A 144,179-nucleotide genomic window follows, 5' to 3' on the forward strand; every position below is an offset into this window, starting at 1 on the left:
GGGGATGGGTGATATCATCAGGAGAGTCTCCCAAAGAATCCCAGAAAGTTTGGTATTGCTAGCCTAAAAACTGCGCCTCCTGCAGGCCAGAAACCGAAAAACCAGAGAAGTGCCCAGTGCAGACATTCTGATTTTATTTTTTAAAAATTCAGCATTTACTGCAACAATCAGCCCACAACAGGGAGTTATCTTCATATTGAAACAACCTTATAGAAAAGAGAGTAGAAAAGTCAGACCATTGGTTCATTCAGTTCAGTATTGTCTGCCGTGACTGGCAGTGACTTTTCAAGATCTAGGGCAGAGAGATGTTCTTATATCTGGAGAACCTTCAGCTTGAAGATGTCACAGACTGAAGCTGAGATTGTTTGCATGCAAAGCATGGGCTCTGGCTTACCTTATACTGACCACTACACATAATAACTATAGAATTTGTATAAATTATCTAGATTTAGTTTAAGGAAATGTATTTGCATCCTAGAATATGGAAGACTTTGATAATATTTCCCTCAAAATATGAAACAAGTCTAGAGCAAAGATTCTGAGTTGAATATTTTAAAACTTTCATTTGTAACCCTACAGTTTCAAAAATTAGACTAAATATGAGAAATTCCACTGTAAAATTAGTTCACCATTCTTGTTGAATCTCTGTTCAACTCTAGCATCTTTGACTGGACTGAAGGAATGTGAGAGAGAGCTGGAAAGAAAGAAAGAAAGAAAGAAAGAAAGAAAGAAAGAAAGAAAGAAAGAAAGAAAGAAAGAAAGAAAGAAAGAAAGAAAGAAAGAAAGAAAGAAAGAAAGAAAGAAAGAAAGAAAGAAACATCAGTAGGCCTAGCCCTTCTGATGTGGCTCCTGAATAATCTAACCACTGCCCATCACAAACGTCTCTGTACTTTTATAAACTGTGCTGTTCAAAGGACTCAAAAGAAATTAGCATGGCCAAGCAGATGTACAATAGAGCCAGACACTCAGGGACAGTCTGGCATCACTGCCTGATCAGATCATTCTTAAGGAAAATTGCATGCGACTCTGGTTTATGTCTGCTTTTATAAACATGAGTCTGGCCTTGATATTGACAGTCTGCTATGTAAATCTACTCAGATCTGTGGCTTGACTGTAGATAAGAGGCAGATGATGTTAAATTGCACACAATAACAGTTAGCAGTAATAAGTCTTGTCTCTTTACTGAGTTCTTCTGAACAGGGATCCCAAATGCTGTTAATTACTGTGATCCTGGCTATTCCATTTGGTGAACAAAGGGAATCTGAAATACAGTTAAATGCTTGATGAACAACACTTAACGGAAATATGACACTGAGTAAAGATACAAACAACACAGAGAATCTTATATTCTAATACCAAGTCATCCAAATTTTTTCAGAAACTTAAATCTGGTAACTGGAGCTGTGAACAGGTAGATCTTTTTGCAAACCTGAAAAAGATCTCAGGTTTGCAGAAAAGTTCAAAATATACATAATCTGCTGAGGTCTCTCTCCCCCACCCCCAACCTCACCTTCCCAAGACTCCACCCTCAGACCTCCAGGAATTTCTTAACTTGGATCTGGCAACTCTAATGAGAATTGATGGCTATAGTTGAGAGATCCACTGTGATTCTAGGAGTGCTTCTGCCACCACTGCTGCTGTGGGAAAGAGAAGCAAGTGGGAGGCAGGAAGAAAGAGCGGTGGGGTAAAAAAAGAGAAAGAGTGATGGAGAAGTGCAGAAAGAGAGAGAACCTGACAGACATGGAGGAGAGAGTAAGAAAAGGGGTTGCAGAAGGGAGAAAGAGTGAGTGACAACGTAGGGGGAAATGGGAGGAAGCAAATGTGGGGGGAATGGAATAGCTACTCCTGAAAGTTTCTTGCGGGTTTCCACTTGTCTATGGCCCTTTCCGCATGGGCCAAAACTTGAACGCCCTGAGTTGCGGTGAAAACCCCAGGTCCGCCAAGCTTCGCGACAGGCGGCGCTGCTGCTGCAACGCAGCAGCGCCGACCTGACTGCCTCCTCCCCCTCCCCAGGGCTGGCGTCAGGGCTGCCCTAAACTTAACAACCCTTTAAAGGGTTGTTGTTGTTAGGAAGCCGTCTTCCCAGCGGCGCGGTCGCGAACCGCGCCGCCCGGGCTTACTGTCTCCCTGCTGTACCACTAAAATTGTCTCCGTCGTAATGCTGGAAAGCCGTCAGAAGCCCCGCCCATCGCGCTTGTCCCTTCTGACCCCTGGAGGTCTGGAGGAGGCAGCGCATATGGGCTTCTAACGGCACAGCGGCTAGGCACTTAACGAGGACAAGCGTGAGTGGGAAGGGCAGGGGAAGAGGGCACAGCTTCCGATGTGGCGCCGCTTCGCTGTTTTGTCAGGTTCCTCTGCTGAGGCCGTCTGCATGCGTGCATGCGAACGGCCTTCGCCTCCACGCCGGCGGAATTCTCACCGGCGTGGAGGCGACAGGGAGGCCGTGCGGAAACGGCCTAAATATTAATAGCCAAGTTGGCCAAATCTGAAGATACTTAATTGGAGCTGTGAATGTGCAACATAGATCTTTCTACAAACCTGAAAAAAGCCCCAAGTTTGCAGAAAAATCTGAAATCTTAAAAAAGTACAGTGGCAGATCTGTTGTGACACCAGAAGATCTCCAGGCTCAACTAGAGGTTTGAAATCCTGGAAAGAGAGAAGGAAGCAGGAAAAGAAGGGAGCCTATGGGTATTTTAGTGTCAGGAAAGAGGAAATAATGAAGGAGAGTAGAAATGAGATGCTTCCTTCAAGTCCTTGTGGGTTCCCACTTGTAATATCTAATGACTAGATAGAATTTCAAATCTCTGGTTCAGTTTATATGTCTGCTACTTACTGTAATGTTTTCCCTTGAACTGGCTTATTGTAGCCTCATTTGTACAATGAAACTATTGTTCAGGCTCTCTGACAAAAATTGTTATAGAACAGGGGTCAGCAACCTTTACCACCCAAAGAGTCATTTGGACCTGTTTTCCACGGCCCCGAAGATCTACCAAGCCGGGTTCAACCCCTCCATTCACCTTTCCTTTCAGCACTGGGAGGCGGAGGCACTGGGCAGGGAAACCCCCTATGCCTGATAGAGCAGGCAGTCGCCTGCTCAGTCTAGCAGAGAGGGGATGGCGGCCACGGCCTGCCTGGTGCCACCACCTCTTGCGCTGTGGGAGGCAGCAGCGCCGGGCAGGGAAACCCACTCTGCCTGATAGAGCAGGCAGCCACCTGCTCCGTGGGGCAGAGGGGGATGGCGTTGTGAAAGGCAGCAGCTCTGGGCAGGGGAACCCCCTCTGCCCGACGGAGCAAGCAGCTGAGGGGATGGTGGCTGTGGGGATGGCAGAGGGGGGATGGCAGCTGCTCTGGAGGGACACATCCATGCTACCCTCCGACCTCCAGGGGTCAGAGGGCAGCGTGGGCGTGTCCCTCCAGCCCTCCAGAGCAGCGCTGGAAGGAGAGGTGAATGGAGGGGACACGAAAAGCATCACCCTCATGCATGTAGCCGCCTCCGGTTCAGCCCCTCCACTCACCTTTCCTTCCAGCACTGCTCTGGAGGGCTGTAGGGACATGCCCACGCTACCCTCTGACCTCCAGGCCACACGGAGCTGCAGTATAAGGCTGAAAGAGCCACATGCGGCTCCGGAGCCGCAGGTTGCAGACCCCTGTTATAGAAACATAAAGTATCAAGAGCATAAAATACTTTTCCCTTGGTAGGGGAGCAACTCTATTCAATGTATTCTCATTAAATATAGCATGCTTGATTAAGAAATGGTTTTGACCCATAAAACAGGTAAAGGGGACTCTTATAAGATAGGCTGAAACAGTGAAGGTATATATACACCAGTCTATTTCCTGGAATACATCCCAGAAATAATTTTTACCACATCCCGGGTATGGCCACTATTTAGTGCTGGGTTGGGTGTGGAGGAGAACTGCTTTCCCCAAGATATTATTCAATCAGTATGGCTGCCCTCAGGTAAGTAAACTGAAGAAAGAACAACAGCCTTTTCTCCCTCTCTCTCTGTGTGTGTATGTGTGTGTGTGTGTGTGTGTGTGTGTGTGTGTGGCACCTGCCCTGTCCATTCCTGAGGGAAGATGGCAGCTTGTACTTCATGAAAGGTCCCTCTTTCTCAGTAGACTAGCTGACAGGGAACTATCACAGCTTAGCCTGTGGCTTTCTAGACCAAACTGTACAAGTGATCTTTGGATGGCAGGGACAGAAGGAAGCTCTTTCTGGAGCCTGGCATGCTTTCAGTGTAATCCACTTTCTTGAGAGTAAGTCCCATTGAATAAATTTCAGTAAGATTCTTAGTAGACTTGCTTAGGAATGTTCTCTTAGAGTATGTATCCTAGTCTGCTTTAAATCAAAATCTCTCATTTAAGAACTAATTTAGTTTCAGTGTTTGAAGCTTATTTAATTTGCAGCTGTTATTACAACATTCTGCTATTATCACATTCTTTGGCACCAGCTGTCATTTCCACACTTGAGAAACTGTGCTCAAACAAGGGATGCCACACCATAGTACTGGCAAAGTGATTTTGGAAAGATGACGATATTTTACCTTCGTGTTGTTCAGCCAGGCTTTCAACAGGATTGAAGGGCATTTGCAGAATGCCATGTGTTCTGGCCTCCTCTTGCCAAAATAGACAATTCCTAGCTCAGGAAAGTCTTGTGTGTTAGCTCTGAGACTATTTGCTGCTTTAGTCTGATTTTACTGCATAATCGATGGTTGAAGCTCCTCTTCATGAACTGTAACTGCTACATTAATCACAAGCACATCTACTGTATTTGTAAAAGATTAAAATGGTAGTAGAATGGCACTGTTCAGGAAAATGACTTTACAATGGAATAGTCTTGTGGTTTAATATGGCAGGTATCCTCTTGCTTTTATGGCATTGTCTTCTGCCTTTAGAATTGCACCTTCTACATTCTTTATAGGATACTTTGACTTAGACAATTTTTGGAGCAATTTTTTCTAACTCTGTAATACTAGACCTGTTACAGCCACCATGGAGTAGAGGATAAGAAGAATGGACTCTAATACGGAGAACCAGGTTTGATTCCCCCCTCCTCCACATGAGCAGTGAACTCTTATCTGTTGAACTTAATTTGTTTGCCTGCCCCTACTCATGAAGGCTTCTTGGTGACTTTGGACCAGTCACAGTTCTCTTAGACCTCTCTCAGCCTCACTTTCCTCCAAAGGTGTTATTGTGGGGAGGGGAAGGGAAGGAGTTATAAGTCACTTTGAGACTCCTTGCAGTAGAGAAAGGCAGGGTATGAGTTCATCTCTTTTTCCCTCCTTCTCTTTGTTAATTGTTTGTCTTATGGTATCTGACTGCATGAATTCATATGCTGCAGTCGGCCTTGAATCCCAGTGAGAAAGGTGGGCCAGAAACATAAATAAATACACATGCTTCTTAAAGAAAATAAAACATTGCATCTTATCAAGGATTTCAATTGGACTTTTTTGTTTGTTACATTCTTGAACTTGGGAATTATAATGTAAAGATCAGGCATGAAGGTGTAGGTTGTATTTACACAGGTATGTTCCTTTTCTGTCATTCTCCAATGTGGGAATGGGTTGCTGGAGTCAGAGCCAGAGTTTTTGTAATCCACAATTTCTATTTTGGACAGCTCAATCTAAAAGCTGCAGCAGCCAAGGGTGGCTTCATTGCTGTGCCACTGCACCACAACCAGAAAGATTTCTAGGAGCAGCAGTGGCATCGGATGTTAAGAGCTCGTGTATCTAATCTGGAGGAACCGGGTTTGATTCCCAGCTCTGCCGCCTGAGCTGTGGAGGCTTATCTGGGGAATTCAGATTAGCCTGTACGCTCCCACACATGCCAGCTGGGTGACCTTGGGCTAGTCACAGCTTCTCGGAGCTCTCTCAGCCCCACCTACCTCACAGGGTGTTTGTTGTGAGGGGGGAAGGGCAAGGAGATTGTAAACCCCTTTGAGTCTCCTGCAGGAGAGAAAGGGGGGATATAAATCCAAACTACTCCTCCTCCTCCTCCTCCTCCTCCTCCTCCTCCTCCTCTTCTTCTTCTTCTTCTTCTTCTTCTTCTTCTTCTTCTTCTTCTTCTTCTTCTTCTTCTTCTTCTTCTTCTTCTTCTAGGCAGCGCAGGGAGGCAGTAAAAAGGGGGAAGGGGGAAATCAGTTGCCTGGAAATCCCTCAATAGCCCAAACCAGAGTTGAGTGGTACAAGTCAGAGGGCTACACTGGGGACATTGCCAGTCTGAACGTATGGTGGAAGCCAACTAACATCAGCTGAACCTCTGGGAACACCCATAGCCCAACCCCAGTGGCATCTGTGGCCAGGTTTAGGTTGGCGCAACTCTTCAGGTGGCAGGCATTTCTGGGTTGGGTGCTGCCAAGCTGTGCAGCACCAGTGCACCTCCCAGTTTGCCTACCACACCACAGGGTGAGCAAACACACTGGTATTGCCCTGTGCCTGGTCCATATGTCAATTTACACACACATACCTTTACATTGGGCCGTAAAACTTCTAGTGACCCACTGCAATGAAAGATAGTTTCATGAACAGTGAATAATAGATAAAAGCAATTCACATCTGGACTTGTGCCAACAGTTCCAGTCTTAATGAATGCCGACTTAGTTTGATAAATAATGGTGATGCAGGTGCATTTGAAATATATCTCATTTTTGATGATGAATGGATTAAGAGTTTCCAGGAGGAAAATCCTTTTTCAGGGTCATGAGTATTGCAACTAGAACAATTCTTATTTTGAAGTAGTTATTCTAAACATTAGCAACATTACTAGCAGATCAGTTTTGTGATCTTGTCCTCACGTTGTTCAGCGAAGTGCTTGGATAAAGGTTCCTGTAGTGTACAAATAAGACATAAATCCTCCGCAGGTAGATCATTCTCACTGGATGGATTTCAGCACAATAACTTGTCCTGCATCATTATTATGAGAATGAATATAGCTCGTTAGAAAACTAATGTATGTTAACATTGCTCTTTAAATTCATGTTATGCCTTCAGTATGGTAGGAATTTGAAACTGGGACCATATGTCACTATCATGCATAGGCCTCGTGTGGTAGGTTTATATGACAGGTTATACGACATGCATCAACACAATCACTTTTTCTTCAGAGGATTTTACTGACTGATATTAAAACCAGCTGAACCTTACAGTGGGTTGGGACAGCAGCTTCATTCAAATGTCTTCTCGTGTGAAGGGACAGTTCCCCACAAGCTCTCTGTAAGTGGCTACTGTAACATTAGTGTTACATACTTATCAGGAATAAACTGAATTTACTTTATCAGCCCATTAACATGGCAAACAAATTATATCTCCGTTCGGCTTGCCTCCTTGTACTTAGAGGAAATTCCCTGCTATGAAAGATATAACATTAAATAGGTATTCATCTTGTATGTACCATTTGTCTGTCCATTTTTGTCTTGTATAGCTAGTAACCTGGAGTATACTTGTTCAATATTCTATTATACAGATAGTGCTATACTGGATTTTTTTCAGATACAGAAGAATCCCATTATGGAAACTAATCTGATGTTGTAATAATAGGGGGGAAAGGACACAGTACTTATACCTCAAATGCTATATCTATTTATTTAACTATATGAAACCTCATCATGTTAACCAGCATAGTTCCTTATTATTGACTGAATGAGAAGTCAAAGATTTACCTGACAAATTATTCACCCTTTCTTCTTTTAAATCAGAAGAACAGCAGATGGGTAGCTAACAGTTCAACAAAAGCCCAGTGTCCTTCACTGCAAATTTAGTGTCTTTATTCCAGTGATCGAGATGACCAAAAACTCAATAGTCACTCAAGCAGAAACTGTTGTGCAGGTGTTGTGGTAAAATTTATGCTGACACATTTATAGTCTGGTAAAGATTTTGTTAGTCTTTAAATCAATTATCTTCACTAGGGGACATTTTACTATTTAAAATAGTTGGAACAAACCAAATGTGATTGTTTCAACATCTGCCCCCTCAGACCCTTCTGTCTTAGCTGTGACCTGAGATCCATTAAGTGAAAGCTTCCAAATAACAGATGTGACTTTGCATAATATTGGGTGGCAAAATTAAGAATGGATAGAAATGTATTTATTTATTAAAATATTTATAACTTTGTGCTTATTTTGTTTTAATACTTGATGATATGACATGCAACAGTGAAATTGATTGTATGCATTAAAGGACGCTAAGAATTTAATGACAAAAAATAGAAAAATCCTTCAGGTATTGTTTATGTACTTTTGAAGATGCAGCTTATTTCTGTAAATAAAGCAAATTTAAAACATGTTGAGTGTGACAGTCTAACATAACTACCATTTCAAGAAACTATTTCCTATTAATATTGCTGATATTTCAAAATTAATTATTACAAGAATTTAATCAAGGCTTGGAACTTTATATTTGCATATTATGTTATAAAATAAAAATAATAATGTAAAATGTAGAAGAATGGTTGAGATTTTCTCTTTCAAGTTAAATATTCTAAAGTCTGTTTTTCATCAGCTTTACCTCCACATTTGCTAACTTGGCTCTCATACTGATGGTACACTGCCACTATCCCAAAATGGCAGTACAATAAAATGGTCACACCGATGTGTTTTAACTGGTCTGGAATCCCTCTTAATTTGTGGCAACTAGTCAGGTGAAAAAGAGCCAGTTTTAAAAACTGCATTAGTACTATGATAATAACTTGAACAATTTGCTTTTGCAAATTGTAAAGATATAAGAAAGGTTACTTCACCAGTGGAATATTTCTTATTTTGTAGCTTTTTTAAAAAAACAACAACCCCACATTTATTTGAAGCTGGGTTATTTTAATTGTATGCATTTGAGAAAATATATCTTAGGCTACATTCTACAAACAAACATGATACAAATCATAATTTTTGACTCAAGCCCATGTATTTCTCTTTAAAAAAGAACCACAGCAGACTGAAACAACAGTGTACTTTTAACATGCAGGGAAACATGTAAAAATAGTAATTTTACTTTCTTCTGTAATCACTGTCTACATTAAATATATACTACCGTAATTCTTTTTGAAAATCTGGGCCCTTTGACATTTTCATTCCTAGCGACAGCTTCATTCTTGACGTTTTATAAATGGGACAGATCTCGAGAGGGTGAGGCTGGCAGGCGCCCTAGGTGACAGTCAGAGGGTGTGGAGGCAGGAGATGGAGGAGGCTCAGTTGCCCGGAAGAGATGGCTTGCTCTGCAGTGCACATGTTCAGTCTCCTGATTAGATTACTGCTAAGAGGTAGAGGAAGCTCAGTGTTTCAGCTGAGATACCTAGCTCTGCAGTGAATGCCTCATTCCTTCAATTAGGCTGCTGCTAGGAGGTGAGGGAAGCTGAACTGGCAGCTATGCAACTGGGCAAAGGTGAAGCATGCAAAACAATTCAAGGGAGTAGTGGTGGGAAGACTAAGCTGGCTGGCTGTTCGTGGAGGGAAAAGGTCCAGGGCAAAGCTGCCCTGCTTTGGCACCAAACCAAAAGTAAAATTGTGCTAGAAGTGGATTTGCTTCCCAGGGAAAGAATGGAAAGTGAAAGTGGGACTAGATGAAAAACGTCTGCACAAGAAACACCTTGTGGGTAATTGCCTATAGTGAACTTCACGACCACCTTCGGGAAGCCAGCTTTTGTCCCCCATAGCTAAAGGTAAATTGGAGATGACGCTACTTCTTTCTCTAAGTCAGGGCCCACCAAAATACAATCATACTGCAATTCTTACTGTCCTATCTGCAAAGGCAAACCATAATTTTCTTGATCCCATATTTACATCAGAGGTGTCAGAGGCTACAGGAGGCTACATTATTCAGTCCAACTGCTAAGACCTTCTGATTGCTAGATGAATTTTATCAGTTCTGTTAATCTCTCCCTTCCCTCCAAGCTCTTTATCTGTCTATTGTCACTTCCTAGTCAGCACCATCCACCAAAACATGGCCCTGCCCCTCATATCATTAAACAAACATACAAAACCAGCCCTGTAAGTCCTATGAACTTTTTCTTAAGTGGCTACAAAAACAAACATGACTGACCCTGAAGGCCTGAGAAGCTTCCTTGTGCTACCTGGCAGTGGCAGGGCAGGGGGGCATTACACCCCTAACTCCCAGTCCCAGAGGGGACTCCAGACCCACTTCCCTGGGAAATTTATGCCTTTGGAGGCAGAGGCGTTCCTCCCATTGGGAGGCGCAGGGGTAGAGAACCTGCGGCTCTCCAGATGTTCAGGAACTACAATTCCCATCAATTGGCCATGCTGACAGAGGCTGATGGGAATTGTAGTTCCTGAACATCTGGAGAGCCGCAGGTTCCCTACCCCTGGTTTAGGGAGTCCAAAGTTATGGACTCCAAAAGGGAGTGCCACATCCCCCATTGTTTCCAATGCGAGCTAATAGGAGATGGGGGCTACACATTTGAGGGTCCATAACTTTGGACCCCCAGAACCAAACTTCACCAAACCTGGGTGGTATCATCAATAGGGGCTCACGAAGATACTCTAAAATTTTGGTGCTGCTATCTTAATAATTGCACCCCTGACAGCAGGCACCCCCTAAATTTCCCCAGATTCTCCTTTTAAATCCACCTCCTTCCTGCCAATGCTTGTTTTCTTTCTTTCTTTTATTCTCTCAATGCCTAATAAAGGTTGTTGTTATTGTTGTTATTGTAGATTTCACAGCTGCCAGATCTTTAGCTGGTTGTTGGCCTTCATTACAATTCGAGCCTCACCCAGAGGCCTAGGAAGTTGTAATGTATCAGCATAGTATTCGTGCAGATCCCAGAAGGACTGCCTTCTGAATTTGACAGATGTTAATTTTGTCAATTCGAAGATGTTTCAAGTGCTGCCCTAGTGTTTTTTGGATGGCGCCCAGTGTGCCGATTACCACTGGGACGACCTCAGCTGGTTTGTGCCATAGACGCTGAAGCTCGATTTTCAAATCACGGTATCTAGTGACCTCCTTGTGTTCTTTTTCAATGACCCTGCTGTCACCGGGGATTGCTATGTCGATGATGGTCACTTTCTTGTCCTCAATCACGGCGGTGTCTGGTGTATTGTGTTTCAACACTTTGTCCGTTTGGATTTGAAAGTCCCACAGGATCTTGACCTTCTCATTTTCCATTACTTTCTCTGGACAATGTTCCCACCAGTTCTTAGCTGTTCTTATGTTGTAATTCTTGCATAAATTCCAGTGGATCATCTTGGCCACTGAGTTGTGTCTCTGTTTGTACTCAATCTGGGCAATCTTTTTGCAGCAGCTGAGGACATGATCTACAGTTTCATCAGCTTCTTTGCACAATCTGCATTTTGCATCATCTGAGGATTTTTCGATTTTGGCCTTGATCGTATTTGTTCTAATGGCTTGCTCTTGGGCGGCTAAAATCAAGGATTCAGTTTCCTTTTTCAGAGTTCCAGTTGTTAACCACAGCCAGGTCTTTTCGTTGTCCACCTTGTCTTTGATTTTCTCCAGAAATTGGCCGTGCAGTGCTTTGTTGTGCCAGCCTTCAGTCCTCATTTTAATCACATTTTTTCTGTATTCTTGTTTGGTTTTCTGGGTTTGCAGCAAATGTCTGTTCTTCTCGTCAATCAATGCCTGTTCTTGACTTTCCTTCACATAATTGGCCAGTGCATGCTTCTCCTCTTCCACTGTTTTCTGTACTTGCAGTAAGTCCCTGCCTCCAGATCTCCAGGGAAGGTGTAATCTATCAATATCACTGCATGGGTGTAAGGCATGGTGCATTGTCATAAGCTTCTGAGTTTTTCTATCCAATGCTTCCAACTCAATCTGTGTTCAGTTGATGATTCTCGCAGTGTACCTGATGATGGGTATGGCCCAAGTGTTGATGACCTTGGTGGTATTCCTGCCATTTAATTTAGATTTCAAAATTTCCCTGACCCTCTGGGTGTACTCTCTGCTGACAACAGTCTTCATTTGCCCGTGCGTAATGTTATCCAGCTACAAAATGCCCAGGAATTTATAAGCTGCCTCTTGGTTGCACTTGATGAGTTGGCCGTCAGGCATTTCAATCCCATCACTCTCGGTGATCTTGCCCCTCTTTATTGTCACAGTAGCACACTTTTCCAGGCCAAACTCCATCGAAATGTCTGTGCTGAATATTCGAACTGTGTTTACTAGTGACTGGATTTCTGTGTCTGATTTCCCATACAGCTTCAAATCATCCATGCACAGCAAATGTGAGATTTTTTCGAAGTCTTTGGCCATTTGATAGCCCAACTTTGTTTTCTTTAAAATTACCGTTAGTGGGATCATGGCAATGATAAACAGTAAAGGTGATAGTGAATCACCTTGGAAAATTCCTCGCTTAATGTTGACTGTTCCGAAGTTTTCATTTCCGACTGTCAGTTCAGTTTTCCACTGTCTCATCGCTTTTTCAGTGAATACTCGAATGTTTTTGCTGATGCCAATTGTTTCCAAGCATTTCATGATCCAACTATGGGGCAGTGAGTCAAATGCCTTCTTGTAATCGATCCAGACCATATGCAAATTTGTTCTTCGATTCTTGCAGTTCTCCATTATTATTTTATCTATCAGGAGTTGATCTTTTGTACCCCTGCTCCTTCTTTTGTTCCCTTTTTGCTCCACTGGCAGGATGCTATTTGCTTCCAAGAAGTCCATGATGTTATCTGCTATTATGCCAGTGAGCAGTTTGAGCATCGTGGGTAAACATGTTATTGGCCTGTAGTTTCCAGGTGTTGCTCCTTTGGCTGGATCTTTCTGAATCAAGTATATCTTCCCAGTTGCTAGCCATTGATGATGATGATGATGATGATGATGATGATGATGATGATGATGATGATGATTTCCACCCCTTTCGGCATGGATTTAAAAGGAGAATCTGAGGTCCCCAGTTTAAACATTGAAAGTGATGCTGTTCCAGGGTGGGGGAGAATCCACCCCAAAATAGCATCACTTTCAATGTTGTTTAAACAACATTGAAAGTGATGCTTTTCCCCCCAATTGGTGGGACTGGATACAACACCATAAAATGTTTTCATAGCAGTAATAAAACATTTTGAAAGCATTTTGAAATTGTTTTCAAAAAATATTTCTGCTGTGTGGCATGGTCCATTGCTGTGTTGATTTGTGAGTTGGGGCATGTACTACTGGTATAATGTGATGGTGACTTTAAAATGACCTGGTGGAAAAAAGTCATTGTTTGGTCAGGGTGGGGGAAGACCATCAAACTCAGGTTTTGCCCAGGGCTCCAGTTTGCCTAGGTACACCACTGTTGGAGGGAGATATTCTATTACTTTCCAACGAAGTACAGATACAGAACATTAACTCGCTGATGTGTAGTGCATTGCACGTACAGATTTACAGAAACTGAACTGTTAGATTTTAGTTGCATGATGAAATGTTGGTTGTCTGGCAGCATTTAGCTCGAAAAAAAGAAAGAAAGTTGAAGCGAAAAGTTTTCTGTTCAACATCAGCAACTTGTGTGAAAGAGCAAAGAGGACATTTCTCCCACTGTTCCCAAGCAGTGCCAGCAGTTTTTGACAGGGGAGAATGCCCCCATCTCCTTTCCGCCAGAGGGCCCGTGCCTGAGCCCAGAGCCAGCCCCGCGTCCCTCTCCGCGGACTGGGGCGGGGCAGGGAAGGAGGCGTGTCCTGAGAGAGCCGCCGGTCGCCCGGCTAGAGGCGAGGCGCGCTTCACACGGGGCAGCATGGTGGGCGGCCGGCGCGATGGAGCCGTCTGATGCGTGGGACCCGTACAGCCGGCCGGCCCGCCGAACCCAGTGGTTGATCAGCGCCCTGGCTTACCACTACGGGCTGGACCGGGGCGTGGAGAACGAGATCGTGGTGCTGGCCACGGGTTTGGACCAATATTTGCAGGAGATCTTCCACCACCTGGACTGGGAGGGCGAAGGCAGGATCCCTGGCGAGGATTTCCGGACCCTCTGCCAGGTGTTGGGGCTGGAGGAGGAGGCGGCCGCCGACCCTGAGGAGTGCGCCGGCCTCTGCGAGAACCTCTCGGCCGACCTGACTTTCCGGCAGTTCCATGCCAAGCTGTGCGGCTACTTCAGCACCAAGGCCGGGTGCCAGGCGCATGGCCAGGGCATGGGGGTGGCGCGCCTGCCGGTGGGCAAGGAGAGTGAGCACATCGAGACCCAGATCCGCCTGCGCAGCCCGCTCCGCCGCCGCAAGGAGAAGGCAGCGGCGGGACCCCCCAAGGGCGGCCGGAGTAGCAGGAGCAGCAGCGGGGTCCGGGGGGCGGCCTCTCCTCCGCCCTCCCCGCTGCCTCCGGGGTCGTGCTCCAGGGAGTGCTACGAGGAGATCGTGGCGCTGGAGCAAGCCGAGGACCGGATCGTCAAGCTGGAGGAGGAGAACGCCAGCCTGCGCGAGCTGGTGGAGGACATGCGGGCGGCTCTGCAGAGTAGCGACGCCAGGTGCTTGGCGCTGCAGGTGAGCGGGCGCGGGGAGGCTGCGCGGCTCTGGAGCGCGTGAAAAAAGTGGGTCCAGAGGGCTGCAGCGCACATCTGGCGGGGGGGGGGGGTCCCTGACTTTGAGAAGTTATGGAGCTGGATTCATAGTCAATGGAATGAGTGTTCGCCAGAGTTTTTCCCCACATCTGAATCCGCCATGTGGGAAAAGTACAGAGGGCCGTTCTATGAATCGCCAAAATCAGCTCTACCCTTCTGCGCCTAAAAGGCAGAAATTCAGTATCAGGAAGCCCTGAATAGATTTGTGCGTCCCCCACCCCCTCCTTTAAAACACAACTATTTAAGCACTTCTGTACCAAGTGTGGTGAAACTGCTCTGTCGTTCAGGGGTAAATGAACTGAGAGTAACAGGTTGGAGATCCGATTAGGAGGCCCTGGATTTGTGCGGCTATAGAAGGCAGAAGTGATGGAGAAAGCAGACAGTTTTCAAATATGCATCAAAACTTTGGAACCCAAGCAGTGTTTGCAGACATGGTTGTAACATGTTTATGCTATTAGCAAAGTTACTTCTGTCTGTATAGTTTAGGACCATAGCATAAGATGTATAGAGTAATTAACATTTATATATAATTTGCTTCTTTATTGAAATAGTTCTATCCTGCCTCTCTCTGTGGATGCAAGGCTAATGAGTGCTAACAGACATGAAATGTAATACATTCATTTAAAAAGTTGCAATAAGAACAGGAGTCAGTTTGGGAAAAGTACAGTGACATGCTGTATTGATTCCACCATTCCCAAGCAATTCTATCAAGCCACAGCTGCTGCTTACAGAGGACCACTTTACAAGCCCAGCTATGAATGGAGAGTTGAGGAGATGCTCTGAACCACCCCTGGGAGGCTGTTGCACAGAGTTGGTCCAGTGGCCACGAATGTCCTTGAGTGGGCAGAGGGAGAGGCGACCAAGCTGTGAGAGGACAAAGTTGGAGGAGATCAGTAGAGTGTAACTGCTGGAGGGAGGAGATGTGGTCCTTTACTGTGGGTTGCACGTGTACTTATTAGCACCACTCTGTCTTGCTTAAAAAAGAAAGGCATACTCTTTGCCCATTGTGACTCTGTACATACATTATTAGTTCAAAAGTAAAGAAATTACTCCTAAATAATCTGTGCTTGAGTGCAGGCTAGGGTATTTTTTGTCAAAGTACAGTGTTGCATTATTTTATTTATTTACTTACTTCATTTATACCCTACCTTTTTTTTCCCAATGGGGACCGAAAACAGCTTACATTATCATCTCCTCCATTTGATCCTTGCAGCAACCCTGTGAAATAGGTTAGGCTGAGAGTGTGACTAACTAGCCCAATGTCAACCTAGCAAGCTTCCATGATAGGGGTGGGAATTCAATTCTGGGTCTCCCCAATTGTTGTCTGACACTGTAACTGCAGTAACACAATAGTTTTGCAATACCCAGATTCAGATATAGTTACAAGGAAAGAAGTTAAGTGCCTCTAGGTTTTTTTTTTTTCATTCCCACAAGTGCAAATATCCTTTTTGTACAGGGAAACCTTGTTGAAGTTTGAAAGTTAGGTCATTTGTGTATTTATGTATTGCTGTATGCTGTTTATTTTTTATGTTGCAAGGAAATGAAAGATCACTGGAGTTTGTCTTGCTTAAGACAACTATTGGAACGTTTTTTCCCCCTTTTAAGAATCAGAACAAACATGCTGTTAATTGGTGTTGTTTCTGAAATCTTGTGAGCCTTTGGCAACAGGTCAGCACACATGCAATGAACAAGTCAGCCTATTATATTCCTTAATACTGAATATGTAAAATATTTGTGAGTTCAAAGATGTATGATTAGGATGGAGCAGTTGGATTGATTAATTTGCGCCAACTTCCAACACTCTGTTTAGCTCAGCCTGTTTGTTTATGTTTACTTTATGCCAAAGACTGTTATGAATCCAGAGGGGTTGCAAACCAATTGACCTTGATCCAGTCATGGGTGCTTTTAAGCTACATTGATTTCCATGGAAACTTTGAAGGCATGTGTTGAAAAGAGTATTTACTTCCAAATAATGTGCAGGGTGCAGAAGGCAGAGGAATAATCAACATTGTCATTGGTACTGGGAAAAGCTTCAGAAGAACATTGCTTCCATAAAGTGCACCTTGACTGCCAACTTTATTGAATGTTTTAAATGTGAAGGTATTGTAACATTTTCAAATTAATCTAGGGAAAATGCTTGTTAGTGCTAATGGTAGAGAATAATTGTCGAAGGCTGTCAAGGCTGAATTCAACTGGTTGTGGTGGTTTTTCCGGGCTGTGTGACCATGGTCTGGTGGATCTTCTTCCTAATGTTTCGCCTGCATCTGTGGCTGAAATCTTCAGAGGTGTATCACACTGTTGCAGTGTGTAACAGACTTCCCTCTGTGATACACCTCAGAAGATGCCAGCCACAGATGCAGATGAAATGTTAGGAACAAGATCCACCAGACCACAGCCATACAGCCCGGAAAACCCACCACAACCAGTAGAGAATAATTGTTTCCATATGACTATCCAGAGTCCACAATTCACTATACAGTAAAGCAAGTTTTATTTTTTAATCTTTTATTTACATTATTTATACTCTGCCTTTTTCACTGGGACTCAAGGAGATTTACGCATAGTGAGTCCGCGCAACCAGCAAAATGGGACATTCAATAACCAATGCATTTGGATTGTAGAAGTCTAGTCTAGAACTACCAGAAAGAACTGAGATATAGCATAAGTATTCTCATGGCACATTAAGCAGTGCAAAAGTTGCATAAATAAGGCCTTACTTACAGTAAGCTTACAGTATGTCCCTAATCAAAATCATTTTGCACAGTGCAAACCAATTACGGTACCTGTGCAGAAAAGCCCTCTTGAATCATTCAGTTTTGCATAGTTTGCAGAAAGCCAGGAGAGTGAGTGCTTTCCTGACTTCCTCAGGCAGGCCATTCCACTATGGAGAAAGCATGTGTACAGGCAGTTGTTGATTTTGGCCATTTGCAAGTTGGCACCTGTGGAAGCTCCTGCTGACTTGAGCAAAGTTGTCATAGTGGAGCATAGGGAGAGAGACTGTCCCACAAATAAGAGGGACCAAGGCCATGAAGGGATTCACAAATGCTAGCCAGATCCTTAAACTGAGCTTGGTAACAGATAGGCAGGCAGCCAATGGAGGATTTGTAGAATGGGAGTAATAAGCATGCTCCATCTGGCTCCTGTTAATGGCTGAGCCAGGATATTCTGGACCAGTTAGAGTTTTCAAGTTGATTCTGAGGGGGGACCAATGTACCATCATGCATTATAGTAATGTAGTCTCCATGTTACTGTGGTGTGCATCTAGGTGGCCAGGTTAGCTATATCAAGTTAAGGGGCTTCCTTATGACCTAGACTGTGTTGGTAGAAACCATCTTTACCATTTCATTACCTTGTTTCTCCAGTAATAAAATTGGATCACTTTTAGCCAGTTACCACCATGGCCAGGCAGCAATTCAGAACATCTACTGCATCACCAGGAAATGTGGATAAGGATATGTACAGTTGAGTATTGTTAGTGTATTGATGACCATCAATTCCAGTGTTGCAAAAGATTTGTCCTAAGAGCTTTACATAGAGGTTGAAAAACATGGGGGATTGAACTGTGCCATCTGGGTCCCTACAAGGCAAGTGACACACCAGTGACAAGTTTCCAACAGCAACCCTTTGAGTCCAATCCATAAGGAATTATTTGAACCAATTCAGGGCACATTTCCTAATACCTATTTCTGCCTCCAGGCACCTCAACAAGATGGCATGATCTACTCTATCAAAGGCTGTAAGGAAATCCAATAAGAGCCACAGAGAGGGTTGAGCTTTGTCAGTTTTCAGGTAGAGCTCATCAACTAAAGCTAGCAGAGCCTTCTGTCACACAGCCTGGCCTGAAGTCAGACTGAAGTTATCCAAGAGTTATCCAAGAAGGCTTGGAACTGTTTCATTACTGCTCTTTCAGTCACTTCCACCGGAAAGGGTAGATTAGAGACCAGGTGATAATTGGCCACATTTATTTTTCTGTAATAGATTCATAAGTGAAAAAGGGTAGAAAAAGAGTTTGGATTTATACCCCACCTTTCTCTCCTGTTAGGAAACTCAAGCAGCTTACAAACTCCTTTTCCTTCCTCTCCTCACAACAGACACCTTGTGAGGGAGGTGGGGCTGAGAGAGGTGGGGCTGAGAGAGAACTGTGACTATCCCATGGTCACCCCGTAGAAATGTAGGAGTGGGGAAACAAATCTGGTTCACTAGATAAGAGTCCACCGCTCATGTGAAGAAGTGGAGAATCAAAACCCCCATTCTCCAGATTAGAGTCCACTTGCTCTTAACCACTACACCATACTGCTTCTTTTGCGGCTGAGGGAAGTTGTCCTGAGTTACTGGCTGATTTTTAATAGGTGTTAAGGATTTGTTGATGTGGTCCTTACGTGATTTTATCAGACAGGATGAGCAGGGATCTAGAGTAGAAGTAGTGGCCTTGACATATCCCAGGATCTTGTTTACATTCATCAAGGAAATACTCTCTACACTGAAGCCCACTGAAAGCAATGACAGACAATTAGCTGTGAATATGCTCTGATCAGTTACGTCACAGTTATAACTAATTTGAACCTCACATACACTTTCGCATTAAAATATGGTTTGAAAATTAGTTTGTTTTCAGTTTTCAAACTGACTTTGTTTTCAGTCAGTTACTTTTACTTGTGCAGTCTAGGGTCAGATCATAAGATAGATCAGGCCAACTCTTTTTAATATTATCAGTTTACTGATTAATAGTTGCCCTGACATGTATACATGGACATATGGACATATCCTCCAGAATTAAGGCATTATGTAGTTTTAGATTAGATATATATAGTTCTATTGTGGTGCATTTGTGTGCCATCAAGTTGCTTCTGTTTCATGGAGACCCTGTGATGGTGCATTTAATGACCCTGAGTTTAATATGGAAGGGCCACCTGCCCAATTGTGAACCTGCCCATCTGTTTAAATCATCATCTGAGGTCCTGCTGTGTGTTTCAGCTCTGTCAGAAGCCATTCTGATCATAGGTTATTGAACTCCCTCCCCAAGGAGAGCCACTGGGCAATCTCATTTCTTTCAGGAAATGTGGTAGAACAGTCTTGTTTGAGGGGGTGAACTCTGTACATTGCTGCTGTTTTTAACCAACTGCTTGTTTGCTGATATTTAGTAATTCTGTATTAGATCTGTACAGTTTTATTTTATGGTTATGGTTTTTATACTTAACTAGCGGGGCCCGGCCACGCGTTGCTGTGGCAATTGTCCTTCTCATAACAGTCCGCAACCCACACAGATGTGCATGCAGGTTCAATGATCCGCCCTTATAAGCGCGGGGTGGTCAAATGGAATCCGCCGCCATTTCAGTTCACATTGTTATAGCGTTGATTTGTAGTAGTCTCATGTAAGGGGGAAGGGTGTGCAGACAGAGTGTAGTATTCCTGTAGGTTTAGGGTTGCAGTGCTTGTGGGTAGACAACATTTCTTGCTTCTCTGTTGCAGGTGTAGATGTAGAAGTGTTCTGGGGTGGATACTCCTGGAGGCATGCAGCGTATAGTTGGCCATGAGAGAAGCATTTGAGATCTAATAGATCGACACCGCACCACTATAGAGCTTGGCCCTGTGCTTTGTTGATGGTGATAGCAGGCCTGCTAAGCTTGGATGGGGAACTGTAGTCTCTTAAATTGGAATGGCATATCTGTTGTGGTATCATGGGTATCACAGGGATGAGGACATCCTCACCTTTGAAAAAGACCTGTCAATATTGGCCTCAATTACAACAAACCCGATGAAGTAAATAACAGGCTGACAAAACTGGATACATAATGAAGTAAAGAAAAATTTATTTCATATCAGCTTAGGAGTTAAAATCAGTTTGTTGTATTTTTTGGAATCTCAGTGTTTGAGCCGAGTGCATCTTGTGAGGTGGGGAACTTTTGTGGATTTGTACTCCTCAGTAGCAGAAGGAGGCAGAAGGATGGTCTGTGGGATGCAATTGAAATTCTGTTAATGGGTGTGTTTTTTTTGGGTTTTAAGGGTGTTGTTGCAGGGGAGGTAGCGATAGAGAAAGATCCCATAGTGAAACAATGTTGCAGGAGTAGTACCTTTAGAGATGTGTGGTTGTAGATGTATGGACTTATTTGGCTAGCCTGCTGGACCCCTTTGAGTAGTGTTGGGTTACCCATGGGTACAGCCCGTGAGGAAGCTGAGTGCGTTGGATATTTGTGCATGGAGGCACATCTACAGAAAGGTTGTTATTCTTGGTGGGGGGGGGAGGGTTGGTGAACATCACACTCCCACCCACCCACCAAGGGAAGGTTTGAAGGAAGCGAGTGGGTGAGCAGTGCAGGCAAGTTATGTGTGCGAGGCAGGGAGGAGATGGTGTGGTGTCGGTGGAGAGTTTTGTGTGTGTGAGAAGGGAACTAGAGTCGTTTGCTGCTGGGTGTTACGAAGTAACTGAGCAGAGGTGTATGAGTGAAGATGGGTGAGGAAGTGGAAATGTGATGTTAGAGTGCGAGGGAGGGGCTGGAGTGTGGTGATAAGAGTTGTGCGTGTGTGTGAATGGCTGAATGCGAGGGAGGGGGAGAAGCGTGTGTGGGTAAGGTGGATGAGTTGGAGTGAAGTAATCCCTGGGTGAGGCGAGAGGGATTGAAGCGATTAAAGGCCTAAAGTGAGGTAGATTAGAGGAGAGGAGGTTTTGAAAAGGATGGGAGGAGGCTAGCTGGCTGTGTGAAGTGTGGCTGTGAGGGAGGGAGAGAGGTGTGTGAGATAGAGGTGGTTGTGTTGGGAAGTGTGTGAGTGCAGTGAGAGAGAGAGTTGTGTCACGAGAAAGGATGGGAGGGAGGCTATGGCTGTGTAGAGGATGTGGGTGTGAAGGGAAGGACAAGAAGAAGAATAATAATGAGATAAAGGTAGTTATGTTAAGAGATAATGTGGAAGTGCACAGTAAGAAGTTTTAAGGATAGAGGGAGGGCTATAAGCACAATAGTGAAAGTGTGAGAGAGGGGCAGAAGAAGGGAGTGTGAGATAGAGGTGGATTTGGTGTTAAAGTGTATGAAGTGCAGTGAGAAGTTTGAAAAGGGATGGAGGAGGCATGGCTGTGGAGTGTCTGCAAAGGAGAACAGAAAGAGTGTAATGAGATAGAAGTGGATTGTGTTAAGAGGTGTGTGGCAGAGTGCAGTGAGAAGAAGTTTTAAGAATGGAAGGCTGGAGCTGTGGCAAATTTGTATGAAGGGAGGCAGAGGTGGTGTGGGATAGGGTGGTTGTGTTGGGGTGTGTGGGATTACGGTGAGGGGTTTTGAAAAGGGTGGAGGGGCTATGGCTGTGGGGTGTGTGAGGGAGGCAGAGGGTGTGAGGATAGAGGTGGTTGTGTTGGGGTGTGTGGAGTGCGGTGGGGTTTTGAAAAGGGATGGAGGGAGCTGTGGCTGTGTGAGGGTGTGTGAGGGAGGGCAGAGGTGTGTGGGATAGGGTGGTTGTGTTGGGGTGTGTAGGTGCAGTGGGGAGGTTTTGAAAAGTGATGGAGGCTGGGCTGTGTGGGGTGTGGCTGTGAGGAGAGGGGCAGAGGGAGGAGTGTGAGATAGAGGTGGATGTGTTAGAAGTGTGATGGGGTGAGTAAAGTTTGGGATGGGAGGGAGCTAAGGCTGTGAGGAGTGTGTGCAAAGGGAGACAGAGAAGAGTGTGAGATAAGGTGGTTGTGTTGGGAAGTGTGGGGTCTGGTGAAGGGTTTAAAGAGAATGATGGGAGGGAGGGCTATGGCTGTGTGAGAGATGTGTGTCTGTGAGGGAGGACAGAGAAGGGAGTGTGTGAGAATAGAATTGGTTTGTGTTGGGGTGTGTGGAGATTACAGAGTAAAAGTTTTAGAGGATAGAGGAACTGGCTGTGGCATGAGGTGTGTGCAAAGGGAGGAACAGAGAGGAAGGAGTGTGAGATAAAGGTAGTTGTGTTAGGGTGTGTAGGGGTCTGGTGAGAGGTTTGAAAATGATGGAGGGAGACTATGGCTGTGTGAGGGTGTGTCTGTGAGGGAGGAACAGAAGTGTGGGGAGTGCACAGTGAAAGGGGTTGGCAAAATGATGGAGGGAGAGCTAAAACTGTGTGAAGTGTGAGGGAGGGAACAGAGGAGTGCAAAGATAAAGATGGGTTGTGTTAGAGGTGTGGGAGTGCTGAGTAGAGGATTTAAGAGCTAGTAGCTGAGGTAATGTGGGGAGTGTGAGGGAGAACAGAGAGGAGGTGTGTGAGATAGAATTAGTTGTGTAAGAGGTGTGGGGTGCAGGTAGAGAGTTTAGAAAAGGGATGGTGGAGACTAAAAGGCTATAGAGTGTGTCTGTGAGGGGAGGACAAGAGTGTGTGTGAGATAAAGGTGGTTGGTGATGAGAGGTGTGGAGTGCACAGTGGTAAGAGTTTTAGGGATGGGAGACTGCTGTGAGAGGTGTGGCTGTAGGGAGCAGAGGAGTTAAGAAGGATAGAGGTGGTTTGTGTTAAGGGTGTGTGGTGCAGGTAGAAGTTTTAGAAAAAAGGGATGGGAGGAGCTATGGCTGTGTGGGGGGTGTGTCTGTGAGGGGAGGGCAGGGAATTAATGTGTGAGATGGGTGGTTGTGTTGGGGTGTGTAGGGTCTGAGTGAGAGAGTTTAGAAAGGATAAGAGGAGGCTATAGCTGTGTGAGAGGTGTCTGTGAGGGGAGGAGCAGAAGAAGGAGTGTGTGAGGGAATGGAAGGTGGGTTGTGTTAAGAGTGTGTGGAGTGCAGTGAAGTTTGGGAAGAGCTGCTGTGAAGTGTGTGAAGACCCGAAGGACACACCAAGAAGGAGAGGAAACAGAATCAACCGGAAGGATGGGAGAACGGCTGTAGAAGTGTGAGGGAGGAGCAGAAGAGTGTGAGAGAGTGGGTGTGTTAAGAGTGTGGAGTCACAGTGAAAGAGGTTTTAAGAGATGGAGGGGCTGTGTGAGGTGTGTGAGGGAAGGGAACAGAAGGTGTGAATAAGGAGTAGTTAATGTTAAATGTGAGGAGGAGTCACAGTAAAGAAGTTGAGATAGGTGGAAGCCAAAACTAATGTAAAGACAAAGGAGTGGGTTATGTTAGAGTGTGTAAGGAGTCTGGTAAAGATGGGAGAACTGTGTAAGAAGTCAAAAGGGGAGAACAAGAAGTGCAAGATAAAGGTAGTTATGTTAGAAGTGTGGTAAAGGATTCACAAGATAGAAGAAGTGAAAGGAACAAAGAAGTGTGGGATAAAGGTGGTTAATTAGAAGATGTAGGAGTCCCTGATAAAGAGGATTTAAGATAAGTGCAGAGCAGCTGTAAAGTGACAAAGGAACAAAGTCATAAGGTAAAGGTACCCAGTTATGTTAGAGGTATAGAGTCACAGTAAAAGGCCATTCACCTGCTGTGTGAGGCTGAAAAGGACGACAAAGAGTGTGGATTATGTTAGAAGTCAGGAGTCAGTGAAGAGCAGAAGGAAGGCAAACTGTACAAGGTAAAGACACACAAGAATAGATTATGTTAAGAGTGGTCAAAGATTCAGAAGCTGTAGGGAAGTGTGTAAGATCAGGTCGTTGTGATTAGAAGTCAGTGAAGTTAAGTCGAAGGCAAGAGGCACTAATGAGGTGTGAAGACAGAAGGTGGTGGAGGTGGTTATGTTAGAAGGTGAGTGAAGTTCAAGATGGAAGCTGTGGGGAGTGTCCTATGAAAAGGGGCAAAGAGTGTGTAAAGATAAAGTGGATTGTGTTAGAAGTAGAGTGGAGTAAAGGATTCAAGATCTGAGGTGTGTAAAAGAGGAACAAAGAGTGTAAGATAAAGTGGATTATGTTAGAGTGTGAAGTAAAGAAGTTAAAGATGGTGGGAAGATAAAGTGGATTGTCAGTAGAAGTGTCAAAGATTCATGAAGGGAACAAGAATAAAGTGGGTGTGTTAAGTGTCGTGAAGAGATTAAGTCTCATGAGGAAGGTCGTGGATTATGTTAAGTGGAGTCAGGAATGGAAGTTAAGATGGTGGGAAGGAAGTGTAAAGGTGGTGTGGAATAAAAGTGGGTTGGAGTAGAACAGGGTGTGGAGTAAAGAGGATTTAGGATCAGAGGTGTGAGGGAGACAGGAAGTGTAAAGAAACACGTGGTTAATGTTAGGAGTGTGTGGAGTCCACAGTAAAGTTTGAATGGAAGGTGTGTGAGGAAAAGGCAAGGCAGAAGGTTATCTGAGTCGGCCAGGGAACAAGCGTTAGCTGGCTTGACAGGTGGGATCGAAGTGTGGAAAAAAAAGGTTATCCCGTCAGCTAAAGGAAGTCTGTCAGAATGAGCAGTCAGCAGGTGGAAGTGGACATGCTGCAGCCAGGTCCGGCCAGCTTAGAGATGAAAGGAGCTTCGGGCATGCTCGGAACTTTGGCTGGGAGGAAGGGGTGTGTGTGGAAAAGAGCAAGTTCTTAAATGGACCTTGAGCATCTTGGGAGGACACTGGAAGTGGGATGGGAAGGCTGCTGAGAAGCCGGATTTGATGGCTCAGGGCGAGGTGCCGGAGTCATGTAACATGTTGCCATAAACACTCTCTCGGCGCTTGGCAAGAGTGACGCAAGCCTGGGAAGTTTGGGAGCAGAGTTCGGGTCTCAGCAGTTTGGCGAGGTAGCCCCTCAGAGACAAACACACTGTTAGATTTTTATATATATAGATTAGCCACATAGGTTCCTACGTAAAGGTTGAATGGACATTTTGATAAACTAATAATAATTCAATAATAATTCATTAAATATTTCAGCAGTTCTTCCCACATGCTTGTGTGGGTCTATGTCCATGTGAAATTGGGAAAACACCACTAATACATACATTCATACACATTCAACCACAGGTCCGGTTGCATTTTGCTTTCATAGTTTTCCCAAAGTACAAACTGCTTTACAACAAAGTTTTTTGAGATATTTATTCTTATTATTTGTTCAGGAAAACAGCTGTGTTAAGTAGCCCTTACCATTTTTAACACAAGCTACGGGCCACTTAACATAGAAGTGTTTCCTGAATGTGCATTCATGCTCTTCTTGGCAAGTGTGTATGTCCTAAAAGTTTGGATAACAACAGGATGACGGATCTGTTTGTTCTGGGATTATGCTACGTGCATATCAGCTTCCCATCTGCAATGGACAAAGTATCACTCATGTCTTAATGCTCATGTGAGAACATGTAAAGATGAATTTGTTCACAGTCAACCAAATATTCTTCATAGTATGGTATGAAAATAAAAAAAAACATAGTTTGTAAGAACTCTGAAAATAAATTTGCTGTGTTAAATTTGTTTCTAAATTCCATTTCTTCCTCTGCCACTCTTGCTTGTAGGTAGGACTGTGGAAAAGCCATGCTAATCATAAGAAAAATGGTACCTGCTTTATACATAATCGGAGATTATTAACACACAGCCAGTCCCAGACTTCCAAGTGCCTTCAAAGTGTTCTAAAGGAAGTGGAACTAATCCGGAATTCTAGGGATGGACAAATTGAAGAAGCAATTAGGTTTAATCAAGAATTGGAAAAGGAGCTGAGGAGTTCTCAGGAAGCCGTGGTCATCCTGGAAGACAGCAATCACAGCTTAAAGAGGGAGCAAGCTGAAATGAGAAAGAAGGTTGAAGAAGCAAGGCAGGCGGTTCTTAACAGCCTTGGAAAAGTAAAACAGCTAGAAGCTAAAGCCAGCGAAGTGCCGCATTTGCAGATATATATCCAGCAACTGGAATCAGAACTACAATATTATAGGTAAGCCTGAAGCTGCAGAATAAATATATATCAGACTGGTAATTTAAAAGTGGTTTGCTAAGCTGATTGTAACTGTCTTCTGAAATGTGGTGGGTAAAGAATCAGACTCTACCTAGTTATTTTCTTAGCAGGAACTCAGAGAAAAGCTTTACTTATCTCCCTTCTACTTAATGCCACAGTAAACATGATTTAGTGGTAACAGCAAGACCATCAAAGGAAAGCCCAACATTCCCTTGACAAAAACCAGCAGATGTTAACAATCTAATTTAGGAGACATTATTAATGGCATTGTGGGAGTTGATGTTTAGAAAGGGCAACATATAATCCAATGGGAGAAGCCATTAAAAAAACACAGCTGGTTATCATTAAGAGCATTTGATGTGTATGTTACATTTTTTGCTTTAAGTGAAAATTTGCTATTAGGAGTTTTTTGTTATACACTGTGTAACTTTTTTATGCTTTCCTACAGAATATTTCAGGCCATGTTTGAAGAGTTTCTGTAGGTTGTAATGGGGCAGGGCAGGGTGGGAACGTGTTGTTTGTTTTTTAAGATAGACCAGCTTCTACCCTGCAGAATGAAAATGCAATCTTATGCAGTTACTACATCTCTGCCCCTTGTGGTAAATGGAATTAGATTGAAGTAACTCTGTATAGGGATTGTATCATTATCCATTTCTACCCAACAGCAGTAAAATGCATATTACTCTTCTAATTTTGGATATAGGGTTGATTATTTTTTCCCACTTCTATAACCCATGCCAGGGATCCCCAACCTTTTTGAGCCTTTGGGCATCTTTGGATTTCTGAAGGTGGAGGTGGAACTGACAACAAAATGTCAGGAATAGTTACACTTCAATATTTTAGACACTGTGCTTAATGCAATGAATTTTAAAATGCCAAAAGCAATGTAAAAAAAATCTTCTCAGTCAATTAGAAGCCCCTCTAGGAAGAAGTTCCACCTAACCCTTAGGGGATGGGGCGGTCTACAAATATAATAATAATAATAATAAAAAAACCCTACTTACTTTCTAAAAACACTTGATGGGCATCATGTTGGGGACCCCAAACCATAGTGCAAAGAGTAAAGCAGTTCTGAAATAGAAGGTAATGGTATTAAGCATGTTTTTAATGAAGTTTTTGGCAGCACAGTACTATGCATTGTTACGGCCTTAACAGGGGTAAGGATTTTATTAAAGGGATTCTCCACCAGCTGCTAAAAATATAACAGCACAAAAGTAGCAAAGGGGAATGAGCTCTCACGTTGGCGAGAGGGGCGAGAGGATCTTTTAGACCAGGGGGGTGGGAACCTGCGGCTTTCGCGAGCATAAGCGGCTTAGAGCCTGTGGTGTGACTCCACGCCCTTCCTGGGCAGCGTAGTCCGCTACTTCCCCAGCGCAGAGACTGCCGCCGCGCCGCCGTCCCGACCGGGGGGGGAGAGCGACTTCGGCGCGCCCGCCGCCCAAAGCGGGATCCGTGCCACCGCTGCCCCGAGAAGCGGCCTCGCCACGCCGCCACCCCAGAGAAAAGCGGCTCCGCCGCGCCCGCGCCACACCCCGAGAGCTCAGCGCCGCCCGCCGCCGCCACCACCCCGAGAAGAGAGCGGCTCGGCGCCGCCGCCCCAAGAGCGGCCTCCGTGCCCCGGGGAAGCGGCCTCCCGCGCCACCGCTGGGGAAGCGACCTCGGCGCCACCGCTTCCCAGGGGAAGAGAAACCTCAGCACCCGCCCTTCCACGCCCGGCTTCGGCGAGCTCAGAATGTTCCGACTTCTGATAAGCCCGAAACCCATCAAAAATCCCCTGTGTTGCCAACTCAGGAGGCTGAGCTGGGGATTCTGGACTGTTCGAGGGGATTACGGAAGTGACGGCTGGTGGCACAGCTTTTCTCTTCAGGGGCGTGGAAGAGAAAAAAAAAGCCAGCACCAGCCGTTTGCCCAAAAATCCCGGGAAACAGTCCAGAATCCCCAGCTCAGCCCTGGAGTTGGCAGCGCGGGGATTTTTTGATGGGTTTACCGGCTTGTGAAGTCGAAAACACGCCAAGGTCGGGGAGGAAGGAGCAGGAAGGGGAGCAGAAGCAGCAGCACGCCCAGCAGCTGTCCGGCGGTGAAAGTGAAACCGCCGCGAAGGTGGCTGCGCTGGCTGGCCTCAGCGCCTCCGTCCATACAGAAGCGGAATCCCAGTGCGCGGCTCATGATCTTTTCCGGGGAAAATGGGCCCAAATGGCTCTTTGAGTCTAAAAGGTTCCCGACCCCTGTTTTAGACTGTATCTACGGGGAGTGAATTCTGGCAATGAATATTCCACAGAGAAGCAAGAGTCCAAATTGAATTTAAATGCTTTATATAAATTTGTTTAAAAATACACACACCCAGAAAGACACAAGGGCACATACATTCAAGTTCCTGAGATATAGAAAGGTGTTAAAATATAGATTGGAGATAGAAATGGAGGGGGGTTTTCTGTGGGGTAATACATTACCTAACGATTCTTAGAAGGGTAGAAGTAGAAGGCAGGGATTCCATGCCAGCACAGGAACCCAATGAAGGACGAATTCATGTCTCAAACTGACCAGACCAAGGAAGGTACAGGCTAGTAAGAGCGCATGTGTTGGGGTGAACTGACCTCTTATACTCTTTTGCCCAGGAAGAGGCGGAACTAGTGAGTTTTAAGTTTCCTTTTTTCTAAATTCTCTGGAATTTCCCATGCTGGGCTTGGGGGTGCTGAGGTAATTAGTCAGCTCTTCTATTGTTCTACACCAGGGGTAGGGAACCTGCGGCTCTCCAGATGTTCAGGAACTACAATTCCCATCAGCCCCTACCAGCATGGCCAATTGGCCATGCTGACAGAGGCTGATGGGAATTGTAGTTCCTGAACATCTGGAGAGCCGCAGGTTCCCTACCCCTGTTCTACACCTTGGGACAATGGGAGTCAATTGGTCCTAGATTATATCAGGAAGCACAGACTGGCTTTAGGCAAAGTAACTCTTACAGTCTCTGCCTTCAGTATTCAGATTTGAATGAGGCTTGATTGATTCAGGATGAGGTAAGTGGTTTTAGGACAGTCATGACAAAAGGGAGGGAAATGCAGAGAAGCAACCCTTTGTTGCTTACTTGGCTTCCAGAAGAGATAGGGAAATGCAGAATCTGATACTGAGGTGGCTTTCCATATTCTTTGTCTTAACAGTATCTTTGCAAGGTGTGGTAATCAAGATCATGCCCACAAACAAAATGAGACCTCCAGGTATGCTGGAGTAACTCATTCTCTTGATTAGATTTTGTAAAGCAGACCTGTGACCTTTGGACATGCTGCTACCTACACCCATAGGAGTGCTTTTGGCAACTGGCTTTTGCCAATATGATTTTAAAGCAGAAATATATATAAATAATATTCTGGGGGTCCTTTGGGTCATTACAGCATCCTACACTCCACTCTGTTTGATGGTATGGCATAATAGGATGCCTTTTAAAATGAACATCTCCAAACTATTTGTATTTTGGGGAGGTGGGGGGAAACCGCATGTGCTTGTAAGTTTTCCCTGGTAAATTTTTGTGCAGTTATTGTTTCTCTTCAGGAAAACTGAAGGGACGAAAAAGCTTTCAGCCCCCTCCTGTCATCCCATGCTGCTCACTTTTTAGAAAATTCAGCTCCAGCAGCTTCTATTTGCAAAAAATAAAATATTTGAAAATGAATGTGGAAGACCAATTAATGTGTAGTTTGATCTGTAAGCTCACAAAATTATGCACAAAGTTGGTGTCAGCAAGTGGAAGGAAAGTATTAACTTATTCAGACTCTGACTCATTATGCTCCGTGGAGGAAACCAGATTGTAACCTTCCAGTTTTAAACATCTAACTCTTCTTATATCCAACCCAGAACACTTGGATCTCAGTGTAATTTAAAAGCAAGTCTGATAATGGGTCATAATGATTCTACGTCTGGGTAGCCACTAAATGGGCTTTCACTGAAGATGAAGAAAATCAGAAACCAAAGCCAGAGACATGATTAAGCAATTGAATAGACGGCTTTACAGTTTTTAATATAACTGGGAGCTCACTTTACTATTTCTTTAATAAAGAGAACAATTACAGCATTAATTTGTATCGAATACCTTAGGCCAAGCGTGTAACAATATTCTGACCAAGCATGTGGAATCTCAGATGGCTCTATTATGAAGAACACAGGGAGGACTATAGGCCAAAGGTCTTTTGGGTCCTGTGTCTACTCATTTCTTGGTTCACATCATCAAAATGAACCAGCAGGAACAAATATAAACACCCAGAATAGGCAAAATGAGACCCTTAGTCTGGCACCAGTGTCAATCAGTCCAATGATTTGCCTTGGACCTTTTTTATGGGGAGGGACCTTCAGTGAATTGCTTCTGTGTAGTGCAGCTTGGTTTCATTATAGTCCTTTTCAGGGGTATCCAAGTAGGAGTGCCCAGATTCATGCTAGCCACGATCCTCTCAATATGCACAATTAACATTTTGGCACCACATACATTTCCCAACTGACATACATGACTGCTCTGACTTTTTAGGGCTTACATTTGGTCATTTTAAAGCTGGAAGATATGAGGTGAGCCCGATTCAGATGAAATGGTGACTGCATGAATTGGGAGGATTGCAGGTAGTGTGTGCTGTGCATGGTAGAATATTCTTAAACATAATCTCTGAAAAAGTCTTACATTGTGACTTGTTCAGCTAATGCATACTGTATTTAATTGCCTGTACGTTAACAAGATTATAGTACTGCCAGTTTGCAGAAATTAACAGTGCTAGCCTAAGAACACTTTCCTGTGAGTAAATCCCAATGAGTAGACTTCAGTAGGATTCTGAATAACAAGGTTTAGGATTGCACTGTAAATGTTCTGTTAAGTGGGTTATTTTGTTTGAAATGGCTGTTTTTGGCATATAGATATTTGTCATTTATATTTCAAATCTAAGCACGCTACTTAGGCATCAATCCCATTTATAATGTTAGTGTGACTTAATTCTGGGTAATTTGTTTGGATTTAGGACATTAGACAGTTGAGTGCTGACTATGAAGAATAGCCTTTATTTCATAACTGGGAAAGAGGACAAGTATCTACTGGTCTGAGTACTCAAGAGCTCAAGTTCAGTCCCCCAATTTTGCCTACCAAGTTGTTTTTCCAGTGTTTGCTGGAGCGTGAAGCTCACTTAAGCAAGGGAGATTAACTAGTTAAAGATCAATAGATTGCCCAGGCTTGTCCAGTAAGTACATTTGAGAACTACAGTAACATCAACATTTGTGACTGGAAAGTTCTGTGTGTTCAGCATGTGAATGAAGTTACAGTCCACATCATGGATCAAAAGTGTACTTCATCGCTTTCTCCTTAGGGAATGTATATGTCAGAGGTCCCCAACCTTTTTCAGCCTGTGGACACCTTTGGAATTCTGACACAGCATGGTGGGCCCAACCACAAATGGCTGCCATAACAGGCAGAGCCAGCCACAAAATGACTGCTGCCACAGCTTACCTTCAGTCACACAGTGAACATTCTTGTACTGCACTGGCAGTTGCTGCCAAACCGATACTTTTAAAAATCTGCACAGCTGATCAAGTCTTCAGTTGCTAATCAGAAGCCTTTCTGGGCAAAAGCCCCACTTTGCCTCAGCCACTTCCTAAAAACAGTTGGTAGATGTAAGGAAAGGTGTCAGTGGGTGCCATGGTGCCAATCGGCCAGTGTATGGTTTCGAGGATCATCACTTGTCTGAAAGTCCTGGCTAGCTCTTCATGCCCTCACAAGGCTATATCTGTGTTTCTCAGTAATCACTCTGGGTGAAATGCAACTTCTGCATGAAAAATGTGTGTGTGGGGTGGGGGGAGGTTAAAAGAAAGTCTTAGTTCTTAGTCCTTTCCTTGCTCACTGGATTTTGTGGAACTTCACACATATGGCCCAATATAAGTATCTAAGCTAGAGCTCTAGAAATTAGTGATGGCATTCACCTGAAGTAGATAGAGAAGAGTGAGAACTGGATAAAAGGGAAGTCCAGGATTGTATATTCCTCTGTGGAATATACCTTTTGCATCTAATTTTAGTCCAGACTTTGAGAGACAGAAGATCTGCTAGTGGTTATAATTATGTAAACAAGATCAAAGGAGAGAGCTGTAGCTTTGTTTCTGTGTAGCCTTTCCAGCCGATGGACAAAATTGGTGCTTTACTAATCACCATCTTGTTGTTTTTTCCTCATTGCATCCATTTGTTCAATTTAGATAAGGTTGCCAGGGCATCCCTGACCACTGGTAGTGGATTGGGGGGATAAGGTTGCTAGATCCAGGTTGGGAAATTCCTGGAGATTTGGGGAGAGAAGCTGGGTAAGACAGGGACCTCAGTGGGGGACAATGTCTTACAGTCCACCCTCCAACACTGCCATTTTCTCAGGGCAACTGATCTCTGTAGACTGGAAATGAGCTGTAACTCCAAGGAAAACCCAAGGTTCTGTCTGGAGACTGGTATTCCTAGGTTCGGATGGTATTGGGAAGATAGTCAGGAAAATAAATAATGTTTGCAGTGTGTTCTCATGACTATCAGCGGGAAACTATGTAACAACAAAAAATATCCCTTCACAAATTGCTTCAAGCAATGCAGTTCTTTAAGGATGGCCAGCCCAATCCACAGCCTAAGGCGTTTGAGGACAACGCTGCTACCGCGCTGCCCCATAGCCTCCAGAGGGCTTCAAGGCAGCATGGGGAGGCAGCTAATTTTTTTAAAAAAACCGCCCACCTGAAAACCCTCCATTGGACTAAATGGGCTTATGCCACTCAATGCTGTGTTCTCGACATCAAACCTCGGGTGGAAGCTGACTAATGTTGGCTCCTCCCCCAGGAACTGCTGCACTGATAGGACTGGATGCAACATGGGAGTGCTGGCATGTTTGCCCTTCCACCAGGGTGCAGGTCTACACTGCCTCCACAAGTCGATTCGTGCCCACCCACCCCCCAACCCCAGGACTGCAGTCAAAGTTGATCCCTGTCCCCACTGCACTGTCTGTGCTAATTCTTTAATTGGCAACATAAAATTCTGTATAAACATCTTTGCATTCAACAATCATAAATGATTGCCAGAGTAGTGCAGATTTTAATTGTGCCTAACTTTTCTGCTGAAAATTAATTTTCCCTTAAGCAATCTAATGATATCCTCAAGGAAGTACCAAAACTCCTTTTTGGATATTACCATTTTTGTACATGTACTGATAATTACCAGTGATGTTGCAGAGATAAATATTTAAATTCAAGTTTTTGAAGCTTGAATCTAAGTGAAACAGACTATAAATAGTGTGAAATAAATAAATAATGCTGAAAGAGAAATGGGAATACTGAAAGAGAAAGTGGGAATGGAACGCAGGAACAGATTAAGCAAAAAGCTGCTGAAATAACTACCACTAAGGTAACTTTCACAATTATTGGGGAAACTGGATGGTTGGATGTTAAGCTCCAAAGCTCATATTTTAATATTCCAACTTCTCCAGTTCTTTTCCTAGATGAATTTATCTCTTCCCTTTTTGTTTCCTCCTCCAGCTGCCAGCCATTAAGTATGTTCCAGTGGCTTGAAAAAATAACTATAAGCTGCTTGTTTAATAGCAAACCTGAAATAAAATAAGAACTGCAAATAGTCTTCATTTCATGGTATGTAAGTGTGATTCAGCCAGTGACAAAAGATCAGGTATATGTCTGGCCTAAGGGACATCTGCGGTACACATCCTCTACAACTGTGCTATAATTCCTCAAACCGGGGAGTCATTAAAAAGTGTATTCATTGTGAATTATTATATATTTTTGTAAACTGATCAAATTCCCAGTTTTCAAATCTGATCTATTGCTGTGCTTATCTGGTACTTATGGTGGCTGAACAATGCAGAATCTGCTCTTTATAAGCTCTCTGAACATTTTGTGAAAGTTGCATTTGTTACACAGTGTGTATTTTGAGGAAAGATAGCTGGGTTTCTATTTGAATCTCCCCCTCCCCTCATCTGATTCTTTAAAAGAGATCATTGACTTACTTGATGAGCTGGAGCAATTCCATGGGAGCACAATAGTAGTGTCACCCAGAGTTCTCACTGCTCATTCAAGCAGTCCTACATTTGCACAGTCTAAGAGATTCCTTCCATAAGCCTGTGTGGGAGCTGCTTGTTGTACATATTGTAGCTATCGCTTAGCAACCTGTATTGTGATGCACACCTTCTGTATGCTGAAATACTAAGGCCTGTGAGCATTAGAATGGACAGGAGGGACTCCACCCCCCACAAAAGCATTGCAGACCAAAGGACCAAGGGAATTTTGTCCCAGTGTGTGTGGCCTATTCTTTACCACAACAAAGAGGCCTACAAAGTTATTAATGTGTCTTCAAGAAATTAAGCAGGCATTATTTTAGATCTTTTTTCTTTTTTTCTGAAGATCATTTTGATTGATTTTGGCCTTGTAACTAAATATTCAAAGTCATTTCTGAGATTAATTGCTTCTGAACAGCACACTCTGAGCATAGTATCCTGTTAAATTTTTCAATGGGCAGTGTGTTCTGTTACATTGTTCTGAAAGTAGGTATGATGTTGAAGTTGTGTCGGGAATTGTTTTGTGGCCCCTGTACATATGGGCTTTGGCTGATAACTGAGTCTAGCGGTTATCGAAGATCATGACTCTGCAATACCATGTTAACTGTGAAAGAATAGGAGTGTGCAAGGCACATATGCACAGCAGAATATATGAGGAAATAAGGTCCTACACAGCCCTTTTCTACTTTAGCTAACAAGTAAGAATCCTTTATTGTAAGGATAGATATGACATTCTAAACTTGTTAGCCAAGCTAGAATGAATGGAAATGCAGGAAATAAAAAAGTACAAATAGTGCAGTATAGATCAACAGTACCATTAAATTATTACTCTCATTGATAGTAGCTGTGGGAGATTGGAGGGGTGGATTGCACCTCTATTATATAGAATTAAAGTATTACTCTGGTTGTTATATAGTAGCTGCGGTATTTTTTTGTTGTTCATTATTTTTTGAAAATGCAAGAAAGCATGTCCTGCCCTCATAGTTGCAAGGTGGAGAGAAAGAAGGTGGTAGGAGGAAGGCAGGAAGATTCCTTAAGTAACAATCTGCACATCAAAGGGATAGCATCACAAGAGCAGAAAGGGAGGGATGCACAGGTCCTGACCTATCATTCTGACTCGCTATAGTCCCCCTTTGGAGTCTGAGGCTAAGAGATGGGGCAAAGTCCTTCACTTCTACAAAGAGGGCTGTAATTACCAGGACTGTTCATGGACATTATGAGGTCCTGAATACAAATGATTTAGTACTGCAATGCAGCTCTTTGATAAATGCGGAAACTGGGTGTAATATCTTTCCAGTTGTCTGCCTTTAGTAACCAAGCAACAGGCAGAATGATAGTCAAATTGTAACTGGTTGGGGCAATTGTAAAATTGTGATATGCAGGAACAGCTTTGCAAAAATGTAGAGAATCGTTTACACCCTTCCTTTTGGCAAGTGTCGCCATCTGATATACTGGCTGTGTGGCAGTTAAGCATACTGAGTATGAAGAAGCTTCCAGCCACCTCTCATTGTATAGTATGGTAAGCCTTCCAGCCACCTCTCATGACTATAGTATGGTAAGCCTTCAAGTCAATTTCAATATTGTGAATTGAAATTATTCTTAAAAATAGGTGGACAGCTGTTCATTATTAGCTTCATTATTAGAAGAAAATGCAAGAAACAATGGCAGCAATGTTTGAAGTGGTCTAACAGTGTATAGCAGAACACAGCTGTTGTAATGTTTATGCTTAAATATTTGCTTCTTTTCATTGGAAGGAAACAAGTGGAGGGGCACACAAGAACTTGCATGGGCATCTCATTGCCACCTTCCACACAATTTGCTGTTTTCCTCTCCTGAAAGCCCAAATAGCTTCTTCCATTTCCTGTTTTCTTTTCCCCTTCCAATCCATCAGTCAACCTACCTGGAAAAACTACAGCCTGAATATCCTTCCCCATATTCCCCCTTTCTTTGCTTCCTTCTCTTCTTCTCGTCTGCCAATCAACTTACTTTTTCTCTGTGCCTTATCTTCAGCTGTATTTATTACTGCATTTATAACCTACCTTGCTCCATAATGGGGACCCGAAGCAATTTACTTGATTCTCTTTCCCATTTTATCTTAACAATCCTGGGAGCTAAATTAAACTGAGAATGTGTAACTGGCTCAATGTCACCCAAAGAATTTCCATGCAGAATAGATATTCAAACCTGGGTCTCCCAGATCCAAGTCTGAAATTGTACCACACTGGCTTTCATGAGGTGACTGTTGTTGAACAGGAAGCAGTTAGGCTTGGGTGACTCATGTAAGTCACATGATAGTAAGTTGCCTGGTGTTTAATGGTAGGCCTGGCCGCAGTTATTCTTTTCTTGAAGTCCAGGATAGTTCTGGAATAGGCCCTGTATCATCCACCAGTCTTTTACTGACAAAAATCAAGGCTTGAAGGCTGGCAATACTTTATGATTGCCTAGCAATTCCCACGTAGTTCATTTTTAAAAGACCAGTGTCTGCTTCTATTTTTTTATTTTTTTTATTTGTTTGTTTGTTTGTTTATTATTTGACTTATAGGCCGCCTCACCCCCGAAGGGCCCGATTTTTAAACCTCCAGTGGGTTTTTAAAAATATTTTTGTGCAAACCTGGGACATTTTCAGGTTTGTAGAAAGATCTGTCGTCTGTTCATGACTCAAACCTCCAGATTTGACCATGTTGAGAATTACAAATGTTGATTAGGGGTGCATACCATTTTAAAAAATATTCTCCAGGTTTGGGTTTAATAGTCCTGGACATGTTCAAAAACCTGAAAATAGCTGAATCCCCATACCAGCTTGGGGGCGGGGAGGGGGGAATTTGCAATTTTTCAAGTCTATTAAACCCAAACCTGCAACATTCCAGCTGCTTCTGAACTTGATCTCCAGGTTTTTGTTGGGCTTATCAGCAGGATAAGAACTCCTCTTCCAGTCTCTTTATGGCTTCATCCCATATGAAAGGGATACACAGCTTGAATGTTTCCTCCTAAAGAGGGTTGATAGCTCAAATTGGAAAAGATGGCAATTACTGGTGCCTCCAGCTTCTCAACTCCAGTGGACTGCTATGGTGAGTGTCTCCACACAACCCTACTTGGAGGAAATCTCTTCAGGCATACGCGTGGCTTCCCTGGCTCTCTATCCTTCATTCATAGTGGCTTATGCACCTCTTTTCAGAAGTGCACTCTTGAGGTTCAGTGCTGACAAAGCCAGAGCCAAGACAGGCACAGCTACCCAGCACCATATTCCGTACTGGATGCATACATGATGCAGTCCTGATCCAAATTAGGTCCACACTTACCTGGGATGCATGCATGTGAATGATCAAAAGTCCTTCTGGTGGGCACAAGCGTTGTAGCATAAGAACCCACCCTGAAATATCATGACTCTTTCTGTGGAGGAGCACCCGCTTTCTATTACTAACAGATACCAAACATTATCCATGTGAATGATAGACATGCTGAATCTTAGGAAGCAGATGGCGTTGGAAACCCTCCAAGCATTCCATTTCACCACAGAATGAGATGAAGGTTGAGTGTTTTGTTTTGATAGAGTCTGTTTTCATAGTGCAATGATTTATTGGAGGTTCGTGATGTCATATTAGTCATAACACTGAGAAACTGGCATCTGATGCACATCTGCTCTGTTTTGACCCCCATCCCAGTGCACTTGGCAGTCATTCACAGAACACACGGGAGATATTTTGAAAAACATGCAGAGAGATCAGCCAATTCTAAAGCAGAATTTGGGTAGAACAGAGTTTAGTTTCTGGTTTTTAGAGATAAAAATATGAAATGCACAGCTCTGAAGCTGTAACCTACTGCTATAACAGAGCAAAGCATGGGATGTACTACAGGTGTTGAAGTCTCAGATGACACTTCCCAAACAAATCCACACTTTTGTCTTCCAGTTTTATTGGTTTTGTTTTTTTACACTGAAATGGAATACCGTGGCCCGGTCTTATAAGTCTTTTGGGCAAAGATATTTCTCAGTTCTTAAGGGATATATTTCCCCTTGCCTCTTTTTTTAAAAAAAATCTCCCTGTCATTTAAAGCAAGTGATCAAAGGGCTGTCAGGTTGGTGCTGCCGATTTTTCAGGGCAATACATTCTGACTGCTGCTTTTTATCTATTTATTTATTTTAATTAATTTATACCCCATCATTCTCCAAAGTGATTGACATTATTCTCCTCTCCTACATTTTATCTTCACAACAACCTTGTGAAGTAGGTTAGGCTGAGAAAGCATGATTGGTCAACAAGCTTCCATGGCATGAGTGGGGATTCAAGGTGAGCCAGATCATTCTGGTTCCTAAATATAAAAAAAAATTGTATATTTATATTTAATGATTGTGCCTAAAGTGGCTAAAAAAGACATATCAGTCGAAAGTATTGTTTTTTTTCTGGGTCAGTACTCTCACCTTCTATTGACCACCAGCCAAGGATTTCTCAATCAGCATCCTGATGTTTTGTACATTCATCTATAAGTACATGAAGCTCATCCACAGAAGTTGAGTATTCACAGCCATCAGACACTTGGTATCCTTCACATCATTAGTGGATCTCTTTCGAAGTGATACCTTCATGTCAGACTCCACAGACTTGATATTATTGTATTTGGGATCCCCTGTGTGTGCATTATTCATTGTTTTGTTGTTATTTATAATATGCATACTTTATTGTTGATTTAGAGTTGTGGTTCTGTTATATAAATGTTTTAATTATTTTCATTAAAAACAGAGTTTTAAATGTCCGCACTAGCGCCAGACAGGTTCTTTTCCCTTCTGTAAATTCAAACCCAGGTCTCCCAGATCCCAGTCTGACACTCTTAACCACTACACCACACTGGCAGTCATCAATTTCTTCCCTTTTTTTGCTGGAAAAAGAGATCACAGGCTGGTTGTAACCTGATTCTGCCTTAATTTCTGCTCTTGTATGGAAGTAGAATATATTAAAACATTTACATGCCTATGGTCTCCTCCTTTGTTAAAAAAAATAAATATAGGGCTCTGTTACTATTTTCTTCATACTCTTGAGTCCTTTTAGCAGAAAAAGTACATCAGAAAATCCAGAAGTAACAGAGCAGCAGCTACTGAAAGAAAGGTAGCCTTGGAATATCATGTGTTGTTAAGAAGATTGATTGTTCAGGAGTTCCAATCTCCTAGGATGTGAGATATTATTAATCACAGGAGAAATGATCTTGAGTGGACAAACTGCATGACAACAAATCACTTTGCAGTGAATCAAAATGGGATGATGCCTATCAGAAAAACCATGATTAATGTTTTCAAACAAAGATTATGCATTGGGGAATGATACTAGTAACAGGCAGTAAATTTGCCATTTTCCCCTTCCTGTGTGTTTTGTATACTTTGTTGATTGGCTTTGTTTAGTTAAGGACAGCTGTAAGTGTACAAAGAACTTAGCTACAGACTTCAGTGAACTGTTGCTAGGGAAGCTGCTCTGCCCTGACCTTGTGCTATATTGTTTTCCTTCCGTCAGGAGGCACTGTGGCACACTGTTTCTCCCAAGAGGTGCTTAGCAGGAGTGCCTCCTTTCATCCCTTGTGTTGCATACCAGTGAGAGACAGCTTTGTAGCACTTCAGGACAGTTAGGGCTGTAGCTAGCCTTCTTCACCAGGGAGGGGGCTGCAGTATTTCCAGGTAGGGTCAGCCCCTCTGTAGCTAATTTGCAAGTGGGGGCAGCAGCATCACAGCTAGACTGACTCTTGCCCCAAATTGAAGAATTTGGTCATACCTGTAAATTGTACCTTATCTCCTTGTAGTACTTTGCCCAACTCACATCCATAATAAACAAAGGGGAATGGAGATCCACTATAAATGGAGATCAAGTGGAGCGGGTGGCTAGTTTTAAATTCCTGGGCGTTATGATTAAAGAGGATTTGACCTGGGGAGTACAGACTACCGCGGTGGTTAAGAAAGCCCAGCAAAGACTGTACTTTCTGAGACTTTTTTTTAAAGGAAGCTTAACAACTAGATGATGAAAACTTCTGAGGTGTCCTTTTACCGCTGTGCTATAGAGAGTGTCCTAACCTACTGCATCTGTGTATGGTTCTCCAGTTGCACAGTGGCCTGAATAGGAAGAAGAAGCGCTCAAGGTGATCAATACTGCACAAAGGATTATCGGCTGCCCTCTCCCCTCCTTGGAAGAAATCTATAATGCCCGAAGTCTAAATAAAGCCCAAAATATTCTAAGGGACCCGTCTCATCCAGCACACTCTCTTTTTAAACTGCACTACTGCATCTGGCCAGGCAGATACAGAGAGACCCTCAGAACTAGGACAAAGAGGCTTAGAGACAGCTTCTACTCTAGAGCTGTGGCTATGCTAAACTCCGCTGCTTCATATTGATGTATTTGGGGCTATGTAGGGATGGGTGGAGGATGATGATGTATGAGTCTGAAATTGCATGAGTCTGAAATTGTATGAGTCTGAAATTGTGTGCATCGAGGAATGCTGCTGTAAATTTCGTTGTGCGTGCACAATGACAATAAAATGCTTATGCTTATGCTTATGCTTTGTTTCACCAGTATATGAGAGAATACTCTTGTGGAAATGGTGTATCCAGGGGGGCAGAGGGGTCAGGTGACTCAGGTGTTACTTTTAATTGTTACATTGCAGGGCACATTCAAAGGTCCACCCCACCCTCCCCCTAGGAGCCAGCAGGACCTGGTAGGGCAGCTGCAGCAGCAAGGTGTCTCCTGCTTGGCCTGGCAGCAGTCTACCCAGCCCTCTCCTCCAGGAGCAAGTAAGGACAGGTCCAGGTAGGGGTGAGTCAGCAGCCCTTCTGCTCAGTCCACTCATTGGCACCTCCTTCCCGTTCCTTGGGCAGAAGGACCTGGGAGCCCCAGGTGCCATCTTGGCCGCGGGCACTTTTACTTAGGCTGGGGTGGGACCGGGGCTCCTTTTCCTTTTCTGCTGCTGGGCTCAAATCTGGGAAGGCAATGCAGGAGTGGAGCTTGGAGAGGAGGGGCTGGACTGGCCCAGTGTGGCCTGCCACTTCCTCTTGATGCTGAACCCTTCACCCTCACCCCAGGAGCAAACATGGGGCCGCCACATTGCTCCCCGTCACACATGGCAAATGTAGACAAAGATCAGGCCTCCCTGTTGCTCCTACTGGATGTACCTGCTGCCTTTGACACAGTGGACCATACTATCTTCCCTTATGACCTCTACCACAACACCAGGAGATTTGAATAATGATATATATAGCAATCTATTATATGCATGTTGATGATAGCCAATCCCAAAACTATGAATGATTTGGACTAAGGGCTTTACATAAAGATTGAGAGCATGGGAGATATGATTGTACCTTGTGGTACTCCACAGGATTGGTCACACACTGATGTTAATGGGTCTCCAATGGCAATTCTTTGTGTCCAGTCCATAAGGAATTATTTGAACAAGTTCAGCACACAACCCTTGATGTCTACTTCGGATTCCAAGCATCTCTTCAGATTCCAAGCATGGTCTACTGCGTCAAAGGCAGCAGGTACATCCAGGAGGAGCAACAGGGAGGCCTGACCTTTGTCTACATTTAGTCAGAGGTAATCAACTAAAGTCAGCAGAACTGTCTCCATCCCATTGTCCAGTCTAAAACCAGACTGAAAATGTCTGGAGCAGATGAGTTATCCAAGAAGACATTGAGTTGGTCTGCTAGTGCTCTCTCAATCACGTTTCCTAGGAAGGGCAGATTAGAGACAGGGAGATAATTGCCCACATCATTTTTCTGTAGGGATTATTGTGTAAGTAGTGTATGGATAACCACCTCTTTGAGTGGTCAGGGAAAAGTGCCCTGACTTAGTGATAAATGTATAATAGATACTAAGGATTCATTGATGTGGTCTTTCCATGGTTTTATAAGCCTGGATGGTAAAGGATCCAGGACACAAGTAGTGACTTTCAAAGACCTCAGAAGCTTTTCAGTATCCATCATGGGAATTAGTGATCAATAAATAGAACAGGTGGAATTTCACTTTTTATGTTTTTGCTTGTTCTTCACTGGATCCAACCCAGGATTTCCAGAACCTGAAGCAGCACCCTCACAGCCAAAACGCCCAGTTTCTAAGTGCCAGTTTTGACAAGTTCTGAGAGGTTGTCATTCTTGTTCCACAACCCAATCTCATCTAGTATCAGACTTTTGTAGTTTTCTGGAAGATAAAATGTTTGCTCTTGCCCAAACAACAGAAGCACATTTTTACTTTAAACTTGCCTGTTTACCATAAGATACTATAAGAAAACTAGATACCATAGGAATCTTTCTGTCTCCTTATCACTTGTGTCCAAATGTAGGGCTATTTCTATGGATTAATTCTTTGATTCGTTCAGTGCAGTAGCCATGTTCTCTACATCATCTTTCTTCACAGCTTGCTGTGTATTTGATACATTTTTGTAAAACTGCTTTAAATTAGGGGGAAACTATACTTTTTTTTACTATGAACCTACAATAACAAATTGCTAAACCCTTGTTTTCTGTGCTAGCCCAAATTCACTGGAATAACATTTGCAGATGTGCATTACTGATTGCTGCAAGTGGCTATGAAGAAACTTTTTGTACTATTCAGCATCAGTTAACAAGCAGGAAGGAGATAAGCTAAAAATAACTCAGACAAAGCAGAAACTCTTTAACAATAGCCCCCATGTGAAGGTATAGAACATTTCGTGGAGGGCACTGTTGCACACACACACACACCGCCGCCGCCGCTGCTGCTGCCACCGCCGCCGCCGCCGCCACCACCCACCCACTCCCTTTTTGTTTTGTAGAGGAAGAAGAAGACTATAGTTAAGGAGGGCAGGGCAGAGAAAGTGCCGTTTGGTTCGTTACTGTGAAAAAGAAGCTGTCAAAGTGTCACTTTCTTTCATCCTGCCAGCCTGACCCAGGGAATGGAGGCTTAAATCAAACAGAGTGAATGATGAAACCACAGTGTGTCTAAAACACAAAAGAAGGCAACAGAGAGAGGGAACAGAGCTGGCGGTGGGGCACCATCTGGAGGCAGCAGAGAACACTCAGCTGTTTGTTTCTTTTATTTCATTAAGGGCAGAGTCTGATACTTGAAAGACTTTGGAAAAGAGAGATTTGCCCGCATCTGAATAACGTACAATAGCCAAGGCTTGTTAAGATCCTACATCTCTGTAGCATTAGATTCTTATTTTATGGTAAGCTATGAAAGCAATGAGACCAGATGAGCATAGAAATTAGTCTGGTTTGTCTATCACCATTCTGGCTCAGGAAGAAGAACAAATTGGCTGTAGAGGATCCCATTAAATTCTGTCTGTTTTAAAAGGAAGACTTATGGATGCACGGTGTCTTACTTAGCTTTTAAAAAAAAAGAAAATGGCACATCTCATAGCCTGCAACTTTAATAGCTTTGCAGAGATAAGCTTCTTGAAGTATGTTCGTTAGCAGATTTCCCACTTTATGGAGAAAGTAACAAAAGAGCATCTCTTTGAAAATCCTGTCAGCATAACCAATTTTGTTTCTTTTAATTGCCTTAACAGTCCAGGTGCTCGGGAGCAACAGCCGCAGAAGGCCATTGCTTTCACATCCTACATGTGAATTCCCAAAGGCACCTGGTGGGCCACTGCGAGTAGCAGAGAGCTGGACTAGATGGACTCTGGTCTGATCCAGCTGGCTTGTTCTTATGTTCTTAATTATTCTGATGTGTCCAAATAAATCACTGTATTCTGAGCCCCCTGCAATAATTAGGGCTTACCCAAGAAGGTGTTAATCTAGTAAAAACAAGAAAAGCTATAGTGATAAGCAGACAAGAAGAGTAACTATTGCTACTTTAATGTTATTTAGAATCATAGTATCATAGAATCAGAGAGTTGGAAGAGACCACAAGGGCCATCAAGTCCAACCCCCTGCCATGCAGGAATACACAATCAAAGCACTCCTGACAGATGGCCATCCAGTCTTTGTTTAAAAACCTCCAAAAAAGGAGGCACCACCACACTCTGAGACAGTGCATTCCACTGTCAAACAGTCCTTACTGTTAGAAATTCTTTGTACCTTGAATCCATTACTCATTGTCCCAGTCTCTGGAGCAGCAGAAAATAAGCGTGCTCCATCTTCAACGTGACATCCCTTCAGATATTTAAACATGACAATCATGTTTAACCTTAACCTTCTCTTCTCCAGACTACTACACATACCTAGCTCCCTGCCTCATAGGGCAGGGATTCCAGAACTTTTACCATTTTATCACTCTCCTCTGGACCTGTTCCAGTTTGTCAATATCCTTTTTGAACTGTGGTGCCCAGAACTGGACACAGTATTCCAGGTGAAGTCTGACCAATGCAGAATAGAGTGGTACTATTACGTCCCTTGATTTAGACATTATACTCCTATTGATGCATCCCAGAATTGAATTGGCTTTCTTGGCTGCCACATCATACTGCTGACTCACATTCAGTTTGTGGTCTACTAAGACTCCCAGATCTGTTTTACATGTACTGTTGTCAAGCCAGGTGTGACTCATTCTATATATATTTTCTGCCCAAGTGTAGTATCTTACATTTATCACTGTTGAGATTCATTTTGTTAGTTTTGGCCCAGCTTTCTAATCTGTCCAGATCATTTTGAATTCTGAGCCTGTAATCTGGGCTATTAGCTACCCCTCCTAATTTCATGTCATCTGCAAATTTGATTAGCATGCCCTCTATTCCATCACCCAAGTAATTCATAAAAATATCACTGGGCCCAGGACAGAACCCTGTAGCACTGCACTAGTCACTTCTCTCCAAAATGAAGATGAACCATTGGTTCAGTTAGTCAACCAATTACAAATTCATCTAACAGTAGCATTATCTAGCTCACATTTTACTAGCTTGCTTGCAAGAATGTCATGGGGGACCTAGTCAAGGGCCTTAGAAGTCAAAATATGCTAAGTCCACAGCATTGCTTTTGTCTCCCAACCTTGTCACTCTACGATAAGATCACTCTGGCATGACTTGTTTTTGAGAAATCCATGTTGACTTTTAGAGATCACAGCATTGCCTTCTAAGTGCTTACAGACTGTTTAATGATCTGCTCTAGAATCTTTTCTGGTATTGATATCAGGCTGACTGGTTGGTAATTGTTCTGACAAACCTGGCATTTGCTATCACCTTTTTTCCCATTGCAAGTCCCCCTTCCGCTTTCCCAAGAAATTGTGAAAAACAGCCCCTGGAGCTGAAGCGCCCCAAGATTGTTGGCAGATGGTAGAAGAGAGTCACCTGGCCTCCTGCCCCATGAGACCACAGATGTAACTCTTTTTCTGATGGGACCAGGGTGTCAGGGGAAGCCTAGTTATCTACAAAGCATGTGAAGCCATAAAGTAAAGATCAAGGAAAGAATGGCCCAGATGGCAGTGGTTACATGTAGCAGGCTGGTTACATATATCTCTTAGCAGCATTGATTTGTTGCTTTAAGCAGTTACATTGAGTTAGTAACACATCTCAGTCTGAGATGTGTTAGTAACACATCTGAGCCTTCGGGGATTGCGGTATACAAATATAATAAATAAATAAATAAAATAAATAAATAAACAGATACTATCCCCTTGACACATATAGATCTATGTTACAGCCTCATCTAAAGTACAGGGAACACTTTGCTATCTCAAATAACATATTGCACAGCCGAAAAAAATATAGAAGAGGGCATGAAGAAAGTGGATTAAGAGAACTTAACTTTTGCTGTACCAAATACTAGAATTTGGGGGCACTCAGAAAAGTTGATTAGCAGTAAATTCAGGACAGACAAAAATATTTCTTTACTAAGATGATTAAATTCTGAAAGTTACTACCAGCAGAAATAATGGTCAAGGCACAGATGGTTTCAGCAAAACTGAGATAGATGAATAGAGGAGAGATCAAGCAATGGTCACTAGCCATGGTGATAGGGTTGCTAACTTTGGGTTGAGAAATTCATGGAAATTTGGGGGTGGAGAGTGTAGTTTGGAAAGAATGATAACCACAGTGATCAATAATACTGTTGAGTCCACACTCTAAATCAGCCATTTTCTTGAGAGCAACTGATCTCTGTCATGTGGAGGTCAATTGTAATGACAAGAGATCTCCAGGTCCCACCCGGAGGTTGTCAATTTTACATGGAGATTAAGGAAACCTCCACATACAGAAGCAACAAACCTTTGAATACCAGTTTAGGGCATAACAACAAACAAAGGCCTCAGCCCTCATGTTGTTGGCCACTGCATCCTGGAAAGATAGACCACAGATCTGAGCCAGCACGACAACCCTTATGTTTTTATTTATTGATAATCAGCATGAAAAGCTAAAAGGGCCACTAAATCAGTATTGGCTTGGCTTCTTCTGGTTTGCATGTGGACCTTAAGTCTTCCCTTTACAATAACCATGTTGATTTCATTATTGTGTGGTTAGTTTAATTTTTTGAAAAGAAAACATCTAGTATATTAAAAAAGTAGATGGCATTGTGTTGTTGGGTTTTGTTTCTGTTTTGAAAAAAACAAAAATTGAGGGAAATGTCATTAAATCCTTTGTTGCATGTAGCAAAGACTTTAGGGTTGGTATATTTGACAGGATGAAAGGATGAACATTTGCACTGTATTCTCTTATTCATGTCAGGAGGTAATTGAAAAGCAGTTCAGTTGCACTGAAGCTTGCAAGTACTCATCTTCCAAGTTCTGTCTCTGAAAACATAGCGGAAATCACAGCCCCAGTTTTTGGTAGGTTTTTTTTTCCAGACATATAATTTTTATTGCCATTTTAAGGAGCTTTTTCATCATTTTAGATATGGTGAGATTGCACTGTGCTCTTGGGTTTATTGTCTTCTGTTCCCATCTCTGTTTCTCTTGGTGGGTGTGTATATACATGCAACTGTGTGCAACTAACTATATGTATACCAATAGATATTATATAACAGTACTTACAGTTATATGTATACACATCAGGAATATATGTACATCTACACTAAGGTGATGAATTATGACCCACTGTTATGATCCACTTTAGTTTTTTTTCATGGTATTTTGCCTATGTGCCCTGTACCATGGTAGTTACGCAGCTGCAGATGAGTCATCAGCATAGCTGTGGGGGTTCATTTATGCATGCCTACTTCCCATGCATCGGTGAGAAGTAAATTAAAATAAAGAGATGTCTGCATGGATATGTGTGAATGCGAAAACAGGAAAATGGGCTACTTTATCCCAACTACAACCCGGTATACATTTGCTGTGTTGAAGGGACCTCAGAGAGGTATGATCTCAGGGATTTCCCCTGGAAATAACATCAAGCCATTGCTGGCAGCACCCCCATCTTTCTGTCTTTCTGCACTCCCACCAGTTGTCAGGCCACGCCTTGCAAATGTAGATTCCATCACATGTACTGAAGTTGGAAAATACATTGTCCTGTTTGCACAATTGGCAACTATGTGTATCAAGAGGATCAGGCAAAGCACAGTGCCCTTTATGTATGGTTAGATTGCCAAAATAATAATAGGAGCAGCAGAGGCATAATGGTTAAGAGCAGGTGTACTCTAATCTGAAGGAACTGGGCTTGATTCCTCGCTCTGCTGCTTGAGCTGTGGAAGCTTATCTGGGGAATTCAGATTAGCCTGTGCACTCCAACACATGCTAGCTGGGTGACCTTGGGCTAGTCACAGTTGTTCTGAGCTCTCTCAGCCCCACCTACCTCACAGGGTGTTTGTTGTGAGGAGGGAAGGGAAAGGAGTTTGTACGCCCCTTTGAGTCTCCTTAGAGGAGAGAAAGGGGGAAAATAAATCCAACTCTTCGTCTATTTAAAAAAGCTTCTACAAAGTTATTTATTTATTTATTTATTTTTGACAGGCAGATCTGAACTGTTCATATCATTATAAATGTAGACACTTCAGGGCAAGTATATATATATTTAAATAGGAACAGGAAGAAGATCACAGTTTGACCCAACATTTGGTCTGGTATATGACAACCACTTTATTATGTAGCAAAAATTATCTTTTGTAAAAAATTAATATTTACTAAGCATGGCCATTGCAAACATTTTCCTATATAATATTGTGAAAATAGGTGAGCCACTATATTAAAAGAGTATTACATAAAAAAGCATTACAGTTCTCTTCCAGAACCTAGTTCAGTGGTGGCGAACCTATGGCACACGTGCCAGAGGTGGCACTCAGAGCTCTCTCTGTGGGCACGTGTGCACAGAGTTCATCATGTAGGGAGAGTGGAAAATCACCCCCACACACATCTAGGCTGGCCTTGCTTCTGAGTAAACCCTCCTAGGGTTGTGATTCACCCATTCAAAGCGTTGCACAGTTGCTTCAGCAAGCTTACTCCTGAGTAATGCGCGCCTTGGAGCAAACCGTTTTTTCCAGAGGTGGGATTCAGGGGGTTCCAAAGGTTCTGTAGAACCTGTTGTTAAAATTTTCTTTTTCACTTTTTTAATACTTACAATATTTTTATTAAGTATTAATATTTTAAATACTTAAAATAAAAAAGTGATATTAAAATATTTTTTAATACTTTTTAACAGTCATTATTTGAATCCCACCACCATCGGAACCTGTTGTTAAAATATTTGAATCCCACCACTGGTTTTTTCTAAACTAAAACCACAGTATTCAGGTTAAATTGCCATGATGGCACTTTGCGATAAATAAGTGGGTTTTGGGTTGCAATTTGGGCACTCGGTCTTGAAGAGGTTCACCATCACTGACCTAGTTGGTTTCACAAGACAAGCAAAAGAACTGGTTTGTTCAGTTCCTATAAAAAGAAGTCCACGTTTATTTTTCAAACTTGCCTTTATAAATGAAAATCTTTATTGTTCAGTGGGATCAGAAAAACAAAGGCACAGCCTGGAAACTTTATATGTAGTTTTGTACTTAGAATGCCTCTAGGTGTTCCAGCCCCATGTATAACATCTGAGTCATGGCTTATTGTGATAGTGTAAACAGAGGAAGTAGTCTGTCTTTTGTACTAATAACTACAAACATCTGCCGTCTAGTGTTGCAAATTCCACTCATTCAAATAAAACAGGAAAAAAATATTCTGTCTTCATGTTGCAGGACTTCCGATTTGCAAGTTCCCTCCCTCTACCATTACATGTTAAAACTTATTCCTTATGATGTTCTCTTGTGGAATGGGAGCGGGGAGACAATTTTAATGACAGGATGCCATCAATTTGCAAAATTGCTGACAATACAGTCATATGCAAAGATAGTGACATTCAAACTGTCAGCAATTCCTATCACTTTCTTCATGTGGTGATATGTGCCTAATTTTAATGTAATTCTTCATATATCCAGTAACACTAATATCTGTTCCTACTGTGATTTCTTTGCCACACTAATTCTACAATGTTGCTTTATTGTGGAGTTTCTTTACAAAGGTTACCACATCCTTATTCTGTACCCTACTTGTGAAATTAATTTGATAGATGAAGAAACATTCCATTGTAAGTGGTATACACATTAAATTGATTTTTGGAAATAGAAATACTTTGATTTATGTTCTTTAAAATCCTTGTTCATTTTACAGTGCCATTCTGAAAAGATATATGCTTCACAGTTAATTTAAGTCAGTGGGCTTAGAAGAGTGTAACTCTGTCTGTGACTGCACTATCAGTATTGTTTGATTTCCATTGTGGCTTTAACAGTGCTCCCAATACTGTTTGAATGAAATTCTTAACAACTGTATGTTGGCACAATGCAAACTCACTGTGGTAGACTCACTGATTAACAGTAAAGATAAATGTTTATTAAGGAACTACATTTCTGTTAGGAAAGTTGAGAGGCAAGGATAATCCTCAGCTACCTCACTAGCTAAGGAAACAAGGAGGGAAGACTTCTGAGGAGGAGGAAATTAAATCTGAGATTATCAATCTAAGGACAGACGAGACATTACACAAATGGATGAAAGGGTCTCAGCCCTATCTAGCTGACCACTTGCTTTTCCCCTGCTGGGTCTTCTTCTCAGTTCCTTTCATGCTAGACATTGTTATTTCCAATACTATATAACTCATCCCCAAAGGACTCCTTCCGCCAAATTTCTGACTGGCTGATTATGCATGACATGTTTGCTACATGGTGGAGGGTGAATGTCCATCACAGCAAGATTTCTTGTACAGACATATTTCTTCAAGCCACGCTTTCATTTTTCATTGTCTGTGCGACAAGCAAATCCTCTTCTAGCATGATTTTAATTTTGCTTCGCTGCCAATGAATGCAGCTTTGCCCCAGACGTCTTCCCTCCTCCCACAGCCAACCTTCCCACTCCATCCCACTGCCACCCACACTTTCTCCCTCACCCCCCTTCCCTGTTGCTGGCTTCTTCAAGTGAAAGAAAAGAAGCTCACTCTCCCTCTATATTGATATCTCGACATAATAGTAACAGAGAGTGCTTGAAATAACAGCAGCAACAGTGGGGGGGAAGAGAGAATATTGGATCAAAGGCATGGTCCACTTCATAAGCTGAGTGTGGTTCAGGGAATTGCTTTGCTCCTTTATTTGGGGGGGGATTATTTTTGGAACAGTAACATCAATAAAAGTGCAGTTTAAATACCAACCAGCAATCTTGACCAGTGGTGTACTGAGCCGCACGCCACAGCGCCCCTTCCCCCTCCTGACCTCCCTGCAGACCAGCTTCTGCCCTTCCCAGGCCCTAGGGAGGGTAGAAGCTGGCCTGTAGGAAGGCCAGGAGACAGGGCTCAGCACCTGTGCTGCCCGTTGCAGTGCCTTACCCTCTCGGTCTCCCTTCAGGCCGGCTCCTGCCCTCCCCAGGGCCTGGGGAGGGCAGAAGCTGGCCTGCAGGGAGAGCAGGAGGGCATGACACTGTGGTGCAAGCCAGCCCAGGAGCCAGTCTGCCACCGTGGCACCCATCCAAGCTGACCCCAAGCCCCGCCCCCCTGGCCTCCCTGCTAGGCGCGGGGGGGAGGGGGAGCTGGTGCTGCGGGGAGGCAGTCAGGCCCCCGGGCACCATTGAGGCCCAGTACGCCACTGATCTTGACTACCTAGTGTAAAGAGATTTGTGCATTTAAGAATAAAAATGTGTAAGATCTGTGCCTTTAAGAATAAATTGATGGGCGGAGTTAAGAGAACCAGGCCCAGAGAGTTCTCTTCAGAAAAACTGTGTGCCCAGGAGGGAGTGCCTCCTCACATGTAAACAGAAAAATGGGAGGAGAACCAATTGCAAGCCTGCTACTGAGAGGAGAGTCCCAAAATAAGCGTTCCATGCAATCCAGAGCAGACCAGCTGCTTAACAATACAATTTCATATTAGGTACTGCCAATCTTCCTTTCTTTTTCTCAACTTGAAACTCTGAATCTAATTTCTGGTTTCTTGCCATTTCAAATAAAACTGTTTATCTGTTTCTGCCATTCTTCCATATTTTTTTCCTTGCACATAAATTGCTAACATTTGAAATAAAAAATCAGTTTTGGCAAGATATTCATTTTTACAGTAGAAATTCTTCCCACCCATGAGATTTTTAGTTTAAACAATCTTTGTAAATCTTTCTGTATCCTAGTCCATGTGATTCTTTAATAGTCCCTAAATGATTCATCATTCTGTCTGGTCAAATTTATTTGTAGGTATTTGATTTAATTCAGTGTTACATCAGATTCTGTAATGTAATCATTTCCTCTTTTCTTGCTTTTTCGGATATTTTAACATTATTCTGATCTTCTCTGTATGGATTTTATAATCTGAAAAAAGTCCAAATATTTCAATTTGTTCCATTATATATCACATTGAGAAATGTGGATTTGTGACTGTCAGTACATTACCTGCATAGCTCTTCATCACAGTTCCTATGTTGCTTGTAATGCAAATTAAAGGTAGCAAGAAATTTCAGCATGATACATATCTTTCAAATCTCATCTAGTGTGAACCCATCTGTTGGTCTTTCTATTTATTTTCATCATTGAGGAATTTCCATTTAAATGCATGTTGCAGTGAACTGAAATCTTTCACTGCATATTAGATTACAGATTGTTAAGAAGGCAACAGTAACCAACTAGCAGCCAACAAAATCCACAACCTTTTATTTCCCTTTAGATTTAAAAATAGCTGCCACCCATTAAATGTGGCAAGTCTGTTTTAATAATTGCAAAAAGGCAGTTGGTTTAGATGAATCCTGCATTTTTGTACATTTTTGCCCTTTGCAATATGAAAGCTGATAAATGATTTCAGAATGATATATGGTATCTGGGAAAGCCATTTGAAAAAGAAAAGGGGTAATGAATCACACTTTCATCAATGTGGTTGAAAATACTGAATTAAAAGTAGAACGTTTCCCACCATTTGGAATTTATATCTTCTGCTAGATTTTCCTCCTCTGTTTGAGCTATTATTATTATTATGAGTCATTATGACAGTTATTTTTTAATTTTAGGATAATGGTTATCCATTTCTAAAGGAGAAAGTTAATTTCTGTCTGGGTGCTATAACTGAGATAGACAGTCTTCAAACAATACTCTGTTCAGAACGATTTAACAGGCATTCTAGCACATTGACATGCCTCTATATATGGGTACCATCCAGTATGGAATCTGGTGTATAATGAATCTTGAGAATATGGCTCTAATCTTTTAAAAAGTTTCTAGCTGTTATGGAGTACAAGAGGGTGTAGAATCTCTGAATGACCAGGAATGTGTTTTATTTCCTGAATAATTATAATCTGTCTCACAGTTCTAATATGACACTATGATGTTTTCTGGTTTAGGCAATGATCTTTAGCTTTACAAGGAAAGCTTGGGAGAGGCATGGCAGACATATATGAGCTATTCATAAAGGAGGAAAGAAGATGTGTCCAGACCACCTTGAAAGGATATGCTTGTCCTGTGTTATCCATTGCCCAATGACATTCATGCTTAAATAAGGAGCTGATTGAGAGCTGGGAGCTGGGAGCTGGGAGCTGGGAGCTGGGAGCTGGGAGCTGGGAGCTGGGAGAGGAGGGGGCTCCGGGAGTGGGGGGGGCAGACATGTGCCAACATGACATTGGCTATTTCCACACAAGTCACCTAAAACATTTGCAGAAAGTTTTCAGTCCCACTTCCTTTACCACAAGGTTTGTTTGCATTCACCTCCTCCAAACATTTCATGGCCATCGTGAGGACCTTTTTCTCCTTTGGGGTTTTTTTTGCATCATAGAGTCTTAGATTCTCTACAGGTTTACTCATGAGTAAATGTACCTACATCTAAGGCCCCTTCCGCACATGCAAAATAATGTGTTTTCAAACCACTTTCACAACTATTTGCAAGTGGATTTTGCCTTTCCGCACAGCTTCAAAGAGCACTGAAAGCAGTTTGAAAGTGCATTATTCTGCATGTGTGGAATGAGCCTAAGAGAAACCACAGGAAGGAAATCATTGCTTCATGCAACCACCAGTTTGCTCACAAGTAAATTTACCCCCATGTAAGAGAAAATGAGGGAGTGGGGAGAGGAGTGCGAGAACAGCCAAAAATGATGGAAAATAATCCCAGCAATCCCAGATTTCTTGTGCATCACTCTCTGTCTGCTTTCTTCAAGGAAATGTATTGCAAACTTGAGACCAGGTGTTTATAGAATCCAAAGACATGAAACACAGCTGGTATATTTGTATTGCTGCCTATAAAATAGAAGTGTTGGAAGAGCAATTTTTTTCTATAACATTCAGCTGACAGTCTGAGGACAGAATCCTAATATTTTCTGCTCCAGAAAGCAAATGGGATGTAAAAGTTTCTCGGCTTTTCAGCTCATGTATGCTAGGCCTGGGCTCATTTTGAGCCTGGCAGCAATATATTACAGGCATTAATGCTGTATACTTATACTGTGTTACAATACAACAATCAGTGATGTATTTGCCTAGGGATGAGGGGTTCCCTCTGTCCCCATGTGCCACTAATCTGGTCAGGTGGGGAGTGCAAAATCGGCCTCCCACATGACCAGGAAGCCGACAAGGAACCAGGAAGTCCTGCTGCCTCGTCGCAGAGGCGTTCCTCCCATGGGGCAAAGTGGGCAGTTGCCCTGGGCGCAGCCCTGTGGGGGGCGCAGGTTTGTTTGTGGGATTTTTTGTATTTACAGTGTTTTTCCATTTGTGGCCTCCAGAGGGTGCAGTTTTTAGGGTAGCAGCACCAAAATTTCAGGGATGGTTTGGGAGACTCTCCTGATGCTATCACCCAGGTTTGGTGAGGTTTGGTTCAGGAAGTCTAAAGTTATGGACTCCAAAAGGGGGTGCCCCATCCCCCATTGTTTCCAATGGGAGCTAATAGGAGATGAGGCTACACTTTTGAGGGTCGATAACTTTGGACCCCCTGAACCAAACTTCACAAACAGAGGTATCATCAGGAGAGTCTTTTACTGATACCACCCAGGTTTCGTGAAGTTTGGTCCAGGGGGTCCAAAGCTATGGACTCACAAAGGGGGTGCCCCATCATCCATTGTTTCCAATGGGAGCTAACAGAAGATGGGGGCTACACCTTTGAGGGTCCATAACTTTGGACCCCCTGAACCAAACTTCACCAAACCTGGGTGGTATCATTAGGAGAGTCTCTTAAAGATACCCTTAGAGTTTGGTGCTGCCAGCTTAACAATTGCACCCCTGCCCGTGGCACCTTCCAAATTCCCCCAGATTTTGCTTTTAAATCCCCCCGCCTTTGACATGGCTTTACCAAGGGAGAATCTAGAGAGTCCCCAGTTTAAACATTGCAAGTGATGCTGTTTCAGGGTGGGGGAGAATCAACCCCAAAATAGCATCCATGCCAATATTGTTTAAACAGGAACCCTAGATTCTCACTTTGAGGTGGGTGAGGAGAATCAGAATCCCTAATTTAAACATATTGAAAATGATGCTGTTTGGGGGGTGGATTCCAGCATGTTTGTTTAAACTACAGAACAGATTCTCCTTTCAAATGCAATGAAAAGTGATTCTTCATTTCCCCCAATTGGGGGTACTGGATACTAACACCATAAAATGTTTTCATAGCAGTAATAAAACATTTTGAAAGCATTTGCAGAAATGTTTTCAAGAAATTCCTTCTGCTTTAATGTGGCACTTGGCTTGTGCTTTTAGTGCTCAGATTTGTGAGTTGGGGCATGTTCTATAATGTGATGGTGACTTTGAAACAACCTGGTGTAAAAATCATTGCTTGGTCACAGTGGGGGAGGGTGGCTGCCCATGGGGGGGGGCCACCAAACTCCAGTTTGCCTAGATACGCCACTGCCTCGTCGTCTTCGGGTGCCCTCAGTCCTGCCCATATCATTATCATCATGAATGGGATCAAGGAAGCCTGGTTGCCACCCCTGGCCCTGCCCCCCCCCCCACTCCCAGCTGGCAGCCAGCAGTTCCTTCTGCCCTTCCCTCTGGGAGAGCAAAAGCAACTGCCACCCCCCATCCTCCAAGAGCTGCTTTTATAAATGCTGAGGCCTTGGGCAGGCCTTGGAGAGGTAGAAGCAGGTGGCCAAATTTGCCCCCACACATGATCAAGGTGGCCCCACCCCTGAGCCCCACCCCCACCTCAGTGCTTATAAAAGCAGCTCTTGGAGAACAGGGGACCGCAGTCGCTTCTGCTCTTCCCAGAGGTGACGGCAAAAGGGACTTCTGGCTGGGAGCCGGGAACCAGGAGAGGAGGGGGCTCCGGGAGTGGGGGGGCACAGCCCTGCCCCCAGGCACAGTGCGGAAGGGCACCCAGGGGCCATTTTGATACCAAGAACATTCCCAATACCATTCCAAGCCGTTATTGCAGCTGTGTTGGCCTTTCTAACAGGCTGAGCTAGCGTGTCAAAAGAAGTACACAAGTTCTGCAGCAAAAAATACTTCATAGCATAAAAATAATTTTATTTGAAGGCTGTTCAAGTGGGTGTTCTGGGTTTTCTGACCTGTGTGGCTGTGGTTTAGGGCATAATGTTTCACCTGCATCTATGGGTGGCACCTTCAGAGGCTGTTCAAGTGAACTGCATAACTATGACTAAATTGCTGTTGATGGTTTATAATAGGGTGAGATGAAGATCGTTTAGCCATTGTAAATGTGATATTTAACTAGGTGACTTTGAGGTTCAAAAGTCTATTTCAGGTAATGCCAAGAGCTAGGCATACACAGCTGAATTTTTAACATGTTTTCCTTTGAGTAGGAACTTCATTTTAATCCCTGGGCGTACCTTGGGGGGGAGGCCAGGGCAGTCTCATGACTCAGGTGTCACTCACCTTGATCATGTGTGGGGGCAAATTTGGCCACCTGCTCCCCCCTTTCTGCCAGCTTTCTTGCCGACTGCCTCACTTTCTTGCCCACTGCATCACCCGCAGCCTCACTTGCCCACCCACCACCTCACTCTCTTGCATGCTGCCTCACTCTCTTTCCTGCTGCCACGATCTCTTGCATACTTGCTTGTTCTCCCACCACAAACAGAAATAAAAAGAGAAACATGGCACTTTCCTGTAATGGGAAGTCTACAATGAGTTTATTATTGTATATGGATGAGGAAAACCTCCCCTGGCACAGAGGCCAGGGGAGAAAACGTGCTTGGGAAACATCACAAAATGGTGGGCGACCAGAGAATCGCCATAAAATGGCAGCCAGCAGGAGAATCAAAAGTATCAGAGTAGAAGAGAGGTGGAGGAGACTGAAAAAAAATGAGTGGGAAAAATGAAACATTTCCTGCATTCCACACAGGCAAACTGGAAATGTTTGGAAAACATTTCCAGAAAAAGAAACATTACAATGTGCTTTTGAAATAAAACATTGTAAGGGGAAAGTGTTTTCAAAATGGAGACTTCAAGGAATTCCAACAGAAAATGTTTTATATTTTAGCCTTAAAATTTTTCATTTGTGTTGTGTGAAACTGACCCTAGTCTTGAAGATTCAATGGTTCCAGACCATTCAGGGTTTTAAAGATCAATACCAACACCCTGAATTTAACCCAGTACTCAACCTGGAACCATGTCACAGCTGTCCCTTCTATGGTGCAGTTATGCAACTAAGCTCACCTGGATTTGGTACCAGAAACTCCTTGAATAATGCACACCATAAAGCTAAGTAATAATTTATTGAAGGAAGTTAGAAAAGATACTAGCGTGGCCCGGCCACGCGTTGCTGTGGCTTATTGTGGTGAAATGGGAAAGGAACAGTAGCAGCAAATCAATTGCAGAGGCCAGCAGTTCATGCTCATGCAAACATGCAGCCTGATACTGTGCGATGTCAGTGATGTGTGTGCCCGCATTCCTTGGGGGGGGGGAATGGAAAGGCACCCCTCCCACACATCTAGGCTGGCTGGTCATGATCCTTTACCTGGGAGTAAGTTTGGTTGGTGGCAATGGGTGTCGCTTCTGAGGAAACCCTCTGACGGGTGCGACGCAGCCATTCAAAGCATGTCATGGTTGTCTAAAATTGGAGCTTACTCCTGAGGTATGCGTGCCTGGTTTTCTTAACTGCTTAATCTGCAGTATTCAGGGAATTCTAGGGTGCCTGGCCCTTCCACTCCCGCCTCCCTTGCAAGTAAGCGCCCCTCACTCTCTTCCCCCCCCTCCCTTCACTTGCATGCCACCCCTCCCCCTTCCTCCCTTTCATACCCCCCTCCCTCCCCTTTCCCTCCGGCTTAGGTGTGGGTGGGTCATATCAAGATGTTGGGCCCCTGCCTCCCCTCCCTTGCAATAATGTGCCACACCCTCAATTTCTCTTCTCTCCCTCCCTCACTTCTCTTTCCCTTGCATGCCACCCCTCCCCTCCCTCCCTTCCCTTTCCCTCTGCTAGGGTGGTGGGTCATATCAAGATGTAGGGCCCCCTGCCTCCCCTCCCTTGCATGCCACAGCTCACTGTCTCCCCTCCCTCTCTTCCCTTGCATGCCACCCAGTGGTGGGATCCAAAAATTTTAGTAACAGGTTCCCATGGTGGCGGGATTCAAACTGTGGCGTGAAGCGCCAATGGGGCTGGAGGCGAGGAACACGACGGGGGCGTGGCCAGCCATTTCAGGGGCGAGGGCATTACTGGGCAGGGCTGTGGCAAGGGACTGGCAGCAGCTGTGCCGGGTCCTTGGGTGGGGAAACGAATGCACGCATGGCTTGCAGGCTGCCACTTCGAACGCTTGAGTGCACCTCCTAGCTAGACTGCTTCAAAGTTCTGGCGCCGCTACTTCTGAGAGAAGGGGCGTAACTAAGGCAAAAAGCACGTGACAAAATCACCACTATTAGTAACCCCCTCTCGGCACACACACACAAATAATTAGTAACCTACTCTCGGGAACCTGTGAGAAACTGCTGGATCCCATCTCTGATGCCACCCTCCTTCTCAGTGGTAGTGGAGGTTAAGAGCTTCGTGTATCTAATCTGTGAAGGAACCGGGTTTGGATTCTCCGTTTCTGCCGCCTGAGCTGTGGGAGGCTTATCTGGGGAATTCAGGTAGCCTGTACAACTCCCACACACCACGCCAGCTGGGTGACCTTGGAGGCTAGTCACAGCTTCTCGGAGCTCTCTCAGTCCCACCTACCTCACAGGGTGTTTGTTGTGAGGGGGGAAGGGCAAGGAGATTGTCAGCCCCTTTGAGTCTCCTACAGGAGAGAAAGGGGGGATATAAATCCAAACTCCTCCTCCTCCTCCTCCTCCTCTTCTTCTCCTCCTCCTCTTCCTCCTCCTCCCCTCTCCCTCATGTGTATGTGTGTGTATGTGTTTCACTTCCACTCGAGTTACTGCCTATGTGCTGTTTCCACTGCTCATCTTTGGCCATCTGAGTGAACATTCTAAGGGCACGAACATTCTAAGGGTGACAGTTACACACAGGCCCCTCCCTGTCCTTCACCAGGGAGCGCCAGGGAAAAGGCGTTTTTACCTGGGCCAGGTATGAAATTTCAGGTATGTGAACATCTGAAAACACTCTCGCCTGACTGACTATAGTGGCTGGAAATTTTCAGAGGAATTGGCCCAGCAGTTACTGAGGTACCCTGTCATCAACACATACATGGTTAGCTTTTTATATATATAGATTTAAAAACAAGACACACAGTTTAGTGGTAGAAGGATGCATAGAAAATAACAAAGCTATCTATCTATCTACTTGCTGAAGTCCGAATACAGCATAGTCGTTATTGAGGTATAAAGTTTCCAGAGCTTAATATAAGGGTCTTTATGGCAGAGAGGAGGGGTAAGGGGAGAAAAGAAGTCACGTTTCAAACACAGGTGGATTTTTACAAGGGACAGGGATAGATTGATAGGTTTATGAAGCCTTTATTTCTAGCACTAATCTTCTCAATACAAGGTTTTGAAATATGGCCTGGATAATTTGCATCTATACAGAAATCTAAGAAGGGAATGGGAGACTTATGCACTTTGTTTATTTACACACTGAGTCATTCTGTAACCAACTGTGTCTTTCAAACAGCTCTCAATAGGAGTTAGTCATACCAATGTCCGCTAATGATTTTCCCCTTGGTACTGAACTGAAATCAGTCCTAGAGTGGATGCATTTATGCTGACATTTCCTAATTCTGGCCAGGACAAACATGAAACACCCTCCCTGAGACCCTTCTGATAGAAACCAGATTTTTACATGCTTATGGGATGGCTTTAAGGAGACAGATTTACAGCTGCCTTAGATTACAAGCAGCTCTTTAAAAGGAATCCGTTGTGACATGTTTGTGTTTACATAATACACTTTTCAAGTGACTAACTTTTTGATCATGTTCGATGCCATACTAATGGTTCCAACTCTTGGCCCTGAGCTCCTGAAGGAAGAATTGAGACAAATGATCACTGATAATTGAACGTTTGTTTAAAGTACTTTCACCTATCTTAAACTTTTCCCTTCATTTCCATCCCATTTATACATTTCAACTGGCTGTACTCTGTCTGCGTTGTCTTTGCGGCATATTGTGAAGAGGAGTTATGTACTTTCTAGTCTGTTTAGCACTTTTAATTACTGCTACACAGATGTATTAATTACGTGCAAAATAATTACACTTCTGCATACTTGCCATTGTAGATACACGAAGTAACCAAAAGGGAATTGAGATGATCAGGTAAAACAGTGACTGTTGCCAGGGGAGCCATATTGAATATTGTTTGCCAAAATCAATGTTTTAGCAAATTAATCTTTGATACTTTTTAAAAGCTTCCTTAACCATAAAAGTGAAAAGCATGAAAATTTGGATTTGGAGTATACCTGGGCAAAACAAATATCCCTTCATCTTTAAAATCCTTTAAAAATGGACTGGAAATTCCAGTTGGTTTGAAATCCAGCATTCAGGCTATGGATGGGATTCAGGGGTGCTGAAAGATCTATGCTGGAGGTCCATTTGTTTCCAGACTCAATTCCAAGTCCTGGTTCTTACCTTTAAAGTGCTAAATGACTTAGAACCAGGGCACTCAAAGGACTGCCTCCTCCCTACTTGTACAGCTTCTCTGCTTCTGCAACAGACTGGAGAAAAATAATGGGAAAATATACTCCACTGTCGGTGACATGCATTTGTTTGTTTGTTTATTTATTTGAATCATTTGTATCCTGCTTTTCTTCCCAAAGGGGGATCTGAGGTGACTTATATCATTCTCTTCTTCTCCATTTTATTCTCACAACAGCTGTAAGTGAGATAAGTTAGGCTGAAAGAATGGTCATCCAGCAGGCTTCCATGGCATGTGGTGATACAAAGCTGGGACTTCCAGGCTCTCTTAACCACTATATCACACTGACTCGCTTGTGGAAAAATCCAGAAATGTTATCAGTCTGCTGTAGGAATTGTTGGAAACTCTATGGGTTTACCGTATAGTTTCCATCAATTCTGATGGTGACTCTCCCTCATCTTACTGATGTTGATTCTCCCTCATCTGCCTACCTCACCCCGGCAGCATTAATAGGATTCATAGAGAATTGTCATTCCAGGCACTGAACAGGTTTATACTAGTTTACCATCAGAGTTTTTAGTTTGTGTTTAAAAAAATCAGAGATCATTCTATCAGGATAAAAAAAATTAGTTCTCTTTCTGCCATATTTTAAAGTGCATTTCTATTGGCTGCTTAATTATATGTCAAGTATTACCTGTGGTCCATAGCTGGAATTACTGTACTTATGTCAGCTTTTCTTCCTTTCTGTCCAATGCTCCTTTTCCGAGTGTTGTTTTCCATTGAGGAAGCTGCTGAAAAACAGGAAAAAGCTGTGCTGGAATCGCAAGGCTGTCAAAATGCTTTATTTAATAATTTCTTAACTTCATGGGGATCCTAAAGTTTGCTTTGTGCAGAACACTTATAGAAACCAAGGGAATTCCAAGTTGGAATTCAACAGCCAGGTATCATTTTAGATTTTAGCATGTGGAGGAGTTAAGAGACCAAAAAGAGTTCATTCTTAGGATTCTTAGCAAAGTTTAAAGGTGCACTCAGCTACATTAAGGAATATATAGCAAAAAACAGTATATTTCATTGTTTTTGGTTATTTCTGAGTATCATCTAATAGATGTAGCAACATTATCATTTATCCAGGCTTAATACATAGATCCATGTAATTGTTTATAATAATAGTGATTAGTGTGAGCCGGGCAGTGATAGGTCCTGCTGCAGAATAATTTGCATATGATCTGAGAGAACTAATTTTTTTTCTTCATCTCAATTTGCCAGGGTATTGGGGAGCTCAGAGGGTAGTCCCCAAATTGGCTGTCATAGATAACTTGAGCAAATAAGACACAGGTTGATAGAGTGATTTTTGTACAACACGATAGGATCCTCATTGCTGTAAAGCTCTTCACTGTGTAAAGGTTCAAATGTACAGCCAAATGGTGTGTTTACATGGAGAATCTATCCTTGACACAAGAAAAAGTAGCTATTACAGATAGGATGGTCATATATTCTGGTCTGAAGTATCAGAGAAAGATGAAAACTCTTCTGGAAATCAGCTATTTCCAGTGCTGTTGTGAGAGATAGGCATGTTATTTGAATGCATCTGACAAGTGCTGCCTAAATATACTAGTAGTGAGAGCCACACAATGAACACAAAAATGAAATGCACTAACACAGGTCTCTGTGCTAACAGAAATCTGTTCCTTGAAGGACTTCTTGTTCCACTTCCTGGTAGGACATTTTTATAACTTGCTGAAGTTAAAAGAGCCCTCAAAACTAATTTCAGATATGAGACTAAAAAGTGTGTCACTTCTTTCTGCCATAGAGGAATAGTGTTACTGTGAGATAAAATGCAGAAGAGAAATTGGATGTACTTTCTACTTGGTTTTTAATTCATATTAGAGGCTCTCAATCTGGTAACTCAGTTACTCTGTTGATCTAATTCATCACATGTAAACGTTAGAAGGACTAGATATATTTGTAATTACATCTGGTTTCTCAAAAAATTCCAGGAGTTGCTTTATGTCTATTTTTAAATATAAGATTTACTATTAACAGCATATTCCTAGACATGTCAGTGATGTCAGGACTTCACTCTAATCTGACAAATATAGAAATTAAAAATGTGATGGAGTAAAACTTATTGGGTCCAGTGACCCATGGATGAAAGAAGGTGAATATTCCCCATATTTTGTTCCTTCCAGTAGTCGTTTTCCACTCTGGGAAGGTTTATTCAGGGTGGAAAGCTGAGTTTCGTGAACAGCAGAGACAGAAAAGACAATTGAATCCCCTTCTCCCTCCTGCTGCTGCTACCCAACTCACATATGGGTCCAACAATTACAACAATAAAAATTTTCATGGTGTCATGGGGATTTGCAGCTATTAGCACCTTCTACTTTAAGATCATAGGGCACAACTCGCTTAATGGCCTATTATGCACAAAGTCTTTGCCGCGTAGCAGAGGCCAGCAAGATTTCTTGTACGGAGTTATTTTTTGGGACCCCACTTTCACTTTCCACTCTCTTCGCAGCAAGCGAAACTATTTATAGCAAGATTTAAATCTCGCTTCGCTGCCAGAATGGGACAGGTTTACCAGTGGGTACAGCTTTGCCCTGGATCTCTTCCCTTCACCCACGGCCAGCCTTCCCATTCCCTTAGGCATTTTGCACGCTTTCCCCATCACCCCCCTCCCGCCGCATGCTGTCAGCTCCTTCCTGCTTCCCTAACTGCACTGGTCAAGAGATTGTTAGATCCATCTCTCACATGTGTAGCGGTGGGAGAGAACCCCCCATCTCTGTCTAACATCTGTGTTCAGTCTCTCCTCCACCAGCACAGCACAGCCTCAGTTGCCAGATGCCCTGGAGCCTCCCCACTCTGCTGCTGGCGCCTTCCTGCTTCTCTAAAGTGCATATATTGAGAGACTGAAAGATCGATCTTTTGATACAAAGTAACAACAAGGAACAATAGAAGAAGGCAAGGAACAGTACAAGCAGGAACAGTGCAAACAGTAACAGCAAGGAACAGTACAAGCAGGCATTTTTTTCCTCTTCGTCCCCTCCCCCTTTTTGCTTCTGCCCTCCCTGATGGCTGAGAGGGCTTTTAAAACTTTATTTCAGGCAAGATTTTGGCAGATTCTGCACAGACCAAAATCACCGGTGTCAGCCCGGTAGAAACACGATTCGTGTATGTGGGTGGGGGGGGGACTTCCCATGGCTGCCGCTTTCCAATCGAGGCAGTGCCGCTCTTCCCTTCAATAAGTGATTCTTTTAGAAAACAGCGGCTTCCACCTGCTGCCAAGCAAATGGCACAGGGTGGAAGGCACTGTTTTTCGGCCCTCCGTTTTTGTTTCTAAAACTTACCTCCTCTTGTATTGTCAAAGGCTTTTACCGCCTCTTCTTGCGGTATAAAAGTAGAATAATAAATAAATAAATAAATAAATAAATAAATAAATAAATAAATAAATAAATAAATAAATAAATCTATCTCTCCCTGGGGATGAGAGGACATGCCTCCTGCCCTCTAGCCCCTGGGGCATTGCCAGGGCCATGGGGGCATGTCCCCTTGTCCTGATGGAATGGCACAGGAAGAGGGGGTAAGTTTTTAAAACAAAAGCAGCGCGCCTCATGCAGAGGTGATGCTACGGGCCGCAGCAGCACCAGGGCCGCCAGCACACAAGTGTGCGAACGGCCCCAGGCCAGCCCTGGTGTCATGTACACCAGCACCCTGCTGCTCCCGGGGCCCGTGCAGAATCCGCCTCTCAGAATCCGCCTCTCTCTTCTCTTGCGACAGCGGCAGAAAGTGTGTGTGTGTGTGTGTGTGTGTGTGTGTGTGTGTGTGTGTGTGTGTGTGTGTGTGTGTGTGTGTGTGTGTGTGTGTGTGTGTGGAGGGGAAGGAAGTGGGGGTGAGAATAGCAGCTCAGTGACTTTACAGCTGTTGATGGGCAGAGTTAAGAAAACCGGGAGAAGCAGGGACCCGGCAGAGTTCAGCAGAGAAACTGCACTGCAGGCTGTGGGCTCCCTCCTGGCATGTAAACGGACAAATGTGAGGAGAGCTCACAACAATTCCACTGTGCAGAGAACAGGCTCGATGTAAGTGCTCCATGCATAATTCACTCCTCAAATTAACCTGAAATTCACAAAAACCCTCCTTTCCATGTCCCAGTTCTAGTCTACACATTCTCTGCCCCATTCTTCCAATTTACAAACCACTAATGAATGAATTTTCTCTGTAATCATAATCTGGTGCATTCAGAGTGGCTTACGTAGCTCAGGGTGGACAATCTCTTTAAACTTCTTTAAATGCAGCCACAATATGTATGTGTGTTTGATCTAAATCTGGGTCACAGCTCCAGGGAAGAAGGGAGGGTCCAATCCTTTCCCCATTCTGTTTCCTGGATAAAACACCCCACCTCTCAAATAGCTGTTAGCCCAGGATGCGGGGGAAGTCAGATTGCCTACTGGGATTTATAGCTTGTGGATGAGACTATTCAAGAAATGGCACATAGAGGAAAGCATAAACAGTCCATTTCATAGCACCGTGGCCATTTTCCAAATTGGCCTCCCCAGAGCTGTTTTTTAAAAGGGAATTAAAGATGTCTGGAAATCCTATAATGGATCTCCAGCATGTTGTCCAGTTGCACCCACAGGCAAACAATTTTCTGGTCTGCCTTAAACTGTAGATGATAAAAAAAATATTCCGAACAAAAGCAATGCATTTTGCCAAATGAACAAAAAAGATACCTGTTGCTGTCCGCAAGACTGTGCCCATGTACAAAGTGAAACTGCGTTGTGTACCTTCCTAGGGCTTACTAAAGAGGATGTGTCTTATTGTTGAAGTTTTTATGTATATTCCCCACCCAGTGACATTATGTTGCAATGTTCCAGAGCTCCCTGCTGTGGTTTTTGTAGAGCTGATGTATGAATACAGGCCATAGGCATGAACTTGTCTCTTGGTTCTAACAACAAATTATTTCCATTTCATACAACTGCAGCAAGGTTTCACCAATAATGACAATGGCTGCATCAAACTAAATAAAGTAAATTTAAAGCCTTGTATTAACTAAACTAAGTGTATAAGTAATTCTTCTATATCTCATTCCTTGCATCCATCTGACTACTAATCAGATTTTAACTGCCAATCAAAACAAATATTTTGAGGGGGGGTATTGTGATTTATGGGGGGTTGCCTTCTCAAATTGTTGATCTCTATTTCTGTTATCATCATCATCAATTTTATTGAAAGCCATAGGCCATTACAGTATTACAATATTGTTACATTACAACTTCTGAGCCAACTTGTTATTCCAACAGGTAAGAAAAAAAAGAAAAAAAATTCACTAAAAATCCATCATTGAACACTAAATCTTTCACTTTCCCCCCTACAATATGTCTGAATTGTATTCCCACCTAACTTAAACCAGTTTAGGTTTGATCATTTGCTTTTATTACATTAAGTTGAGCTGCAATCTTTGTAGCTGCCAAGGCGAATAGGCCAACCCTATAGGATATATAGGGATCCAAATCCGCAAGGAGAAGGTATAATTTGTCTGAGTCATAATATACCTGGGACAGGGATATAAAACTATTCAAAAACTTAGCCCTAGGCTCTGCGTACAGGGGGCAGTTCAGAACATAATGAGGTAAATCCTCTACTTCCTGTTTGCAGATACAAATTCGTTGTTCAGCTGGTATTTTGGCATATCTGCCTTCTAAATAATTTGTTGGCATTGTTTGAAATCGCAATGCTGTCATAGCGTTCCTTATCTTAAACTGAGTAATGCCAGCAAGATAGGGGGCTCTGTGATGATCCTTTTTAAGGTGACTATACCAGGGAGCAAACTTGGAATGTAAAATTATATCTCTGTCCATACAGTTATTTCTGTTATCAACTTTCCTGTTTTGAAACTCTCGGAAGAAAAAAATCTAAATAAACACAATCATGGGACTAGATACTGCCTATTTAATTTGCCATCTGTTTCTGGTTTCTGACAGTCGGCTAGACTCTACAGAATCTGGATAAAATTTAGTCCTGAAAGGATTTGTTCTTTAGCTGGATACAGGGATATCTCCAAACCAGGCCGAAAGCAAACAGTATATTCAAGCACACAGAGTGTTCTTCCCCGTCTCCCTCTTCCCTTGCCCTGACAGTGTCCCAGGCATGTGATTCGAATACCACTGGCTTAATTTCTAAATCAAGCCTCTTTAATTCATATACTGAGCACTTTCGCACGTGCAGAATAATTCACTTTCAATCCACTTTCAATGCACTTTACAACTGGATTTTACTGTGTGAAATAGCAAAATCCACTTGTAAACAATTGTGAAAGTGCATTGGAAGTGCATTATTCTGCATGTGTGAAAGTGCCCACTGTCTTATTATGACACAAGTAAAAATGTTTATTTTTTATTTCAAATATTTATATTCTGCTTTTCTCCTGATTAATTGGACTCAAAATCTCCCTTCATACAGCAATTGCCTGAAACAGGCAAGAATAAGAGAAGAATTGCAATGCATTCTGCCTAGTAAAAGTACTAGAGAAATTATAAACTATCATACTACTAGTAAAATAATGGTTGGATGGTACAGAACTGATGTTTGGGCTTTTTAAGGTTTTTTAAGGTTAAAAAATAGATAGAACTAATGGACAGACAGACACAAATGACTATATAGGTCATTTGTGGAGAAAGAGGAAAAATTTACTCCCCTGGGAAGGATCACTGAAGAATATCTTCTTGGAATGTGTTTCGTAAGCTTGAGAGGTTGCCTCCCAGTATAGAGATTTCATTGTATAAGTGAGCCAAAATATGATGTGGAAGGAATTTTTTTCATATTGGACTGTGCCTTAGAAGATAACAAATAGCTCTAGTTTATGTTTATCATCACCATATAGTCTTAAGGGCCTGTTTGCAATTCTTTTTTATCCCTGAGAAAAGATGAACTCTGGGGCAACTGCATTTACTGATGAAACAAAGCTGTGTGGATGGAAGAAAGATGAGTGTCAAAGAAAGAGTAAGCAATGTTTACAAGACCCTTATGTTAACCACTTGGGGCATATGAAGATTATACTGGAAAAGCAATCCAATATGGATATTGCAATATATAAAAGGCAGACATCTGTAGTTTGGGATTAAACTACTATAACAGAACATGTAATTGCAGGTCTGAAAAACCATCAATTGTTTTAGTGGCTTACAAACTGGTTTTTGGGGAATCATGTTGTTCCTCAGACTCAAGGAGAAGCCCACAGCTTCACTAGAAAACAACTCATCCACTTTTGTTGGTTACTTAGGGTAGCCAAATCTGAGTTGGGAGATTTGGGGCTGTAGCCTGGGGATGCCAGTGTTTAGGCAGGGTGTCATACAATGGAGTCAAAGCAGTCATTTTCAGTGGAACTGATCTCTTATCTGGAGTTCAGTTGCAATTCCAGGACATCTCTAGGCCCCACCTGGAGGCAGGCAATCCCAACTGATCTACCCCTGCAGTGTGTACCCATAGGAGAACATTCATGCATTCTAGTGGTGAAGGTTATGCACAGGATGATACAAGTAAGTCTCGTTGCAGATTACACATTAATTCTGACGGATAACACAGATATGTATATTGTCCTGGGATTAAGCATTTAGGAAGCAATAAAGAAAATTTACCCATTTTACCAGGAGCACAGCTTTTTCCCACCTGGAAATATGGTGATCCCACCTAATGAGGAAGTTGACTATGGCTAAGCTGCTTGTACCACTGCGTATGAAATAAACAAGGGCATGGCTGATAATGGTGCAGAGGCACAGGCAAAGTCCAGGTATGATAGCATTTCAGCGGCAGTTTCAGTGTCTTCCAGCGGTGCCACGTGTTTGTGCACATGCTCTAGAACTCTTTTTTAAAAAATAGGAAAATTGGCATTTACTTCATTTGACTAAGGGGGAAGGTAAACTGGTCATTTTATGCTATTTGGTACCCCTATCCTCAGGACATTAAACTGGATGATCATTGACAACTTCTCAACTCAGTAATATATCCCATCACTAGTATTAATTTAGAATAATTACTAATGTTAGATTAGGGATTATAGGCTACAATCAATCAACATTAACTTGAAGTAAATTTTCTTGTGTGCTTCTTCAATCATCAGATAATTAGGTTGTTATTTGCTTAGCTGGGAAAGAGTTTGTGTTCTTACTAGATTCACACATAGCTGATATTTTTTTAAAAAAGAGGTCTCATTCAAAGAAGGAGAAAAGAGATAGTACCAGTTAGTCATACTTCTGATTCAAGATAGCAGCAGCAATTTTATTGCAGAACTAAGCTATAATCATGTAAGCATTTTGGTACTCGATCATTAAATATGTCTGGACTATTTCTGTGGAGGAACACAGAAGAGCCCCTAGTTTTAGATAATAGTATATGTTTACTTATCAAAGATTGACAGATTTTCCTTATCCAGAAGCAGCAGGAGACTTTGTTAAAAATTACCATGTCTTTATAGTAAAACTATCTTCTCAAGTCTCAAGTGTATATGATTCATTACTTTACAAATTGTAATAGAAAGAAATTATTCAAATCACTACATAGCAGAAGTCCTGGTTTCTCTTTCTTCCATTTTTTAAAATTATCTGAACAGTATGCCTCAGATATACTGGCAGGACTCAGCCATAAGTATTCAAAGAGGAGATGCTGCATTTTAAATATTAACTTTAGGTTGTGGTTACAAAGAAGAATGTACTCATAAATTACTGTGTTGAGATTACGATACCTAATTTGTATATGACTGCACAATCTGATGGCAGATTTCCCAGTCTCTTACAGCAAGATGTTTTTGGAATTCCTCATTCTTATTCTGTTTAGCCATATTTATTAGGATATTTAAAATCCATCGAAGCAATGCACCGAGACTTCGTCAAATAATAACAGGGATGCTAAGAGGATGCTGAAGTAATATCAAGCAAGTATGTAAAATAGGAGCAAACAGACCAATTCATCTATACATATTCTGTCATTGGTACAACAACTAGCAGATCAAAGCCTTCACAGGAATAAGAAGTCTTGTTCCTGTGGTATAAGAATGAAGTCCTATGTGCATTTATCTGGGAATAAGCATCATTGACATTATGGAGACTTACATCCAAGTAAACATACAAAGAACTGCTGAACCTGATTATGTTTTTTGCCCTTGGCTTAGCTGCTAAAAACAATTTAGCTTGTTTCATCCACAGTTAAGGCAGGATTGGGTTCCCTCTTTCCATCTGAGAGCCAGTGCAGTACGAAAGCTGGAGAATGTTAGTCTAACATTGGGAAAAATCTTGTTCAGGTCCCTCTCTGTCATGAAGCTCAGTGAATGACTTTCAGGCAGTCACAGGCTCTTTCTGCACAGCACTAAGAAGACATCTTAAAGACATTTTAAAAAGATCAGTGGGGGTTGGTGGTTTGTCTGTATAGTGCAGAAGATAAATATTCTTGCATATTTTATGGTATGAAGAAAACCTTACTCCATAAGGTCAGCATTTTTTATATAATTTATTAACTTCACTTACAGTTCTCCTTTCTCCCTGTGGCTCGGAGGATTATCGGCTGCCCTCTCCCCTCCTTGGAAGAACTCTATAATTCCCGAAGCCTAAAAAAAGCCCAAAATATTCCGAGAGACCTGTCTCATCCAGCACACTCTCTTTTTGAACTGTTACCATCCGGCGGACGATACAGGTCTATCAAAACTAGGACAAAGAGGCTTAGAGACAGCTTCTACTCTAGAGCTGTGGCTATGCTAAACTCTGCGGCTTCGTGTTGATGTGTTTGGGGCTGTGTAGGGATGGGTGGAGGAAGGGGAAAGTGAGGATGGGGTATGAGGCTGAAATTGTGTGCATCAAGGGATGCTGCTGTAAATTTCGTTGTGCGTGCACAATGACAATAAAATGCTTATGCTTATGCTTATTACAACAAAAAATAATGCAGTAAGAACTTCTCCCTCCACCCCAGAATTAAAAATTATTGCATTACAAATACAATGTATTATAGACAGGCATTACAAGGTTGGACAACAATGTAGTTATATTGGTGGTGGCTAATTGTCTGCCTCTCCATAGAGGCCCTGGATTTTCTTGGCAGTCTCGCATCCAAGTAACAACCAGAGCTGACCAGGCTTAGTTTCTGAGATCTGATGAGAAAAGGCCATCCAGGTCAGAGAGAAAAAATATAGTAGGTACACCCTCTAGAATTTATGTTTCTCTCAGACAAACAAAAAATGTCTAAGCTATTGAACAGCCCTAATGTAGAAATTTCTGAAGCAGTTGCTACATTTTTAATCCATGTTCTACATGATATGTAACAATGATCCTGTTTTTGTATTTGGAATGTATGGTACTTCTGGTTTATGCCTAATAAAGGTTTTTGGATTGGATTAGTAGGTACAATAAAAAGGAAATAAAGCTAGGTGGTTCGATTAGGGATCATATCTCCCCTGTGCTGCGCCAGCTGCACTAGCTCCCAGTGGAATACCAAATCACCTTCAAGGTTTTTGTGATGACCTTTAAGGCCCTTCATGGCCTAGGGTCCTCATACCTAAGGAACCATCTCTCCCCATATGTTCCGGTTCGGCCTCTTCGATTCCTTCGAGGCAAATTTGCTGGTGCTCCCGGCCCCTCAATGATGTGGCTGGCCTCTACCCAGGCCAGGGCCTTTACAGCCCTGGCCCCTGCCTGGTGGAACACTCTTCCTCCACCTGTCAGGGCCCTGAGGGACCTTGGACAGTTCCTTAGGGCCTGTAAAACAGAGTTATTGTACCGGGCTGGGGGAGGGTGGCGGTTGCTGATTGCCTCCCATGCTACCACTCTGTATACCATCTTTCTGGGCCACTATCTATTATTCCTGGTCCCTTCCCAGGGGGTTGGAGGTTTTGCAGACCACCATCCAACATCAGACATTTGCGGTTGTGTTGCCTGTATTTTAAAGTTATTTCTGTTTTAATTTTTTTAATGACTTTTAAGTGTTTTTATCTGAACACCGTTCAGAGCCCTTTGGGGGTGGGTGGTATAGTAAATCAAAATAATAATAGTAGTAGTAGTAGTAGTAGTAGTAGTAGTAGTAGTAGTAGTAGTAGTAGTAATATTTCTGGGTGAGGCTCGAATTGTAATGAAGGCCAACAACCAGCTAAAGATCGGGCAGCTGTGAAATCTACAACAACAACAACAACAACAACAACAACAACATTAATAATTAAAAAAACCAATGACATAAACACACCATAATAGATACAATGCCTTAAATTCCACAATTAACCACAGCTTCATTGACTTTATAAAAATGCCCTTCAGAACAATTCCATTTTGTATATTTTGTGGAATGATGAGATCAGGGGAGCCTTCTTTACCTTGTAATGCAGGCCATTCAGCCAGATGGGGGCACAACAGAGATTTCTTGACTATGGGCAGTTGTTTCCACTTTGCTGGGTGGCACCGTCACAAGGCTTTGCTCAGATGAATGTAGTGGAGCACACCAGCAGAGGTCTTGCAGATATGCAGGTCCAAAGCCATGATGTCTTTGCAGGTGATAACCAGTGTGTTGCATTGAATTTGGAAACCAATCAGAAGCCAGTGGATTAATTGCAGACTAAGTGCATTCTGCATTTAATTCCCAATAGTCACAAAGAGTGGTATTTTGTGCTAGAGATGTGAATTTAACTTTGCTAAAATGAAAAAAAAAGTAAAAAACACTGTTTGGGTATTTTTCAGTAACAGCAGCTGAAAAACTCAAAGCCAAAAAGCCAACAAATTTTTGGCTTTTTCTGGTTTTTCAGGATTTCCGATAGGCCTCCATGGAGGCATTTACATTCTTTTTTTCTGATAATTTTTTATTACTGGTATTTTTCATAATTAACAAAAACAGAGGAAATGCATACATGCATTATTAACTGAGGCCATTTCCGCATGGGCCAAAAACGGCGGCCTGGCGGCGGTAAAAACGCCGCCCCCAGGCCGCCAAGATTCAGATTATGGGCGGCGCTTGCTGAAACGCGAGCAGCGCCTTTAACCTGGCTGCTCCTTCCTCTCCCTTTCAGGGCATGGCTCTCAGGTCGGCTTCTTAAAACAACAACCTTTAAGGGCTTGTTTTTGAGGGAACAGCGCCCCGGCGCCAGCAGTGCGAACATTGTGCACCGCTGGAACATTATCATCAGCTCTTCTTTTTCATCACTTCAGCCGTGCCTGCTGGAGTTCCCCTCCCCTCGACTGTCCCTCCCGACTCCCTGGAGGTCGGAGGGCAGCGTGGGTGGGGCTTCCGGAGGCCAGCAGGCCTGGCTGACGGGAACAAGGTGAGTGGGAAAGGGCAGTGAGGCGGCTCCATGCGGAGTCAGCTTCTGTCGTCCGGCCGGTCTCTCCTGAGGCCTGCAGACGCACGGGCTTGCGTGAGAATAGTTTTCCCGCTTCCCCACGCCGGCAGATTTTTTTTGCCGGGCGTAGTTTGGGCGCCTGGGGGGCCGTGCGGAAACGGCCTGAAACAGATCTTAACGTAGTAATATTTTATACTTAAGAGACATTTATAGGATTCTAGGGGTGTTTTTTAGGATACAGGCAGCAAATTTGCAGAATAGCTGTTGGCAGCCTTCCTTAAAAGAAATCCCAGGTTTAGAAAAGATTTGATCTGAAGTCCCAATTTTGGAGATCATAATCCCTTAATGTTTGTCTCTAGTACTGGCACTTAAGGTATCTTAACCTATCTGAATAGGGAGGTTTTAGGTTCGACTGTCCTCCATAAATACATAAGCATGCATGCAAATGAATCTTTTTATCCCATCAGGTTTACAATGCATATTAGAATAGTTTTGTTTTTCAGCGATGAAGGCCTTGGAACACACCTAACAATTGCAATGATAATTAGAATAATATGAATTAAAAGTCATGGACATTACTTTGAGGTCCAACATTTTGCAGGCTGCTTCTGGATTTCCTCTTTTTCAAGCTTCTCATTATCCTCAGTACAAAAGTCTTAAAATGAATGTGATCTGTTTGACTGTCTCTATGGAAACCTTACTACGCTGCATGGTGGAGCGCATTTCCCAGACTTCCTCAGAGCTATACCCTCTGATCTTTGCTGCTCACAGATACACTGCTTATTCACTCTTCTCCAACATTTATGCAGTGGTTTCTGAACAATGAAAAAGAGCCAAGCCCACATTTAAAAAGGAGAGAAAGGTTTGATGGAATTTACAGAGTTTGCTGTAGACATTTTTGCACTTGAAGCAAAACAGTAAAATGAAAAGAGCGCTTCATGAATCTGATTAAGTGAGCTTTGATGTAAACAAGTTTATGCTGGGATAAATTTGGTTAGTCTTTAAAACGCTGCTGGATCGCTGGTCAGTTTTGCTGCTTATAGACTAACACAACTTCCCATCAGGAATGTCCCTTTTTAAAAAAAGGGGGCTGGGAGTTTGAGAGACAAGAAAATGGTGCCTTATCTGGAATGAGCTGCTAAAAATTAACTCTATTGCCTTAGTACTTGTTCAGCCTGACTTGGTTAAGTACAACAATCTGGTTCAAACATTTGGACCTGCAGTGATGAAGGCTGGACCTGGGCCTTTGGAAGAAGAAAAAGAGTTTGGATTTATACCCACCTTTTCTCTCCTGTAAGGAGACTCAAGGTGGCTCACAAACTCCTTTCCCTTCCTCTTCCCACAATAGACACCTTGTGGGGTAGGTGGGGCTGAGAGAGTTCTGAACAAACTGTGACTAGCCCAAGGTCAACCAGTAGGAATGTCGGAGAGGACAAACAAATCTGGTTCACCAGATAAGAGTCCATCGCTTATATGAAGGAGTGGGGAATCAAACCTGGTTCTCCAGAATAGAGTCCACCATCTCTGAACCATCACACCATGCTGGCTTTGAATACCAGGCAGTCTAGATCTGAGGAAGATTACTTTCAGCTGCATTAGTGGTCTTAGTGATTCTGGCTCTAAGACAGAATACTGAAGAGTTACTGATTATGTTAAACATAATATCACTCCATTTAATGATCATTTCTGCCTCCTGCAGCAGCCATTTTGTGATTGTACTCACCACCCTGTGGATTCCAAAGATGACTACAGGCTCAAAATAGTTGAGGACCTGGTCTAAGCACTCCACGGGTAGTTAAACATGGTATGCATGCACCTGTTTGTGGCTTAAGATCATGCCCGCCACTTTTGAGTTGTTTCTGCTGGCTAGGGTGGCCATCCTCCAAATGGTGGCTGGAGATCTGCTATTACAACTCATTTCCAGGCGACAAAGATCAGTTCACCTGGGGAAAATGACTGCTTTGTAAGGTGGACTCTATGGCATTATACCCCATTAAAGACCCTCCCCTTCCCAAACCATGCCCTCCTCAGGCTCCACCTCCAAATCCTCCAGGTATTTCCTAACTTGGAGCTGGCAACTCTATGCATTAGAGTTAAAAAAAATGGTTTCTTTATTCTCCAGAACATTCCTCCCTCTTTGCAGCAGATTTGTATACTTTTTGCCCCTATAAACAGAACACAACCCACCAACCCTATATGTTGACTCACCTCTTAATCTTGATCCCCTATGAGATCCCCAACTTGTGTTCCTCTGAAGTAATTGTCATGTCAGAAGGTGGCTGTTTATGTTATAGCTGTCACGTGAAATACCAGGCTTCAACTAACGTGAAACCTTAAAAAAACAAAACTATAAAATATTGCTTTGTTTTTTCCCCACTTGGATCTGTTTTATCAACAGTAGTCACTGTTGCTGAAACCTGACAAAGTTATCTACAGTTTGTGGGAAGGATTACTTTTCATTAAGATCTTGAGCACATGAAGGGTATTAAGCTAGATTATATACCAGAATCCCCAGCTTGAAAAACCAGAGCTATCAGCCGGAACCATTAAGCTGTACAAGTATTCATGCAACTCTGTTGGAAGAGATTTCTATGCTGGCATATGATGCCCAGTGAAAAACCTTAATCTGTGGTTTTTCATGCAAAACCAGATTTTGGAATCCATTATAAAGGGTTCCATATTGTTCAAATTTGAAATCCTGATATGATGTTAAGAATATATGTTTCATCCAACACAGGATAAATTAGGTTATTTGCATCACTGAGACAGAGTTCATGTTCTTATTAGATGAATTAGATAAATGCCTGAAATGTACCCCCCTTCATGCAATTATAGTTTTTTCAGGGCAAAATCAAAGGCTTAACAAATGCATCTTTTCAGTACAGAATTATAGCACTCACAGGGATGTTCAAAATCCAGGGGAAGGAAAGGAAAACATAATTGATAAAGAGGATTTTAGACTGCTTGGTGGAATAGGCAGATAAAGTATCATCAAGTTGCAGCAAACATATGGCAACCCCATAGAATTTTCAAGGCAAGTAAAGAAGCCAAGGTGGTTTGTCACTGCTTTCCTTTGCAAAGTCTTCCTTTGTAGTCTCCCTTCAAGTTCTGACCCTGTTTAATGTCTGAGATCTGACAAGATTGAGCTGCACTATACCATTCCACATCTCTGCAGAGAGACATACAAACAAATAAGGAAAAAAGGAGGACCCATGCCCCATTGGAAAGAAAAAATTGTTCTACTAATCACGACTGATGCTAAGAGCCTTGTAGGCAAAACTCCAGAAGTAAAGCACAAATCAGGATGTGACACAGTATTAATTGTGCACTGTTCAAGCCACTAACACTACTTGGAAAGATGCAATGGCTCAGTAGAAGAGCATCTGTTTGACATGTAGAAGGTCCATAGTTCAACTTTTGGCATCTCCAGGTAGAAGTATCAGGTAGCAGGTGATGTGAAAGACCTCTGCCTGAGAGTCTGGAGAGCAGCTACCAGTTTGAGTAGCTACAATTTTGACCCAGATGGACCAATGATATGAGTGCCGTGGATTCCCCTGTACTTCAGAATTCTTAAACTTAACTTGTTGGTTGGGTTTTGTTCTGCATTTGATTCTTTTTGTTATTTGGCTTTTATTTTTTCAGGTCGGACATCTTGAAGGTCCAGCTTCCGATACCAGGCAGCCTAGAGCAGAAGGCCAGCCCAGCAGTGAATGGGCAATACTCCTCATCAGTTGTTCATCAACACAGAAGTTCACCCACTGGTGGAGCAGGAGTATCAGAGAATGGTATGGAGAATCTGTGTAAATGTAGCACAATCCTTCAATACTCATTTCATTCTTGACAAAAACCTCCCAAAGCTAATGGCAAAGAGTCTGAAGATGGAAAAGCCCAGTGGCAGGCTATTGAATGCATTGTAATAGTCTCATCTAGAGGATAAGAAAATAAATAGCCTTCATAAGGAAGCTACTTTAAATCGGTCCCTGTGGCCACTACCTCCACAAAACAAGCTGTTCCCAAGGAATGCTTATGTGATTGAGCTGCTGTGCTTGCTCATGAAAAGGCAGCCACCTTGGGGGGTGGGGTGTGTGTACTACTGAGAGCAGCCTCCAAAAGACAGCCATTCCACGTATACCAGTTTTCTAATACTTGACAGAATTGCTTTTGCAGAGAGACTTAATTGGAACAATTTAATTCTAGTGCATTTCTTCCAGCTCATTAGTATATGTTACTTTTCTTCAAGCCTTGAAGGCTTAGAATTTCAAGCACTGCCTCTTTCAATTTCAATTTTCAAGCATTTAACAGTAATTTTCCATATGGAAAAATCACATTGCCCTCATACATTTCCATGTCTGAATGGCTGAAAAGCATTTAGTACATGATTCATCCATGGCCATGAACAGCATGGTCTGTGGGTAGTCTCAGATAGGACTGCACGCAGTTTGGTTCGAAATCCTACCAATGCCTGCAGGTTTGCCAGGCCTGCCTCTGATTAGGATTCTTCCAGATCTATGTAAAAGTTTTTACATCTCATCCCTAAATCTCTTCCTTCCTTCCTTCCTTCCTTCCTTCCTTCCTTCCTTCCTTCCTTCCTTCCTTCCTTCCTTCCTTCCTTCCTTCCTTCCTTCCTTCCTTCCTTCCTTCCTTCCTTCCTTCCTTCCTTCCTTCCTTCCTTCCTTCCTTCCTTCCTTCCTTCTTTGTCTCTTACACCGTTTCTGCTCTATTTTCATGTAAACTTTGGCAAATATCTTGATCACAAGAACACATGGCCATTGACACAAAGACCTACCTTCTTTTATATTCAAGGATTTTAGAAAGTTCATTAGAGACTGCAATTGAGCAGCCATAGTCTGAATTTATATTTGCAAACTTGGATATGGGAATTATGTACCACTTTTTGCTTGAGGTTGGGGGGTAGTTCCACATGCAATGCTTCTCTTGCTGTGGTCCAGCAGGGGTTGAACTTGATGGCCCTTGGGGTCTCTTCCAACTCTATGATTCTGTCAGCTATGCCTCATGGTTGCTTAGAACGCAGAAGGATTTATGAATGAAGGGATACATTTTAAGAGGTGCTGATTTACAGAAAATTAAGATCCATGTAATATATTGTCTCACACCTTTCTGACTCATATAAGATACTTTTAGGAATATCATCTGAGATTTGGGGGACAGGGACATGCAACTGCTCAGGGTAGAAAGTAATGGGTTGAATCTAGACTTCCCGGCAGTTTCCACCCATTTCTTCTTCTTTGTTCGTTCTCCCCTCATGTTGTTTCTCAGAGCCCCCTGTCATCCAGGAAAAGCATTTCATGGGGATCAGTGGATTGCAGTGGAAAGGGGGAGGCAGGAAAGTTTCATTCTATTGCTGTAAAATTTAGTCGGGATCCAACTCAGTATATCTTTGAGGACAGGACCTGAAGTCTGATTACAGATGACCTGAAACACATCAACCTACTTAAATGATCCCTCTCCCCTCCCCACCCCCAATACTTCCCATGCATTTTTCCTTTTGTTTATCTCAGTACAAAAATGCTCTTTCAGGAGAGGTAACTTCACTGTGAAAATATGTGTCAGAATATGTTGCATTGTTAGTTTGAAACAATGGCCCACTGGGAAAGACATTGCCCAAACCCTTTTCGTCCTTTGTTTTATTCTGACAGAAAAGGGGTTTTATATATTTTACTTACTTCGTAAGCTATTGCTGCTTTGAATTAACAAGTAAACATCATTTACTTTTCAAGAGTAGATTGTGTTATGCCAGCTTTTCTTCACACTTTTTGATGGGGCTTTTTCTGATAGATGTTATAAGACATAACATCGTGGATCAGACTAATAAATGATTCATATAGTCTACTTGCTTTCCCCAGTTGCCAACCAGACCCTCTGAAGACCCACAAACAGGGTCAGAGAAGGCAAAGCTCTGTCCATCCCCAAATCACCTGCTCTCAATAACTAATGCTCAGAGGTATACTGTCTCTGAACATGGACGTTCCATTTAGCTGATGTGACTGAATATCCACTGATAAATCTATCCACTCTGAATGTGTTCATTTACCTTTTAAAGTCCCATATTAGCCATCATTATATCATGCAGCCATGAGTGACATAGATGAATTAATCATTGTGGGAAGGACGACTTTCTTTGATTTGTTAGAAATGGTATAGAAATGGCCTTGTGGCAACCATCTGCGCATGAACACTACTTTACTGAGTTGTTTATTTTTAATTACTTCCTAATTAGTTCCTATAATACCACTTAACTTTTTCACCACTGCCACACACTGACTTGATGTTTGCTTTGATCTATTTCCTGTAACTTCCCACATCACTTTCTTGGTCAGTTGCAGTGACCTCAAACCTATTAGTGTATAAATGAAGTTACAATTTGTTGTGTTACTGTACTTGCCACAAATCTTTGTTGTGATACTGTTTCCCACTCATCCTGTTTGAAGAGATCTTGTTAGAATCTACTTGGCTTTACTATCTTTGAACAAAATACAGATTGGCAATGATAAGTTTCTAGGTTTCTGCGTGTAAAAGTAAACTAGAAATGTATTTTCAGTACTGATTTTTTTTCAGTGTTGGTATTGTTCAGTAAATGGCAGGACTACCAACCAAAAATGCTAAGACTGAATCAAGTCCTCAGAGAAAAGAGATTTCCTCATCTGGAAAAAAAAGATAACGGTTGTTTAGCTGTGCAACCATCAGAAATTCCTGTACGTTTCAGTCTTCCCCTATCTTTTTAAACAGCTAAGCTGGGTATCTGCAGTCCATCAGTGATTCTGAAAACAAGCATGACATTCTGGAGGTTAGGAACTTCATCAGCTTAGGGACCAATCTTCTGAGGCTGATCCACCACTGATCACTTCAATCTCCATTATCAAGAAATATAGGCAGTAAATCTGAAAGGACAAAGGCCTATATTTTGTGGCTTGCAACTACCAATGTAAGAGGACAACTCTGAAAAGCAGTGTATGCATTCTGTCACTCTGTAATTTCACATGTCCAGGAGCCAAACTTTTGATCCCACTCAACTAAAAAATCATGATTTTATTTATTCTCTTCATTTGTAGCACACTTTTCTCACTGAGATTCAAGGTATATTATAAATATAGAAAACATCAATCATTCAGCATATTGATCCTTATGACTCATCAGTTTTACTTGAATTTGTAATTGTTTTTTCTTTGTGTGTATAGAAAATATTTTGCCTATTTTTACTTTGGTTGTAGACAAGAAAATATTAACCAAAAAAACGTACTATCTAGTATGTAGCCATTAATGTGCTGAAGATTTTGTTGTTTTACAACAGTGCCCTCTGCTGGGCAGAATACAATATATTAAACCTTTCTCATACCATTCTGCACAAAACAAGCATAGAAAACATGAGTATCTCTACATGGAATTCGGTCATCAGAAATACTATCACCTCACTCTTTTATAAAATGCTGAGCTGGCACAGGATAGCTAGTACTCCACTTATTTCTGTAGGCCTTATTTCAAAACAAGATATCTGAATCTCTCTCTGTCTAAATATCATGCTAAAAAATGGCAGAGCACAGTTGTTCTGAACCATTGTTCCACAGTCATCTTATACTTCCACTAGCGGGCCCAGCCACACGTTGCTGTGGCAATTGTCCTTCTCATCACAGTCCGCAACCCACACAGATGTCCATGCAGGTCCAATGATCCCCAGCATAGCCTTTTGGGGTGGTCAAATGGAATCCCTCTTTCCCTTTTCAATGCACATCGTTATATTGTGCTGTCTTGTTTTTTTAGTTTTACCTGGCTCAGGTATGACTTTCGGCAGTTTGAAAGTCCGAGTACCTGCCAGCAACAGGGAGGGACGTCCTGTGAAAATTTGGGGGTGATCCGTCCAGCAGCTTCTGAGGGACACCATCAGGGACAAACACACTGTTAGATTTTTATATATCGATAGATAGATAGATAGATTACACCTCTTATGCAAAGAATTCTGCTTTAATGTCTTGGTGTTTCACTGATTTCTTTTCAGTCTGCCTTCCGGACAGGGCTGTCTTACTGCCTTTGTGTCTTTTACTTCACACAGAATAGTTTTTGAACAACTGCACTGAGTGCTCTTTAAAATGCCCTTCAAACAATAGTGATTGGATTGAGTTAGTTTTCACACCAAAAGTATAGGATGTCCTGAACATGAAATCCACATTTCATGGCTCTGTGTGAACATTAAAGAGAGGCAGGCAAGCAAAGAACAGAAAATTCCAAACAGGCGAGTTAAGCAAGAGACCTGCTTTTGCTCAGCCATGTATTCAACAGTTGTAATACAACTGATAACTGATGAAAATCAAAACTGAAGCATATGGGGCAGAGGCTATTCTTTCTGAGAAGGAGGCTATAGTGAAACATTTAGCAGACTGCCATAACAGCAGCAACGTTTCCAGGGCTGTTGATCTGTTGAGGAAATTCATGTCTATTGTTCTCTTCCTCAGGATGGCATCGACAATGCATATAATTCAAATGCCTTTCCCTAAAGCTACTGCTTTCTTTTTCTTTCTGTGTGCAAGCTTCTACTACGTGTTCTTCACCCACATTTGGGAGGGGAAAGGATCAAATTTTGTTCTATCATATTGTACTGAGCTCTAATTTCAAGTAAATGTATACATAAATTCAGCATTCGGGGACTAAAATTACATAAATTTGGGAGGGGAAGATTTCTTAAATGCTTAAATTTCATGTTCATGAGAAGGTTCAGTTTTATATTAAAATTTCAGAAAGGCTGACATATATGAAAAGCGGAGGGGAAAATATAAGAGAGCACAGGGATGGGATCTGCTGATCATAAGCAATCTTAATACGTGCAAAGTGAAGAAAGCCCCTTCACAACCAAGGAAAGCCTTTCCAGATTCTCACCTGCTTGTTTGTGAGTAATAGAAAAGGACATATGTATTGTCGAAGGCTTTCACGGCCAGAATCACTGGGGTGCTGTGTGATTTCTGGGCTGTATGGCCGTGTTCTAGCAGCATTCTCTCCTGACGTTTCGCCTGCATCTGTGGCTGGCATCTTTAGAAATTCTGTGAAAACGCAGAAATTCTGGACCACTCTGACAACCACTACGTCAGACTACACAGAGAAGCCATTGAAATCCACAAGCACATGGACAATTTCAACAGAAAGGAAGAAACCATGAAAATGAACAGAATTTGGCTGCCAGTTTTGAAAAACACTAGAGTCAAGACAGTGACTAATCAGCTCCACACAGGCACAGGATGACTACAGATAATCAAAGGGAACAAAGGACAGACTACTTCTATTCAGATGCCTCACCTATTGACCTTGCTATCTCTTTTGTTACTCACATGCTACACTTCATTGTTACTCACTTGCCAGGCCACTCCTATTCAGATGCCCTTACCTATTGACCTTTACTCACAGGTATATATAGTCCACTTGCTTTCCTTTCCAACTATCAGATCCTCTGAAGATGCCAGCCACAGATGCAGGCGAAACGTCAGGAGAGAATGCTGCTAGAACACGGCCATACAGCCCGGAAACCACACAGCACCCCAGAAAAGGACATAGCTCTTAACCATCTCCTCTGTGGAAATGAGTGGGAATTGTGCTTATGTGCCAGGTAGATTTATGTGTGGTGTTCTTAAACAAGAATGTAAGAAACGTGCTACAGAGAGGCAGAAAAGCTATTATTTAGGCAGTGCTTCTGTATAGTCTGCTATCACATAAAGAACTTTTTATAGCCTTGGTCCCTTGTATCCTTAAGAGTACCTTTCCCCTTATGCTCCACCATGACAGCATCCTACACCTGAGCTGAGTTTTCTGCAGGCACCAGACTGCAAATGGGCAAGATCAACAATTGCCTGTATATATATTTTCTCCAATGTATCCCACACTTTATGCTTGACAGGGTCAGGAAGCCTCACACTTTCCTGGCTTTCCACCAACTTAATTATTCAAGAATACCTTTCCTGAAGGTAACAGGACTGAACTTTAATAAAATGGTCCAGAAAGACACTTGGTTGAAGGATTAATGACTACGGTCCTTACTGAGTGTATACTTTGTACTGCCTGTTGTTGTAAGTAGGATCTGATTATGTAACATTTGCATTGTTTAACATGTCATATTGATACTTATCCCTTGGTTCAGTTATGTTTCAGATTCCTGGTTGCTTCCAGATTTCTGCAATCCAAATCCTATTGAATTGTTTATTGAACATCTCGTCCTGTTGGTTGTATTGGTGTACTCTATGTAATGTGTCCCAGTGAGAAGGGTGGACTATAAATAGAAAAAATTAAAATAAATGGTGAACCAAATCTCCTTTACCAAGCTGTCAAGTGAAGAAGGTGTTACATTGTGTGCTGCCAAATTTTAAGTAAAGGCTGTTCTTTTTTTCCAGTGGAAGATCAGATGTTTCGTTCAGTGGAAGGCCAGGCAGCATCTGATGAGGAAGAAGAGAGAGGGAATGGGGACCAGCCCTCCCAGGTGGCTGAAGTGAAGAAACTCTTAGCCAGACTTCCCTGCTGTAGTAGCGGGTATATCTCCATAAAATACTTCTGCATATTTTAACATATTTTTGTCAGCCTCTCTCAAAAGCTACTCTGGGGCTTAGCCAAAGTGGCTTTCAAATAAGAGAAGACACGAGAATAAAGTCAATCTGATTTTGTTTTGCCTTCTATCAGCCATAGTCCTGAGAGTGGTCAAATTCACTTTGAATAAATTGATTATTCCCTTGGCTGGATATTGTTTTTGACTGGTCTCTCTTAGTAACTCCCCTCCTTTTTACTGTCTGCAGCTTTGAGCATGAATATGTCCGCACTTCATGCATTTTCTGAAGTGTGCTTTGACTCACAAAAACTTTTGGAATAAATTTTGTTAATCTTTCAGGTTCCTCTGGGGTCCTATTTTACTTTGCTGATCGAGAAAGCAGAGTGATGCTTCCCACATCACCTTCTCCACTGTTCAGCTGTACTCTGCTGATTTAATGTCAGGAGCAAGAGCCAAAGGCTTCAATTCTAGACAGTGTGTCAACTAAGGGATGCAACTCAAGTTGCCTTTGAAGTTTCTGTTGGGAGTTCCTAGTACAGTGGAACAGGCAGACTCATTTTGATCTTCATAAGCAGCTTGCCACCCATGAGTGACTGCTGTAGAGAATCCACTTATGGTATTCTGTTGCCCATGCACATAGCTTTCTACGATACCAATCAAAAACAAAAAACCCAATGAGGAAATCATTTTAGAAACACAGTATTTATTATTAATGCCAAATGCCATGTTATTCATCAGTATTAAACAAATGACTCCCTTTCTCATGACTCCATGATTAGGAGATTCCATAAGTAATAAATCCCCATTTTAATTTCTTCCCTGCCCTGTGTCCCATATTTGTTTTATGTAAAGGAATGGAGTTTGTGTACAAGTCTAACATAGCAAGACTGAGTCCAGTAGAACCTTAAAACCCCAGGAGATTTCCAAGGTATAAGCTGACAAAGATATTTTGATTCTCAGAATCTTGTGTCATGGAAATCTTGTTTTTTAAGGTGCTACTGGGCTCAAATCTTACTGGTCTAATCTTGATATCTTATCCGATTGCTTGGGAAATGCTATTTACCTGTCTCTAAATTACGATGACATGTGGATCTTCCTTCCACAGATGTGATGATCCTGTCGTGAAGAAGCTGATGTCCAATTTTGCCAGCAGTAGCAGAGATGAGAAGGTCATCGTGGAACTAGTCAAGAGACTCTCAAAGCTGATGGAAGAGCTTGAGACAAAAGGGCAAGAAGTGAAAAAGCTAGAAATAAATATGGAAGAGGTAAATTCCTTGGCACTGTGCCTCCTTTAAATATAATCCAGTGGGTCTACCTCATAGAGTCAGATCCAGAGAACCCCTGTACATAACTGCTGCCAATCTTGTGATTTGGTTTCATGATCACTGCTCTATAAGTTGTCAGAAATCACTTCCAGTCTCTTCTCAGAGCTACTTTCAGCTGGAGGGGAAGGCTCAAGAATCTTGATGTGCAGATGGATTTCTCTGTATAGTCCTTTGCATCCTAGCCAGTGGCACTGCACAGTTAACCTTTAGACAAAGGCTTAGTCTAATTTAGGATACACTTGTCATAGTTCAAATACTGTCTGTTTCTGACTATGCCTTTCTCAACATGTCTCTGAAATACTCATTCTCTTGTGCTATACATCATATCTTACTGGCTGCAAAGTAGGATCAAAGCACTATGAAGTGGCATTCTTTGTAATTCAGGTATCTGTTGGAAAGCAGATAAGTTTAGTTTATGCTCTGCAAGTTTGCTTTCCTTGCCACATACCACAAATCATCCTGTGATGGATGGGAGGCTGTTTCTACCCTGACGGAGGAAAACTCAGTTGAGCCTGTGGGAGTGCTGCTCTAGCATCCAATCACCTTTCAGAAGATGGAGGGTATGTTGGAGGGAAGTACAGAATACCCCATTGTTTCTGGTGATGAACAGACCTTGTACTATTTAGTCTGACTACTGGGAAAGGGCAGGCTGGTGTGGGTAGAATTCTGCGCATGTGAAATGATCTAACTCAGTGACTAGTCAATAAAAGCCTGCTTGTACTTGAACTCATTAAAGAAAATTTAAATCACACTCTGAAGCATAAGTGGTTTAAACTTATGTGCCACAGTCAAGTTTCTCCATTGACTACCAAGAGACTTGTTATTTGAAACAAATCTGTAAATTAATAAACCATCTTTGTTATTTATATACTGTTCCTTCCTCAGTGATCTCCATGTTCTATGTGCTTACCACAAAACTTACTTCATGGCAGCAAACCCAAAGCCTTTCCACTTGCTACCTTAAGAACATGTGGTAAATGTGGAGAAGTGTTAAAGTTTCAAACAAACCTGGTTCCCCAAAGAGGCTGTGAGTCCCCTCAGTTGGTAGGTTAAAGCCCGTCACATCTCCCTTTCCCAACTTAACAGTTGTTAACAGGGGCGTACCTAGGCAAACTGGCGCCCGGGGACAAAACCTGAGTTTGGCGCACTGCCTGGCCTGGCTGCATGGGCGGCCACTCCTCCCACCGCTTTAATGACCAATTCTGGGCATTTGGGGGTTATTTTTAGGTGTTTTTTTTCTGCTCTGCAGGGAGCTTGATTGGTAAAGTTAGCTGCACCATGATTTCAGTGGTACCATCCAGAGACTGAACTGATGATAACACCCAAATTTGGTGATGTTTGGTTTCAGGGGAAGCAAAGCTATGGGACTCTCAGCAAGGGGTGCCTCTATCCTCATTGTTTTCAATGGGAGCTAACCTGGAGATGGGGGCTACCCATTTGAGGGACAATAACTTTGGTCCCTTCCTGAACATAATCTCTCACTCAAACTTTGGGTGGCATCATAAGAATAGTTAACAGATGATACTCCTCTGAAATTTTGGGGGTCACTTTAGCTGTAAAAAATAACAGGTCCCTTCCAGGCACCCCAAAAAATGTTTGCTCCAAGATCTTCTTTGTTTTGCAGTGACTTTGCTCCACTGTAGCTAATGAGGAATTTCTGAGGCAGGCTGCACATACTTTTGAAGATAGAGGCAACCAGACTTCTCAAGGTGGCTCCAGGAGGGCATCCCTGCTAATTGCAACCAGGCTTAGAGACCTTTGCTTCTGTCCAATTTTATGGGCCCCCCAAAGGCTTATTTTGTTTCCCCGGGCCCTGCACATGAAGCTCTGCTGGGTGAGTTCTCTCAGAACTCTCAGCGCCCCCACTCCACCCCCAAAAAAAGCAAAGCTCACCAAGCTTGGATGCTATTACTCTCAAGGCCTCTTGGAGCCACCCTTTGAAAGTCTGGCGCCTTTGTCTTCAAGGTGAATGTGTGGTCACTGCTTTCACACATCTCAGAAATTCCCCAGAATCTGCCCGCCATCAAGTCTCTGTGATGATGTGCATAGTACTCTGGTGGTGGGAAAAATTATTTTTCCCACCATAGGGATCTTCAATGGGGCTTTCTGTTATGCCCCAGCTGGCTCCCTGGTGGTAGAGGTTTCAACAGGAGGCACTGTGGTAGTGGTTTTTCTCTCAAGTGGCACTTATTTCAGTAGGCTGCTGGCGTGAATCTTCCTGAAAGGAACTTCAGCCAACTTTGCTAAAGTTTGCCTGTGCATGGCCGTAATGCTGTGGGCATCAGGGTTCACTCTCTTCAACTCGGGTGCCCACAGCATTTTCCTCTTTCCACACACATTTTAGCAAATTTGGCTGGTTCCTTTCAGGAGACTCACACCAGCAGCCCTACAGGAAATGCCCCCCCACTCAGAGCAACATCCCTACCTACACAGTGCCTCCTGTTGAAACCTCTACCACAGAGCCATCTGGGCATAAACAGATAGCTCCCATTGAAGTCTAAGTGGTGGGGAAAGTAATTTTTCCCACCACAGAACTCTTGCTGAAGAGCCTGGCAAATTCTGGGAATTTCTGAGTGTGCTAAGCTTGGCATGCACATTTTTGAAGATAGGAGGCACCAGACTTCTCAAGGTGGCCTCCACAGAGACCTTTGAGTAATAGCATCCAAGCTTTGTGAGCTTTGCTTCTGGGAGTGGGGAGCTGAGAGAGTTCTCTGGGAGAACTCAGCCCACAGGCTTCTCTCTCAAGTGCAGGAGCAAGGGGAAACAAAATATGCCTTTGGGGCTCCATAAAAATTGAACCCCCCATAAGCAAAAAAAGCTCTCCAAACCTGGGATGCGATTAGCAGGATGCTCCCTCCCTGGAGCCAACACCCTGGAAAGTCTGGTGCCTCTTATCTTCTTCAAAAAAAAATGTGCAGCCTGGCTCTAAGCACACTCAGAAATTCCCCATTGGCTACAACAATGCAGCAAAGTCACTGCAAAACAAAGAATCTTGGGCAAATTTCTTTGGGGTGCCTGTAAAGGGTGGGTATTTTACAGCCAGGGTGACCCCAAAAATTCCCCAGGGTAATCATCTGTTAATAATTTAGTGATGTGCCACCCCAAGTTTGGTGAAGTTATGTTCAGGGGGACCAAAGTTATGGTCCCTCAAATGGGTAGCCCCCATCTCCTGTTAGCTCCCATTGAAAACAGTGGGGATGGGGGCACCCCCTTTGGGGGTCCATAACTTTGCTACCCCTGAACCAAATTTGGGTGGTATCATCAGGACAGTCTCTGGATGGTACCCTGAAATCTTGGTGCCGCTAGCCTTAAAAAATGCGCCCCCTGCAGGCCGGAACGTGAAAAAACACTTTAAAATGTAAAAAACATACAAACGACCCTGAAATGTTGGCGCCCCCCCACGTGACCAAATGGGGGGCGCCCGGGGACAAAGGGTACCCCATGTCCCTAGGTAGGAACGCCACTGGTTGTTAAAAGCATCTACAAGGAAGTCCCATGCATGTATGGCATGCTTGCTTTGAGACTTTTGGAAATCTGTGGCACAGAAAAGTGCATCTTACCATGACATGCCTCTGAAAATGCCAGCCATAGATGTGGACGAAACATTAGAAGCTAAAATTATCAGACCACGGCCACACAGCCTGGAAAACCATCAACAGCCAGTTGATCCTGGCTGTGAATGCCTTTTTGAAAACCACTGCTTTGAAATTTCCTGGCCACCACTACAAATTCCTGCTTCCTTTCTCAGTTCTGTGCTTCTTCAAACATGCAAACCCTACGCAGTCTACTACGGTGCCCTGTCTGCACTGACTGTTCTTACAAGATCTGAGGAAATAGTTTGAAAGATGCCACTGTGAGAATTTTCTGATAATTTGCAAGTATACTGAATGGCAAGGTTCTGATGTGGAAACATTATAATGATGTTGCTATCCCTTTTGTTAAGTACAATGCATCTTTGAATCTCTGACTCATCCAAGACTTGGTCAGAAATGGCTGCCTACCCCTTTATAAATGATACATAAACCACTTCAAATGACCGTAGGAATTAGTGTCATTTTCTGTAGGTAAAATTGGATCTAATTGCACTATGGTCCTTCTTATTTGTATGGTCAAATAACAGCTTTAAAAGACAGAAAAAAAGCAGAGCAAAACAAAAGTCTCTTCAGCCACAGGCAGGTCAAGAGTAATAACCACACATATGGATCAATAGCCGATCCAATCTAAAAGTACTAAGACCAGGAGATGAAAAAGCCTGTTAACTCTGATTCGTTTTAAAGTGTGCCCTGATACAAAGCCACTGTAAATTCAAAGGGCCTTCTTCTAAAGGAAGTTTAATGGAGGTGTCAACTCCTAAATGATATATTGAAGGAAACATGAATAAATTCTAAAGATAAGTTGATATTTTCCCAAGCCCAATGCTACAAACAAATGTTGGTGAGATAGAAACTAACACATGATTTTTGCTAATCAAAAAGTAGTGTTTCATCCACCAAGGAAAGCGCCTCTTCTGCATGTAGGCAGTTAGAAGCATTTGCTTGCAAATTGCCCACTCAGTTTCTGCCTGCATCAATTGCCTTTCCCAAGGAACCACTCAAGTGTAGTTTTCATCACTAACTTTGAGGAAATCTTGTAACGATTTTGATATTCTGTTATTAGTTACCAAATGTAGTTCCGACTACAGTCTGCCTGATAGAATTGCTGACTTTTTGCTGCCAACTGCTGCTCTTCGCACTAGATTGCGAAGTGCCTTTACAATTTGTGAGAAGGGAGTAGGGAATTAGCAGTCTTATTAGATATGCCCCATTATTTGGGTACACATTAAGGAGTTTTCTAGATTATAACCTAGACAGTATCAAATCTTTAATAACCACCATATCATTAATAGCCAAGTATGGCCCCATGCAGATCAAAAGATCTGCAAAGGAGGAAGGGTTTACAGGGCTAAAACAGGTCTGCAGAAAATATGAAAATGTGGTATGTTAGAAAGGAGGATTATATTTAAACCCCCAAAACACTTTTCTCTCATTCAAAAGACCTCCTTAACAGCAGAGATGTTGCAAGGACACCTTGTGAGATCTTGGCCACCTTGACAGCCCATCACAACAACAAAGCATTCAATGTTGTAAAACATTGCTTTACCAACCCAGAAAGACAAGGCAGTGGCAGCCATGGCAACAAGAAGGAGAGTAGAAGGAGGGAAAGCAGGAGCAAAGTCAGCTGGGGAAGGGAATGGCCCAAATGCTTATGGGAAGAACAGGATGAAATGGGCATCTAACCATTAAAAACTGAAAAGATGAGAGCAGGGATGAGTAGAAATCAGTATGCAAGTGGATAAAGGGGATGAAACCAGAACCAGAAGGAGGGAGGGTAGATGAGGTAGAATTGGGTCAAGAGAAGAAGTGGGGCCAGTGGGGGGGGGGCATTGTTTTCTCCCCTACAAATCCATATGGATCCCCTTTTGTAATGATCTAACGGTGGATTTAAGCTTTTTGATGCACCCCTCACCAAGGTAGTGGATTCGTTGCCTGCTGGCCTTCCACTACCAGCATCATCAAATCAGTAGTTAAGGAATGAGGAACATTAGTGTTGCATTAGTCCATATTAATATGTAAATTACAGGGAACACTTACTGGCTGACAAAGTTCAGCATGGTATCCAGTGGCATTCGGTAATGCTGATCAGGAATTAAATGAGTGATATGTTTGTGTTATACTCCAGGTGGTTAAGATGCCAGGGGGCTTTGTGGAATGTTGTCACTAGCTCTGTTAAGTACAGAATCTAATTAGCACTTAACTTCTTTAGAAGAGGAGGAGTTTGGATTTATACCCTACTTTTCTCAACCATGAGGAGTCTCAAAGAAACTTCCAAACTCCTTCCCTTCCTCTGCCCACAACAGATACCTTGTGAGGAAGGTAAGGCTGAGAGAGTTCTAAGAAAACTGTGACTAGTCCCAGGTCACCCAGCAGGCTTCATGTAGTGGAGTGGAGAAACAAACCTGGTTCAAAAAATTAGAGTTTGCTGCTCATGTGGAGGAGTGGGGAATCAAACCTCATTCTCCAAATGAGAGTCCATCACTCTTAACTACTATACCACTCTGACTCCTGAAGTCTGGTGGATACTTGTTCAAGAATTTGTACTGTATTTTATTTCTGCCTTCCAAGGAAGAAGAAATTGAAAACCTAGAACATTGTAGCATATTTATGCAGTCAAAGTTTGCACAAGATTATAATCTGAGGCAGATTCCACATGGACCAAAAACAGTGGTGTGAAAACGATGTAAAAGAGTTTAAAACAGCATAAAAGGGTTTACACCGTTTTCACACCATTTTCACACCACTGTTTTTGGCCCATGAGATACAATGGGGTTTAAGAAAGAAATTTATATGCATGTTGTCCTGATGATTCTTTAAATATGTGAGTATGGCAAGGGAGGGGATAAAGATTGCATATGGATCAGGATTTGGGTTTAGTCACACATGGTCTACAGAGTGTTGGCAATGAACAGAGTAGCAAACCTTCTAGCTAGAGTGGAGGGCACATGCAATACTACAGATGCATATTTTTCTCTGAAAGCATGAACAATGTCTAAACCTGGCTGCTGATTTGATGGCAACCACAATGCTGGTGTCAGAAACAGGAAGCTCTGTGTTTGTTTCATTGCTAAGAAACTGGGTGCAGAAATGGGAACTTATAAGTCACTGTTTGGCAGATAAAATGGGCTATGTCATCTGCCCGTATTACAAAATGACCTGAAGGTTAGGGGAACAGAGCTCATATGGGACTGGCAGGACTGACTTTGTTTTCAGCTGATGCTGCCCAAGTGCCAGTTAAAATATATTACTGCTCTATCAGCAAATAAGGTGACCTTTTTAGAAGAACTCTAGCTGGGTCATAGATTACTTCACTTTTTACTCACATACCATTGCTCTCAAGAGCTTTGAAGTTGCTCCTCAGTTACTAAATATTGATCAGGCTAATATTTTCCTACTAAGTATAATCTATTTGTCACAGCCAATCTAAAACGGAATAAAAAGGCAAAAAACCTGCTGGGAAGCAGAGGCTTGCACAGAACACTCCCCCAAAATGGGTCAGATTAGTTTTAAAGAGCCCATCCAGGTTCAATTATGATTACTAAACAAACAATATTTTTGCTGTAACCTGGGTTTCAAACGCTTTCTGCTTGCCTATGCAAACTATGGCAGCAAGAAGTGTCCAATGTCCATCTATCATTTGAGTGGATTGTCTGGGGAATCCAGGAGATTCTCAGTTGTGGGGGAGGGGGAGAATCTCTGGTTCCCCTACATTCCAAAGTCCCAAGCATGGAGGCGATGGGAGATAGTTTTTCTTTTTTTTCTTGCCTGGGCACTGAATGGCCATGGAGGTCACCTAGAGACTTACATGTATCCGTAGCCTTACATGCATCTCAGGAATGGGGGGGGGGGAGTGTCCCTGTGCAGAGGAGACACAGCGTTTGTTGCCACTTCCTGAATGAGTGAGCATCTTATATGCGAAGGGGGAGAGGGGGAAATGGGTTCTTTCATAATGAGTTACACTTTATATGAATGAGCTGTGCGGAAAGTGCCTAAGCTGACTCCTAGATATACTAGTTCAATTTACTTCTCTAATGGGTCCACGCTATGGACTGGAACTACAATAAAGATAAAAAATCATAACAAAAAATTAGCAAGATCTGGGAAATGTGAGACATTCCAAGATATAATAAAAGTAAATGTATTAGATGACTCTTTGTAGTAAGTATTGCAATGAGTGGCATTTAAAATGTTGCACAGATTCAATCTTTGCCCATTGGAATGAATAAGATTGGTCCAGCATTAAAACAGGAACAAGTATTCAGGAGAAACCAGATAGTTAGGCCAATTATGCACAGGTCTCTCCCTTGTGGCAAACATTAATGTATACTGGGACAAGATTTCTTGTACAGGCATATTTCCTTAAGCCCCCATTCACTTTCCAGTTTCCCCATGTCAAGCAACAGGGCAATGGGTAATAACAGCAAACATGTCCCAAAGCAAAGCTCCACTTGCATAATGAGCCTTAAACTGAACAATTTTCTCCCAAAACAGACTGTAATATCTTGGTCAACACATCACAAAATCCTGACCCACAGCATCCTCCCGCCTGCTCTAATCTAAGGCAAATAAAATAATCTGATCTTCCAATTAGGACAAGAGTTGGCTAACACCAACAAATGAGGACTAAAACGTGTTCAGGGGCTTTCACATAGATGCCTTACATAGACATAGAACTATGTTTCAACATCCTGGGATCTATTTACCTACTCCTCATGCATACTGTATTAATCTTACACTGATTTTGTCCATGTTTGAAATCAGCCTTCAACAGTAGGTAGTTTTGCATAATGCGGTGCTCATTAGACACTCATGAATCAGTATCCTGAAGAGTACACTCAAGAGCAGCCCTGAAAACAGAGCCTTGAAAATCAACAAAGTACTTGACTAATATACTAAACTTAAGGAGGTGACCGGCTCTTAAGCACATGCTTAATTGAGTCACGTAAGCAGTCCTACTGAAGTTAATATATATGCCAATATTTCTCCTCTGCTTAATGATCCACTTAAAGCAATCTAAACTATTTCACAGTCATGGTGCTAAGCGTGAATTTAGTAACTATTTTGCCAGAGACTAATGGCAGAAAGAGAATGAAAAGCACTGATTGAGAGCTTGGCTTCGTTATTGGTGCAATAGGCACACCATGCATATAGGTACTACAGAAGTTATAGAACCAAATTAGTGGTAGCTGAGGGCAGCCCAGCCTCTGAAATTATGTAAGTGATATATTCAGAGTGGCAGCATCTGAAATCTGGAGAAGATCTTGGCATACATTAAATAGTCCATGAAACATAAGAACAAATATTTGTGTAATTTTACTATTGACTATATTCTTCACTTATACTTTCCACTTAGCAAAATTTAACTTGGTTCTGGGGGGCAAATAACTCTGAAGGAGTAGGGTTGTATGTGCCACAGTCCTTTTCATATCATCTGTTGTTGTCCAGATGAAAGGCCCATTGCTAGGGGAACTGCAGCAGAAGATGGAGGAGACTGAATTGCTGAAGATGGAGTTGCAGATGTTGGAAACAGAAAGAGTAAGGCTGTCATTGGTGGAAGAAAAGCTCTTGGATGTATTACAGCTTCTTCAGCAGCTTCGGGATCTGGTATGGAAAGAAGAGAATGTGAGGAAACAGCTAGTTTTGATGCTGCCTTTCCATCAAGATGGATAGCCTTTGTATCTTTTCAGAAGGTCCCCTGTACGTACATTCAGTATCAAGTTGGGCTTGCCAGAGGAAAGCTCAGCTGAAATTGCTGCATTTAGGGAAGGAGAAGCAAAACGCACACCAGAAGGAGTCAGGGACATGTTCTCTCTCTAACAAAGGGGTAGGGCTTAGAACTAAAGCTGCTCCAGGTCAAAGCTACACATTTCACTTACTTCTGTGATCCATTTCACTGACTTTTTATTTTATAAAATGCAGTTATTGGGGCTTATTTAATCCTTCTTTCTTTCTCCATTTTCTGCTGAAAAGGGTCTCTTCCAGGCTACTCTTACTCCTCTTAGGAAAAACTGCCCCTATATTTTCTTCATTGGATTTAAAAACAGAGTGAGTTAGCAATGTTCTGTGGAAAAATGCTTGCCTCCCTTTACAGATTGTGGTACTGGTGGTTGTGTGGTGTAACATTTTTAAGAAGTGTAAATGATCATGAAACTATCCATTATGTATACTCAGGTTAGTAAACTATCAATCTGTTTCCCTACTCACATCAGTTTACATTAGGGAACAACAACAAAATCATAATAATGCCAGGTAGGGCACTGTTTTTCTTACCCTGGGTTTTTGGGAGTATTGTTGCCAATTCAGAATTTGGCGGGGGGGGGGGGGCGGGGAGTCATAAAAAATATTTTTGTCATTTCTACCCACAACACCCCAGGAAGCAGGAACAGGGAGGGAAGGACGGAAAAGAGAGGAAGCCTGGATTTACTATGCTGGCATTGTCCCCGGTGCAGGCTTCTCCTCATTGCCAGCATTTTGCTCAGTAGTGGCTGAGGAAATGACCACTATGACAGCCAAGCCCCACAGGAGTCCACCTGACTGCCCACTGTTTTCCAGCTGAGGGGGTCGACTCTGTGGCAGGGAGAAGCCTCCAATGGGACACTGGCAGCATAGTAAATCCATGGCCAGTTTGGTACTTTTCCCTTTTAAAATTTGAAGGGCCATGGCTGGAGGCCAGGTCTATTTGACCATCAGCTGTTAGCATCTTTCTTGTGCCCCCTCCTCCCAAAAAATCTGAAATTTCAGGTGACAAATTTTTATTACTCCCAGAATTTACAGTGTTTTGTACCATTTTGGCCCTGCTTGTCTACCGCATGTGTTAAATGCATTCTAGAAGGCTGCATTTGACTTCCAAGCCAATCTGAAACTGCTAATTTTGGGTATAATTTTGGCTTGGGTATATTCAAATGCAGCCTTCTAGAGTGCATTTAACACATGCAGTAGACAAGCAGGGCCAAAGTGGACTTTTGACACAGACCAGAGTCTGGGAACAAGTCTGAAGGACAGTGGGAATAACTTTCCATTATCAGTACTGATATTGGTAGTATTTCCACAAGTCTCTAAAATTAGTCATTCATTGTCAAATGAAATCCATGAAGTCAAATGAGGGCTGAACTGGTCTTCCACTGGCAAGAGGTGGGATTTCGGTGCCCTGCACAGCTTCATTTCCTTTCCCCTTTTTGTGAGATAGAGCCAAAGTTGATCTTTCACCAGAGTAATAGTACGTATGTGAGTGATATGGCACTTCCACTAGTGCTGGGAAGGAGGAAGGCTGATAATGCCCCTCCTACTGCAGAACCCCATTTTGCCTCCAGGTTGTCTGTGATTCCTGGCCCAGAATAAGTTATGTAAAAAAAATTATGACAAAGAATTATTCTTGAATTCATTTTTCCTTAGAGCAGAATTCGTAATTCATTGCTGCCAAACACTGTGTGCAACACACAGTTTTTACAAGACAGTAAATATCATTGAAGATGGAAGAGTACTGCCTCCCTCTCTGTATAAATGGAATACTCACCCTTTGAGAGCTTTCTTACCTTCTTAGTTCCCAAGTAAAAATCTAAAATTTGCAGTCAGTGTTTGCAAAACGAAAGTGAAGGTAGTTTACTGTAGCCTGAGCTTGTCTGAGGAAGGCTCATCTTCTCATAGTTTAGGGCTCTGGACAGCTCTGATTCAGCATCATATTCCCTTCTTATGGAAAATCATACAGACATACAGCCAAAAAGGCAATGGTTTGGTTCAGATATAAATATGACTAATTTATAAAACTGAGATTCAAATCACAGGTTTAGGTTTGTCTTGGCAACTTCTGCTTTCATGGCCTTCTCTGTTTTGTTTTGTTTTTTGCAGAGACTCTGTCGATGCCACTTTGCATATATTTATGATTTACTTTGTAATAGTAAAGTGACATTTATGCACGGTGGAACCACAGGAAGGCTTGGCAATCCCCAGAGGCAGGAAGCAGTATGCTGTGGATACCAAAATCCATTTAGATATTTCAGAAAGCAAGCAGACTATCTGTTGGGGAGCTTCTATTTAGGATATCAAGAAGGGAGAAAGAAATATAAGGAGGAGGAGTGTAGCAGCAGAAAAACAAAGTGGACAAGTCAAAGCTTGAACTTAGAATCCCCAGGAAGGCAAGGCAGAGTTCCATAGAGGGCATAGAGACAGATTATGTTATGTTTGCACAACTGAAAAGATAGGTACAGTTAAGAGGAGGGCACAGGAAATATTTTGCTTGTACCACAAAGCCCAGAAGTGGTAGGTTGCACAGCAAGTAGGTTGCATAGCAAGTAGTAATGGTACACAGAATGCTAATGTGTACATTTCAATTGGCATTCATACACAGAGAGAGAGAGACTGATAAATCTGTGTGCACTACAATGAGCAAAGGAGCAGCAGTGGCATAGTGGTTAAGTACAGTTGTACTCTAATCTGGAGGAGCCGGGTTTGATTCCCCACTTTGCCACATGAGCTGTGGAGGCTTATCTGGGGAATTCAGATTAGCCTGTGCACATGCCCGTGGGGTGACCTTGGGCTAGTCCCAGTTCTTTTGAGCTCTCTCAGCCCCACCTACCTCACAGGGTGTTTGTCATGAGGGGGGAAGGGCAAGGAGTTAGTAAGCCCCTTTGAGTCTCCTTAGAGGAGAGAAAGGGGGGATATAAATCCAACTCTTCTTCTACTCTTCTTCAAAGTGTGCAGAAGAAACAGAAGTGCAGGAAAAACTGATACTCTAAGTGGATAAAAGTGAAGCACTATTAAGAGCCTGAAAAATCCAGTCTCAAACAGGACAAAATATTTCAAACTTGAACCCAGCCACTGGCTGTATACAATCAAGGAAGCCATTCTTCCCAAGCCACTGAGCCAGTAATGATTCTTACGATTCTTATTATTTTTAATTTCACCCATTCCTAGATAGCTAAAAATATGAAATATGCAGAAAAGCTTTAAAAACCAAGGTGGTTACAGATAATTTTTAAAAAATTATTTTCATAGTGTTTGGGTAGGAATTTAAAGTAATGTTTTCTGCGGAAGAGTTGTTGTAAATGTAATTAAAAACTGCATAAAGGTAGTCCCCTTTGCAAGCACCGGGTCATTACTGATCCATAGGTGACATCATATCATGGCATTTACTAGGCAGACTATGTTTATGGGGTGACATAGAACAAATGTATCTGCAGCAGAGCCAGGAATTCACTATTACTTATTATATTACTAGATCTGGTAGTAGTAGCATGCTTAAAACAGGCCTGAATTCTGCAGATGCTTGTTGGGAATAAACGTAGCTATTGTATTCACTTTCTTAGCTGGGCTGTCAGGTCTTTGATGTGACAGTGCTTCCTGTATGGATCAATAACAGCAACATGAAGGCTATACAATGAAAGTGACATGACTCATTATGATTGACAGAAGGCATAGTTGTGTCCCATGTCAGGATTCTGACATGTCCCTTGCTGACCAGCAGTGTTTTTGAAAATCATTCCAGTTTAGCAGATGATCCATCAAGCAGTGTATCATATTGTTGCAGGAACAGAGCTTTGAGTCTTGTGTGCAGTCAAGTATTGTAGCTCAGGGCAGTGATAAAAGGCTGTTAATGGATACGATGACTGACAATACTCTGGGAAGAATACTAAGAATCCTTACAGCAATACATTTGCAAAATATCTTGGAGATATTCTACTCTAATAGGGAAATGAACGACACACAGAAATGCCTCAGCATATGAAAGGCTAAAGATCCTATGGACCTGGAAAGCAAAGCTGCCTTGGATGGGTCTGCTATAGCATTTCAGTTTTACTTTTATTTATTCATTTGTTTAAAAACATTTTATGCTGCTTTTCCACCCAAATAGGGTCCCCCAAAGCAGCAATCACAAAGGTATTAAAACATTTCAAACGTTAAAGAACCACTTTAAAAGTTAAATATTTGTTACATAAATAAAATGTTAAATATTTTATTGTTAAATAAAATTGTTTTTTTTTCCAATTTAACGGTAAAAACATGTAGACATACAAACAAACACAATGCGACCAGGGAGAAGGGGCATTAAGAGTCTACTGGGGGTATGCCAAATGAAACAAAGAAGTTTCTCCCAATGACAAAGGGAGACAGACAATTTCCATGAAGAGGGAATAATCCAACCTATATGTTGCTAGGATATGCAACACAGTGGCAAGACCTTACCAATCTAGAAAGGACTGCAGCTGGAGAGTACCCATTGGAGTAGGCGGAACAGACTTTATTCACAAAGGCCGTTTCCGCACGAATGCGGAAGCGGCCGGGTCAGCGTTTCTGATGCTGACCAGACGACGCTGGGACCGTCCGCACGGACGGTCCTGGAAAGAGCCGGGCAGCCGGCGCCACAGAGCACTGGCGCCTGGCCCATTTCTCATATCCCCGGGTTTGGCGTTACACGCCGAGGGCCTGGGGACATTACGCCCCCTGGCCCTGTGCGCCTGCTCCAGCGGCGCAGGGTGGGTAGGGCATGTCCCCAGGCTCTCAACGATCACGGAGGCCCAGGACAAGGTAAGTGCCGGGTGGGAGAGGCGCTCGGCCGCTTCGCCGCTCACTCGGCAGTGAGTTTCCGAGGAGGCATTTCCCCAACAAGAGCGCTTCCGAGTGCTCTGGGGAAACGCCGGCTTCGCAGCGCGAGGGCGGCAGCGCGGCTGCAATGCAGCTGCGCCCCCTGTGCAAATGGCGGCCTAGAGACGGCACTTTTGCCGTCTCCAGGCCGCCATTAAATGCCTGTGTGGAAACGGCCAAAGTGTTTAGCAAAATGATCACAGTGGGTTTTAGAGCAGTCCACTCTTCCTGGCTAATGTACTACCCACCTGTGCCACTTGTATTAATTATAAGTTACTGTTATGCATTTATACCCCTTTGAATGCCTTCAGCATGACCGTTCCTGCATATTTATACATCTAAATATTTTATCCCACTTTTTTCCATCTTCAAAGCAGCTTATGAAGTGAAAAAAAACATGAACAATAGAATTAAACAAAAGTATATGATCCAGTGCCCTGACTTGGATGGCCCAGGCTAGTCTGATCTCATCAGATCTCAGAATCGAAGCACAGTCAGTCCTGGCTAGTACTTGGGTGGGAGTTCACCAAGGAATACCAGGATCACCAAGCAGATGAAGGCAAATCACCTCTATTAGTCTCTTGCCTTGAAAACTCCACTGGGTTTCCATAAGCCAGCTGCAATTTAACAGCGCCAGGATAGCTACATACATGCGACGCTGCCACAAGCACCCCACCCACCCACCCACATATACATCCACACACACCCACACCCACACCCACACACACACCCACACACACACACACACACACACGACCTAACAGACTGTCCTTAAACTTAGAGCAAGTGAGGAACCATATGGATGTCCTGGTTCTTGTAGCACAGTTTACAAGGCCCACAAGCTACAAGCCATGGACTAAGAGCCAATAAATGGGCTAAGAGCCAATAAAATCACACTGAGGAGAAAGTTCAAGGATGGCACAGAGGTATGGAAAACATAGAAAATAGATTGCACAGCAAGCGAAACATTTCAGGCTAGAGAATTGTTTTAAAAGGGAATTCAGTTAAAATGCTTTGAGGCTGGAAATAAAATGTTTTCAGAATGTAAGGGGGAAAGCAATGCAGAACTTTATGGAGGAGACATTTTATTTCTTGCCACAAAATGTTTTAAAAGGTTTGTGTGGAAAGAGTTACAATTTTCTCCATTCCCTCTTGCATTCTGCGGCATGAATTCCTGCACCTGTAATCCATTTGCATAAGAACTGGCTTCTGAAACTGCTGTTTCCTATTTATCTGCTTCCTGTGGGGCTAGTCAAAACATGCTAGGAATAATGCCAAAACAAACTTTGATGCAGTTTATTTGATCCAGAGTTGCATAACAAAGGACTCTCCTTCAATAACATCGTGTTTGACATTTAATTTAGAAGTGTTGTTAATGCATTTCTGTTGAGATGTGTGTGTTGAACCAAAATGTTCTGTAATATTGTTTTGTGTTTTAAAGAACATATCTAAGCGAGCCCTGGGGAAGATTGTACTCAGCACTTTGGAATCTTGCTGTGACCCACAACATGGTAAGAAAGTGAATCCAATGCATGATGGCCTTCCCCCAGGTCTTCTTAAGAGGCTGCATAGAGAAGCACTTTTGTATGAGAATATGATTTAGCTACTGCAGCAATGGAAATTGTTTCCATTGTTATCTGGTACATGTTTCTGCTATTCAGAAGTAGTAGGAAATAAGACAACAACAGAAGTCCTAATGCTCTTGAGATACACAGATATGTCCAAGTAACAGGTAGGGGATACCTATCTCCAATTAGGATGTCCTGGAATTACAGCTCATCTCCAAACTACAGAGATCAGTTCCCTTGGAGACAGTGGATTCTTTGGAGGATATACTCTATGTCTATGACATTGCAGCCCTCTGAGATCCCTGTTCTTCCCAGGTTCCATCCCTGATTTTCCAGGAGTTTCCCAACCTGAATCTGGCAACTGTACCCCTCCTCCAAATCCTAGTCTAGGGGAAATTGTAGTAACAGCAAAGCCATCCAATCAGCTCCAGATAAGAATTTAAATCAGCCTATGCATCGGTGAGAGGTCAATAGCTATTTTATAAGATTTATTTATCCCTCCCCTTCCTGAGGAGGGCAGAGCAGCTCACAACAATCAAACAATTAAATCAATATAAGGTAAAAACTGAATAAAAATATACAAAAATATATATCAATAGCGACATCTTCTAAACCTAACTAAAAGATGATGCCCATATCTAAGTTTCATCCCACATGTTAGAATAATGTCAGTGGTTTTTAGTGGGAATCAGTAAATCCCTAATATGTAGAGGTGCTGGTGACAGTGAGATGATTAAAAGGGCATCTCAGGAGAAATGTTCCTGACCCTAACTAAAGAACAAGAGAACTGTGGAGCTAGTGATCCCAGCAGGGAGTGAGGAAGAAAACAAGGCCACACCAGTAGGTAGCGAGGAGGGGGGGGTGGCTGGGGGGGGGGGGGGGCGGGGAGAACAAGGTGCAAGGAAGAGTAATTTATTAGGCTACAAGCTTTGTCAGGAGATCCCAAACAGAAGCTTCCCTGGCTCCCACCTTGGAGGTTGGGATCTAAAAGGTCCAATAAACTGCTCTGACTTGCACCTTGTTCTTTCTTTCTCCTACCCAGCAGGGAGTGGACAACAGATAGAATTTGGGTGGTGGTGGTGGTGGTAATGTGATATTGATATATATTTTGTCGATATTGATATAAATTTTTGTATATTTTTATTCAGTTTTTACCTTATATTGATAAGAGGACATTATTCATGCTTTTTATGTTGGGTGTCAGTATATGGGTAGATTCTTTTGTAATTCAAAGCCACATCAAAGGTAAATACAAGCACTATGAACAAATAATTCTATGGGTTATGGGGAAAGTTGTGTCAGATACTCAACTCTTCAAAAAATATATCCTGAAAATCTTGTTGGTCTCTAGGGTACTACTGGACTCCAATCTAGCTGTTCTGCTGCAGATCAGCATGGCTAAATTTATTATTTGTTAAATTTACTTTTTTAAATTCAGGGTTTTTCAGTTGGAAATGGAAAGCAGTTCCAATAACCAGGCAAACTTATAACATTTATGCAAATGTGCTGTCATCCTATCCTTTTCCAGCAAGGTTGTACAGGGATAAGAGACAGCAGAATGAATCCAAGCCTGGCTTATCACCAGTTATTTCACAGTCTAATGGTTCTTTTGCTCCTTTCAGTAGAAAGATGATCAGTGATGATACAGAGATCAAAGAGGCAGAGGACAATAGCATTCTTCTGTCAAAAAAATGCACCACACCAGTTTTATTTTGATATTATTTCATGTTTTTATGAAACCTACATTGGCAGAGTTCTTCCTTTCTCTTAGCCATAGAATACTGAGCTGGTGTTGTTGTCTGAAGAACCCTGGAAGATTTTGCTTTAGCAAGTTCGTTCCGCTCTGCAAAGGTTTTATAAGTGTCTCCTTTAGAAGAACAGACACTGTATCCCTAGCCAGTTTATTGAGAAAGGCAGTCTAAAAAGGGGTTGATGGAGAAATAATGAAATATAAGAGTTCCTTTGAAGGTTGGTCTGAAAGCTCTAAGCATACATAATTAACAGTGAATCCAGACGTCCCAGGAGCACTGCAGTGGCTGGGGATGGTGAGGCAAAGGTGGCATCACACTACCTCCAAAGTGGCTCCAGGTGGCACACGCAAGAGGAAAATTTAAAATCCCTCCTGCTGCCTGAAGAGCCCCATTGAAGAAACAGACTTATGCCACTGTTTTGGGCTGTGTTCCCAGCACAAAAGTCCAGTGGAAGCTGACTAACATTGGTTCCTGACAAATCTGAGACCCTCTGCCTTACACCACCTTCTCATCCACACACTGAGACCTTGTATCTCCGCTTGCCTAACTCACCCTTTGCAGGGAACAGGTAGCATTTCTCAGAATGCCACCTTGGGCGTCCTGGACTTCAACCTGTTACCTAGCAGCCTAAATTTAGCTTCCAGAACCTTCCATCTACATTTCCCAATGTTGTTGGTGCCAATGTGGACCACAACTGCTGATTCCACCCCAGCACTGTCTAACAGCCTATCTAGACAAATTGTGACATCCGCAACCTTCACACCAGGCAGGCAAGTCACACTGCGGTCATCACGCCTCTCACAAACCCAACTCTCTACATTTCTAATGATTAAATCGCCTACTACGAGAAGCCCCCCACTTCCCCGAGGGTTATCCTTGGTGCAAGAGGACAGCTGATCACCAGCTAAGGAAGGGATCCCATCTAAAGGAGCATTTTCCACCACCTCAGACTGGCACCCTCCATCCCCAGACTCTCATTCTCTATGACATCTGAAGAGATGTCACCCAGGGAGTAGGACCCAGCTGTTCAGTCCCTGAAAGCCTGGTCTGTCACCCTCTCTGCCTCTCTCAGCTTTTCCAGGTCTGCCACCTTGGCTTCAAGAGAACGCACACGTTCCCTGAGTGCCAGGAGCTCATTGCAGCGATGGCACACCTACAACTTCTGTCCTAGTGGCAGATAGTCATACATGTGACACTCAGTGCAAAATATTGGAAAGCCCCACCCCCTTTGCTGGCTTCCTGCCTTCATATCTAATTCTGTTTAAATATTCAATGAGTGCCTCCCCCTTGAGCTTTCTGTACCTTCTATTATCCCTCAAGATATGTTCTTATTTAGTAAAACACCTGCTGCTTCCAAAGACTGAGCAACACAGGTAATAGGAAGCCCCACCTCTCAGCAGCCCCACCTATGAAAAGACAGGGACCTCAGGTGGGGTGCAATGCCATACAGTTCACCCTCCAAAGCATCCATTTTCTCCAGGGGAAGTGATTTCTGTAATCTGGAGATGATGTCACCCAGGGAGATGAGTTATAATTCTGGGGAATCCCCAGGTCCCACCTGGAGTCTGCCATCCCTACTTCATCCCTTCCTGTTCAGGCCAATTCCTATCCAAGTTAGCCAGAGTAACCTCTGATCAGCCCAGGTGCAGCTTCTCAAGGCTATGCAATATGGTACGTCAGAATTCATTTGAAATATTTATATTCTGCTTGCCTCTATGAAGGTTCAAAGTGGCTTACAAAAAAAGGGAAAATAAAAACCCTGCATACAGTCACCAATAATAATTAAACACTCATTTGTATTAAATTTAGTCACTGAACAGATTCACCATTAATCAATGCCACACATATTTTAAAAAGCCCATTCTGTAAAGAAAGGTAGAACACAAAACAAGCTCATCAGAATGCTCTAAAACATCACTGAAATGCTTTCCTGAACAGGATCGTTTTTCATCTCGTTCAAAAAAACTGGCAGAGATAATGCCCTACTGACCTCCTCCTCATGCAGTCTGTTCCAAACCATCAGAGCCAAAATCCAGGTCCAGACTGATCTCACTTCTGGGCAGCACAAAAAGAAGCAGCTGATGGGAGAACATCATTAACACAGAGATTCATACAGAGACAATCTTTCACTTAAGGAAGATGCACATAAATATGTGCATCAGCAACAAAAGGCCTCTCCCTGGAGGCTAGACCTGCAATGAAAGGGCTCCTGCCCGTTTTCTTTGTCTCTTTGAAGCTATTGACTGTGCGCCAGGGCAAGGAACATTCTCCATGATTGCTTTCAGCTTAAGCAACTTCTGTATGGTTTGATATAACTACCTAGTTTTTCCTTGCTTCCTTTTGTTGATGGGATAATTGTGACCTGATTCTACTTCTTTAAACATGAAAGAAGTCAAAAGCTTACTGGAATTAATATGAAATGATAATGCAATTGTGGTAAGGTCATCACAGTGCTTTCCAAATCCAAACTTTATTCCAGGAACATTGTTATAATTTTAATTGAATATATGGTTAAGTTGAGAGGAGATATTCAGCTACTTTTTATTAAAAACGAAAATATATTTGAAATGGGAAATGGATATGGTTATCTTATTCTGAAAGGAAACATCCTTGTGGAACAAATGTGGAAGAAGGTCTATTTATGGACTTCCATTACTTAGTGAGAGAAGCTGCTATCTCCAGTTTCATTCAATAAAATTGCACAAGCAAAGGAGATATTCATCTGGCTACTTTCTAAAACATTCAACAATCTTAGGTTTTACAAAAACTACTTTGCTTTAATATTAATATTAATCTTTAACATTAAAAGGGGACCAGTTAGATTTTATTCCAACTCCTATATAACATTTTTAATAGAATCTATAATATCCACATTAAGTATATAGTGAATTTTGTATTTATATATCTGCTTAGCCCTGGCTTAAGATAGGCTGGCTCATCAGATCTCAGAAGCTAAGCAGAGTTGGCCCTGGTTAGTATTTGGATAGGAAACCACCAAGGAAGCCCTGGCTCATGACTCAGAGGCAGACAATTGCCTTGAAAACCTTACAAGGTCACCATAAGTTGGCTGCAATCATTACTGCAAAATATGTCAGGGCAGAACAACATTGTGCTTGATATAGAACTGCCACCCAACATGGCATTTTCATGTCATATTAGTTCAGTACCCACAATAGTCCCAAGCATTCACCAAACACATGATGAGGAAGAGTGGGCAAGAGCACACTGTTTCTGCCTCCTGTCTCTGCACAATTGTCTTGCCTGAAGAGCAAAATATTACACCACCAGTGGTCACATTTACACCCCTGCACACACAAAAGCACACATGCCCATGATCAACTATGCTGCTTTTAGAATGTCATTGATCTCAGGGTGGGAGGGTTATTATCACCACTATCCTTGATCAATTTAGGCACATTTATCAATATTGGTTTTCAATTTCTGAACCTAGTAATTGGCTATTAAAGGAGGGGAGATGTGCATCTTGATGAATCTCACAACATGGACAACTGTGCCTAAATGTCAGGGGACTAAGGAGAGAACAAACTGACACAAAACTTAATATTCTGTTTTCCCATATTCAGGTGGAGCACTTTATCCTTTCTAAGTTTTGACAAAAATATCTGAGCCCAAAAGTGTAAAGAATCTCAAATACACCTTTTTTCTATTCAAGCCAGCCTCCTTTGCATCACCAACTGTGTGTTTTTCTGCTTTGTATTTTTTTTATTCAATACTCTGTACATTATTAGCAAAGAGACAATGGCTATATTGGATTAAATGTTGGATTGCAGCAAGAGAGGGGAGCCTTCCATCACTGTGACAGGAGGCTAACATAGATTTGAAGCAGGAAATGATTTTTACATCCATCTGTGACTGTAATTTCAAGACGTTTAGCTATACAGACTCCAAAAGGTAACCTTTATTTACTCAAAGGATAAGTGTGTGAAGCCCAAGGAGCAACAGAATGCCCAACAATTGTTCCCTTCACCATCACTTTCACATAATCTAGAAAGTATTCTCAGCTCTTAACTTACAGAAAGTATGTATTATAATTTTGCAATTTATAGCTACATTTTAGGATAAGATTTTTTATTGTTGAAACTACATGCTCTTAACTTACCATCTGCATTTTGTCTTCATTTTAAAGGAAAGCCACATATTTTTGAAGTCCTCGATACTCTCTACCATGAACTGACTGCCTGCGAACTCATTCATAGCAAACAACTTGAAACAACTCCTGGTCATCAGTCCTTGGTTAACCCATTGGTCATCTCCTGTTGACCAAGCGATTATTTTCACATTATAGGGTTTCCAAGCTGCAATGCAATATACAGTGGAGAACTGAAACCAGTGGAAAAATATAAACAAATATACAAAGAAATAAAATAGAGAGCATTAGCATTTCCTTAGTGACTGCCACTCATGACATCTGTAAAATTCCACAGCTGGAATAGTAAAAGACTATTGCAGAAGAACAAGTATGCATTTCATGTGGATTTATCATGCTCAATATTAGCAAATCTGTCAGTTCCCAGATCTTGAGCACAGTTCTCTAAGAGCAGGGGTCTTCAAACTATGGCCCTCCAGATGTTCATAGACTACAATTCCCATGAGCCCTACCACTTGGCCATGCTGACAGGGGTTGATGGGAATTGTAGTCCATGAACATCTGGAGGGCCATAGTTTGAAGACCCCTGTCTAAGAGCAATGGTCCAGATGTTACTCATCTGAGCTACATAATATATCTTAAGGGAAATGCCTGGAATTCACACTTGACCAAACCAACAACCAAAACTTGCCCTCTAATCTTGAATTGTTGAATTACATGTGATACTTGCGAGCTTAGTTTCTCATCTTATTTCTAAGGAAGCCCTATCTTGCCACTTCTCTGAAGGATTATTTAATCAAAGGAGCATAATACATCCATTTATTTAGTAGACGAAATATACAAACTCACTGTGCAAAAAAAATGTTCTACTACTAGACCAGTAGACTCCTAAGTCCCTGATTGTACCAGGAGATATTAATTTTAATTGTTCTTATTATCAGTTTCAATACAGTAGTTTGTCCTCCCTTAAGCATCAATTGATGGGCAAAATCCATGCTCTTTTCTTAAAGTACCTATGGAAACTACAAGTTTATTATAAAATACACCAAGCAAAATACAGTTGGTTAGACCTTATAGGTTGCTATTTGGTAGCTATAGGCTATTGTAACTACCTATAGTAGTGCAAGGATATGTACTACATTGATGTATGTGTCTGCATATGTGCTTGTAAATGCACATTTTATTTAACTCTAGAGTTATATTTACATTTTTGTCCAAATGGATGTTCTGTTTGACATAGTCATGCAATGAATGTAATTATGCTTAAATAGTAATGTACATCTATTGTCTTCAATTATGATACATCTTAGATTGCTATATTAAATGTTGCCTTTAAGAACCTTTTCAAGTTGTGCCAATGATTGTCATGGCTAGATGCAGATGTACCTCATGGGAAAGTCAGAAGCCTAGGATACTTTGTGAGAGGGGGACACAGCCTCAGTAGGAAACAGGCTTGGAAGAGTAAAAGTGGATCCTCCCATTGTACTCTCTCCCAGAGCATACCAGAAAGATGAATGTTTAGGTATATGTGTGATCTCTTTTGGGAGCCCTAACACAAGTATGTTCACTCCCAAGTCTATTTTGAGCTTGCTGACAACACGCTGAATAAGAGAATATGATATGGACTGTGTTGGTCTGATCTACACCCAGTTATATCCTTTATTTATACCTAATACTTCTCCCTATCCAGCAATTTCCTTCACCAACCTGGATGCTGAACCACAGTGACGAAGCTCCCAGGGGACGGGGGGTGCGCCACGCACCGGGTGCACGGATTTGGGTCACGTGGGGGTGCAAAATTTCCCCCAGCCCCTCCCCCTTCCCCCCCCCATGGTGCCTCCCCACTTACTTGAGGAAACCGAGCAGGCTGGAGAACAAGCCTGCCTGTTCTCGTGGGAACTACATTTCCCAGGAGACCCTGGGAAATGTAGTTCCCACCAGAACAGGAAGGCCTGTTCTGCAGCCTGCTTGGTTTCCTCAAGTAAGTGTGGGGGAGGGGTGCCGTGGGGGGGGTGGATATGATTCCCCCCACAGCGCCCCCTGCAGTGCCCCCACACTTACTTTAGGAAACCAAGCACTCTGGTCCAGCTATGCCTCTACTGTACCATGCTGAGCTTCAGTGGGCTGATGTACATTTATTTGTCAATCATCCACCACTCACAGTACTTGATGGCTCACAGCAAGAGGTGTCTCCACTGACAAATACAGAGTTTGATATAAGGCAGGGGGTCCCCACCATGGTGATCATGAGTGCCATGGTGCCCACCAATACCTTTCTGCCACCCACCCAATGGTTTTGGGCAGCAAATGGGACCATGTGGAGCTTTGACCCAGCAAAGCTTCTAATTGGCCGTTGGTGATTTGATTGCTGGTGCAGATTTTTAAAAAGATTGAGTTGGCAGCAGCTACAATAACAGAAGGATCTTTATTGTGTGGTTGAAGGTAAGCTGTGGCAGTCATTTTGTGGCCGACTCCATCTCCTGCAACAGCCATTTTGTGGCTGCACTTTCCATACTATATCAGAATTCCAAAGAAGCCCTCAGCCTCAGAAAGGTTGGTGACCCCCTGGTGTAAGGCATTACAGAACTTCCTTTTCATCTGTTCTTCTGTGGGGGGCTAGAATTTTGGGGAGCAAAATCAGTGAATATAGAGAGGAAGAGACACCTTTGCTACTGCTTCACATCACCCTCTTTTTAAGTGACTTTGCTTTTTAAAAATTAATATTGAGGCATTATTATGTATAAACTCAGACTGTCAGCATGCTATACAGAAACAAGTATGGGTTCAAAACAGGAAATGACAACAGTATTATAAGGGGGGAAACTGTTGTAAGACTTTTTTTTTAACCCATGTGAGTCAAAAAACAAATGATCAAAGACCCTCGTGGAATAAGCCTGGGATGTTAGTGATCACATGGTGAAATATGTGAACATTTTAAATTGAATGCAACAGGAGAATTATAGGAAACTTAGAAAACTGTGCTACTAGTGGTAGACTGCAAGAGCACATGTAGTACTTTGGGGGCAACATTACTCTTCCTGCCAGACAGATTGACTCCATGTTCCTATTGGATAGAAATGGTTGATTCATGCAATGGAATGATATGCATCATTTCACATAACTTTTATTCTTTTGGTACATTATTGCATTAGTAGAGCTGCACAGAGCTATCTCAAAGTAGATATATTAGCGGAACAGTTTCCTTTTTAATTTGTTCATGCAAATTCAAATACAAATATCGTAAAAATCAAATGCAAACACAAAACACCATAAAACAAATGGCTGTAAACCACCCATTAAGCTAAGGAAAACCTGAGTCTAAATTACGAAATAACTTTTTCCATTCTTTTTGTATTTGATCATACATTATCTAATTTGTGTCAATTTTTAAAATAAAAAGTTAACTTTACCAAAATATTAATCTTTAATCTTACCTAACCAATCATGTAAGTTAGGAATCACTTTTTGATTCCAATTTCTAGCGAAAATCAATATTGCAGCAGTGATTTTAAGAACAATTATAATCTTTTGGTCTATGGGAAAGTTTGATTAAAAATTTAATAAAAGGGATTCTGGCATAAATGGAATTTGTTTTTCCAAACCAGTTGATAGAATTTCCACTACTTGTGACCAAAATGTTGAAGCACAGGTATATTCCCACCATAAATGAAATGCTTTGGGTACACTGCAAAACCAACAACTATTTTCATTTGTTTTGTTAATTTTTGCTAATCTTAAAGGGGAGAGATGCCAATTATATACCATTTTCAGTAGATTTTTCCTACACAAAAGGCTTATGGTAAAGCTGGTATCTTGTGTAAATATGAATATCCATTTCTGATTATCTGAGATATTTCCAATACTTTTATACCAGTTTATTTGAAAGTTATCATCTGGTTTATAAAACAGATCTAATAGAAGCAAATAGATCTTAGACACAACAAATATCATCTAATATCAAACGTTTCTCAAAATGTGACAAGGGTCTGAGCAGGCCAATTGGGGGGGGAATCCCCCTCTGGAGCTGGTGCACCCCTGTGCCAGCATGAGTGCTCATTCCACCAGCACAAGGGGCAAATGTCCCTGCAGGAGCGCAATTTACCCAGATGGCCAGGAAAGTACTACACAACACTGCAGACAGTCACGTAGGTATAGATTTTTAATGGGGTGGGTTCTGAGGGCGGGGCCACACCCCATCCACCCCGGGGGCATGGCCATGCCTCTCCAACCTCAGTGCTTATAAAAGCAGATCTCCGAGGCCAGGGGTGGCAGACTTCCCTGCCCTGCCCCCCCCCCCCCGACTGGGCTCCCAGGCATCAGCCGTCAGTCCCTTCTGCCCTCCCCTCTGGGCAGAGGAGTAGCTAGGGAAAATGGAGCCTGATGTAAAATCTTAGTTTTGCGCGCACACCCCCCCCCCCCCATGGGCGGCTTCTGTGATACTGGAATCCACCCCCAAACAGCCTCACTTTCAATGGTGTATAAACTAGGGGGCCCAGATTCTCCTTTTAAATCCATGCTGAAGGGGGTGGATTTAAAAGGAGAATCTGGGGAAATTGGGTGGTGCCTGCTGTCAGTGGTGCAATTGTTAAGCTAGCAGCACCAAACTTTCAGGGTATCTTTAGGAGACCCTCCTGATGATACCACCCAGGGTTGGTGAAGTTTGGTTCAGGGGGTCCAAAGTTATGGACCCTCAAAGGTTTAGCCCCCATCTTCTATTATAGAATAGAATAGAATAGATAGAATAGAATCACTTTAATGTCATTGTGCACACATATTGTGCCTTGTGTCCACACAACGAAAATACAAAACAGCGAAAATTAGCTCCCAATGGAAACAATGGGGGCACCTCTTTTGGGAGTCCATAACTTTGGACCCCCTGAACCAAACCTCACCAAACCTGGGTGTTATCATCCGGAGTGTTTTCCCCAAAAATCCCTGAAATTGTGGTGCTGCTAGCCTAAAAACTGCACCCCCTGCAGGCTTACAACTGAAAATACAAAAAATACAAAACAAACAGGGGCGGAGCTTCGGACATGTAATGAGGGTTGAACCCGGGAACCCCCCCCCCCTTACCTACATCCTTGACCACTGCACTCACCTGGAAGTGTCCTCTGTTGCCCAGGCTGGCGCAAAATGTTGCACTGGCATGGCCGAGGGCAGGTCAGTGGTGGGGTTGACCTTAGATCACTTCCAGTGCCCAAATGGACTCTGTACGGCAGCAGAAGCACTGGTAGAGGTCCGCCGCGCTTTTTGTGGTGTATCTCTATTCTCCCTTATGGGTGAGTTCTGGGTTTTTTTTACCTTTTTGGGCTTCTCATATCATGGGAAAGTCCTTTGAAGGGTGTGGGTTGCCGCCCACTCATCAGCTCTGGTTTGGGCTTCTTTTCTTAATTGAATGCTCAAATAACTGCTGATTTGGTAATATTCTATTACTATTACTGGAGGTGATGCACAATCAATAATTTATATTTTATCTTAAACCTTTGTATTTGTATACCTTTTATCTTAAACCTTTGTATCTGTATACCTTTTATCTCAGGTTTTTTATTGTTATGATTATTGTTATGCCAAATAAAGGCTTATTATTATTATTATTATTATATTCTATTACGGAAACCTTGAAGTTGTTATTAATCACAACATTGTCATGAGAAACCATTTGCTTATCATTAATCCTGAATTTATAAGTACTGAAACCATTAAAATCTAACTTTCTCAAGGGTATACATTCATCTTTTGGGGCAGCAGTGGCGTAGGAGGTTAAGAGCTCATGTATCTAATCTGGAGGAACCGGGTTTGATTCCCAGCTCTGCCGCCTGAGCTGTGGAGGCTTTATCTGGGGAATTCAGATTAGCCTGTACACTCCCACACACGCCAGCTGGGTGACCTTGGGCTAGTCACAGCTTCTCGGAGCTCTCTCGGCCCCACCTACATCACAGGGTGTGTGTTGTGAGGGGGGAAGGGAAAGGAGATTGTAAGCCTCTTTGAGTCTCCTGCAGGAGAGAAAGGGGGGGGATATAAATCCAAACTCTTCTTCCTCTTCTTCTTCTATTGTTCATATCAACAATAACAGAAGCTAAAGGCAAATCTGGGACTAACTTGGATTTAACTTTATCCCAAAGCTCTAGTATTGCATTTATGAAAATGGTATCATTTTCAGAATATTTTCTTCTGTTTCCTTTCTTAATCCATGGCCTACTACATAATGACAAATTTACAAATTCTAATTTCTAATATTAATTCTTTTAACCATTTTAATTTAGCAGCTTAATCATAAAGCTTGACATTGGGAACTTCAAGTCCTCCTTTGTGATTTTTTATCATACATATTGCTGTATCTAATTTTTGCTTTTTAATTTTTCCATTTTGCCAAATAAATGTGTTACAAATTGTCTGCCACGTTATGAAAAGTTTTTCAGAGATTTTATCAGGATTACTAAAAATTACTAAATTTTAAAAAACCTGGGGCTGTAAGGAAAACTGTTCCCTAAAGCTGAACAGTTTTCTTCCCAGCCCCAGTTATTCACTGCTTCCCTGTGCTTTTCACATGCAGCTAGTGAGATGCACATATTGTTCCTTGCAGTGACACTTTGTGCTGTTGTTGTTCTTGTCATCTTCTGTCCTCTGTTTTCCATATCCCACTCAGCATGTGATGTTTGTGATGTGAGGAGGCAGGTAATGTCTGCATCTCTCTTTTTTCTTTCTTTTAAATCTATTTTTAGAAGCTAATTATTATGGATAAATAAGTGACAAAGATAATAATAGGATTCAAGCTTCTGGGCAGGGAAATTGTTTCACAAAATTTCATGTTGTTTAAGGATTTATGGAGAGCCAGCATGGTATAGTGCAGGGGTAGGGAACCTGCGGCTCTCCAGATGTTCAGGAACTACAATTCCCATCAGCCTCTGTCAGCATGGCCAATTGTACGGATGATGACGATAATAATAAGAAAAGAAAGGAAAGAAAGAAGGAAAGAAACGATGTTGTTTGTTCATCAGCTGATAAACAGACAAAAATATCTGACTATTTTACAGCAGGGTGGAAACCCAAGGATACTATAAAGTATGACGTCCCAATTACAAATCGCTTTGCAGTATTGGACGATAGTTATGGGAACAATACTACTCTAGAGGAAATACCAGAGAGGCTGCAAACAAAGGTTAGGCATTATGTGCCTGATTTAACTAATAATGACTCTTGGATAAACAGCTTCCTGTAAACCAATATGCAGAACTCAAGCAGCTGACTCAATCTCCTTAATTTTTGGAGTCTGGGTAAGAAATATGCAGTACATGCTAGACCAGCTTTCAATAAAGTTGGACTCAGTACACAAGGAGTTACACAAGCGAGCTGCAGCATTTGTAGAACCGTTTAAGAACATTATTCCCTTTATTTGGCAAGCATCTACCCCCAACCCTTGATGGGTTAGGCCAGCCCAAATATGCCACATCTGTGGATTTTCTGTTTATCTGCACATGGTGAACCTTATCCTTCAAAGAATAAAATCTGTCTGATAGCCCACCATCCTTACACAGAGGACTCATTGCCAGTTGTGCATGGACGAACAGAAGAGAGATTATAAGACACTTAGCCTGTATTCTCAACCTGAAACCAAACTGGGCGGATTTCTAGGATTCGCTTTGAGGTTGCTCTCACGGATGGAAACTATTGAAAATACTTCTCACTTTTAACACAATGTAAAAAATCCCCTTGCAAATTATTATTGAAGAGGAAGAAAAGCAAACTGTTTAAACATATTTTTAATCAAGGGCATTTAACAACTCAATAGTATTCCCTTTGATTAATCCAGTGCTCCCAGATAAGAATAAGGATAAGCCTATGATACGACTGGATAAGAAGAAGTGGTCAGCAACAACAACAAGCTCAGATCATCTGCCCTAAAACTCAATTGAGTCAGACTTACTTCTGTTCCTTTAGGAACTCTCCCAAGAACAGAACAGGATGCAATAACCAGTCGGTTAGGTGAACTTAAGGATAAACTACAGGACTTTATGATAGAAGACAGCCATATGGAGACTGAAGCCATCAACAAGCCTCCAACATCTTCAACATCTCCAACAGTGGGCAAACTTGTAGAGGTGCAGGAATCTCAAGAAGCAAGCCTAAATGGAGAGACTTTGGAAAATCCAACTGAATATGAAGTAGATTTGAAACCCCCCAATGTACTACTTCCTACACATGAAATCTGCTGGGTGACCTTAGACTAGTCACAGTTCTTTCAGAACTCTCTCAGCATCACCTGCCTCACAAGGTGTCTGTTGTGGGGAGGGGAAGAGAATGAGTTTGTAAGCCACTTCAAGACTCCTTACAGGAGAGAAAAGTGGTATAAATCCAAACTCCTCCTCCTCCTCCTCCTCCTCCTCTGCTTTTTGCTTTCTTCAGCATAAAGGAATGCACATACAATATTTTGTTGACATACAGTAAGTCAATAGAGGACTGGGCATTACTGCAGTGGCATAGCACCCAGGGGATGGGGAGCGTCTTGCACTGGGTGTGCGCTGGAGGGGGCGTTCCAGGGGTGCAGGGCACACATGTGCCCCGGGCGCAGTTCCCCCTCGCTACAGATCTGCAGTACTGTTTATTTTTTATTTAAAATATTTATTAGCTGCTGTTCTACCTTACAATATAAATAAAATAACAATAATGAAAACCACAATTTAAAACCACAATTTAGCACTGCCACCAAATTAATCAAATGCAGCCCTAAATGCAGTAGTAGTTGATGTTTCAGCACTTGTGAATCAAGTGTCAGAGTGGTCTTTTTGGTCTTACTGGGGTTTTCAGTCTATTGTCACGTACAATCATTATGCCAATTAGGGATAACTTTCAGCCCCATTGGGGAGGAGGAAAAGAGCTTGAGGGAGCAATGGGCTCCTGCGCCAAAGCGTTTGCCCTCCCTGGGGTAATTACCCCAGCTGAGGAGGCAGCCATGCCAGTTGCCACCTGCTCATCATTAGTCAACTCTCACCTGTGGTTTAGGACTGGGAATGCAGCGCCACAGCCCTAAAGGGTGGTGTAAGCCCTGTAAACTTTCCAGCAGTGGGGGAGCATGCGAAGCATCCCACCACCAAGGGCAGTAGATTAACCTGCCCATAGTTCTTTTTTTTTTGCCCATGATTCTTCTTTATCCTTTATGTACACACATGCCCTAGTGAAAGCACTGTATCCTGCTCGTCAGCTCTGTATACAGTCAGAATGGAAAGGATTTGTTGAACCTCTGCACTTCTCTATCCTTTGGGTGGGAAAGGTCTGACTGCAATGGGAATTGTATTGTTGGGATGCCATAACATGTGCAGACTGCCCCTAGTAGCAGGAGGCTTAGCACCAGGTGATGTGCACGCTATATAATCACACAGAAAAAAGGAGATATGGGGCAGGACATTGTCATTATCATTGCCGTCAGGAAATGTGACAGAGGCATACACATCAAGCATTAACTCTCCTAGCATTATGAACAGCATTGCAGGCTAATGTGCTCAGCATATCAGGAAAAATGAATTGTCAGTTTACCAACAGATTCCAGAGAGGCTCCCTGCCTGTATTCACAAACCCACAAACTGATTACCATACTTCATTTGGAACAGACATGTGTGCACAGGAAAGATAATGATGGGTCAAGGGTATACAGTGAATTAAAGAGAAGTGGCTTTACTTGGTCAGTGTGCATTGCAGAGAGAATACTATCTCAGAATTTCAGAAGGGTAAAGAGGATCTGGGTGGTAGCAAAATCTTCATACTAGCAAAATTTCAAAGAAATTTAGTAAGGATCAGCAGAAAAAGGCAGAGCTAAATATACAGGTACTGTTATTTCAAACAAAGGCAAAAATATAATTCAAATCAGTCCTGGGGGAAAAGATAGGTGGACAATACAGAAAATACCAGACTGTTGGTTTGGCAGCAAGCAATTAAGATTCACACAGCTGCACCCTGCCCCTGCCAGACTACAGGATGTAGTTGAAGGCCGGCGAGTGGGGCTCACCCCATTGGCAATCTCCACATTGAGATTGCCAATGGGGTGAGCGGGCTCGCTCCACTCCACTCCACTTGAAGGTCAGGCATGGGGCCAACCCACACCGCACCTCCATGTGGAGGAGGGCAGTGAGCGGGGCTTGCCCAATTTGCAATCTCCACATGAAGATTGCAAACAGGGTGAGCCAGTTCACCCTGCCCCATCTCCATGTGGAGGTTGGGTGTAGGGCTGGTCAAGTGTGGAGTTGCAGGCTTTGAGTTGGATCTAGTTGGATGGCAGGGAGCAGCCACAAAATGCCCCCCCCAGAAGTGGTTCCTGGGGCTTGAGTCCCCCCTGCCCCCCCCCCCAGATATACTATTGGCTAAAGTGAAATACAAATAGCTCCACTATTAAGTTAACATTTCGCACATAATGATGTGAGTTCATCAGACCTGATCTACCTGAACAAGACTGCAAATGAATGCTTTACTCTCAAAAAATACTCATTTGATTTCTTATGCTGACCTATGTTATATCAAAACTGCAATGGGAAAAGTCACAATGCAGAAGGGAGAACTGTACATTTTTATAAACTGGTGGCACAATTGCCCTATCAAATATACATGGAATGGGAAAATGTTATGTAAAACTGCCATATTTTGGTGTGGTAGTAATATGTGGTTGTTATGCCTATGAAGGTAGCAACGGTGAGATCATATTCAGCACGTGTTTCAACTATTGTTATAAGTTAAAACATCTTTTAACATCTTTTAACTATTGTTAACATAAACTGAACATAAATTCAGTGTTAATCTGCCCAATTTATCCATATATATCTTAGATAAACAGGCAACCTCAGAGTATGAAAGATAATTAATTATTCAGCTATAGAAAATAAGAACAAAATACGAAGAATTTATAAGGGAACAGTATGTTGTCTTTGCTGAGTTTTGATCGTTTTCACCACAGACCAACTCAGCAAATTTGACATGCTAGGAGATGTTGAGCAGCAGAAAGAGCAAGAGGCCAAATTAAGCATAGTGTGTCCAAGTTTGGGGGGGGGGGGGTGTTTAAAGGATCTAGGAGTTGTCCATTGCTTCAAATCCATTGCAATCATGTAGGGTTCCCATGTAAGCATTACTGAAACACATCAAAGGAAATTTTACCATGTCTGTTTTTAATTAGGATAGAAGAGGATAGAATGGCTACCCCGCAATATAAATGGCAACAGATACCCCATAAGGATGGTTATACCCCCCACAAGGATCACTGCATGCCTTTCTGAATTTTTGTTTCATTTCAAAGTATCGAAAGCATTAAGCAGTCATTCTGTCCTAATGAGAAGCTGGGAAAGCTGTAATTCAGACAAACCATGGTACACAGAAAATACCAATTAAAGGGTACCCAGAGAATTTTTTTAAGTGTAACTGAACACAGGTGGTGTATGTTGTGAAGAACAGAGTAATGAACAGGTGCAGAGAGAGGATTTTGCTCATAAACTGGGCTGGAATAAGCTAATCATAGGCAGCAACAGAATCTGTTTTTGTGAAACCAACCTATTACCGGTAAACATTGTAAACTGTCCATTGTAATGAAGATATGTATAAATCAGGGCTACAAAGCCAGAGTGTAATCAAAACTAGATCATGCTTTCACTCCTTCTGCACAAGCAAAATAATGCATTTTCAAACCACTTTCACAACTGTTTGCAAGTGGATTTTGCTATTCCACAAGCTTCAAAGAGCACTGAAAGCAGTTTGAAAGTGCATTATTCTGCATGTGCGGAATGAGCCTCAGTGCCATTCTAAGCAGAGTTCCACCCCTTTAAGAGCTTACTTCAAGTAAGTGTTCTTAGGATTGTACCTGGTGTAGAGTACTGGTATAACAGTCATTTTAGCTTCTAGGAACAGTTCAGGCTTGATTTGATCTAGAACCTATTGATTTGTCTTTTTTGGCAGTCCATGGTATCCTTAAAACTCTCTTCCAGCACCACATTTCAAATGAATCAACTTTATTCCTGTCAGGTTTTTTCACTGTCCAACTCCCACTCATGTACATAGTAATGGGGAATATTATAGTATGATTTTTCTTGTTCTTGATCACCATTGAAACATCCATACAGTTAAAGATCTTTTCTAGCTCCTTCATGGCTGCCTTTTCCAGTCTCAACCTCCTTCTTATTTCTTGGTTGCAGTCTCTCTTTTGATGGATGATGGACCTAAGGAATCTTAAAACAATTTCAATTTCTTCATCATCAGCCTTAAAGTTGTATAATTCCTCAATAATTATTATTTTGTATACTTGAAGTTCAGCTGTAATTTGGCTTTGGTACTTTCTGCTTTAAATTTCACTAGGAATTATTTCAAGTCTTTGCTATTTTCTGCCAACAGTGTGGTGCCATCTGTGTATCTCAAATTGTTAATGTCTTTTCACCAATTTTCATTTTACCTTCATCTAAATCCAATCCAGTTTTCCTTATAATATGTTCTGTATATAGATTGAACAGATTGGGAGATAAAAATACATCTCTGTCCAACACCCTTGCCAATTGGAAACCATTCTGTTTCTCTATATTTTGTCCTAACAATAGCCTCTTGTCTAGAATGTAGAATGTGCATCAAAACAATTGGATGCTATGGCACATCAATTTCTTTAAAAACCAACCAAACCTTTTCATGATCCACATAGTCAGAAGCTTTGCTGTAATCTATAAAACATAAGCTGATTCTCTTTTGTGCTCCAAAAATCTACATAAATTTGCCATATGATCTCCAGTGACTAATCCAGCTTAAAATGCAAAAAAGCCTCCCTGCCACTTGGAAGCCCTCATTGAGCTTAATACACTTACACTACCTTTTCAATGGCGTAAGTCTGAAGCTCCGGCTGCCAGCACAATGAGGTCAATGGACGGGAGGGAGCCAACTAATGTCAGCTCCTCCCCTGGCATGCCTCCAGACTGCCTCTGCTATGCCATGGGCAGGGGACACAGGGATGTTGGTGCAGCATCCTGTGCTGTGTCCCAGAGAGGGTTGCCACTCATCAGTAAATGCACCCTCCCCTGCTGGTGCGGCATCCTGTGTTGCATCCCACTGCCAAGTAGGGTAGCCACTCGCCAATGAATTCACCCCCTCCCCCCGCTGGTGTGGCCTCACGCCACTGTGGATGGGGCGGCAAGTATCTCTAATATTCCATTAATTATTCAGGACAAACAACAAAATAATCTCATTTTAACATATCAATTGTTCTCTTTACTCTTCAGTCTTTCCCTGTTCTAACTCCCTGTGTTACAAACTGAAACTGACAAATATCTTTCTGATGGTTACCTTAGGGGTTTCCCCCTACTTCATTTTCACCCTTACAAATGGCCTGTTTCACATACTTGGCATCCTTTAAAAAATGACATCTTGGCTTTTGCCATTCATGTAATGCTGCAGCGCAGTGAATAAATTCAGACAGTCCACCAGAGGACACAAAAGATCACTTTACAGGAAAGGCACTTTAACTCTGCTGGTCAGCCTTACTAATGACAGGCAGGGTTTATATACATGACTATATCCATCAGATCCGTGATGTGAAAACAGCTTGATTCAGATTCACCATCATTCTTATAAATAAGGGACATTACTTTCTACCACCTTCCAATTATGCCGGTTGAGACTGCAAAATATGCAGTACTGTAATACACAGGGTGAGGAGGGTTTATTTATCCTTACCTTATTAACCCTATACCCTTGTTGCTTGAATCTATAACTAGACCTCACACCTCTTCTGCTGCTGCTCTCTAGGTTGAGTCAGAATAGTCAAGTAAAATGATCATCCCATAAATATATCACTATGCTGTCTAACTGTCTTCGCAAGTTCCCTGTCACTTTCAACCAAAATGTTAAGTTGTCAGTCACAATCACATTTCAATCTTCCTTTTTTTTGATTCTACATGAGAACTGATGTATTCTACATGAAGTGGAATTTTACTACTTCATCCATCAATTTCTCCATAAAGTGGTGTATACACATTTTCAAATGCTGGATGGTTTTTTTGTTTCATATTTAAACCGCTCTTCCCTGTACAAAAGTGTGGAGAGAAAAAGCTTGTCAGTTTTATTAATCCTATTACCAGATAAGTGCTGTCAGAAAAACGCTCCTCTGCTCTCCAGTAAAAGTGACAAAGTTGGAGGTAAAGCTTTGGCCCTTTCCCCACTTACCTTAAGCCCCGCGCTACTCGAGGAGAGTAGCGCGGGGTCCCTCGGCACTCCCCACTGAGAGGGGTGGCGACAGCGCAGCCGCCCTGAAGCTGCTGCTGTCGCGCCCCTCAGCGCGCGGCATCCCAGACGCTCTTCTGAACGGCGCCTTTTGACGACCCCGCACAGAGCCTGGGGTCTTGGGGACGCCTGGGCGTGCGCCTGGGATGCCGTGTGCTGAGAGCAGCGCGCGGCATAGGGGGGATGGAAGCGAGTGGGGAAAGGCCCTTTGTCTCCTTGCTTTTCTCTGGGGAAACTGAAAAGCCTTTAGCTTTCATTGGGGAGCAAAGGGGGAAATGAAGGAAATGGCTATTAAGCAAGTCCAGGCCAAGTTCCAGTGTAGCATGGGTCACCACCTGGGACAGGCTACGCCAGTCAGAAGTGGTGCAAATACTAAACAGTAAAATTATACCTGTGAATAATGGTAATCCATATTAACTGACACAGGTGGAAATACCTGAATGCTTTCCCCCTCCTGTTTTTTTCTCTCTCTCCCTTTCTGTCTGATTACTTGGAAAATAACACAATCAGTGCAATAAGCAGATAATCTTTGCAAGTTTGTATGAAAGGAAAAAAAAACTCTGTATTTTTGTGACAACCCCCTCCCCCGTACCTTCTTATGATAATTACCCACCCAGCAAAAACTGCTAAAAAGCCCTGCTATTGAGTGTAAGAATGAGAATGAAATGACTCAGCTAGACATCTGGTGCCCTGCTCTTCTGGTTATTTCTTTACTCACAATAGTCTTGTTATTTTGGTCTTCCTATTCTTTATACGTTAAATCAGCCTACTGTCTCTCACACTGCCAACTTCCCCAGAGCAAAACTCAGGCTTTAACATAAATATACATATATAAGATTCACATTGTTTTAATGGATGCTAGTTCATTTTAGGTTGGCATTTGTTAGTTTAAGTGCAGGTGAAGACTGGCTTTGGGAAAGTCATCTCAAGAATATATCAATTAACTGCTGCATCCAGCAACACAGATCAACAACTTCAAAGATAAAGCATGAACTATGAGGGCCATTATGAGTATGTGTAATTTCTGTTGCAAAAAAAGAATGATGGTGCAAGGGTTAAAGTGCTGGACTAGGATCAGGGAGAACATGGTTTGAATTAGGAGGGGTAGCTAATTCCCCAGAGGACAGGGTCAGAATTCAAAATGACCTGGACAGATTAGAAAACTGGGCCAAAACTAACAAAATTAATTTCAACATAGATAAATATAATATACTACACTTAGGCAGAAAAAAAGGAATGCAGATAGGATGGGTGACACCTGGCTTGATAACGGTACATGTGAAAGGAATCTGGGAGACTTAGTGGACCACAAATGAGTCAGCAGTGTAATGTGGCAGCCAAAAAAGCCAATGTCATTCTGGGCTGCATCAATGGGAGTATAGTGGCTAGATCAAGAGACATAATAGTACTACTCTATTCTGCATTGGTTAGGCCTCTCCTGGAATACTGTGTCCAGTTCTGGGCACCACAATTCAAGAAGGATATTCACAAGCAGGAACATGTCCACAGGAGGGCAACCAAAATGGTAAAAGGTCTGAATTCCATGTCCTATGAGAAGCATCTTAGGGAGATGCATATATTTAGTCTGAAGGATAAGGGGTGATGTTTAAATAATGTTTAAATAATGGAAGGGATGCCATCTTGAAGATGGAGCAAGCTTGTTTTCTGCTGCTCCAGAGACTGGGAAAAGAGATTCCACCAAAACCTCAGAAAGAACTGGCAGTAAGGGCTGTTCAACAGTGGAATATACTGCCTTGGAAGGTGGTGGAGTCTCCTTCTTTGGAGGTTTTTAAACAGAAACTGGATGGCCATATGTCAGGTGTGCTTTGATTGCGTATTCTTGCAGGTCAGGGGGACCTGATGGCCTTTGCAGTCTCCTCCAATCTATGATTCTATGAATCCCCTCTTGTGCCATGTAAGCTCACTGGGTGATCTTAGGCCTGTCACACACTCTCAGCCTAACCTACCTCACAGGGCTATTGTGAGGATAAAACAGGGGAGAGGAAAATGATATAAGTCACTTTGGGTCCCCGCTGAGGTGAAAAGTAGGAAACAAACAAACACCACAATGCCACATATGGTCCTTATTACAGTAGGCATCTTAATGGACTCAGGAAATAGAAAATCATTACAAACATTAGGAACCAGAAGACATCAACTTGTATCTCACCAAGATCATCAGTAGGAGTGATCTTTTATTTTAGATCTTCTGGCAACCTGAACTCTGCAATATGTACAGTTGTTAGACTATGAATATTTATAATTAACCAAACCAAATTAACAAAATGGACATTAACTTTGGATCAACATTGTTTTGCCCAGAAACTATCACCCCGGCCTTTGGAAATGTTCTAGACATTTTATAATGTGACCCTGTGCTTTACAGGGACATTTTCCAAATGTGTGCACAAATAAATGTACAGCACAGAAACAAATGATTTTGTTTGTGTACAGTATCCTTGTGTGTGTACAGAGAGAGGGAGAAAGAAATCCATCTTTTATGTGAAAGTCACTGAGCCACTGTGCCATTTGGCCTTTTGTACATGATTTTAATTTTAAAACTTGATTTAAATCAGTATCTTCTTAGTTATTTAAATAGTCCATTCTATATATTGATCAGTAACGCACTGTCTTTGAGTGGTAAAAGCACACTACCAATGCATTTTTGATTTGGTCTCTTTTGGGCAGGGAGCAGGGCATTGTTTTACCATAATGATGCATTCAAAGTCCTCTGCAAGACCACATAACAATAATGCTCACAGTACAACTGTGTAACAAATATTACCACCCAATGTTTTTTCTTTAACAGTGGCAATTTCATAGAGGCCTAGTGCATAGAAACCGATAAACCTTTACTTCACGATTCTTTCTTAATCATTTACCAATAATTCCATATAATGCTGAACTATTACAAAAGGAGTTGGTATGACGTTTAATTGAACCCTGTCTCCCCCCACAGATTTACTGTGTTGTCTTTTCTACATTTTTTACTTAAATCTTTTTGTCCATCTCTAACTAAAATTACCATCTTTGTTCATTTTTGATAAAGCTGGTACTGTATTGAGTTCATGTGTGAGCCAGAGCAAGCAGTACCCTGTTTCTAAATTCCAATAATTCTTGTAACTTTTGAAAAACACACACACACAAAAGGATGAATGGAAATGCAAACAAAAAACAAATATTAGACAATTAGAAGGCAGAAAAAACATCAGAGAAGATAGCTCAGATCAAAGTAACAGAAAGGGTAAAAAAAGAAAATAGACAATGGTTATTGAAGGATCATTTTAACAGCAGTATGCTGAAGCACAAAAGATGTTTTAAAGTGGGAAAGAAAAAATGAGGAATAAGATCTGTAGTTAAAAAGCAGAAGCAAAAATCCATGACAAGCACAGGCATAATAAAGTGCTCTGTTAGAAGCACAGCATTACAGACTAGGATCCAGTGCAGCACAAGCACCACTGACAGAAGAGGAGCAAGGGGAAACTGCACCTGGGGCATGCGTGCACTCTGTGTCCCTGCTGCAGCATCACCCATCCCCGGCCCACCCGAAACGCCCTCGGAATGCCACGCTTTGCCACTCTTCTACTGCTGCTCCACCCGGGGCGTTCCCCCCCATCCTGTGGGTGCTACGCCACTGACCACTGACCTATATAAATGGCAATTTCTTGCCACCCTCCTCCTTTTGGAGACTTCTATATGACCTCTGAAAGAAGCTCCTGTGGATCAGTGGACCAGCAGAAGCATTAAGAGAACTGAACAGGGGAGCTGCAGTGGGAGTGAGAATTGGCAAAAATCATCCACCTACTTTTCTGCAACTAGCAGTCTGGAAACAGGTTAGGATCCAAGTCAAGGTATTTATTGATTGTATTGTCGAAGGCTTTCATGGCTGGATTCAACTGGTTGTTGTGGGTTTTCTGGGCTGTGAGGCCATAGTCTGGTAGATCTTGTTCCTAACATTTTGCCTGCATCTGTGACTGGCATCTTCAGAGGTGTATCACAGAGAGCAGTCTGTTATACACTGTGTCCAGTGAGAAGAGAATGTTTAGTGGGGTCCATGTCCCAGGGTGGGGAACTAATCAGTAAGTGTTTTGGTGGAACTTGCTATGCAAAAGTTTGGTTGACTGCATTGTAATGTGTGTGGGGTTTATCAGTTCATTTGAAGATGCCAGCCACAGATACAGGTGAAACATTAGGAACAAGACCATGGCCACACATGCCGGAAAACCCACAACAACCAATATTTATTCATTGATCAATTGCATAGGACCCCTAAAACAGTTTGACCTCCATCTTTTTCCCTCCCTTCCTACCTCAATTAATATCTCTTTTCCGAATATTTATCACCATCTTGTTGAAACTTTAATTGATGTTTTAAAGTTTTAAACTATGTTGAATTTTATTTTTCTAGCATATTGTAGAATGATGGAGTAGTTACTGGCAAGCCACCCTGAACCCAGAAGGGGAAGGGTGGCATAGAAATTGCATTAAATAATAAATAAATAGTTATCCTGCACGTTCTCCCTGAAGTTTATGGTAGCATATACAATTCAGAGTTCTTATTAACAGGCCTTTTCTACTATCCCAGATTCTATATCACTACACAAATTTTCCCCAAAGAACACCTCATTGACCTTACTTTACTCTGGCCGTTTCCGCATGGCCTTTTTATGGCGCCCTGGGGACGGGATAAACGCCGTCCCCAGGGAGCCATTCGCACAGGCGGCGCTGCTGCAACACAGCAGCGCCGACCTGACTGCGCTCCCCCTCCCCAGGGCGGCGTCAGGCCGCCCTAAAAAACAACCCTTTAAAGGGTTGTTTTTGCCGTCAATAGCTGTTCCCCGCGACGCGGTGTGAACCGGGCGACCGAACACGCTAAAGCTTCCTTTCGTTCACTTCACCTTGTCCCTGTCCTCAGCCTGCTGGTTCTGCAGCCCCTCCCTCACTGTCCTCCGACCCCTGGAGGTCGGAGGGCAGCGTGGGCGGGGCTTCAGAGGCCAGCAGGCTGATGACGGGGACAAGGTGAGTGGGATGGGGAAGGGGGCAGAGGCGGCTCCATGCGGAGCCGCCTGTCCTCCGCCGGCCTCCCCTGAGGCCGCACGCACGCTTGCGTGAGAACGGCCTCCGCCCCCACGCTGGCAGAATTCTTGCCGGCGTGGGGGCGCCTCGGGGGCCGTGCGGAAACGGCCTCTGTTTATCCTCTTAAGCCACCATCTTACCTGTGCTTATTCCAGTTATTCTCAGGGGTGTGATAGATGCATGATGCTCTTAGCTTGCAGGGAACAGTGTGTTCCTTTGACATTAGCATTGCCAATCTAGAGAAGCTAGGAGAGAAAGAGAGGTATGTGGACCTAGAAGAACAATCCCACTCCTGTGTTGACACCTCTTCTGCTGCCTTGGAGATTTCTCAAGGTTGAAGGTGTCTGTGTTGAGGAGAGACACAATTTCTTCAGTGAGATTCCTCCCACAAATTATATCCTCTTAAACAGAAAATAACCCTCTGAGGTTGGGGCTGAGTTTTTGATAGTAGGTAGATAGTAGGTAGATCATTAGGAATCAGTGATAGGCATTTTGACCTTATGGTGACTTGCCTGCCTGGTGCAAACATGCAAACATCACTGTCTAGATAAGTCAGTGGTGGCAAATCTATGGCACGGGTGCCAGAAGTGGCACTCAGAGCCCTCTCTGTGGGCACGCACAGAGTTCGTCAAGTGGGGGGAAATTGCCCCCCGCACACACACACAACTAGGCTGGTCTGGGCCACAGGACTTGATTATTAGCATTAAACCTAAGACCTAGTTTTGGGGAAGCAGCGTAGGTAACCATATTAAGTGTTGTTAAACCCCAATGATTTTCATGCGAAAACTAAAACGCAATCCTTTACCTGGGAGTAAGCTTGGTTGCTGACAATAAAGCTTGCTTCTGAGTAAACCCTCCTAGGGTCGTGATTCACCCATTGGAACAGTTGCACGGTTGATTCAAAGCAAAACCACCAACTACCACCAAGCTTATTCCCGAGTAACGCACGCTTCGGAGCCAACCATTTTTTCTAAACTAAGTATTCAGGCTAAATTGCCGAGTTGGCACTTTGCAGTAAATAAATGGGTTTTGGGTTACAATTTGGGCACTCAGTCTTGAAAAGGTTCGCCATCACTGAGATAGGTTGATGGATAGTACTTAGAAGGAATCAGCCGGTGCGGTGCCTGTTGACATTAATGACATTGGGAACTATAGTTGTGTGACCCTGGCTGAAAAATGTATGTAACTAAGTGGAAACAGTTTTATTCATTTGCTCCCAACATTCCAGGGAACTGCGCTTTCCTGATAGGGGTCTATCAGCTCGCGCCAGCATGGCCAATTGGCCATGCTGACAGAGGCTGATGGGAATTGTAGTTCCTGAACATCTGGAGAGCCGCAGGTTCCCTACCCCTGCGCTAGCCTTTCAGTTCTGTATATGTGGACCAACCTACCTGACGACTTACTGCATTATGTTCTATCTTGTTTAGACCCTAGAGCCAAATTTCTCACAAGAATGCTGATGGACTTAAACAATTTCTCAGATTCAGAAAAACTGCCCTTTCTCCTTTCTTACCCTGACCCAAATGTTTCCTATAGGGTTGATAATTAGGAATTTTTGCTTTGGCAGCTAGGAGGATATGGACCAGATTTACATTCAAAGAGAAAAATAACTCAACTGATTAGTTTCTTTTATTTTCTTGTATCTGGTTGGTTATATTGTTAAATCTGTAAGAGATGAAGTTCTAGATCTATTAGAACCATGGCTCAAAAGATTCAAGCCTCCCCCCCACACACATCCTTCTACCAACATGACATGATCCAGTAGAGCCACTATTTGCCTAATGAGGAGAAATAAGGAAGTATGGAGTACAGCAAAGAAGTGGCTCAAATAGTACCTCCCATCATTGGTTTGAAGGTCCCTGAGAGAGATAGTCCCTGAGTCATGAAGCTCACTGGGAAATCTTAAGCCAGACATGACCTCTCAAACTAACAGTTGCTGTGTGGTTAAAGGGAGTGGGAAAGAAGTATATATTTCCCTGAAGTTCATGAATAATGGGTGAAATCACAATATAAAGAAAATAACTTCAAAACTTATGATTATACAAAAGAGTACTACATTTATATGTACATCACAGACACTAATCTAAGGCAAATAAAAGCAGGAAATAAAAGCAACTAGTGCTTCTAAAATCAAATCTGTCTAAATAAATTGGAAAATCTTTTTCTAGCTTTAGTGAACTAAATCTAGATGAGCAAAACCTCTACTGATCTAAAAACACTAAACAATATTCCCACTGATATTTTTCATATTTTAAAAATTAATACATAAACCAGGAAAATTAACATGAATCTCTCCTCTCAGTGGAAACCCTTGGTATCTTCACAAAGTATAATCTAAACAGCAATTTACCATTGGAAGAAGGGGAAATAACTAAAGAACCCTGGGGGCAAACTCCAACTATCATAGCCAGCATTTAAACATAGCTAGGCAAGTTAGAAATCAAATTCACAGCATGCTCTGTTTACTTCCTGCTAGCATGGAGAAAAGCTGTCTTTTTCCTCTAAAGAAATTTGCAGTGGAATGGGCAAGCTGTCAGACTCTGTAGATAAATGATTATTTAAATAGCTCACAAAACATGAGACAATGTTGAGAAACTTGTCAAGCACAAACCACAGATAGCTATTTAATTTTGCAAAGACTTTTCCTAATAGCCCAAGAGATCAACAAAGCTCACACATTTTAAATTATCATTGTTTTAATTTCACATTATACAAGCTGTTTATATATTCACACTTTTAAAATTCAGTCTCATATGAAAATATGCCATTTTGTATTTTTCTCCAGTAAAGGATACATCAATTATTGGAAACAGTTTTGCAAACAACTTTATTAATGCATGCACTGATTTTGAGGAAAGTGATACTGAAGTTCATAATATGTAAATTCCAACAAACTGCAATGTATTAAATAGCAATGTAAAAACTCATGGGCAGCCCAATTCAGTTAAGAGAGGGGAACTCAGTGATGGCTGGGGATGGTGCAGGGGAAGTGACACTGACTGCGCCACCGCCAATGGAGTTCTGGGCAGTGCAGCAAGCAACAGGGAAGAAAACCCCACTTTCTCTTTAAAAAGCTCCATAGCACAAACTGACTTATGCTACGTATTCCATGATGTAAGTCAGTGTTGGGGCATTCCTGGGCTAAAAGCCCAGTGAAAGCTGTACTCCAAGGAACACCCCTGGCCTGTACCTCCCTACAACTGGTGTCTGCTCATAAGCTAGCATAGTTTCCCCGGCAGCGACCATCTCTGGATTTGACTGCTGCAGAGCTGTGTAGCAGCCACATGCCGGAGTCTTTACTCTATGCTGGCATAGGAATATTTTACGCTGGCAGGAGGGGTGGCAAATGTGCTGGCATGGGCCGCTGCCAAAGGCTGATTCGGTTCCCCCTCCCAGTATGGATTGGGCTGTAAGTATAGTAGTATGTTTCGCAATGATTCCCATATCCATGAGTTGGGATTCACAAGTAGAGCAAGGGAGAGTAAGTCACCAATAAGGATACAATACAGCATAAGTTACTAAAGAAAAGTAACCTGCTTTGATCACAGATAATTAATTCTTTCTAGAGCTATGCTTTTTAAAGCTAAGAACTTATGGCCAATAATAGGGTTGTCAAGAGCTTTTGACAAAAAATGTATAGTAATGGGTCTCTGGTCTCAGTATTTTAATTCTTAATTCAATTAACTATGATAGTTCATTGCACAGCAGGACATATGTGTCCTTATTAAATAGTAGAAGGAAATCCCTCTATTTGGCAGCACCTGCTATGTAAATTTCAATGCACACAATATCAATAAAAAGACTTATTAATTCCACCTTTCAGCATGGCAAATAAAATTTACTACTGTCCCATTTTCAAGAGAAATAACAACTGACAACAACAGTTGTGATCCCTCTCCAAAAATAATAATGTCCCTACTTATTATGGACAGACTTCCCAAAGTATGAACACGGCAAGAGATTAACAGCTTTTGGCTGAAGAGATGGTTTTCCCCTTTGATAATTTTATGTATTTCTAAAAAGGTTCTATGAATTTTTAAACAGGTTTTATGAATTTTAATAGATTTTATTGTGACAGGTTTTAGTTGTTTTCACATTGTGTTGGATTTTTATATTGTGTCAGTTCAGTACTCATAAAAACTTGGACCAGATACCAAAAATATGTTTTTCCATCTTTCCAAGGAAATCAATGAGATTCTGGGCTGCATCAACAGGAGTATAGTGTCTAGATCAATGGACATAATAGTACCACTCTATTCTGCATTGGTTAGACCTCACCTGGAATACTGTGTCCAGTTCTGGGCACCACAGTTCAAGAAGGATATTGACAAGCTGGAACAGGTTCAGAGGCGGGCACCACAATGGTAAAAGGTCTGGATTCCATGTCCTATGGGGAGTGGCTTAGGAAGCTAGGCATGTTTAGTGTGAAGAAGAGAAGGCTAAGTAGTGACATGATAGCCATGTTTAAATATTTGAAGGGATGTCATGTTGAAGATGCCCTTCGGGGGTGGGCAGTTTATCAAATTTAATAAATAATAATAAATATTAATAAGATGCAACAAGCTTGTTTTCTGTTGCTTCAGAGACTAGATAAGGAGTGATGGATTCAAAGTACAGAAAAAGATATTCCATCTGAATATTAGGAATAACTTTTTGACTGTAAGGGCTTTAAGTGGAATATACTGTAAGTGGAATACACTGCCTTGGGGTGTGGTGAAATCTCCTTCTTTGGAGGTTTTTTAATAGAGGCCATCTGTCAAGGGTGCTTTGATTGTGCATTTCTGCATGGCAAGGGGTTGGACTTGATGGTCCTTGTGGTCTCTTCCAACTCTATGTAACCCGTCCTGAGACCTTTGGGTATAGGGAGGGATAAAAATACATAGAATTAAATAAATAACTTTCTGACAGCTATTGTTACAACTGTTTTTCAAGCCAACATCAATCAAGACATCTCGTGTCATGTTTCATTCATAACAACCACAACAAGAAGAAATGTTTGGATTTATATCCTACATTTCTCTCCTGTAAGGAGACTCAAGGCAATTTTCAAACTCCTTTCTCTTCTTCTCCCCACAACAAACACCTTACGAGGTAGGTGGGGCTGAGAGAATTCTGAAGAACTGTGACTAGCCCAAGGTCACCTAGCAGCTATCATATGTCGGATTGGGGAAACAAATCTAGTTCATCAGATAAGAGTCTGCCGCTCATGTGAAGGAGTGGGGAATCAAATCTTTTTCTCCAAATTAGAGTCAACTGCTCTTAAACACTATACCACACTGCCGCAAGAGACTCATGACATGCATATCAGCTCCGATGTGAATCCAGTGCATGAGCAGAAACAAAGATTTTCTCATTCATTGCAATCTCAGTGACCATTATATACACACCACATTATGGTGCATACAGCACTACCCCTGGCATTGCAATATACAAGGGAAGACTGAGAGTGCCAAGAAAAGGTAGAGGCTTCCCCAAAAGATGTGGACTGGAGTAATAGGCGTTTTCTGTATAGTCCAAATATCCTGGGATGTGCAAGTGAAATATCCCAGTTTGTGCAAGATTTTCGCATGGTTCCTGGTCCTAAATTGGGGCTGCTTTGGGGCTGCCCCATGATATTTCCCTTATCCTAGGATTTTCAGAAATTGCCAAATTGGAGGTTCTTTTTTTAAAATCCTGCGGTGAGCCAGCTAGAGCCTGCTACCGTGGAAAAACCAATCAGGAGCAGATCCAGTTTATTTTTCCCGCCCAGCTGCCTGATTTCCCTGCTTGACGTTCATTCAAGCTGCCACTCAAAAACAATAGCCAATCAGAACATGGGACACTGAGCATGCTGATAGGTGTTTGCAGCTGCCACTCAAAAACAACAGCCAATCAGAATGTGTGACACTGAGAATGCTCATTATTATACTTTCTACATGTTTACAAAATGTGGCTGACAAGGTATTTCAGTCAGTATTAATGCTGATTCCCAAAATCCCCTGAATATTGGCCTTAACTAAGGTGGCTGATTACTTAGCTACAAATGCTGCCGTTTCACAGACGAGGAAGTTACAATGTGTTTATGATCTTGTGAGATACGCTTAAAGCTGCCACTCAAAAACAACAGCCAATCAGAACGCGGGACACTGGGCATAAGAGGCTTGCAGCTTGCAACTTGCAGCTGCCACCAAAAAACAACAGCCAATCAGAATGTGGTATACTGGGCATGAGAGGCTTGCAGTTTGCAGCTGCCACTCAAAAACAACAGCCAATCAGAATGCAGGACACTTGCAATGTGAATACAGAAGTCCCAGGCTCATGGGAAGAAATGTGAGTATTTCATCCTGGTCTTCCTTCATGGAAACGCGCAGCCATGTGAAGGGAGGAGCCAGGGACGTAGGTATAGATTTTTTATGGGGGGGTTCGGGGGGCATGGCCACGCCTCCTCAAGCCCCAGGGCATGGCCACACCTCCCCACCCACCCCAGGGCATGGTCACGCCTCCCCAAGCCCCACCCCTGGCCTAGCGCTTATAAAAGCAGCTCTCCGAGGTCGGGGATGGCAGACTCCCCTCCCCTCCCCTGCCCCTCCCCTCTGGGCTGAGGCATAGAGGGAAAATGGAGCCTGGTGCAAAATCTGAGTTTTGCGCCGCCCCCCGCCCCCCGGGCAGTCGCTGTGATGAAGGAATCCACCCCCAAACAGCATCACTTTCAATGGTGTTTAAACTAGATCCACCTTAAAGGGAGAATCTGGGGAACCTAGTTAAACAACATTGAAAGTGATGCTGTTTGGGGGTGGATTATCCCCCACCCTGAAACAGCATCACTTTCAATGTAGCGTAGTGGTTACGAGCAGGTGCATTCTGATCTGGAGGTACCAGGTTTGATTCCCTGCTCTGCCACTTGAGCTGTGGAGGCTTATCTGGGGAATTCAGATTAGCCTGTGCACTCCCAAACACACCAGCTGGGTGACCTTGGGCTAGTCACAGCTTTTCGGAGGTCTCTCAGCCCCACCCACCTCACAGGGTGTTTGTTGTGAGGGAGCAAGGGCAAGGAGATTGTAAGCCCCTTTGAGTCTCCTACAGGAGAGAAAGGGGGGATATAAATCCAAACTCTTCTTTTTCTTCTTCTTCTATTGTTCATATCAACAAAACTGAGGACCTCAGATTCTCCCCTTAAATCCATGCCGAAGGGGGTGGATTTAAAAGGAGAATCTGGGGAAATTTGGGGGGTGCCTGCTGTCGGGGGTGCAATGGTTAAGCTAGAAGCACCAAACTTTCAGGGTATCTTTAGGAGTCTCTCCTAATGATACCACCCAGGTTTGGTGAAGTTTGGTTCAGGGGGTCCAAAGTTATGGACCCTCAAAGGTGTAGCCCCATCTCCTAAGCTCCCATTGGAAACTATGGGGGATGGGGGCACCCCCTTTGGGAGTTCATAGCATTGGACTCCCTGGACCAAACTTCACAAAACCTAGGTGGTATCAATAAGAGACTCTCCTGATGATCCCTCCCAGGTTTGGTGAAGTTTGGTTTAGGATGTCCAAAGTTATGGACCCTCAAAGATGTAGCCTTCATCTTTTATTAGCTCCCATTGAAAACAATGGAGGATGGGGCACTCCCTTTGGAAGTCCATAGCTTTGGACCCCCTGGACCAAACTTCACAAAACCTGGGTGGTATCAATAAGAGACTCTCCTGATAATGCATCCCAGGATTGGTGAAGTTTGGTTCAGGGGGTCCAAAGTTATGGACCCTCAAAGGTGTAGTCCCCATCTTAGTTCCCATTGGAAACTATGGAGGATGGGGACACCCCCCGGGTAGTATCATCAGGAGAGTCCCCCAAACAATCCCTGAAAGTTTGGTGCTGCTAGCCCAAACAATGCGCCCCCTGCAGGCCAAAAACCAAAAAAGCACTAAAACGTTTTAAAAACCCACAAACAGGTGGGCGGAGCTTCGGACATGAATGGGGGGGTTCAAACCCGAGAACCCCCCCCCCTTACCTACGTGCATGGGAGGAGCTGGGATAAAATTACCCAAAAATTTACAATCCCAGTTTTACCCCGGTGTAATTATGCTGTGCAGAAAACGCCATAGTGCTGAATCCTGATTTAATTGAATTGAAAAATTTGGTGAATGGTTATCAGGGATGGTATCAGGGACTAGCATGGGTAACATGGCCAGGCAAATGAGTCACCCAAACCAGAGGCATTTACTTTATCCCATCCCATAGGAATGAAGGATTGTTCAGAGGTCGCTTTAATGCTGCTAGCAATCTTCCATTTTGTTTCTAGGCATGGTGATTGGGGGAGAAAGTGGAGTATCACTTGGGAACACTGCTTTAATCCCTGCTGGCTGCTTTTGAATCCTATTGACACTGATGAAAATGAAGTAGAAAAGAATCATTAGGAGTGCTTAGTGGAAGCTAACTGAGCAAAAGACATCTTGCTGAAGCCCCACAAAGCCTAGGGCAGTCTTGGGGATGATTCTCAGGACCCTTAATTTCAGAATGCCTATCATATGTCTGAAGCCTGCTTTCCTTAACAATGCAGTAGATAGCAACCAGTTTGTGTAAGTTTATATTCTATTCCAATGACTTCTGCTCTGAATATACAATTTGTGTGTGTGTGTGGTGTGTGTATACGTGGAGCCCAAGCACCATAACTGTTTGGGTCAACTGAAGGTTTTAGTGAGTATAATTTAACACTGGAGGGAGGGGGCTGTGCTTGCCACAGAAAGGAAAACACAGCTGGAGCTACTTTCTCATAGCTGACTTAACATACGAATAAATAGAACTGGCTGAGCCATGCATTTGCATCATAAAATCAGAGTGAAAGAGAGCACTCAGCTGAATAATAGCATATTCAAGAGAGTACAAGAAGAGCAGCCATTTCAAAAACCATTTTATCACATGGCTTCTTTTCTTTTTGCTCCTCTGAGCACTTTTAGCAAAGATGGAAAAACATATTTTTGGCATCTGGTTCAGGTTTTTATGAATACTGAATTGACACAATACAAAAATTCCTTTTGTCCAAAATATGAATTTAAAGAACTAGGCAGTATGTGCAGTATATCAGCCAAAAGAGTTGGAAAGAGAAAAGTTATATGAATGTTGTATTTAAAATGTTCATTGATTTTAAAGTATGCTTATATATATTTAAACGATCTGCCCATCTCTTGGAGGCGAACTAATTGTCACTGAAAATGGACCTAGTTTGGGTGATTTGGTAAACCCTGGGAGGCTTCGAAAGCATCAGCGGGGGACACAGAGAAAACTGCCATACATGGAGCTCTCTTCCTTGCCTACACTTTCCAAGCTCCCCAGGGCTTGGAAATCTTCCAGGGGGGGGAGTTCTCCCCCACCCTCATTGTTTTCCAAGCCCCTGGAGGCTTGGGAAATGGTGAGAGAGGGGGGGCAAACTGAAAAATTTTGGGTTTGAGTTTTTTAACCCAAAAAGTTTTAGTAACAGCCAATGAATGGCAATTGCAAATGGACTTATTTTTAGGTATTTGGAAACTATCTGTAAAAATTTATGTGTAGATCTGCCACCACTGTTTCTCTCTGTTTTATATGTTATAAAACATTTTGTCTCACACACTTATAATGGTATGCCTCAATGACAGACATTAATAGGGATATTGGCGGACTTAACTTTTTCAGGTAGATCCCCAAATTCTGAGTATTCCATCTCTAATTGCATGGAGTCTATTTTATTTTATTACTTTTGATTTACTTTTAGTCTATAAATAATTGTTTAAACCTTCTTCCAAATTGGCCATTTCTAATTTTATTACTCTTTGATCTGAGTTTTTAATCCAGTCCACAATTCGAACCAGACCAGCTGCTTGATAATATAGTTTAATATAAGATACTGCTAGTCCTCTTGTCTTTCTCTCATCTTGTAAAACTTTGAATCAGATTCTTGGCTTTTTGCCATACCATATTAACTTATGTATCTGTTTCTGCCATATCTTCAAGGCTTTTTTGTGTGCATAAATTAGTAATCTGAAATAAAATTAATTTTGGTAATGCATTCATTTTTATTGTGGAGATTTTTCCTAGCCATTAAAATTTTAGTTTAGACCATCTTTACTGGTCCTCTTATATCTTCACCCACATTGTTTTATACTTGTTTTTAATGAATCACTTTGTCCTGTCAGGCTTAATTTTCAGCACATTTCAACCAGTGTATCAAAGCTGAAATGATCATATTTTAACAATTTGGGCTCTTAGGTTCCCATTTTATTCATGCCTGGAGAGATATGGTTACTGCCATCTCTGTAATTGTTCCCCCAATACTCTGAAAGGCAATAAAGCTTCTGTCCAAATGGTTAAGCTTTACAATACGTTTACACAATGCCCATGCAATGCATCTCCTAAGGAAAGATTCCATGGAATCTATGGCTAGATTTTCTTTCATACTTCACAGTTCACTGGTTTAGGTTTCTGCAGTTCTATATCTGATTAAATTTAATTAATTATGAATAGATAAGAAGAGAAATGGAAAAATGGGGAAAGAATTCTCTTTTGACATGAGATGCTGAAGAAACCTGAAGAAGATCTGAATGATACAGATAAAGCGGATAGGGTTGCTTTGGAAACCAAGAGGTTGGTAAATTATTTATTTATTTAACAAAAAAATTTACCCTGCCTTTTGGTCTCACAAGGGCCAACAAGGCAGCTAATAAATTAAAGCATACATTACAAATATATACCACATTTATGTTGAGTACCACTGCTTCCTAATCTCTTGAATGATGACCAGAAAAACCCCCAGGAAAAAAGCCCACAGGAAAAATGTCCACATGGAAAACTGCCCACAGGAAAAATACACACCATAACAAATTCAAAATTTGGACTGTTAGGCCAAGGATATACCCATAAGGAGACATCTATTTGCAATGTCCTGCATCTTCCTTAAACTATGGCACTAGGTTAAAGGGGTAGACAATGTGGCAGTTTCACCCACAAAACTGACTCAGCTCTAGCAGCACACAGTCAGTGTTGCCATACAAGCCTACTGTAAGGCTCAGGAGGAGGGAGGAGGCATTTTCCAGAAATGTGCCCTACTAGTTCTCTCTTTTTGCTTCTGTCATGATCCTAGGCCCAGATGAAGACAGCTCTAACAAGGTGCTCACATACTTCTTTTCTACATATATTGAGGGTGCAGCTCGTAGAGATCCTCAGTTTTCTATAAGAATATGGAATCATCAGCCTTGAACAGTCACCAAAAATACAAACTGTTGTGAGGGATTTCACAATTCTCTAACAGCCCCATCCAAAGGCAGGGGCCAAATCTGTCAGTGAGAGTGGCACAGGGCCGCACTGGCAGGTTTTCCCTTCTTGGGGCACTTGCCCCAACAGAGGGGCAAATCCACTTCTTTGTTGCCATCTTGTCGTCTTATCGGCATTTAAATGAACTTGGCGTAAGCTTTTCACCAATAGTGCCCTAGACTCCCCTCATCATGCCTTACAATGATAACTACTCTCATAACTATGGAAGTCCAGAGCTTCCCCCGCAACCTTGTGTGTGAAGATATAATGATCTGGGAAAACACTGCATTGGCTGGGTGTTGGTGGGGTAGATTAAAGGAGAGGTTCATCAATGGAAACTTACCATGGTGATTGAAGGAAACTTCCATATACAAACATCTAAATACCAGTGCTGGGAGGCAGCTTCAGTGGGAGGGCCCTTGGTCTTGATGGGCTTTTTTTTGTTTGTTTAGTCCTCCAACCCGACAGGTTGGCTACTGTGTGAAATAATATGTTGGAGTAGATGGACTATTAGTCTGATCCAGCAGGGCTGTACTTATGTTTTTATATTCTTAGCCTGACCTTTAAACATCTTTCTGTACAATGTACATAAAGAATAGAAGGGAATGTAATGTAATCAATATAGTCAATAATAAAGTATCTGCACCAATAAAGAGAAATCTCAAAGCATTTGTCTAGAATAAGTAGCACGTGGGCAAGGCACAGCAGTATGAAACTGAGCAGCAACACGTTGCAGAAGGTAAGAGAGCAGGGCATGAAATAACTGTTCAGCTCTCCAATGTTCATCTTCCCTGTCTTGTTATGAAAGGCATTGCTTGGTAATTATCTGTGTAAAGAGAAACTGACCAGAATAAAATTGGGGATCTAAAGTTTGAAAAGTGTAGGAGAGAAAAGCTTTATCGTCTATTATCACATCTTGTTGTATAACAAGTAGCATTAGTCTGTCTATGAATCTGAATCACATTTTTCCCTCTAAATAAACCTGGGCTCATTCCACACATGCAGAATAATGCACTTTCAAACTGCTTTCAGTGCTCTTTGAAGCTGTGCGGAATGGCAAAATCCACTTGCAAACAGTTGTGAAAGTGGTTTGAAAACGCATTATTTTGCGTGTGCGGAAGGGGCCATGGAGTTCTTGTGTTGACATCACAGGAACATAATGGTGAGAAAGCAGAGGAAGTTCCAATATTGCATAGTGGTTAGAGTGTCAGACTAGGATCTGGGAGAGCTGGGTTCAAATGTGCCATGAAGAACATTTGGATGACCTTGAACAGTCATTCTCTCTCAGCATTACCTGTTCCACAGGGCTGCTGTCCCATATTTGCTTGTCTTCAGTCAAGAACATGATTAGTTTTGTGTTTTGGGGAGGGCAAACTTTAGTCTGAAGTCAGAATGGGGTTAAAAAGTCAACCTCACTGTAGGTTCAAGGAAGAATGTTTGCTTTCTTAAGATAATGTGTTTAATAGTTATAAAAAGAAAAAACTCTGATCAACTTTAAAAAATAAAAGGAGGATTTCAGCAGAATCTCTGCTTTAGCTGGATGTTCCTTGGCTCAAGTTTAAAGGGTTGCAGTGATGAAAAAATTTCCACTGTGAGCACCATGGGGCATAGGAAGTGTTAAAGCAGGCAATCTTCTTCTGTTGTCCTGACCCTCACCTGCTGACTATGCTTCTTCACAGGGATATTGAATCCTACAAAGCAGAAGAGTATGCTCACTTTCTGAAGCATTACACAGATTTTGCCACCAAGTGGTGCGCAATCAAATATTCTAGCATTATAAGCATCCTTAAATCTCTCTTGTACTATTTGTGAGCACATGTGGATCTTGTTAATGTAGGATAAAAAGCAAAGGGCTTAAACTGAATGCACGTTGCAATCAATTTAGATATTATTTTCACACTACAGATGTGGGACATACAAAGCCAACTTGCAGCCAGATCTTTTATATTACAATGCTGAAGGGGGATGGGGGGTTACACTGATATTACTCTTTATACAATGTACAAATGCAATGTACAGTGCAATAGAAAATTACTTTATTATATAAAAGCTGTATTAACTACATATTGTAAATAGCTATCTATGTAAGCGTTTAATTAATTAATGAATTAATATTTATTTAAAACCAGTCTTACTTGTCCCATTGAAATCAGGTTTTTTTTTCCATTTCTTTCCATGGGATTTATGTGTGGCTAACTTTGGTTGGACAATATATGTTTGATGTTATGAAACTGTCCTTCATATTCAAAGTACATTTGGTCGGCTATTACTACCAAACATTTATGCTAGAATGTCAGGTTAAACTTTGCTTGTTCTTTCCAACTCCATGGAGATTTTTTTCTTCTCATTGTTTGAAAGAGAGGAAAAGCATATTCGAATTTATATATCTGCAAACTGTGAGGAAATGTTTAAACAGAGACCATGTCTAGGCTGAGACTTTTTTTAACATCACGAATGTAAAGATTGGGGAGAAAAGGCCAGTCTAAGTTTTCAAGAGTCAATCTTAGCGGCTTGTGTCAACAAGGCTTAAAATTTGCTTTCCCACCATGTTGTCAAGAGTGTCTGGAAAAACACCCAGCATAATATTTGAGTTCTTGCACGTCACTTGTCACAGATGTTTGCAGTGTGGCACAAAAGAGATTTCATTTTGCCATTTCTTTCCTGGGCAGGCTGATTACATTATTAATTTCCACTCCGTCTCCATGTGGTTATTTTGAAAAATCATGAGAATTACACACACACATAAATACAAATATAAAGAAAATGTCAGAATAAAAACTCTCAGACACCCCTGTGGATAATTTATTCCCACTCATCAAAGGCTGAGCAGCAGTAGTTTATTAGAGCTATAAGATTGGAACGTAGTTAAAGACCATATCGTTACTGAAGCAGAACAGCAGAGGATCTTCCAAATCATACACTGACTGAACCTGAGGAGGATATGTTAAGTAAGCAGTCCTTGACACGCCCTGGACCCAAGCCATTTATAATGTTTAGGAAAGACCAGTACAGAAGTCTAATCTTGCTTTACCACTCTACTGTGCACGGAATAGCTCAGTTGGCTCAGGGAGTCTTTTTAATGTGGCAGCCACAGCTCTGAAGCGTGTTCCGCATAGGCCAAAAACAGCGGTGTGAAAACTGTGTGAAAACAGTGTAAAATGGTTTAAAGCAGTGTTAAAGGGTTTACACCATTTTCACACTGATGTTTTTGGCCCATGCGGAATCCGCCCAAGTGTGACAAAAAGTCCTTCCCCATAACATGAAGCAATTCATCTGGTGCTATGTTTAATATTTATTTGTGTGACTTCTCAGCTGTATGTGTTGATATCTTGGCCATGGGATGGAACATGCAATTGAAGGATGTACATGGGTAGGAGTTTTGGATAGGTGAACCCTGTGATGATGGGAGGGGGTTAATATAATTTGACTGTAGCTTTGGTAACAAACAGCAAAGAAGAGAAGGAGAGGAGAAAGCAGATGAGGAATGTCAAGTTAACAACACCAGGAAGAGGATGACTTTAACAATGTGCTCGATTTGCCAGTTATTTCGAGGCAGGGGGACAGTGGTGTTGTGGGACAGGCATATCAGCTGTTCCATCCTAGAAGTCAACTAGCATCCTTTTTTGGAAAGAGAATGTGATTTTGCAGGTGGTGACTTTAGGGACATGAGTTTTGCAGGCAGTGGGAAATGGGAGAAGGAAATGGTTGAAAATGGGTAAGGCAGTGCCCAAAATGTTCTTAAAATTTGTGGTCTTATGCAGGTGAGCAAATTTTCCTTTTTTTGTTTCCTGTTAAATATTCATTTAATGTTTCTAACAACAATTTCAGGTTCCTGCTTTTTGCTACCCATTTTTTTGTAGATCGGTTTTGCATTGGCTTTGCCTATCACAAGACCAAATACGCAGCAGAATTTCAGTGTGAGGAAACATAAATTCAGGGCCACAATAAGGAAAAGTATGGCAGAGCAATGAACACCCCAACTTAGCAAAATATATGATCAACCTGCTGAGCGGAAGATGATACCATTTTTCTGATTCTCCTAATGATTATGACAAACTAGCAACCATCTCCAGTCTTCCAGAGGTATAAGGATAACACACTAAGTGCTTAGTAGGGTTGCCAAGAGGCCTTAAATACAGTTTTAATGTAGCTGAAGGTTTGCATGGCATGGAAGTTAACAACATCACCAGGTAATTAATATTCCATTAAGACTCTATTAAAGGGGGTCGTGAGGGGAAAATGCTGAAAGAAGGTATGCATAGGATCCCTGGAGGAAGGATAGGATAAAATGTACTTTATCCTATTATTTATCAGTATTATTTGTGAGTTACAAAGCAAATCTACTATGCTATACTGCTTATTAACTATTGCAGCTGGTTACTACCATAAACCAAATCTCTAGGTTTCTGCTGTTGAACACTCTCTGAGAGCAATTTTTGGATGACATTATATGCCTTGACAAGCTATCCCAATCATATCAGAGCTCAGAAGCTAACAGGATTGGCCCTGGTCAGTTGTAAGGTTGTGGTGTGTGTATGTTGTCTGACCTTGAAAAGGTTCCCGACGGAGGTTTTTGGCTCAACGCCTGGAAAAGGGAATTTCGCTGTTTTGGCTATCTTTCACTTGCTTGTTTGTCTGTGTGAAACCCTGTGTGAAATCCTGCCTTGTTTATACTCTTTGGGCGGGAGCCTGTCTGTTACCCTGTAAAAGCTGTTGATTGAGATCTGGGTTTCAGTTCTCGCATTGCTTGTTTCCGACTAAGAATGCCAGCTCAATAAAGAACTCATAACAGTTGCTTTTGCCTGGACTTTACTAGTTCGTTACATCAGTATTGGGATGGGAGACCACCAAGAAAATCCAAGGTTGCTATGCAGATGACAAACCCTCTCTGAATATTTGTTGCCTGGAAAAACTTTGGGGTTGTTGTAAGTTGGCAGTCATATATAATGTTTAATGTTATCTTCAACAGAAAAGTAAACTTGGAACCTTAAAATTAAACTATGCTCTGCTTCGGGCATCAATTAACAGTAATACAGTCTCTGATGAAGTGATATAATTAATGGCCTTGTGTAGTGTCTTATAGGCAATTCTTGAGTCAGGCAGTGCATTTAAGATGATTTTTCAATGATACAGATTGTTTATCTGAGATATTGGTCTGAGATACTCCACATTCGTCAGAATGTACCCAGAATGTTCTCAAAATGCACCTGCATTTTGAACTGTAATATTTTGGTGTTTTGTTAAAAAAAAACTTGTGAGATAGACCACCTTCTTCATGAAAACTGTCTTTAAAGGAGGGGTGAAGAGACCTCACTCACATGCCTACTTAAATACATCTAACTACCTCCTCTCTCTCACACACACACTTTATTTCAAGCAATCAAACTGTATGCCACAATGAATTTGCAAAGATTGTTTGGAAAGAAAAGATTGAAAAGAAATTTGCAAAGATTGTTTGGAAAGAACCCATCATGCCATTTAGAACACTGCAGAAATGTCCTTTGAGCATTGTAATGGATGCTGCTGTAGCTAGATATGCAGCAAGTGTCCAGCTAGCCTGGATACAAAAATAATGCTGATTGATTTCAGATTCACCAAGGGGCACAGTGATGGCTGCAGGGGACAGAGAGCTCTCCTTGAGTTCCAAGCTGCTATTTTTTCCAATAAGAGAGCTAGTTACTATTGGGGGTTCTGTTTCTGACCGACAACAGAGAGACAATGACATGACAAATGACATTGCAGGGCAGCCTCCAGCAATTGGGACTTATCAGTGCTGACATGGCTACTATCATAAATAACCTCCAAATAAGAATGCCACTTCCACTGAATTCCAACCAGCATCATTTCATTTGGACAAGAGGAAGGACAAAAGGCAGACTCTGTGAATGCAGAAGGAGTCTATGGTAGCATTTCCAGTTGGTTTTTTAAAAGCCTCTATTATGTGAAGGGAACTAGTGACAAACAGAGCTTTGCGAAAAACAAAGAGCCAAGCCAATCTCCAAGCCACATTCTCAGGACCAAGGGGTTATGGATTCAGGATGGGCCCACCATCAGCATAACCTGTGTGTGGGGGGGGGGGGAGGGTAGCTGCCAGGGGTCAAGATTCTTGCATGGTCACCAGTCAAAAACCTATATTGCTTCCCTGCCACCCACGCATGCACTTGTATTCCCCTCTGCACATGAGCACTCTCATTGTCACCTGTGTTCTTGGCTAAACATGCTGCCCAGTACCACCAGTAGAGGTGGAGCTCCAAGTGACATGTGGCACACTGCTAAGGCAGTGCAATAGCAGTGAGCATGGTGGTGAGAGGGCTTGCAAGTAGGTGGTGCATATGACTTGCCCCAGCTCCACTATAATTACACTAGATGAAGAAGTGTCCCTTGCAGGCTCTGGGATGCCCATAGCAGTAGTCCCTCTGGCCACTTTACCAGCAGACTCTGTGGTCTTTCTCCAGCAACCAGCCTAGTCCCCATCCCCAGGAACTCAACCAGCCAGGGGACCTGAACCTATCTCAGCACTTTGGGAGGACCTGGAGCTGCTACAGGAGCCAAGATGGAATGCTACTCCCTCAGAGTCTCCCCTAGACCACTGGGAACGAAGATGGAGCAGAACCAGAGCAGAGAAACAAAGCTGACAAGGTAGTATGTGCAGGCACCATGGGGCCTACCACATCCCAGCCTTTCTCAGAAGGAAAAAAACCTGTTGTAAGTTCTTGGTGAAAGATGAGACCTTAACCTAGCCACTAGGAACAGCAGGGATTCCAGCTTCCTACAGACCTTGGAAACATTGGCCTGTGCTGTTAGGAAACCAGGAAAGGTAGAGGGTCACAGGCTGGGGAGCATATGGGTGGGCTGACAGGAAACGAAGTGCAAGTAGAGGGTGTGGTAGTGGGCAGGGAAGAGTACAGGACCCCAGGGAACTTCTGCCCAAGGCCTCCCAAAACTTGGAAACAGCACTGCCTCAGGATATGGACAGAATAAACTTGCCCTTGTGCTTTCCCACACTGGCTGAAAGGCTATTTGACCTTTACAAGTAGTGGCAAGCCCAGATAGGAATATTTCCTGCTTTATCAAACCTATGACTTCCCACTGTATCACTCATCACACTCATCATTCTAAATGGCAGCTGCTCTCCAAAATTTTATGCAGAAATGCTTTTCAGCAGTGTTGCCTGTGATTATTTTTGCAACAGGAGATGCCAGGAATCATTGTACCTGGACCTTCTGTGGGTAAATCATGTAGTCTATGACAAAGCACCTTCCCTAATGGTTTTGAGAGCAGAAGACCTCAAGAGAGACTCCTTTTGATTAAGGGTGAATTCCCATGAGCCTGGCCAGTTAGGCTATGCACCTCCTCCTTATTCTCATC

At 42.4% G+C, this 144,179-nt stretch overlaps 1 protein-coding gene across 4 annotated transcripts; it reads left to right on the top strand.

Annotated features, from left to right (window-relative positions):
• The first annotated feature begins 13,617 nt into the window (after positions 1-13,617).
• EFCC1 (EF-hand and coiled-coil domain containing 1) lies at positions 13,618-106,703 on the top strand. 4 transcript variants are annotated; one of them, XM_048491785.1, is made up of 8 exons: positions 13,618-14,413; positions 25,762-26,171; positions 76,446-76,588; positions 83,189-83,324; positions 84,443-84,602; positions 93,701-93,877; positions 100,275-100,344; positions 106,300-106,703. In XM_048491785.1, the coding sequence occupies exons 1-8, from the start codon at positions 13,694-13,696 to the stop codon at positions 106,431-106,433; spliced, it is 1,950 nt and encodes a 649-aa protein (XP_048347742.1). In that variant the 5' UTR covers positions 13,618-13,693; the 3' UTR covers positions 106,434-106,703. The 4 variants fall into 4 exon arrangements, with proteins under 4 accessions (XP_048347742.1, XP_048347745.1, XP_048347746.1 ...); XM_048491788.1 differs by having other exon boundaries at positions 93,701-93,790; XM_048491787.1 differs by having other exon boundaries at positions 13,619-14,413; positions 93,701-93,859.
• Positions 106,704-144,179: the final 37,476 nt, after the last annotated feature.

The sequence above is a fragment of the Sphaerodactylus townsendi genome, linkage group LG03 (assembly GCF_021028975.2).
Source record: "Sphaerodactylus townsendi isolate TG3544 linkage group LG03, MPM_Stown_v2.3, whole genome shotgun sequence".
Classification (NCBI taxonomy): Eukaryota; Metazoa; Chordata; class Lepidosauria; order Squamata; family Sphaerodactylidae; genus Sphaerodactylus; species Sphaerodactylus townsendi.

Bases quoted from the DNA above. Each gene is read 5' to 3' on its own strand.
- EFCC1 (XM_048491785.1), top strand. From the start codon at position 13,694: ATGGAGCCGTCTGATGCGTGGGACCCGTACAGCCGGCCGGCCCGCCGA. The intron at 14,414-25,761 runs GTGAGCGGGCGC...TCTTGCTTGTAG, and splicing joins CCAGGTGCTTGGCGCTGCAG to GTAGGACTGTGGAAAAGCCA. The intron at 93,878-100,274 runs GTGAGGAAACAG...TGTGTTTTAAAG, and splicing joins TGGTATGGAAAGAAGAGAAT to AACATATCTAAGCGAGCCCT.